This window comes from Boleophthalmus pectinirostris, unplaced genomic scaffold (assembly GCF_026225935.1).
Source record: "Boleophthalmus pectinirostris isolate CB_2022bp ecotype Guang Dong unplaced genomic scaffold, ASM2622593v1 HiC_scaffold_1, whole genome shotgun sequence".
Taxonomy (NCBI): Eukaryota; Metazoa; Chordata; class Actinopteri; order Gobiiformes; family Gobiidae; genus Boleophthalmus; species Boleophthalmus pectinirostris.
In genome coordinates this window covers 22,832,188-22,976,366 of record NW_026570970.1, presented here as the reverse complement: position 1 = coordinate 22,976,366, position 144,179 = coordinate 22,832,188, and the positions used below count along the sequence as shown (strand labels likewise).

Sequence of the window (144,179 nt, the reverse complement as noted above, 5' to 3'; positions counted from 1 at the left end):
TATGGATCACATTATGTTCCACTTCACTTTTGACTCCCATAGACATTTCTAATTATATGTTTATGTTACCTTCAGTTGCCTCCATTGCAGAATGCAGAATTCTTTTGTTTTCAAACTTTTAAAGAGTTACTTTTAAAGAAAGTTACCTGGGTAGCTGTAGCAGACACACAGATCGAACGTGGACATCTGTTTGTCGATAGAAGCGCATCCCAGTGTTTCTCAGTATGATGGACTCAATCTCACAGAGAGGTGCCTGATGAGCCAGCACTGTCTTGTACACTGTTTTATCCGTCTGACTACAAACACACAGAAAATATGTAAAAGCTACTTGTGGCAAGTAGGTTTTAAAGGTGCACTGTGAAACTTTTCTGGTGTGGATACACCACCTTATCTCTGTAGATATAATATTGCTTTGCCGGGAATGTTCTACAGCACGAAATTAAATTTATCTATCCCCAAGCAAGGAGACAAGCAGGTGATAACATCAGGCCAGATCAGATCTGTGGAGAGGCAACCACAGTAAGAATGATTTTTTTTTTAAGGTAGTACATTGCTGAGCTATTACAATGACTATGAAAAAAAATGCTAGATAGCATGTTTAATGTCATACTACGGAACATTTAACGTAGTGTCATAACCTCTGGCAGGTGGCAGACACCCAGCCAGAAAAGGTACGCAATGATTGTCTTTATCTATTCTATATTTGTGCACAGCACTTAGGGCAGCTGTAAAGTTTTTAAAGTTTATAAACAAAGCTGGTATGGTATGCACCATAAAAACACCATTTACTGCACAAAACTGTAATTTATTTGTATGATATAGAGTATCTATAACATGTATAGCGTAACAAACTAACTAACTAACTAACTAACTAATAATAATAAAACAATTATTCACAAAAAGTCAACCTAAGCAAACTGGACCACTTCCTGTGTTCTATCCTCCTTATGTGGTGATCTGACAAAGGCAAATCTGGGACATGTTTAGTTTGTCAAACCATAAATGTGCTATTATTATTATTATTATTATTATTATTATCATTATTATTATTATTATCTCTCCTCACCTCACATGGCCCAGTCCACACACACACACACACACACACACACACACACACACACACACACACACACTGACACACTGTACTGTCCTGCACCTGGATCTAGCTCCACTCTGCTCTCAAAACAGAAAGTGCACATTCACTCTTTTCTGTGAGAAAAACCTGCTGTGCTCTCTGTGGGATAAGGACATGCATCCAGCCTTTGACAGTTTCGCCACAGAAAGTGACTTTGGAAAAAGACTAATGACATATTTTATGACAATTACTCATGGAGTTGCTATCCATGAGATGTAAACCGAGGTGGGAAGTGTCAGCTACTTTTTGACTTCTTAAAGAAACTGTACATAGTAATTTTCTGATGTCATACTTTAGCTTCTATTCAATACATTTTACAGACTAAAGACACTAAAAGGTTATTCTTACACTTCCCATTTTGAGAGACAAAAGCTTCATGTTGACAAGAATGCTTTGTGCTTCTTAACTTACCATCAGATATACATTTGTGTTTAAATGAGATTTTAAATACATTTTACATTACACTGTTACTCAATGTTACTTTTACTTAAAGATTGTTGGCTGCTCTACCCACACCTGGATATTCAGTAGGTCAAATAAATTAATTAAATATGGATGTTTTGTCTATAAAATTTTGCATGGACTTGCCCCTCCTCCATTACAGGATTTTATTAAAGTAAAGACTGTGAGTGAAATGGGAACTAGGGCCACAGCCCGGGGGAACTGTGACGTCCCACACAGACGCACAACATTCGGACAAGGTGTGCTCTCAGTCAGAGGCACAAAATTTTGGAACAGTCTGCCTCTGTCATCAATAAGAGAAACTTCAACTCTTGCCACCTTCAAGTCCTATTTAAAAGAGTGGCTAAAGAAAAAACAGACTTGTGGACACTTTTAGTATAGATTTGTTACTTGTTTTTGCTTTGTTTAAATTTGTGGTGTTACCTGCCTAGGGACTACAGATGGAAATTAGCAGTCTTGCTATAATCTGGCATATTTACACTGCAATGTTGTAGATGTTCATTAATATGCACTGTCCCTATTAAATAAATAAATAAATAAATAGTAATAATGGGGCAATTTGTTTAATACTTACAGTCTAAGCCTCTTCTCCACTTTTTGGTTTCCTTTTAACAGAGTTAACTCGATCTCAGCACTTTTCTCCAAAGAAGCAACCTCCAGTTCCACCAGAATGTGATGAGCTGCACAAAAGATACATTTTATTTTTATTTTAAGCAATGTGAAGGAACAAATGTACTTTTTTATTGGGGTTGCAACGATTACTCAAAATAACCGTGACTTATCAACTATTAAAAAAAATATTGTTGACTATTTTAATGCTTGTTTGTTGTTATCTTGAGTATAAAGACTCTAAGACAAATCACAAATTAATTTTGTCATGTTAACCAATACTCAGCAGTGTTATTTGTAAATATTATCTATATCTATTGCCTTCTATTGGCATAAGTCCCTTATTTTGTATGCAACTATGATGTCTTTTGAAAGAGTATATATTATTTTTGAAAAATGAGGTACTAAACTTGAGTGGTTATGATCCTTTACTACTTGGACTCTGTGGACTGTCTCATGGGACAGGAAACAGAATGTAATGGGAAAAAGGAGTGACAGAAAAAACTGACCAGTTGATAAATGTACTCACCACAAAACGGTGCAGATGAAGTTGTCATTAAAAACACCTTCTGCTCTTTGGGAACTGGCAATACTGTGATGCCGCTGTTTTCTTTTAAACCTGTGACATAGAAGTTGTTAAGTGGGCTTTACATCATGTCTTTTGATAACCTATAGGTGTACATCAATGGAGTACATTGATCACAAGTTCATGTACTCTAAACTGATCAACAACTGCCAGGGGAGGCTGACCAGAGCCCTCATTGACCACAAATGATCATTTTTCAGTTGATTCGTGACTTGCAGGGGTCATCTTATAACCATAAAGTGGCTGTCACTCCTACACCGTGTAAGACAGTATTTTAAGATAGTATAGGCTGTTTGCGCAGATTAAAAAACACTTTTCTGTCTTCTGTTGTAAAGCCACAGATGCTTACCTCCACTGAATCGTAAAACACACTTTATCTTAATAGTCTGTACTAGTGTTTGCTTTAATCCTTTGCATAGTATTTATTTATTCTAAGCCTCTCTGATGTGAAGCACTTTGAGTAGCGCTTGTTGTTGTAAATGGTCTATATAAACAAATCTGACCTTGCCCTTGAGTACAGTAAATAAATGGCCTACTGTAGCACTTTGACAGCTTTCAAGCGTACACTGCCACATATACAAGCCATTATCTTTTGTGATGTTTTTACAATTGATTTGGATATTAAGCCCATCGACCAAGATTCCATCTATTCCATCAAGTTGCCTATTTTTAAAGCCTTAGTGGCCCTTAAAGCCCTTGAAAAGTTGTTGTCATGTTCTATTTTATAGGCTATATATATATGTATTAAACGTAAATCACCGATAGATGGACACGTTCCCTTGAACACATTGCAGTCCACACACTGGCCCATCAGGAAGTCCTCATAACTGGTGCAGGGCAGAGCTGTCAGTGCGCACGAGTGGTTCAGTGCGCTCAAGTAGACGTGCAGCGCCCTCATGTGGTCACAAATCACATAGCCGTACACTAAACATACCGCGGATTAAAGTCTCATCAAAACATTTCTTATACTACTTTTTGTTTGTGAATTATTGAACTTAGAACTTACTAGAATCAAATCTTGAGCGGGCACATCCAGGCTGGTCATTGCCTCCGTTCAGAAAGAAGTCAACGTGACCGATCGGGATGGAGATGCCAAAATCTACATTCGAAAAATAGGCCAAATTGGTAAAGGCAAACCGAGTAAACAAAACTGAAGTTCTTAAATTTAGACTAGTACAAGTACGTCTACTCAACCTAAGATTTACTTCTACTGAAATTATATAGATCTTGCTTAATCAATTTGTGTAATTTGGTAAATATTGGTAAAAGCCTCACAGTCCGAGTCGGTGTGGATGACATCAACAAACTTGGCATCTGATGGGTCCAGTCGATCAAACGTGTCCGCTCTCTTGAACATGGGACCAGCTGGATCTAGGGCTGTAAGTAATGCCACAGTACAACACAAGAAATTATATCATGTTAATCAATACATGCAATTTGTCAATACAATTTGTGCAATGCAGTTTTAATTTGCAGCTTGGTATTCTTAACATCAGTATTGGTTGGACAGGCTTTTAAAAATGTTAACTACTATGTTGATTTGGTCAGTAATTAGTATAATTTTGCCTATTGTTTGCTAAAAGTATTTGACTTAGTATACAAATAAAGATTTCTGCTCTCCTCACACTGAACGGTCAAAGCACACAACAGTGGTGCATTGTGCTGGATGATGTGTTCAGGGACATAAGGACAGTGTCTCCTCACAGCTCCAGAGTGACTCTTATCTCACAGCTATAGAGCTTTGAACTGTCCAGCACTGAGAGGGCAGAGTTACACACAAACTTACTGACATACACACAGATAGACAGACACAGACAGGCAGACAGACACACAGACACACACTCACACACATGCACACATACAGGAACAAGCGGCCATTGTCTGTTTTCACTTTTGTTTTGGACAATAGACCCCAGACAGATAATGCAGGTGTTTATAAATACAATCTAAGCTTCTTAAAGTGGTTTTATTAATTCACATGAACTTTTCAGGTGGACAGTTCCCCACCTGCTTGTCTTCATAGAGATGATAATGCATTGCCTAGAATCCTCCACAGCACTGCATTAAACGAATTTACTAAGCATGCATTGGATTATAGGAAATTTTAATTATAAAAAGAAAAACAAAACCTGCTTGCTATGGAGATGTGACACAACACTGATGACCTATACAATACTTCTTCCTAAATGTAAGATAGATCAATTAGGAGAAAGCATGCTGCCTGCTTCATCCCGGTTGTATTTCTTGCTCACTTTAAAGATCATGTATCTTCATCAGTTACATGCTGTTGTGGATGCTGGCTCACCTGTGATTCGTCCAATCTTTCCCTCAAATAGAGTTCCTACAAAACCAGACACGTGTGCTCCCAGACTGATCCCTATGAAGTGAAACGAGTCCAGCTTACTTCCTTGTTTCTGTCAAAAACAGCATGCTTTATTGCATCAGTAAGTCTTGGCTAATAAGTATACAAACACATCTTAGCTTTCCAAACCTGTAGATGGTTGATGAGGACTGAGATCTGCAGAGCCACCTCTTTGTAGCTCTGCACCACCAGGTTATAAGCGAAGGACGCTCCATAGACCCAGTCCACAATCAACACGTTCACATCCTCTGCTCGGAGCAACACCTGAGCCAAGTCCGTCACCCAAGATGGCTTACTGCCCCTAGCCCTGCACACAGTTCAGTTAACAAGATATTTAGATAAAGTTCACAACAAAAAGTGAAAGTCAAAATTTCTTAACTGAGTAGTTTTAATGTAGTTAAATGTAAAATAATGTACAGATGGTCATGGTTAATGGTCACTTTTTAAATAACTCTTTTCCATCTTCAAGGCACTCAAAGCATGAAATGTCTGACTTGTTTCAGCATTTATTTGAAATGAGAAAATGAGAACAATATGCCATTGGGGCAGATTGTTAATAGATCTTATAAAGTCAGAAATACCTTAAATAAAATCCCTTCAAATACTAATAAAAGACTTTAGTACTTTGTTCGCATCTATAATGAATAAATAAATCAACCTTTCACAAGTCAAATCTTATCACAGAGACAAAAAATATTCACACATTTTCAGTAGGGATACATACTGACCCCCAAAAAGTTATTGTTCCAGCATTCATATATTGAACGGTAAGTTAAGTGTACATATCTCACACAACCAGGAGTCATAGCATCTGCCAGCTATCTAATGTTATTCATCAGTTCAATCCCAGTTTCTCACCTGTATCCATGGACAATGACCTTTGACTTCAGGGATGTGTTGAAGTAAGGTGGAAGCTGTGTTTTTGAGAGGGACTCCTGGTTGAATGCTTGAGCACATTCCAGGTTGTTCCTCGTCAGTAGCAGATACCGGACCTGCAGCTCGGTCCGCTGTCTGTACTGCTGCCATGTGGTGTTGGTGAGATCCGCACATGCAATATCTTCCTGTAGTTCACCCACATCTACCAACCAAATAATGATTAATAATAATATCTATGTTGCTTAATGAAAGAAAAAAATGTGCAATAGACATTAGACTGGAGCTGGTGATGGAAATATCTGGAAAATAGCAGCTAAAGATGTCAATGTTCTATTGTTTCAAATGAGGGCGGATGGAAATAAAGTGCATATGGTTGGACTACTAATGTCACTGAAACATTGTTAACATGATTATAGTTAAGATTTTACTAAAAATCTTTTTATTTTGGTGAAGTTTATAATTTTACTTGGACATGGCATCAGAAATGGCTTTCGTAGACATAATACGGTTATTTTAGCCACCATACTGTTAACAAGGGCCAAGATTTAGAAAAATCTGTGCCTTCTATGGAAACTGTCCCTGTATTATGAATGGAAAGGTCAGACTTAGTGAAGTATGTATGAACTGGTTGCTTATTCTTGTATTGTATAAGTGACATGCAGAAGTATGTACCTTAAGGGTCAAACCCAAAAAGGAGATTTAGGTAATGAAAGAAGATGTGAGGTTAGTTTGCTGTGAGAGAGAATGCAGAGGTGGAGGCACATATTAACTGTTTGAAGGTTATCAGATGTCATCAGAAGTATTTGCCTTGTTCTGTAGCATTGATCGCTTGAGTGGACATTGTATCTAACAGAACACTGGACTAGCCTAAAAATTTTTTGTCAATATGTCAGATAATATGTAAGTATAAAGCCTGTAGTAGCTTATCACTGGACAAACAAAACGCATGTTTAACTTACCAAGCTCTTCTGACCTGATGTGCAGGGCCTGTGCACATAGGAAAGCAGTGACAGTGTATCCCCAGAACATTTCTTCAGCAAAAACGACTGAGCGTAGAGTTTCCAGGCTTTTCTTCAGGCTTATCACTCGAGAATCATGCACAAGAACAGAGTTTGAACCCTAAAATAAGGGCACAGAACCAGAGGACACTGTAGACCTTTCCATAGTTTAGCTCTGCTTTGCGGTTGGATGTATGTACAGCTGCTGTTTTTTCTCTCTTCACTCTTTGCTCTGTTTCTGTTGTGGATCCATGACAACGGTGGTGGTCAATAGCTGTTTGTTTGGACAGGCTGGACTCTGGCCTAAGCCACAGCTCTGTGTGTGGTTCAGTGTTCAATGAGGAGGGGTCATACTGTTGTGTCTGGGGACATCGATAACTATTGATTAAATCTGACAGATTTTTCCATTATCAGTGCTCTTATGTAATACATTCATGTGTGAAGTGGTAACTTCTTTAGCAATAGCATGGTATCTGTACATTAAACCAGCTAATCAGAATGCCTCACTTCCTAGTTCTTCAAAATGGCAGGAAAAAAAAAAAGTGTTCAGTCAAAGAGATGATAGAGTTAATAGTAAATTCATAAAACGTGCTGATATTGTAATGTAAAGTATAGGGACAAGCAATACAGTAGTTGAGATTTTCTTTTTAATTAACATGACATAATAAACAATCAGTTCCATTTACAGTTAACATATCATTTTCAAAACTATGGCTACTTAAAAGGTATTTCACAAGAAAAAAAGAAACTTTGGGCAAGCATTCAATGTTATGTCATAGCAAGTTCTTATGATTACAGCACATGCAGAGGAAGAGACAGTAGAAAATAATCATGTTTCTATTTTCTCTCTAATTTCTGGTAGCTGGCTTGCGAGCCACTCTATAGTACCTTTGCGTGCTTCTTGCCAGCTGTACCTAGGGGTATATCCCAGCTCGACCTGCGCCCTCTTATAGGAGAAAGTGAAGTGTGTGTTTAACATTGTGACCAGATGTCGAGTCAGAGGTGGGACCAGGCGAATGAAAGGACGCAGTATTGCACAGCCCCATTCCAACACAAAACACAGCAAATACAGCAAACACAGGGGCAATGGTAGTTTGTCCTGGATATGGAAGCCCAGAGGGGACATCATCACATGGTTAAAGTCTGAGTAACTGACTGGAGGCGTGTCATCCGATATGTAGTAAAACCTCCCCCCTATGATATTTCGTTTATTGGAATCTTTCAGACTGCGTGCTGCTTGAAGATGAGCTAGAGCTACATTTCCTACATAAACAGGGTTCACCTTTGCTTCTTGTAAGGACAAACGATACAGGACGTTCTTGTTGCGTACCCCATCTGCCATATGCCCCAAGAGGAAACGGCACCCTTCTCCATAAATGTACATGGGTCGAAGGGCGCATGTGGCCAGCCGGGTCCCATCGAGCAGTAGCTCACCATTGGCCCGTAGTGTCCTCTCTTCTCCCTCCCTTTTGGTTTTACCATAGGGAAACTTGACGGCGCATTTGTACTGTGTTTCCTCTGTCCCGTTATAGACGGGGTCACCACTAGGGTTTGGGCCCATGACCTCTATACTGCTGGTGTAGATAAAGGAGGGCACATTCTCCTCAATACAAGCTTCCAGGAGCAGTTGGGTACCTGGATTAAAATATAAGTTAATCATTTTTATTTCTAAATAAACATTTTATAACGTATGCTCAGTCAGTGTAGAGATTAACTGATATGTAGTGCAGATGTGAATTCCCCCCCCCAAATATACAGTTTTAATTTAGTACAAACTCAGCTACCGCCCTGTTATTACAAATTGGATAAGAGAATGGAGTAGTCACCTTTTGTGCGGTGTACTCTTCACATTATTATGATTTAAGCATGTTTTTTTAGGCAGCTGATTGGTCCAAACTAAATATGCTGAAGATTTAAGGCCGATAGTTAATACGCTGTCTGATATATTGGCCAATCTCTCATTCAATGTGACACTCAATGTCATTATCATGTTATGTGTCTCTGCCTTAGAAATACATTTCTAGGTATGTCTGTTACTCTACGAAGTGTTAACATCAACAAGGTTTTCCAGTTTCTCAGATAAAATATTTGTATTTGTAGACTCTAGATAATGTCTCTGCAGGGAAATTTGTCCTCTGCATTTCACCCAACCTGCAACCACAAATACCTACATATGAACAATCCATGTTTATAGTAACCAATATATCAAATTTACATAGGCTAGTGCTTTTCAAAAGAGATTCAAAGATGCTGTACAAAGACAATACAAAGACTTTTTTTTTTTAACTTTTAAATACAGTGTACAGTGGTAAACAGTGGGATAGTATTTGGCGTTTACCTTTGACATTGACTCCATACAGCTCACTGAACTCCACCTTTCCTCTGACATCAATCAGGCAGGCCATATGAAAGACAGTGGATGCCCCTCGGCAGGCTCGTCTCAGAAAGGCGCTGTCCCGAATGTCTCCCTCATAGGCACGCACCCGAGTGTCTCCTCTGCAGTCTGACAAAACAGGCGAAAAAAGGGGAAAAAAAAGGAAAAAAGATAAAGCTAATGAGAAGCACTAAATTATGTAGACTCTTGCAAGATCTTAGGGTATCCTATCACAATGGTAAAGATATTGGCAATATTCAACCAAGTCTTGTATCAAACCGTTCAAATTAAAGTAATGTTATATTCTATAAAAAGCACATAAGCCTTTAAAGAAGCATTGTGTAACTTTTCTGGTGGAGTTTCCGTTACCTGCTTGTTTGGAGATGTCATTGCACTGCCTGGAATGTTCCACAGTATGACATTAAACTGCTCTGCCTTAAATGTATTCACTTACAGGTGGCTATAGCTCAGAAATACCTTGAAAAACAGGCATTCTGACTGAGTGGAGCTGTCTGTCCACAGATGGTATTGGTCTGGTATGATCTTCACGAAGATACTGTTAAACATTCCAGACAAAGCAGTAAGAAAAGCATTTGACAGACCCTCTACCAGAAAAGTTACACAATGCACCTTTAAATATAAGCATAAAAAATCTGCATTTTTACAATAAGCTTTCATGAGAATGCATCAAAAGGCTAAATAGAAAATACAAGTTTTTACCATTAAAACTCTGAACATCTTCCAGTTTGATTTGTCTGTCGATCAATCTGATTTCACTCAGGCGCTCTTCCTCCAGCAGCAGCCGGACCAGTCTTCTGCCCAGAAATCCGCAAGCCCCTGTCACCACACACACATCCCCATTCAAAGCCATAGTAGACAGTCCAATATTCTACTCTCCTCTCAAATCTTATATCTTGAATGTGTTCTGTTGCCAAATGACAGCAGGGTCTGGTCTTTCGGCTTTAGCCCTGCACTTTTTGTAACGCCAAAAGGAAAAAAAAAAACTGACAAAAAAACAACAACATTGTGTCAAGGTAATGAGTGAAAGTGGGTTGGACTTTGCTACTTGAGGGAGAAATGTGGTGCTTTTTAATCTTGACAAAAAAGATCTGGAAAAGTTTATATCCCAAGGTTATGGAGAAATATTGTTAACTGTTTGAGCTGTTTTTTAATTTAATAGGTACACAATTAACTTGTTAAGGGTTGAGAATAACAGTAATGCTTGAAAATAAGTACAAGATGTGCTCCAAAGAACACAAAGTTTTTATACAACCTTTCTTTGGAACACATTTAATGGAAATTATGTGGACAATTATTGCAGGCTCTATTCTGAACCACTTAATAATTTAGTTGTTTTTAATGCTTCCCACTCATGAGATAAGGCCAAGGCCGAATAAAAGTCATAATGGGAGAATTTTTCACTGTATTCCCTAAAATAAAACGATCTCTGCTAAGCATTTTGGAAACTTTGACTGTTTTGTTGCTCTCATTTCCTGGGCACTGTAATGCAATTTGAAACTTAGTTAGAATGTTGTTTTCATAGCTTTTTGGTAAACTGCCCCTTCAGTCTGTAGTCCTTGGTTTTATCCTAAGTTTGAAGGTTGAAGTCTCAAGGCTGTATGACTGATATAGGAAATCTTTTAAAAGCTGTTGAATAAATGAGAAGACATGACAAGAAATTTACTTTTAACTTAGTTAATATTTTATTTGAAAAGTAGTTGTTTTTAGTTGTTTTTATGTTATTTAAAAAAAACAAGTTATGTCTCCAAAATACTAAAAATATTTTGTTGACCACAATACTGTTTGCCTTATAAATATTAGTACTACTACTAATAATACTATTATTACACACATTTTACAATACACTTCTAGATCAGTCAGTTTTAAACATATTCTGGCATTTTCTGTTCTCACAGAATGCTTTACAACGATAAGAGAGAATAAATACAGAAAATAAAGATCCATGTCTGATAGGGTTGCTGTGGTTGACTTTATCTCTATTAAGCACAAACACAATTTGACCCATTTCTCACAGGAAAATTTCTTAGTTCTTTCTCATCTTTTCTCAGTGAAAAGACAAGAACATAGGGTGACATACATATTACATATAACATACATATTACATTTCTGGGATGCAGGGTTAAATATTTACATTGAGGCATCTCATGTGTTTGTAATTATTGTGCACAGCTGCAGACTGCGTGTTTGCACCTGCCGAGCCCACACACTTCCTGTTTGACTTCATTTAACTGTGGCTGACACGTTTAGACAATAGTTTCACACAGAGGTGCCTAACACTGTCTAATGTCAAAGTAATTGGCCAGAAGGCCAAAAAAGCTGCAAACATGATTAAAAAATAACAGAAATTTTCCTGATGGGTATTCATTAGTTTTCAATTTCATATATTTGCTACTTTGTAAATTATTCTTTTGTAAATTAGTGATTGCTATGGTAATAGTCCTAATTGTTCACCACTCTGAAACCCACATATAGAAAGTAAAATTTCTGCTCTTTTGGTTGCACATTCACATTTGTGGGATACTTCAACGCCAACCAAGTTTTGAGCACATTTCTGATGAATTACAAAAATATAATATGATTACTGTTACATCAGTATATTCAATTTATTAATATTGCCCCCTCCTAGCTTCAACTACCCCCAAATGTGCTACATTAGCTGCATGAAGCTTGCAGTGGACCCTCTTGTATCTCCACCTCGTCCACTGACCCCTCTGGCAGGTGCACCGTCATCGTACAGGCCCTGATGCCTCCCAGTGGCTCCAGCACATTAAATACTCTATCCCAAACGTCTTTTTCAGGATCGTACCTCTGCACTATATCTACCATACAGCGGCTGTTCCAGGAATACCCCCCCACCACATACACCTGTCCATTAAACACAGTGACCCCGACATCGCTTTGTCCGCGGGGCATGGGTGCGACCACGGTCCACTGGTCTGTAGCAGGGCTGTAGTATTCACAGCTCAGGACATCATCATAGTCGCTACAGCCCCTAAAGTGGTTTCCTCCCATCACGTAGAGGCGGTCCCCCACAGTGCACATGCAGTGAAGGCCACGCAGATCAATCATGTCCGCCCTCCGAGTCCACGAGTCCGACACAGGGTCGTAACTCCAGAGCTCCTTTTGAAACGTGTCACGCGTGATGCCACCTACAAAATAAATTATATGTTAAAAGGTGCACTATGTAACTTTTTTCTCTCTCTCTCTCTATAGATAGATAAGGTAGTCAGACTAGTGTGTAACAGATTTTTTTTTCCATTTGTACCAAAGTGACAACACATATAACTGATTAAGAAAATAAAATTGGAGAATGTAGTAAGTACAGAGCAGTGGGTGTGTGCCTGTGGCAGTGAAAATGGGGGTTGACTGGCAATATGGCATCTTAGAAATAAGCAATTAAAGATTGCTTAAACACGCCCAAATCACCCCGAATAACTTTGAGGTGGTAAATGAGAAGGGGACACAATTATAACAAGGTTAAAAGCTCTGAAAAGATTTTGCCTGATAGGTCTGCTTTAACCTTTCTCTGTATTATACTGGATAGTTAACTAAATGAAACTAAACTGTATGGGGGAGTGCTCAAAGTCCCACAGACCATAACCTTTTGTACTTTATGGCTTTCACTGATACATGAGAAACGGATACTTTTCTTCATGTGAGTGAGGCCCGTGAATCTATTTCCTGTCCAAGGCGGCTGAGAGACAACCTGAGACTGGGATGAGGTTTTTCTGCAACCAGGAAGTGGTTTGAAATATACCGGGCCTACATTTTGAATACAGAAGTGCTTTATTAATTTATGTTCTTTATGTTGAATTATGTTCAAATACAATGCCCCTAACTTCAGCCCCAGTCAGTCCCTTCTACATTTTGTTTGAATCCAGAAAGAGAGATAGATAACAGTATAGTGTTTTGATAGTTGATTCTGCAGAAATCTGCACTGTTTTTCAGTCCACTGTGGGGGTTTTTTTCTTCCTTTTTTACACTCCAAAACTGCCATGTTTGTTTTTACTTGAACAGATCGAATGTCTCTCTCTTGTAAAGTTTTGCCAAAACTTGTGGTTCTGGCTGGCAGCTTATTCAGATTATTTTTTTTGTTTAACTATTATTGATTTCACCAACTATGGCAATAAAGCTGTATTGATCCTTTAGGTTTTCTGTTGCCCTGTACCTGAGATGTACATGAGATCTCCATGGACGGTCCCTGCGTGTCCATAATGCGGCTCCATCATGTTGGTCACAAAAGTCCACTCATTCTTCTTCAGGTTGTAGCATTCAACACTGTCTAAAAAAACAAAAACAAATGATCACTTAATATTGAGATGTTCCATATTCTGCACAAGAAAAGATTTAAAGACATTACTTACCAATCTCTCCTGTAGCATTTCGTCCCCCCACTGCATACAGTTTCCCTTTGAGAGCGCTCAGATGGAAGAAGGTTCTCTTCTCATTGAGTGAAGCGATCTGCAGCCACTTGTTAAACCGTGGGTCATAGCGGTATGCACTGTCAATAGCAGTTTTACCCTTTGTGTCATATGTACTCTGCCCTAAAGACAAAACAGAGTGCTTGTAAATTATAGTTTAAAACCCTGATAGGATTAATATACACATATATGCTTATGGTCAAACATATTTAAAAAATTGGAATTTGTGAAGAGAACATAATTTTTTGTGGGATTTCTATGGGTGATTATAAGCTGTGGCAGTAGAGGTAATCATATCTCAAAGCATCAAGATATTAACTGTATATTAATAACTTACTGTTAGTAACTTTTCTCAGTGTATTGTATTACAGTTTTGTGATTACATTCTTATCCCTGAAAAATAGTTGTTACACTTCCATGTATTAAACACTACAGCGCCTGAAACCCAGATCTTGGACTAGGTTTGGTCATGACAACCTTAGTTGGAAGATTTAACAGATTCATATCTTTAAATGTTCTTCTTCTTCTTTTTTTTCAATACTGTAATATTGCTGTAATACTGATGAATCAACATTTGCACTTAGTGTTTTACAATATTTTCAAACCTCCAACAATGAACAGAAACCCCCCTAGCAGGGCCACTCCATGCTGGTATCGAGGGGACTCCATGGGTTTGAGTGCTCTCCAGTGTCCAGTCTTCTCATCGTACAGTCTGAGCTCACGACTGACCACTAGCTGCTGCCTCATGACCCCGCCCAAAGCCAGGATGTGGGTGGAGTCAGATCGGATCTGGGTTCTCTCAGTCTGCAAGGCCGGCTGCATGTACGGCATCATTTGGTAGTTACTGGCCTCCAGCAGCAGGTTCACACAAGCTGCATCAGTGCGCATCAGAGAGTCCCCTCCACCCTCCTGTTGGCACATGGCAGAAGAAATGAGTACTTGACTTTTCAGTAACACTGTACTAATAACATGAATAACATGAATAACAGAAATGTATTTTTCCAACAGTACTGCTTTCACTTAAATTGCACTATGTAGTGTTTCTGGTGGAAGGTCCGCCACCTGCGTGTCTCCATAGAGATGCTTTTCTTGGAGGGTTATAGTATCTATTGTGCTACTAATCTATTAGAGGTATTTATTCACCACATTCTGATTATGAGTGGGCTCGCCTCTCCACCAATCTGTAACTTGAAATGGAGCTAGAGTGTTACAAAGTTACATAGTGCACCTTGAAGCTGAAATTTTGCATTCACTTTTTAAAAATAATTTGAATAACTTTTTCTTCTTATTGAGGAATATGATTTGGAAGTAGCAACTATAACAACATAGTAGTAATGGTTAGAGTGTCAAGTTATATGTTATTACATGATATTACATTGTGCTGAATGGGATAGGTACATCGCTATAACCCATATAATTGACTTGAAATGCATACATGTTTTATCTGATCTTCAAGCAAAACACAGCCTTGTCACTGCAGTCAGCATTGAGTAGTTCCTTAATTTACTTACTCACCATTCACATGACTAATTTTGAGCTACAATGAGAGAAAATTGTTACAGCTCTACCCACCTCAGCCTGTGAGATGTGTATGAGGTCACTGGGGCTCATTAGAGGAAAGCGAATGTGCTTCATCAGAGTGTAGACAGAGGAGTGGCGGTTTGGGGGGTCATGGTCCAGCCACTCTTTAGCGATTTGGTAGAGCTCCATCTCAGAGAAGCCTTTCAGAGCGTTTCTGGACAGAGCTTTGGCCATGGTGGAGGCCGACAGCTGCAAGTGAAGGCCAGACTCCATCATGGACTGCAGGTTCTGGCTCACAAACTCGCCTGCAAGGACCCATAATCATGCATATCATCATGTCATTAAAACACTGCATATTTTTAGTTCAGTCAAGAGCAAACATAAATTCTTGTCAAAAAGAAAACAAACTCTATATCAGAACAGTAACAATACTGAAACTAGCATGGCATCTATAGATCCACATATAGGATGTTTTCTTTCCTGTATAATTTTAAATGGTTGTGAAACACATCAGAATTAGTATGAGAATAAAACAACAATCATGTTTTGCAAATTACATTCAGTTGTATAAAAATATATTATCATTGTGGTATCTGCTTTAAGTTTTAAGCCTTTTCCTCAAAAAGTTCTTTCTCTCAAAATTAAGTTTGAAATTCTAACTCACCTATGTTGGCTTGAACATCCTCAAGATTCAAGTCTGTAGCAATATGCTCTACTTCAACACAGTTTTCAATAGTCACCTGCATAGAAATAGAAATTATTTGAAATAGAAATAATAAAAAAAAAATCTTCATTGGATACAAACAAGCACTTTTGAAACTTGGGCCATCATTGTACTCATAATAAGAATTGCAATAATTGTATAATACTGGTGGTAGAAATCGTTTTTTGCACAAAGTACTACCACAAATTGAATATGTTTCGTACTTCTATTTGACACCGCTATATTCATTGTAGTAAGAACCATTAAGAAATCAAATCGTGCAGACTCCATGCAACTTCATCTCTGTTATCCTAGTGGTGCCACCTGCTTTTCACCATGGAGACAAATAATTATAATGCCATTCTGCCAATTCAGGCTAAAACAAATACGTCTCCATGGAGGCAAGTAGGTGGCAGACCCTGAACCAGAAAAGTTTCATAGTGCCCTTTTAGAGTACTGTCACTGGTATAGTTCTCCCTCTCACCTCACTGCAGAGGAGCTGATTGCAGAATCGCAGAACAGGGATAACCTGCAGAAAGTTTGCTGCTTCCAGTGTGTCCTGGAGGTTGCCCATGTCCAGACTGACTTTGGATGTGTAAATGAAGTCTATGATGTTTCTCAAACCCAGCTTAGTGACTCCAAGCAGTTTAATCTCCGTCATCTCCTGCTCCCTCATGCCTCCTGGAACAGAGATAATACAAAGGCAGTGGGGAAGGTCAAACAATGTCTTACAACCTATATGCAAACTCAGCAATATTCAAATGCTTATAGTAGATCCTTTGAGCCCTGTCATTGTGAATGTGAAAGTCGAAGTCAAATTATTGTACTTCCAAAACAGTAATCTACACAAACATACACTTTTACAAATAATACACATATATTTTATAATGTATTGGAGAAAATAAATATTTAAATCAATGTAATGTCAAAAATGCATGCATGGGTTTCAACTTTCTGTTTACAGCCACCATTTAGAGTACTTCTTACCGTTCAAAAGGTAGAATATGTAGTCTTGAAATGTTTCTGTTTTATGGCAGAGTGCAAATATTTCATCAGGTGCTCTCTTGCTGCTGTGTCTGTGATTGACAGCTAACTGCTTTATATGGCAACTTCCACATTTCATGTAAATAGCAACTACTTTTTCATGTAAATAGCAACAACTTTTTCATATAAATAGCAACTACTTTAGGAGACTTGTGGTATATTATAATAAATATATAATATAATACTTGTTAAGAATTTTCAATTAAAGAAGACACACAGTATTTTGTCTGCCCTTCTGCATTCCCACCTGTGAACATGGCCTTGAAGTAGTCACTGGACGAAGCCATGATAACTCTGTGAACTGGGAATTTTTCATTACTGTCTCCAGGAATCAGCACCACATCACAGAGGACGTCACTGGCCCGGAATGAATCCAGACCCTTTGGAAAAACAGATTACATTTGTTGAAATCACAAGAATGTATATTAAGAGTTGTATATAAAAAAGCATTGCCATAAAGGATACATTTTTTAGTACCTGCAATACTTCTGACTCGTGTTCTTTACTCATGAAGACTTTGGACAGTGGCCTTGGAGGAAGTTTGGGCTTGGTGGATTTATCAGGCCGTTTGGGTAAAGTTGACAAAGGTGGAGGCAGAGGGGTGGGAGGGGGAGCAGGGGCAGGATAAGACGGTCTGACCTCTGAAACCAAACAACACACAAAACCTATTACATTTTTTGTCATGCCCATTTTTCACACATCATGCTGCGTATATTATTTAAGTACTCTATGTTAATTTTCTGGTGGCCATTTCATCACCTACTTGTCTCCATAGAGATGTTAATGCTTTGGTAGGTATGTTCCACTGTATGACATTTAACTTATCTTGCATTGATTTATCTATGGTTGTTTTTATTGTTAAATAACACTACCCTGAAAAGCATCCTTCCTGTGAACAGGATAGTCTCCACAGATCTGACCTAAAAACTTGACCTACTTTACCTGCTTGTCACCATGATGACAAATAAGTATAATGCCATTCTGGGGAACATCTCTGGCTACAACAAAAACATCTCCATGGAGTCAAGCAGGTGGCAGACCCTCCATCAGATAAGATAAGATAAAATAAAATAAGGTAAGATAATCCTTTATTGTCTCCCATGGGAGAAATTTGTCTTGGGATGAGGGGTCACTAACTAATGAGAGGTCTCTAACATAAAGACAAGACAACACAGCAACATAAACATAAACATAAACATAAATAGACATCCACCGCAGATCATAAATAAATAAGATAATAATATAACCAAGAGTGATACACCAGCAAGACTTTTAAGGCACCCTATACAGTATGAACAGAACCACACACACCTTGTTGCACAGGGGGGATCAGGTGGCACAGCTGGCCTTTCTGGTTGGGCCTGAGCTCGCGGATTGTCCCGGTGTCTGCTCCCCATTCGGGACAGTCTGCCTCTGAGCCCTCCTCCACTGCCATCGTCACCATTCGCTCTATGAACAAACGCAAACAGAAATTTTGCTGTCTATTAAAGATTCTTAAAAAATAAAGTTAGAAATTAAATATTAAGCAAAGTTAGTCATTAAATATAAATAGCATACACAGTTTAGTGTATGCATGATTGGAGGAAAGTAAATGAGGAAGTACTTTCTTAAAAACAGTAGTCATATGGAAGTGAGCAAAAATAACTGCCAAAAAGAAAATTAAATATTTGCAAAGCGATAGAGATTGCATGTGTAGTAGGACAGAACCTTACCCAGCATCAACGGCTTCTCTGGGTTGAGGGCTGCTGTTGCGCCGGGAATGCCTCCTAAATGAAAACATTAGTTACCATATGGAAAAATATATTTGATAGACAGAATGATGAAATGCAACATCATCATAGTGTCTCGTGGGTGTAAAATCTTATCTGAACATTTCTACTATAGGAGTTTCAAACTGATATAAAGTGTAATTTTTAGATAACTGTGGTTAGTTGTGAAACAATAGATCAGCTTCCCTTTTTTTTAACTTATTTTTCTTATGTACTTATTTCACAGAGTTTACTATTTTTATGAACTGTATAAGACTATGCCTATTTAATAAGCACAAACATTGTATACTTTATGTAACTGTCATACAAGTGGACAGGGTTCTTGTGCTGTTGATTAGTATTAGGTACTTTTTCAGTTTCTTCCCACAATTGTTGGTGAGGTATTCACATGGTTCTGTGAATATGTGACTTCACCCACACAAAACTCATGGTTTTGCTTAGCCTGAATTCTACTGTCATAAGACATTGACCAGAATAAGTGAGTCACTCTGGCTTGCATAAAGACCTTGGAGGAGCACATCATCACCATCCCTGCAGTTTTCAGTTGGTTTATCGTTCAGCTTGGTATTTAAAAAAGGTGCACAGTGTAACTTTTCAGGTTTGCTGTCTGCTTGATTCTGTGGAGATGCTGTTGCTTTATTTCGAATTTTCCACAGTATAGCAAGAAGTACAGTGTTCAATTATAGGAATATTTTAAACAAACTTGATTGATCAACAAGTTGTTTTTTTTTAATCATTGCTCTAAAATATCTTGAAAAGCATGCATTTTTACTGTAAACCACATCTCCATGGAGATAAGCTGATGGCAAACTTTTTACACCACTAAAAGTGTCACTTCAGGAAAAAACTCTTCCAACTTAACACTATATAATTGTACTCCATGTGGATAATGTGAGCTCCAACAAAATAAAAATACTTAACTGAATTCAACTGAAGAATCAATATGGCATTTTTCTAGAAAATAGTGCTCAACGTGCACCTGTCGTGTACATTTTGAAAATTAGTGGTATGGGGTTTTCCCAGTTTGAACACATGTATGCATTTTACCTGTAGCAGCCGAAAAGACTTACCTGAGTGAGAGCCTCCCAAACAGGCCGGACCCTAGACTGGACTCCAGCCTGACGGTCAACCCCAAACAAACTCAGAGAAAAACAGAAACTGAGGAGGAACTTCTTCTGTACAATGCACACAGCTTCTAGTCTATGCACCAACAATGACCACCGTTTTCACGCCTTCAAACCAAGACCTCAGTCACTTCCTGTGCTACTTCTCCTTACTGCACCCTATATGAAACACAACTTACACCAAATAACACGGTAACTAAAGAGCTCTATTTAAGGTCTATGTGTCAGATACTACTATTAATGTGCCTAATATTACAATCATTGAATCATATGGTTAATCTTGTATGATGAGTAAAATATCACATTTGATATAGTAATGAAATAAAATCTAAGATATATTTCATCATTTGAGAATGCTTTTATTTAATCATAAGAACCAGTACTGTGTCAAGGACTGCATTTTTCCAGATAGAGCTAAAGAGATTTAGAGTTAAGTGTTCTCCATTACATCACAATTTTTATATTTACCAATCATGTGTCCTAGCTTAGTTTTGAGACTTTTGCATGTGAATGAGTCTAATGTAGGTCATATATTCTCCACAAAAGAAGTCTGATTAGAATGTTTTGTTTTTGTACTTTTGTATGTCCTGTTTACATCTTTCATTAGTGTCAGAAAGTCTTGTTTTCTGCCATGGTGCTGCCCCCTGCTGGTGCATTACAGTTTAGAACACTGAATGAGGTCCCTGCTTATTTCAGCCACGTTCCTGCAACCTAAGGAAATATTGAAAACATCATTTAAACACATACCTCAAATATAATGCAAACAAACAATTGCATGTATTTACCTGATAGTGCCATGGACAGGCGAAACTCATCATTTAAAATTTGTAGGACTTCTCTCACTCCTTCTTCACCCTAAAATTATGTTGCACTTTGTAAGTTTTCTGGTGCAGAGCTTGTCTCATGAAAATACTATTGCTTTGCCTGGAATGATCCACAGTATGGTAAAAGAATATAAAGTTTTGAACATTCCAACAACTGTCCACTTTCTTATATATATATATATATATATATATACATATATATATATATATATGATGTAAACATGCAAAATTTAAGCCATGACCGCCAACAAAAAAAAAAAAAAATTGGTAGAATAGATTTTTTGACAACTAACATTACATCAGTTTCGTACCTTGTAGGCTAGACCCCAAATAGCTGGGCGTCCGATGAATACACACTTGGCTCCTAAAGCTAGAGCTTTGAGGACGTCACTGCCCGTCCTGATCCCCCCGTCCACATACACTTCAATCCTGCCCCGCACTGTGTTCACGATCTCTGCTAAAGCATCAATCTGTGGGTATGAAAAGCAGAACACAAAAAAACATTTGTATATTTAATAGTACTATAACTTCATTGCTTTATTGTATAAATTATGTATGTTGTTGTATGTCGTGTTTGAGATCCCGCCCAGTCAATGTATTCAGTCTCTTGCACTATGTTCCCCATTCCGTGTTTAATAGTGTTGTCCATAAAGCCTAATAATAATAATAATAATAATAATAATATAATTAAAGCCGCAAGCAGCATCAAACGGCCTTCGCAGGCCGCGACTAGCACTCGACCAACCCGGCACTTCCCCTGTGTGGTGCTGACGTGCCATTTGTCTCCGTGTGATTGTGGCTTTGGGCTGTACTTGTCACTAAACGCTCCAAGAGAGATGCTGATGTGCTAACATAAACAAACATGGGCGCTGAGGGACATCGCCATGACAACACCGTGCAAAATACGACTTTGGTGCCCCGGATTTTTTTGGATGGGGTGACCTGAAGAATCACAAAATTTCACGTTCGTCAATGAAAGCAATAAGTTGTTTTATCACTTTGAAATGTAAGGAAATAGTAGAGATAGTAGAATGTAGAGATTTTGCCATAAAGATAACATGGGTGCTTTAGCACATCGCCATGGCAACCCAGTGAAATATAGTATATGATTGTCTTTGACTTTTTTGATCGGGATGACATAAAGAGTTATTGTACCAAATTTTACAGGATTCCATGATACAAATATTTTTATTTTGAATGGGAATTTTTGGGATCTTTCCCATTACGATAACATTGAAGATTTGGCGCCTTACCATGGTAACACGGTTACAAATAGCATATGGATTGTATTTGATGATTGTATTAATAGGAATGACCCAAAAAAGCCAAATTTCGTACATTTAAATCAGATCAGAAAACAGAATACTATCACAAATTAATCATTACAATTATTTGGATAATGTCAGTCCTAGAATTGTCAATATCTTTGAACTAAGAGTAAAAGGTGATGTTTACATTAACACTACTGCTGAATGACACCACAAGATGGAACAGAACATTTTGAGCTGGTGTAGACAGACTAATAATAAAGGATTACTTAGACATGTGTGAATGAAACAAAACACAACTCCAGGTATGTTTTTGGTAACAAAGTTTCAATATGGCTAAAAACTCACATTAGTCAATTTAGCATAAAATAGGACATTTAATTCCTAAACACACCTAAATTTAGAACTTAGAAGTTCTATTTCACTGGGCCATAAATCAGTCATAAGATGAGTGGTAATAGTAAAACATTTGTAGTATATTATGCAGCTAAGTGCCTTAATCACAACAGTTGATTAAATAATTTTTTACCGAGGCAGGGCCCCCATCCAGCTGCCTCCCCCCATGGTTGGACACAATGATGCCCTGGACCCCATGCTCCACAGCCAGCTCTGCGTCCTCTTTGGTCAGGATGCCTTTGATGATGATGGGCAGGCGGGTGATGGACTGGAGCCACTGCACGTCCTTCCAGCTGATGGAAGGGTCCAGTGTGTCAGGTGGGACACCGTACGCCTCAGCCTGCTAAGAATATCAGGCAAAACAAGATGTGACAGCAATTGCACATTATGGAACAGTTTCATGATATCTGATACGAGGCCTGTCATGGTAAACAAGTTTGAATATATATGTTGCTGAAGTAAATATAGATGGTAAATGATAATACTGAAACACATTCATGCCACTGACACTAACATCCAAGAGCAAAGTGATACTACTAAAAACTTTTCTAAATGTTCAATATTGTTAAAAAAAAAATCACTGCAATAAATAAATAGCAGAATAACTTTAGTACCTACTTTTGCATCTGTAATGAGTCATAGACATTATTAATTAAACCTTTTGTGTCTTAAATCTTAGTAAAGTATACACGATAAATATTGAACCCCCGCCCCCCCAGTGTAATTAGTTGATATAATATTAATAGTAATAGTATGATAGAAATTATCATGAGAGGCCTATTCAATACATGTTATATCTTGGAAAAAGGCACAAAATTTAACTTTTCCATAATATGCCATTAAATGTATCATGTTCATTATTAAACTGACTCATAACAGATAGAAAGACATTTTGAGGGCTGAAACTAGTGCAATGTTTCTCGAACTGTATGTATACCTGAGCTTCTTCAGATGGTACGTAGAGGATTCCTTTGCAGTTCTAGTATTTACTTTAGTTTAGAGTATATCAAAGTTCATTTTTACCTTATTTTAATGCATGCCTGTATTTTTATTTCATCATAGTTTATATTACTATTCTTTGATTAATGTTGCACCATAATGCTGAGCAAGTTCCTAGTTTTGTGAAATTTGTTTTAAATTGTTGTTTCTATTTTATCCACATTTTCTTCCTCTTTTTGGCTTAATTCATGGTTAGGACTACACATTGCTTCAGTAGTCTTATTTTAGACCTGGTATGGTCCTTGTGTAGACCAAAAATGGTTCTGTTTAAGTCCTGATTTAGATCTGGCAATACTTGGAAAGCCCAAATATTAGTTGTTCACAATATTAGTCACTGCACAATAACACATAATATAATATTAAATAGAATGTTGTGGTGGAAACAAGAGAAAAAGTGAAGAAAGTGGGTAGGATTTTATTTTATTTTATTCCTAACTGGAGCTATCTTACTGGTTTTGCCGTGGTATTTAGCATCTGCACACTTACCAAGCCAAATGCACATTGTGACAAACACAGATTTATGTGCCATTTTAATTGGCAAACTTCAGCCCACTTTTTGCTTTGCGTTTCGTTTTGAATCAGTGCGACAGAGCCTGTGTGCGCTTTACGTGGGGAGGAGAGAGAGCGTGAAAATGCGAGGAGTGGTGCGCTGAGGTGAGGCAGGTGGGACAGGTACAATGTTTTAAAAAGTTTGTGCACAGAGACGCCCCATGCGTTCCTGCACACCGGTACAAGTTCATTGCCAACAACAGTGGTTGTAATGAAATATGATAGCACACGATGAGCGTCAGACCTCGATTCCGAGACAAGACCGAGTCCAAATGTGCCCGGGTTTGAGACCTGAGACCTAAGACCCACCCAAAACTATTCTCATTGAATCTACACGATTCACCTAGGTCACCTGTTTTGGCTTCAAAACGGTGAATTTCGCAGAAAGGTGAGGGATTTTCATGCCTGGTACCTCACTGTCATCAAAGGAGTGGCCCAAGGCTTTTAGGTGAAGATATACGGCAGACTGAGGTCCACTGCTGCTTTCTCGTCTGTGTTGGTAAATCTTTTTGTCAAGTGGCTGTTTTGTTTCTCCACTGTAGCGCTCACTGTAGTCTTCACTACACTGAATGGAGTAGACCACTTTGCTTTGTTTGTGGCTCGGTGTTTTGTCCTTTGGGTGGACCAGTTTTTGTCTTAAAGTGTTTGCGGGTTTGAAATAGACTGGGGTTGCATGTTGTCTAAAAGTCCTCTGTAGTTTTTCAGAAACACCAGCCATGTAAGGAGTAGTTACACCCTTTCTCCTGGGTTCTGATTCTCTGTTGACTTGATTTTTTAGCTCTCTTTGTTTTTTTGAAAGTCCATTTTGGATAGCCACAAACAGAGAGGGCTTTCTCCCTTCAGACAGATATAAGGCAGTATCCACCAGCGTATGACCAGAACTGAAGAAGCAGCTTGGATAGGCTGCGAAACGTCTTCAACCCAATAAACTTTTGTCCAGTTGAGAAATTGAATTTCTCCATTTGCCATGGATTCCACCTGGACAACTGAGAGATTGTACACACAATTGGACTCATTCGAGAGACAAATATATGTTTGCTGACTATCATAACAGAAGCACTACAGAATATACATGACAAGCTTCAGACACACCGCAAAGCATCTATCTTGACAGATACAGTTTTGTATAGTTTTACAAGGTTAATAGGTCCTCAATGTATCATTGTATGAGTGGAGTGGGGATTATATTATATACAAACATGCCGTTCAAGTAAGTAAGTAAGACATAGTTCTAGGAAAGAACACTTTGCAAAAATCATGTTTTAAAACATTTTTTTTCTCAAAATTTCCGAGCTAAAAGGTTCCATGGGAAATTTTCTGCCCTTTAGCAACCCTATTTAAATCAGACCATAAGAAAAAACATTTACCTGAAAAACTCCATCAAAGTTCTTGACCTTGAGGTGAGGTGGGAGTTTGAACTGGTTTCGGATGTCGTTTCTGCGTTTGCCGGTGTAGGGCACGTCTACAGTGAGGACCAGGGCCTTGTACCCAAGGCTCTCCGCACGCTGCACAATGTGTTCGGACAGTTTCCGGTCTCGGTACACATAGAGCTGGAACCAGCGATAGCCGTTTGGGGCTGCAGCCACGATCTCCTCCACTGAGCAGGTTGAGTAAGTGCAGGTGTTCAGTGCCTCTGTGGCTGAGAGAGAGATGACAACATTGTTTCAAATAAATTAATTTCACCTGAAAGCAGGCGTTTCATAATAAATACTATTTCGACTTAACAATCAATACATGACAGATGGAACAATATTTTTTTTGTTGTCAATATTTATTGTGGCGACTTCCACTAATGAGTAAATCTGGTTCTTTTTTCTGTACTACAATGAGATTTAAGCTGTGTAGAGGTTTGAATTATAAACTTCTATGACTCATAATAGATACAAACGAACTAAGTGTTGCATTCTGTTTTTTTTCTTTTTTTTCCACAATTACACTTACAATTACATTTAGAATAGTTTTTGGGGTGACAATTCTGCTTTATAGTTTGGTTTCAAAATAACCTTCATTTACTTCAGCAATATATCATACTTCCATTTTTTTTGTTTTTTTTGTGAGAGGCCTTGTACAAAAGGCCCTATAATTTCCATGTTCCTCTGTAGTGTTAGATTTGTAGTAAAGTTATTATGGTTCAATTGTAATCTGTTGAGTGTCCACTTGAGGGCACTCCTGTCTCCCGCATTCTGTAAGCATTAACTGGAGAAAAACGTAGTTCCTGTAGCTGAAGTTTTCCTGAAGTTTCTAGTTTCACCTTTTAATATTGTTAGCCTTTACTCTGCATAGCTAGCCTGAGCTAAGCTAATATTTTATAAAGCTTTATATTTTCCTGTCTATTATGGACAATTAGTAATTGGATGTTTTATTTCTATTTCAAAACTTTTCTCGTCATTCTTTCCTTCTGTCTGAATATCCATCTGGGCCTTAAGAGGTGTTCTGGCCGACACCTCAGATGCTCAGAGTAGTAACAGCTTTAAACCCGAACCAATGCATAAAGTCCAATCAAGTGAAAGTTCCTACCCAGTAGGCCTACTTGAAAGTATATATTATTTGGTTATTGGTGCCTACCTCGAGCTGTAGCCACCTCTCCTTCGTGCCAGGCCAAACAGTGAAAAGCTGTTGGTGCGATGCCAACAGGAAAACTTATTTCTGTGCCCTGGACTGTGGTCCGAGTGTCACAAACCGAAACGTCGCGCAGGATTCGAGGTCTCAGTCGGATTCTGATGCAAAGAGTAAAAAAAAAAAATACATAATTTCATAAAACAAATCTTTGTTTATATTACCTTTTGTATGCTAGCAGATTGTCATCTCTGGTGCAGCATTCGTCTGCTCCGGCTGCATAATAATCCCAGGTGGCCTTGGACAGGTGCTCCTTGGCGTACTCCTCAAAATCAGTCAAGCAGACCATCGACATCTCAGCACAGCGACCACCCTCTCTTTCCATAATATAAAAGTCAAACAAACTCATTATTAAATGATTACATTTTCACAATTTAGTTCATTTTTGTTTTATAATCAGAACACATTTCACACGTTGATCTAATTACACAAATAGTTTTGTGATTCTATCCACAGACACTCTGTTACATTTTAATATCCTTAGTTAACAGCAAACTATTTGAAGAAATACAAATCACACAAAATCAAGACTTACCAACAACTGAGAAATGTTTAAAAAGTTGTTCAATGTCAAACAAACTCTATATTGCTTTTAAATTCAAATTCAATAAATCCTAAATCAGATTTGCAGTCCAAAACTATTCACAAACAACATGATAGCTATGCATGGACATCCAGTCTGGACAGGCTTTATGCAGTGTCAAAGGAACGCCTTGAGTGACCTGATCGTGGTTGAGTCGATCAAACATTGACAGTACCTCTGAAAATACTGTGTCTGACCCTGGAATGAGCTCTGCTCTTTGTGTGTCCACAAGCTGAAATGTGCTGAGTCCACTGAGGCAGCAGGGAACTGTAGTCCATATCACTGTATTTACATGGGGCATAGGCTTACAGAATCACAGAACGTAGTATAGCCTTTTTGTTGAGCGCAGAATGACACTAAAATTTACATTTAACGCTACATCTAAAATACTTAAACCTTTTAGATAATAATAAACAAACAGCTAGTTCGCATGGTTGACGAGACCACTTTCTATGCTCAAGGACAGGCCAGTATGGATATGGAAGTTCTGCTAACTTCACAGCAACATATCGCCTTATAGCTACATGGATCTTTAGCCACACTGCTGCTGCTCATGCTGACCCGTATGCTGACCCTCTGCTCACTCGGGTCGTGTGCACAGTCTGTGCGCGTGCCGCTGGTCGCGTGCTGGTTAGTAGCGGTCAAGTCCTGCGCGTGGTGACATTTCGTTGCGAGTTTCGAGTTTCGTTGAGTTTCCTTCAAGAAGGTCAAAGTGCAGCCTCTCAACCGTAAAATGTACTCAGACACACAATTTATTTAAAGTCCTAAACTTACCGGTTACATGTGCAAATGCTCATCTTCAGCTCTCAGTCATAACCTGAAAACAAATTAAAAGCATATTGCATACCTTTAAACGCGGTTAGGTTTTGACCCAAGAAGATAGGTTACATGTTATAGGCTAAAGAAGACTGAACAGAGGCCTACTATGCATAACAACAACGCATTCTTCTTCTTCTTCTGTGGAGTTTAACCACAAGAGTAACACTTTGTTGTGATTATTCTGGTCATTTTATGACAGGAGCCACACGTGACCACCTGAGGGCAGTGCAGCACCAATTTAGAGATTCACTTCCTCCCCTTCTGTCACTCACACTTACTATAGGTTAATATTATTCATACCTCCGTTGTTCATCCATGTGAAAAAAGATAATAATTTATTTAAGATGTAAGAACTGATTATTAAAATTATTAACGGACCAAATTGTCTAATAGGACCCAGTTGGTCACCGTGATGATTGAAGTAACATTGTAGACACCAAACAACAACACCCAAACAGCAACATAATAAACAGGATGCCAAAATAATTAATTAATTTTGACATCAAACTTTTCACTTTAAAACATATAATAATTTATGCCTTGACCACATTTAGTGATCAAAAAAAAAAAAAAAAAAAAAAAGTTAATGTAATTTGAAGGACGAAACATTTACTAATGGAAAAAAAATAGTTTTTTCAAAATACATTAGGCTATATCTGAAAGAGCAGTTCAAGAAACACAAATGTTCAAATCAATTTATATGTTCAACATACACCTTTTATCACTTGTAGACTTAATTACAGTAACCCAAACTTTTACTCTTTTAAGTACTTTTAAGTACCCCAAAAGTACTGTTACTTCAATAAAAATATTAGGCTACTCAAGTAGGAGTAAAAGTGTGCTGCTTAAACTACTCTAAAATAAAATTTCTAAAAAAAAAAAAAAGTTAAGAGAGTTAAGAGATCATTATTATAATAATTCACATTATTCTCACCTTTATGCTATTTATGATTTGTTTGGCATATTTGTCAGTGAAGGGATGTATATGGTCTGTGTCTGCCTCCACTGTCAGTCATTTAGAGTGGTTGAATGGCAGCTGAGTGCTACATTGTCCAGTTGAGTTTCTAGAATCTGGACTGTATAGTTGTAGGTGGCTAAGGCTATAAAATATTCATATTTTCCCATCTATTATGATTATCTGCTTCTAAATTCAGGTAGAAAACACATGTGTAAGTCCATTTGATTGCATTGTCTTACCTTTATGTGTCCGGCCTGTAGATGATGCTGGGTTTCCTCAGTTTCACCCCCGTCCACTTCACTTCCCCCTCCACACACAGGATGCTCCGCCCCCTCTGCTCCTCTGTCAGCACTCTGGGCCTCTTTTTGTGCCAAAACACTGAAAGCTCACTCAGGTCAATTGTTTTTGAGCCACAAACACCCCCTGCTTCCTTAAATAATAAAAAGGCAATCTCACCTCAGCTTGACCTTTGCCTTTTCCCTGTTACAGTCCCAGCACAGCAATATTTTTAATACAAAGAGCGCCATGCATTAAGATATTAGTGCCTGTGATATAAATGTACTTGTAGATTTTTTTTAAACATATTGATTATTGGTAGATTTTCAATATTTTGTCACAAAATAATAATACAGAAATAAATTAAAAAGTCATAATTGCTTTTCTCTCAGTTTTATTATATGAAAATGATACATGTGTTAAAATATGTTTTTTTCTCACCAAAACCCATTTGCCTGCCTTGCTCACAAATCAGTTTTCACACACCACTTAAATTAATAATCTAAATGAGATAATTATGGAGCTGTCACAACAACAGAAATGGTCAAATGTCAAACATTCCCTGGCAGGTGTTGTCCAGGCCTTCTCATATAAAACTTAGATGCTTGGACGTTTGAAATGGCCTGCTTGTTATGTTTTGGTCCCTGTCTGTAACTTATGGATCCATTGGCAGGATGTGTGTGAGTATATGCGATGAATACTGCACTGTTTCAGCTCACCACAGATGAAACAAAATGCCCAGGAAAGTTGTCGAACCATTTCAAAACACAAGTTAAATTAGATTCTCTCACTCTTGATTGCATTATTAAATTTCACAAATGTAACTAATCCTTGCTTTTTAAAGAGCTGTCTGTCTTTCTTTGTAACTGGATTTGATTGTTTGATTTCAGGTGTGAAGGTCGAGTTGGAGGTCAAATGTGACAGACTGGACCTCCGTATATAGAAGGTGCAAATTGTGTTAATCCGAATCTGGCTTGGGTGCTCCATATCACAGAGTGTGGAATGTAGCTTTAGGGTAACTGTATTGAGGTTTGTTGGACTTTACAACTGAGTGGAAAACCTCTTCCACATGACGGCGAGTGGAGCAGTGGCCCGGGGCTGCAGACCAATATGCTATGCTACATGTGGGTTGAATTGTGGAAGTATTATTATTGTGCTACAGTGAAAATATCTCTCTCTGTCTCTGCTGGCTTTATTATCAGACTAAATATAAGCCAATCTGCTGACATGCCTTGCAAATCCACACATGCATTTTCAACTATAAATACAATTGAATAATCAGGTTTTACGCATTTGAGCTTTGCCACACAGAGAGGTCAACAAAAGCCTGCTGTTAAATAAAAATGTATGTTAGAAGAATTGATGTACTAAATAACTAAAAGATTGTGCATATAAAGTAGCAGAGAGAGCATATAATTCAACTTCAAAGCGCATAAATTGGATGGAGTCACTGTCATTGATGTCATTTTATTGGTTTGGTAAAAGAACAGATATGGCCATTAAAATATATTGCAATCCAAGATGAGTGGCATTAGTTCATAGCTACAAGTGAATAACACTGCAGACTATCTGTCTATCTATTTCTCTTATGCACATTCATTAGTCTGTTAGAAGGATGTATAGCAAAGGAATATTTTAATAACAGATTAGTTGATGATGACATAACATAGACTGAATGTAACAATGGTTGGATTTGCTGTCTCTGTAGCATGTCAGATTGAGCTTTTTAACAGCACCAATGATTACAGTTCAATAAAACACAGAGGCATTTTGCTCTATAGCCTTTGATAATCTTCCAAGTGAAGTGTGGGCACAAATGTGAAATTACTGTTAGTATATTTACTGTTGTCATTTTTCCATTTCTTCCAGAAGGCTGAATCATTTTTCACATAAAACACAGATCTTTTGAAGTTGTAAAAAATGTTCAATATTCCTCTTGTTCTGCTGCCTGAACCCATTTACTGGGGTGAAGACTTCTTTTGGGGACAAAGCCATCATATTGGATGTAAAACATATAAAAGTCTTTCTGCACAATATTTCTTTTTGGTAACATCTAATGAACAGTGTAGGATCCAGACATCCTTGTTTTAAAATACTATATCTATTGTCTACTACTACTATTATGATCTGCTAAAGGTACAATCAGGCCTGTCAACAGAAATGTATATAAATTAAGAAGAAGAGGGTCCAAGGGGTGCTACTGCCCTCAGTACAATTATAGGAATATGATGCCAGAGAAGTCAGTATACAGCATACACTGAAAGCCAGTTAGAAAACTTTGAAATTTTAATTCTAACATATTAAGGTGTCAATGAAAATTTGTGTTTTCATTTTCAGTACTAACATAACATCGCACAAATTCTTGTTTGTAACTCTGTAATAAACAACAACATTTAAAATCAAACTGTTTTACTGATTTGAGCTTCTATGCACAGTAAAATATTTCTATTCTCCAATGTTTTTACTGAGTACATTTCTTTTCTCCATTTCCATAAGCCTAAGTAGGATAATAACTCTCCCAGCTCAAAGTCTCATCCCACATACTCTTTCACCTTCTGCTCAGAAACCTCGAGTCCTAAGGCTCATTTTGGTCTTTTCAGCTCCAATCAGTCACTAGAAAAAACGAAATCTGCTCTGACAACATCTCCCATTGGGTTTCTCCAACGCTCATCTTCCAACTTGAACAAATTATGCAAATCACTATGAAAAATGGGTCTTAAAGGATGCATAAAGGACACCACCAGTAAAGTGAAATGCATATTTGGTATTAAATTACTAATTATTACATTTGCTGACCTTAACTTGTCCTCCTGGCATTACTGCATTCTTTTCACAACTGTACATGTACGTGGAAACATCCATCGCAACCTAAATAATGATTTCTCCCCCCTTTTGGCTCAAAAATTTTAGCTTTTCTGCCAGATCTGGAGAGAGACGAAGTTGAGATTTGACTTCAGAGAACAAAGTCATGTGGGATTTAATGGGCCGACCTCAGTTTTATTAGATAATCTGAAGTTAAGGTCAAGGCTCTGTCTGTCAGTCAAGGTCTGGTTTGTTTCAAATGCATCACACTACAGGGTTCAGTCAGGTCTGGCCATAATGGATTTGACAGGGTTATCACAGAGAGGGAACCATGAGAAATGTGAAGGTCCAAGAATAGAAACATAGAGATATTATATACAATGTAAATTCCAATCAGTTAAAAAAGAACAAGCTTCATCAAATATTTCTTTGAGCTGTATGGGATAGTAGGCCTGTCACAAAGCACAGTATATTGTTACAGAGATATACTGCGATAAATTATAATACAGAAACTACTTTATGCCACTGATACAAAGCAGGATAATCCCATTAAACTCTTTTTTTTAAGAGATAGCATCATTCAAAAGTATGAGCTGCAACAAATAAAAGGCAGAATGAAGTGATGATTAGCCATAGCAGTTATTTATTCTAGTTAAAATTTTATCATATTACATAAAAATTACTAAAATCTCCCCAATGTGGTAAAGAAAAAGTACCCAGGATAAATATTGATCCCCAAAATACATTATTCCATTTTATGGAATGATAAGTCGATATTGTAATTATTGTGAAAGTCCTATTGTAGAGTATTTACGATACAGTTTGTGTTTTATCCAGCAAAGAGGTATTCCAACTCCTTTGCCTTTTCTTGACATGGACAGAGATGACAGGTATGTGACAGAAAACTGCCCCTGACCAGCATGAAGAACTGATGCTAGTTTTATAATATGACGTATAGCAAATATGCACCGATGATTAAAATGTAAACTATGTGGAAACTCAAGTCCTATATCATAAGTCTAAAGACATTATCAAGTTGGCACAACAGAGGTTTAATAATTATGTTGTCCTAGAGAACTGACTCTCATTTCAGATATATGACTTCTATAATATAGGGACCACAGTTATTTTAAGGGCTGAGGCTTTGGTGTTATGGTTTGGCAACAACAAGATTATGGATGCAAAACTCATATTTTTATTTTCATAAGTGGCGGCTTCCAGATTCGGTGTGATGTCATGCTCCCAGTTGGGGCAAGAGTTTAAGAGCCTAGACAGTAAATAAAAAAAAAATCATAACAAATAACCCACAAATGTTTAACATAATCTTGGCTGTTAACTGCCCCTCCCACACGCAGTCACCCTCACAATATAAAAACAAAAATCTGCCTCTAGAAAACCATTGTAAAATATCGCAGGTCTAGGTGTGACAGTTTGAATGACAGAATGCAAAATTGTATTCTAACATAAAGTTATTTTGTGTTTATGGTTCTCATGATCTAATACTATTGGTTGTAGATATGTGGCCTGTAAAAAGACCCTTCTCAGTTGTTGTAACTCATGGGGACAGCTGTGAAGACACCCTTGTCAGATGTCCAGTGATTAATGACTTTATTTATGCAACCATGTCTGCACACTTTAAATACAGCTGACATGGCCTGGAGAGATATTCTTCTTTCTGGCATTTTTGCTGAATAAAATTATCAGATTTACAAAAAAACTAGTCTCGGGAGATGAGGCAGTGTGAATGGCCTTGTGCTGACAGGTTCTTGTGTAATAGAAGGATGTGGTAAGCTCCTCTTCTTCCCACTGGGTCCAGTTATCAGTGCGTCTTTTGGGGTCCTCACAGTCCACCTGCTCCCAATGACAGCGCTTCCTCCACTCAACCAAATCCTTGGACTTTGAATGTGGCATGGGCCTTAACAAGCTGTCACTATGCTTTAGCTGCAGTGATTGAGAATGACTGTGTCTGAGTGCAGTGTATGCGGGAGGGACATCCAGGGCTGGTTCCAGTTAAAAGCAGAAGCCCCCACAACAAAGGAGCGGACCAGAGGAATCGTAACGAGCACAATATCATTTTTCTTTGGCCCCTGTGATCTGCCAGTCTTACGTTTCACTTTCAAAGCTCAACTCCCTGGCAGAAGTCCTACTTTTCTACATTTTTGATGGAAAGAAGGAACGCTTCCCTATCCCTAAAACTATCATAGCAAAATGTACGGACAAAACAAGTACCCATCCTATAAGCAGTATTTGTTGTTTTCAAAAGAAATAGGATAAAACATTAAATTATCCAAGGTAGCTTACGTTCAGCATTCAGCATTCTCACTCTAACCAGATAAATTTTTCCTGTGCTGATCCAACTTTTGATTTGCACAGACAGTCCCTTCCCACAAATCAGCATAAGCATCTGTGTCCCCTTCAAAAAATACCTCAAATTGCCATGGCCTTACCACATATTAGTCCTAATCAGAGAATTTGTCATCGCAAAAATGTTCCATTTTATAACAAACATTAGCAAAGTAAAATATAAATTACATACTATTTCTCTCTACTAAAAATGTGTTTTATCCTTTCATTCATTTAGGAGTATACTGTATAGTAGTGATTGTATAGAAGTGGTTCTCAAGATGTGGTGTGTTGCATTGTGGTTTGCAAGTAATATTTGCTTAGTGAATATTTTATCCACATTTTGTTCAACTTTGGCTGAGTTCTTGGTTAGAACTACTGCAAAGGTGTAGTCCTATTTACCCTATAGGGTTACAGAATTGGTTTGAATCAAAAAGCTAAATCTTAACTCATATTGTAGTTGGTGTGAGCAGTTTGAAAGCCACTGGTATAGTACTGAACTTGCTTATGTCCTGCCATTATTCAAGAGGTACCCACCTAATACCCATAGTAGCATTGATAAACCCTGGCCAATAGCCATACAAACCCAATACCACAAAGAAAATGTACCTCTTCCAAGTAAACTTATGAATGATTTACGAGTCTGTCCGTGTGTTTTTGCCCATCTCCTCACAGCATGTTTGGTGTGGTACATGTGGGGCCATATCCAATGAACACAGGCTTTGCCTTGTTGCAATAAAACTCATCTTATACGACATAATCATGAGACATATAGCGTGGTTGTATTTTCTCTTACGTTGAGTTAGAGCGATGAGCGCGGCCCTCATGTGTGGAGCAGATCTGTGGATACATTCACTGCGCTGGTATTTATGGGCGGAAGGAAGGCGCCTTTGATACAGCCTTTTGAGAGTCCTCCAACAAGAAATGTACTCATGTCCTCAACCTCTGCCTTCTGCTCTTCTTCATCTTTATCTATACTCCAATTTGGTGAGGCTTTGTGTGAGAAGAAAGGGACGATCTTAAACAGCTCTTCTCCATTTAAACGTTAAGAGTCTAGAATGTGTGAGTGAAAAGCTTGTAAAATCTTGGACATATTTCATTTCATGCAAAAGCAGATTTTTATATGATAAGAATGACCAAAAGTGTAGAAAGCTTTGAGAACAGTTTCATCTTCATATGAGATGAATTGGTGCCTGTTGTGAATTCCATTACTGTCTTATTTTGATGTGGAGTAACTTAAGTAAAATAAACTCATGTTCATTCATAATCCATGTGTAGCCATTCAAATTGTTGTTATTGTTATAATTTGTCTTATATGAACCACACAGTCTGCAGACATGAACCACTGTGGCTGAGATTTTGAGATTCAAAGATTCTCCACCAAAGCAGTAGCAAAAATAATGGTAGCTGAAGCATAAAAGTTAAAATATTAATATCATTTTTGGTAGGAGGTCCACTACCCATTTGTTTCATGTCATTAATTTATCTAAATTGCATTTATTAAATTCCAGGTGTTATATTGCTCAAAACTACCATGACAAACCTGCATTTTAATGGGTGTGTTCGGATCTTCACAGATCTGACCTGTAACTTGGCCTGGTGGCATCACCTGCTTGTCTCCAGGAAATGCAGACGTTTAAATACTTGTGGAAGATTCCAGACAAAACAATTACACAGTGAGCTGGTGCTACACTGTCCAACAGAGAAGTTACTTAATAAATAAATAAATACAAATAAATCTTTAAAATATCTTTAAAATATTTCTCTCAAGACTGAAAGTGTTCTTCTGCAATACCTTGTTCAACTAAACTGTTCTGTGCTGTTATGAATAATGTAGGCACCAAATTATACACATGCATCAATTTAAGTTCAGATATGGATCCATCATGGTGAGACAAAACTGTACTGGGGAAGGAGAATTAATTTATTCTGTTGATCCACCCATGCAAGACTTTGATGTTCTGTTCAAATAATAATGCTACATTGTCATATTTTGGAATAATTTATTTTTCCTCCCTGTAGTGTGTCCTTATTGAAGTCATGGTGTAGCCTCCCAAGTGCTCCTCACCGCTCCTCTGCTCCAGCCACATCCATTCATTCATCAATGAATCTGGAGATGAGCCAGACACTCAGTGACATGTGGACATCAGCCTGACTCAGGTCTGCTGCACACATGTATGAACTCCACTGTGGACACAACAATGTGAAAAGTATGAGATACTAAAGGGACTCTGTTTTTAATGAGGACTGAATTAGACTTTTAATAAACTCTAATTCTCCTCTTTGGCGGAGGCATTTTGTGGGGTTAGACGATGGAAGAAATCCAGGAGAATAAATATATAGTAAATTATAAAAAATAAATATTTAGCAGTAATGTTAAGCAGCATTCATTGACAAAATACAATAGTGTTCTGATCTATTAACTTTTTTACACATTTATTTTTGATGAGGTTAAATAATTATAAAATATGAATATAGTCACCGGACACTATTATTAACTCAGATGTGTAAAAAAGTGTACTTTTAGGGATTATTAACTGCATCATTACAATTTATTATTATTAATGGTTTCTAATTATAGTAACTGTGCATGAATATCTGCACATGACTTTTTACATTTTCAGTCAGCAACAGAAGAAACCAATGAACAAACCAAAGATGTAATACTTTTTGAATTGCCCAATTTTTTTTCTGCCAATTTACTCTCCTCATATCTCAAGGTCAGGTCTCTGTCAGCACAATGCAGTCACATTAACAAGTCTCCACATAACACAAAGCAGAGGCAGGTCAATCCCTGCTCATTTACACAGTTAAAGAGGGATCAGCACCGTGAGAATCACACTGCTCCTGTTGGGAGGCTCTGTGGGCCCGAGGGGAGCAGCTCAGTCAAATGAAAAGGTGGAGATTGAAGCTGGCACCTCGAACTCAGGAGGGGGTTTGTGGGGGGGTTGGGGGGTCTGGTGGGGGTCCCAGGTGAGGGATGGTGGGGGAAAGGGGACATGGCAGCTCCACTTCCTGCCTCTGTGCCGAAGCCAAATTAGAAAAGTTAAAATGGAGCATCTGTCATTGGGCACTCATCTGTGGACAGACCCCACTGTGCATCACCTGAGCGCTCTGACAGGGACAAATCAGCAGCTACGGGAGGAGAGGCAAGGGATCAGAGCACTTTTAAATGGTTAACCTTATTTACTGAAAAGTGAAGTAAGAATATAGCAAACTGTATTGGTACAGCTAAACATATTTTACAATAAAAGTGTATTTTATGCAACCCAGAGTTTTTCTGAGTAATACGGTTTGGCAGGTGTAATATTTTAAAGTGTTGAAATCAGTGAATCCGTATTTATTTTATTTTTGTTTATACATTCATCTTCTATCAGGAATTTTATTTTTTAAAATATTTTAAGTTCACAGATTAAATTTATTTATTTTTTTGTCAAGTGTAGAACAAGCTTTCAAAAGCGGCAGAATATATCACAGTGATTTTTTGGAATAGTTTATGTTATTAAACATACATCATATTTCTAACGTGCATTGAGTGGCTTATTTTTATGTTATAAAAGTTTTACAAATTGTGAATAGCCTCTTGTTGCTTCTCTAAATTAGGAGCACATATGTACATACAGACATGTGTTTACCCAGGCTACCGCTGCTGTATGTGATATACAAATGTCCACTCAGTGATGACAGAGATGAGGGGCTCTGAGCTCCACACTTCACAGCAGGATTTCAGTGAAAGCTCAAATGAAGAAAACATACAACTATACTCAAAATACAGAACATGAGATGAAGCATATGAAGGTTAATGTAAACCTATTCCAGTTTATATTTTACCATAAAAAGAGTGCAAAATATAAAGCATTTTGTAGGGAAAATCTTTGGTGGTAAAATAGATAAATAAAATCATAGAAAATCAAATGAATCTTAAATTTTAGCCATTCATAAACTGCAATGAATGTTTATGTTTTGGTAATTAACTTGACACCAATTCACAGCTCTAGAAATTCATAGCTGCTTGTATTAGTATGTTTCTTCTGTACCTTTTTTCTTCAGCTGAATGTGCTGTAAAGACAGACTTACAGATACCAATCTGGATTTCCTCTTTAAGCTTTGCTCCTTGATGTGAATCTGGTTTTCATTTCTGTTAAAAATATATTGTGCAAAGCTGTAGAGGAGTGAAAAGTCTTGCCTTGTAAATCCATAATTGTTCATGATATCTCTAAAGTCCAGCTTTATTCTCGTACTGTGTAGGATCTACTCTCAATCCCGAACAACATTATCCCATTTGCTGAGCGGACTGTAGCCGTGTAAATAAACACAGTAATGGATCCTCCCATGTAATGCAGAAAAAAGCAACGTTGGGCCCAATCTGTTCCAGATGGCATAGATAGATCACATTATTTACATCGGCTGAGCTTGGTTTTCCACAGCAATACTACTCTGCTGTACCACCATAGAATCAATGACCTGAAACATACATTTTCCCCTTAACCAGGCCTTGATTAGTGTGCTAGAAAATGGTGGAACAAACTGCCGCAGATGCACATGTGCTGTCACTCTACTGTACCTTTTTCAAATGTTCCCCCGGCCCCACCTCTGCGCATGTGGTTTTCTTTATGATATTCAATCTCAATGCTGGATCGGCATTATACACAGGCTGATCAGAGCGCGTCGTTAGCATTAGCGTAGCCTGCTCCTTGTCTTTCACCCATAACACTGTGGTTGACTCATTACCTCAGTGCTGTCTTGCTGGGACATGGATAGTTAGCTTCGATCATGAGCCTCAATTGTTTCTTGTTGTGTTTGACTCTGGGATGAGCAGCTGTAAGGAGAAAATCAAGTCAGGCCAGCAGGAGGAGACATCAGCTTTTAAACAGGTCAGTTTGCTCTGTGCGCTTTAACTCAAATGTACTCAGTGAAGGTCTACGGGGATGCACACTGCAAGACTATAGAAAAAGTTTTTCCTCTCCAGTACTTCATTTGAAGGGGAACTAGAGGGAATATGCTACTTGTAATGTCCCAAAGTGCATGGGGCTTCAACCCTTATGACTGGAAAAAAAAAACAGGGCAGTAGACAAGGAAGACAAAGGGGTCTGTTGTCCCAGGCTCCAGGGTTTTAAGGGCCCAGAACTGTACCCTTATCATATTAATTTATATTAGAGGGAGGCTAACCAAACGTTCTCTTTGTTTGTTTTCTCTTTGTTCCTGCTTTAAATTCTTGATCTCAAGAATTGTTGCCAACACACTTCCAGGGTGCTTGCAAGCTATCTAGTGTATTCAGATTACTGACCTAGTCGCTGGGAAGAAATGAAATTGAGCGAAGGCATAGGTGGCACCAGCATGGCTAGGCCGATATGCCCCGGGCCCCCAAATTTCTGTCTACGGGCCTGTTAAAACACACCTGTTCCCTAACCTTTTCTATCTGCTTGATCATGATGGAATGTAATGATGAAAATAAAAAAGCCCCACTCTGTAACGTTAAATTAACCATTAACCCTAATAGACTAATAGTTGTTCTTGTTGCTGGCTGTTGAGTTACACAGTAAAGGTACGTAGTTTTTATTTTATTATTTTTATTTTTTCAGATTTTTTAGATAATCCACACATATAATCCACAAGAGTAAAGTTTTGGTCAATGAAACCATTCCACTATGCCTCCCTCATCTGCCCTCAAAATATGTACTCTTCCTGATTTTCCAGCGCTGTCATTTTTCCTTCACTTTCACATTCCTGTCTTTGCCGTGATAAAACTAATAAAACATTACGAGAAGTCAAAGTCTGCCATGTCTCTTCCAACAAAACTAAATCATATTAAAACAATGATCTGTTTTGGTTCATTATTCTGACTCTTACCAGTGATAAATCAAAGTCTTTAATGACAGACCAACGGACAATTCAGCCAACTATGAAGTGACAGTGAGGGTTTTGAACAAATGCAAACAGAGGAAAAGGAAGCTGGAAATGTAATTGCTGTTATTGTGAGGAGGTTCGGCAGGTTTAGACAGTTAGCAGGGGCTTGTCAGTGGGTTCGGTAAGGCTGTGGGTGCAATTCCCAAATCATTGAATCAACAGGGGATATGAGAATGGCATGGTATGATAATAAGGAAAACTGTCTAAAATGAATATAAACAAAATGGAACACAAAATAGATAATAATATTAACTGTAATGTTTATCCCTCTTTTATCTTTTTCTGTATGTCTGATAACTTCAACAGGCTTTGGAGAAGCTTTAAAGAAGACACCCACAATAAAATGAGCGGGAACGGGTTTGGCAGAGAGAGAACACTGTAGATAGAAATACAATCGCATTTCTTTGATGGTTATTTAATTAATCCGGCCCATTTTAACACCACGTGACCCATTTTTATATTTTTATAAATTTATATTTGATATCAGGTAAATTGGGCCACAAAGTAAGAGTAGAAATTTAAATAACTCTTACAAAATTACTTAACAGTAAACTCGTGACTCTTTAAGAACCAAACTGATGTGGAGATTTACAATGATGTTACCTGACTTCACCCTATATGTTTGATAACGTCACAACCTTTGGATTCTCTCTTTGGTCGTCCTAAACAACTGTTGTGTAAAGAATTACAATAGGCAACAATATTTAAATGAAAAGTATTGTTACTGTTTTATTAGTTAATTAATCAATATGTATAAAGTTGCATATAGACTTTACAGAATCATACTAGATAGAGGTGGCTTGTTCTACGTGAATGAACATGAGTGAACTTGCTGGCCTTTGAATAGGAAGGATCAAAATAGGCAAACACATTTATTGTCATTTGTCACTGCCATCTATAAAGGGACACTGGTTTGGGTTAGACCCTTAAATAGATGGCATCAGGGCGTGTGAGGGCAGATGAGGATGACAGTGTGTGCAGGCAAACCAACATGAATGGGAGGAAGGACTGCTGACGACCTATAATTTCCAAGTGGAGCATCCCTGTCACACCAGCAATCCTTAATCCACTCATAAACACGTCTACTGGGGCGTCTGTGTCTCTGTACAGGCACACACACATTCATCTGCTCTTTTAAGTCCTGAGATGTTGTTTCCAGATGGATCCATGAGAACAGGGCCTGACACGGGTGAGCAGGGATAAGTACAGCCACTATGAGCTACCAAACATCATCTTTATATGTAACAAAAAAGAGGGTTTTGTAATGTGTCAATATTATTTTTAAGGTTAATTAAGGCAATATGATGATGTTTTTAATTACAATTTATACCTCAGTAAAATTTTATAATAAGAATATATTTTTAGATTAGTAGCAAGATTTCACTAAATGTATTATAATGATGATACTGACAACAAAACAACAAACAAATACAAAATTGCCAGCAACAGGCAATTTAGAATATAACAATTATTTTATGCTTAGTAAAACTAATTTTCTCTCTAATTCTGCAGACCTGGATTAGTTTAAAGACTTGCCTGTCTTTTTTTTGCCTGAAGTCTTGCTGATATATGGTCTGAGTGTATCTTTCATCACTCACTGATCATGTGACGTGCTGACAGCAGTGAAGAGGCCTCAGAACATATTACATGTCTATTACACAAAAAGCAGAGTTATAATGCTATAAACATGAATGCTGTGAGACACACTAAGGACAGTCATTTATGGAACTTATCAAAGCAAAATATGCATAAATAAATACACTTTGAACAATAAGCAAACAGTGTTTGTGTACTATTTTAAAAAAAGATTCATATGTACCATTAATTAACTCTCCAAAAGAATTGATATTCATTACTTTGTCTCTTTTGTCACGTGTTCTTGATCTGGGTTGATAAAATGAGGTAATGGCTGTTTATAATGGATTACAACACGTTGGAATCTGGATCAGTCACTCGGTCCAGACTTTATACAGATTTTAGTCCCCACAATGTGATAAATATCTGTTCACCCACCACATGCACACACACGAGCGCACACATGTTTTTGCGGCGCAGGGCCAGAACATATTTGAAAATGAATATTTACTTTGGCCATGCAGTTGGGACTCTAGTTATTAAATAATTGATTGGTTCAGAACCCAACTGTGACTTAACACGTGTCAGTGTTTTTTTTTTTTTTTTCTGGCAATGCTTGTATTTGTTACAACTTAGAATATAATAAATTAACATTTTTCTAAATGAAACTGTTCAGGTGATCAACAGTTATGAAAAAGTACAAAAACTTGCACCCACAAATTATTTTTAACATTTTTTATAGATCTAAATACAGTGAAAATTGAATGTGAAGAAACTTGATGGCAGGTACCCAGAAGTGCGTGTTTTGTGTGTGACGGCAGCCATATTGAACATGTCACTGTTTTATTAATGTAAAAAGGAAAAGATGAGCGTGAGCCACAGCAGTCTTTGGGAATTACACTTTGGGGAAAACAAGAACGATTTGTCAATGCCATGAGCTCTGCCTGTTCTTCACGGAGTTTCTTTGTTGGGACGTGGAGAGAGAGAGGGATTCACATCCAAAGACATTATTTCTCACTTTAGCTGAGTGAATAGAGGCCCTGCATAGTGTCAGGGACGGACTCTGATGGATCACTGGGTCTGGGACTGGTTACAGCGTACACCCCAAACACATGACCATGACGCCTGAGCTGTTTGGGAAGATGGGTTTAAACACATAAGAGGTTATAAGGATTTTGCTCAGTAGATTTTAGTTTTTATATATTGTGTTTTATATATTGTATTGATCTAATGAATATTGAGCTCACAATAAAGCCTAAATTTGCCCTCTGTTTAGAGTCCTGAATTGTAAAGGGAAGGTTTATGCAAAGCAAATACAGTATAAGAAATCTATGAGCTTTGTGAAATTACAAATATATATTTCAATGGAGCATAGTATATAGAAATCTGCTGCTCTAATATTGTGATTACAGTGGACCTGTGTGCCTGAATGTTCCGTTCACATCAATGTGACAATGTACGGAATGGCCCTCCCTGAAAATATACACACATATACACACTTTTTCAGCCCTCTGTTCACTTCATATTTGTAAAATAAAATTACAACTGTAAATATACAACTGGACACATACACATAATACTGTTGCCATTAGTAGCAAAATAAATAATACCACAGAAATGAAATGATTAAATTTGTCATAGCCCCTCAACATTAATAAAAATAGAAAAACAGTGGTTGTATGTGCATTTGATTTTGCACAAAAGACATAATATGGACATGACAAATCTGAGGTGCTGCTCTAATGTGCGGTCACACAAATGAATAATGAGATCCAGACCCTCCTCAGGGGACTCACACAAAATACTCGAGCTCAATGTTTATTATAGTTTGAGAGGCTTCGGTCTGAGCGCAGCGGGCCAGGCAGGGAGCAGCAGCGCGGGCTGTGTGCGGTCCCACCAGGACGGCTGGATCTTTACATGTTTCTATGGACAATAAAAGAAATTTGACTCTATTCAACAATTTTTTAAAATAACTATTTTCAGAAAGTTATAATAATAACTTTATAATTATAAGTTATAATTTATGTTGCCAGAACTATTGTTTTATAATCTGTTGTACCAAAAGGAAATGTTTGTTCAGCATAACATAAGAAATAATAAAATTTTTAAAAAGCAATGTATGTAATAAATAAATGTTATTAAAATAATGTTAAAATCACCTGTAAAATGTGGACCATCACACCCACACTCTGGTTTATTCTTTTCTCCCTCTGTCCATCTGTCCATCTCTCCACTTGGGCGGTGGACGTCCTGCGGCTCATAGTGTCAGAGGGGAGATCCTGTCTTTCAGCGTCAGGATCCAAAACCCAGAAAACACACATTTTCAGAGACAACTTTGGCCCCTTAGTCAACAGCTCTCCTCCTTCCCATGATGCTTTGCTTGGATCTATTATGACAGGTGCTCTGTGACTGCAAGGTGAGTGTGTGTGTGTGTACGTGAGTTCTGCAGATGGGAATGAAATTATACAAGATTTTAAAATGTATGTTTTATTTTTTATTGGGTTCTTATCCCCATTTAAGTAATATTTTGTCTGTATAAAAACTCATTTACATTTTAGGTTCATGTAACATTTCCCAACAAAAAAATCTGTGTATCCAGTTTTCAAAAAAATTGTGGCTACTCTTACCTAACAGCAATGTCGGTTTGGGTGGGTTTCCTCTGGGCACTCTTACTCATCATCCCAAAACATGTACAAAAAGTTAAATATTGAAGCTAAAGTAGTCCTGACCAAGCATCAAAATGTGGAGATGGGTCTCCAGGTGCCGCCCTACTCTGCTCCTGTCAGGTTGCCCTGGTGGCATTGAAGGATGGGTCAAATCAAGAGCTACAGTAAAGTAGCCATAACCTTAGCCATTATTAACACTATATTCTGAAGTTAAATAAGCAAACAAAAATGAAAATCATACATTGGTTTTGGCTGACCATTTTGTTGTTGATACATTGTGTAAAAATAATAAAAACATAAAATAGTAGCTAATATGTTTTTGTAATGCTTTATGTTACTCTATAGTAATACAGAAATAAAGGCAATCTTGTAATGTTTAATTATTTACTTTTTCAAAATGAAGTGATTTGGTGGTTTGGGTTATTTTGTCAAAGCAAAGACCTTCATCTAACAGTTGTGTATGTGTATATGATGAAGTTACAGACAGTGGAGGTAGCAGGAGCTGTGAAAAGCTGATGCAGATGAAAAATGGCGGTCCCTGTTGGATGTTGGAGCTCCGTGTGGTGAAAGCCCAGCGTCTTCACTCATCACCTGTGTGGCCTCTTACCCTGCACTGCCCCGGCTCCAGCTGACGGACGCCTGCTTTTAACACCCCAACTCCCTGTGCAATTCTGATTAAGACAATACATTTACTGTTCAGAAAGGATCTGATCATTTTGGATTGAAGTAATTAACCAGTTTTATGAATAGTAAAGCTTATGTTAGAAATGTTCAGACCAGTTTGTTGTGATGAAAGAGTGCAATATGTCCCTATACACTCTTTTCTACACACATTATTGTTAACTTAAATACTCTTATAGAACATAATCGGTAAGAATACATTTTACTGGGTATATTTTAAAACTTTCCAGAACTTCATAGACTATGTAATGTTTTTTCACTGTAGGAGACTGTAACAATATGGTTATATAATATGTTTATTCGGCCAGTATTACCTTGTGGATGAAGAGAAGACAAAACAGAAGTAGCCTACAAGAGCTGAATATCTACACTTCATAGATAGTGAGATTCTACAGTGTTCAGACCTCCCTTAGCTAGCCGTGAGAGAACATATAGGTCTAATCTGATGCACCACAATGCCATGGCCTCATTGCCTCGGGAAATAATAATGAATATGGAATGATAGTCTGTATTTTGTGCTGCAAATGCAACCAGATGCTCAATGTGGAGGGAGGAATCAGGAGCAGATGTGGCCAACGTCAGGAGAGTGCCCTGCAAACATACTGTAACCCAAACCTGAGCTATAATCAGTCAAAGAGCACACACATGGACAGGTTGTAATGAGCAAAGAGGAGTTCTGCAGCTGTTCTGTGAGATGGCTCTATTGTTAAGAGGTTCCAACCAGACACAACAGCAGCCAATTGGCACATAAACATATGAGCAGACTGAAAGTCTCTCATGTTTTTATAACAGCATGGGGCTTTTTGTAGAGTTTTCTCTTTCTATTATTATTACTAATATTTTTAAGGCAAAGAAAATGGCCCATGTATAAACACTTCGTGCCTGATTTCAGATAGTCCACTTTATTGGTTTAGTGGTAGCCTATCGTAATAAATAAAACTTTTTGCTAAATATCGTTATAACTTTTTTTTCCCATTTTTAATCCGAAGTCCTATGGTGTAATCGTTTTTTTTTTATAGATTCATGGTTGTAATAAAAAATGTATATTTATTAAAATGTATTATTTATAATTATTATATATTTTATAAAATTCGCATATACCTAGTTTGACATTTCAGAGCCACCGTAGTGCGTGAGGTAACGATCCAAGATGGCGCTGTCCATTAGGAATAACATGAATCGTCTCGTCGGTTTCATTCAGAAGTTAAACTTTTCAAAGAGGTCTCTGTGTGCTTCTGTTTCACCGGATAATAAGGTAAATTACGCAGTGTGAAGCTCTTAAGGTTTGCTGCTTGCTGTCGGTGTTTTCTCTTGGATCACTGTGTTACGTTCTGTCCTTCGATCTCACACACAAACGGTGTAATCTAACATCAACACTTCCTCTTCAATCTGACATATTCGTTTAATTTGACAAAACAGTGTCGTGTGGTTTTGCACGGCTCTGGTCGCTGCTCCCATCAATAAGTGACAGACCATTTTACTGGTAAAGCTGGGATGTTGAGAACAGTTAATAGTTTTGTATGGACCAGATGACTTAGTTCATATTTTGTAAATTTTTTTCATAGCCTACAGCCTAATACAGCCTAATATACCTAATACATATGATGCATGATGCACCTTTCATTCCGGTAATTTCCATCATCTATTGGAAAATGTAATCAGTTTGTTATTTTTTCTGAAAAGATGTTTCTCAGTAATGTAACTGTAACTAGTGAATATGTCCCTTCAGAAACGTTTGTGATTACAACATCTCCACCAGTGTTGTCACGATACTAAAATTTCAAGTTCAATGCTAAGAAAAAGATGATACTATTGAGACCACAACAGACCACTCTACTACACTCTACTATGCAACTATTTTGTCCTATTTTTGTCATTTCTTTCAGTGTCAGTGCTTCAACTGAGTGTACATAATTTAAAATCGATTAGTACAAACGTATACTTTTGACAACCCTTCTCCCCCAACAGCCAATCTTTAGATAACATTTTATGTAATATATTTCGCTCTAATAAATCATATTGTATAGGCTACATAGTTATGATTTAAACTGTGTATTTTTTAAGCAAAACCTTTTTCATATTGTTCTTCTAGTGAAGGAACCTTTTTATGTAATGTGATTTGAATATTTGGAAAGGTGCTGTATAAATCATTCCATAATTATTGATATTACAATTTTGGTTATTATGTTTAAACTGTCTAATTTGAGTAATATAGTAAGAGTATTAAATATATTAACAAAGACTTCAGGTTGTTAGTTTAGGACTCCTTGGCAGCTGTTTCCAGTTTGTCAGTAAAAAAGTGAGTTTGAGCTCTGGTGTCAAAGAGATGAAAGCAAACACGGCCCACCTGTCCCCTGAGGGAAGAGCGTTCTGTTAAATGGAGGAAATAAAAAACTTACGGGCTGTGGCATGGACCAAAATTATTGTAGCTAATAAAAGAAGTTATTGTATAGAGTTTGTAGTATATTTAGTGTTTAATATACATTTTAATTTCTGTACTTCCCCAAACTGTAAGTACTTTACTGACTGTGTTCACCAGTACAAGGTTTTATTCTCTGCTCATTTGAGTCCCTGGTTTCCTGTTGTAGTCTGGCGTGTGACATCACCTCCTCAGTAGCACTAGCTTTTGACTGTAGTGCCTTTAAGAAATGTACCATAACTCCTCATAGAGTTCTCCATTACTGCACAGCTGCCTGACTGTGGCAAATGGAGTGTTAAGGCAAACAATGACTCCCCTGACTCCCATAAGAATAACCACTTCATTTCACCACAACAACCTGGCTAATTATTGAGCTGTTCTTGCATTACGGTGCAGTTAGAAATGTCGTCTTTGTGCTCACAGCTTCTTTAGTGGTTGACGTGGGGACCTGATATCTGTGTTTTGTTATCTCTGGGGTCTCTGGAGAAGATGTTGAGTGTGCACTGTGAGGTGAGAGAAGAAGGAGCATACCTGTAGTGCTTCATTAGCAGTAATGACAGGACAAATGAAGTGATAGCTTATAGTTGTTTTAATTTATTTTTAGTTTTTGCAAATAGATATGAACAAATAATGAACAGCAGTGCGCTTATGGCTCCAAAGTGTGACTTGTTTTGTCTCACCTGTCATTTTGTGGGTCACTGACTGTGCAATTTTGCATATACAATTGTACTAGTAATACTTATACAATGTAAAAAGGCACCAACTCATGGTTTACATTGGAGCAGAATATAATTGGGCTTGGCAGAATGGTAAACCATACAATATCTCATTTAATTTCTGAATTTGTTTATTGTGTGTCTTAGTTTTGTGTCTGTAAAAGATCTTGACCTTTCCAATGTGTTCAGGTATTTTAGTCTAACTTATCAGTCTATTTTAGTCCAACTTATTTAATACTATCCATTTTGCTATCAGGCCCTAGTGCTTCAAGTTAGTGCTTTGCTACTTAAAAACTTACCCGGTGTCAGCTAAAACCATTAGAGAGCTGGAGGAAATGTGGCCTTGCCTTTAGGATATTCATTAACTACCCTATTTATTTTCTGCTGTCAGAAACTTCTGCTAATGCTCAGTGGTCCCTTAAGTGTAATTAAAAATGTCATATTCTTTCTACAGCCAATTCTTCAACCTGTCGACTGTCAACTTAAACCCTAAGTTTCAACGTACAGGTTTCTATAGTCAGTTAAAACATATATCCAATATCTGAAAAAAAAAAAAGCTTTCTATCATGTTATAATGTTGTTCCCTCATCAAAAACATGTCTGAAGAGGTTTTATATGTCATCCATGCAGGTTGGAGTATTTTCGCGGTCTCTCCTGGGCCCTATTTGAACCCTCCTCATTCTGTTCAATGCTCCACCCACAAGCCTACATCATCCATGCACCCATAAAATATACAAAGCAGGATAACTACTGTACACTACAACTTGACAAACCTGTTGCAGTATGCATCAGTTTTATGAGAGAGATGCATGCTAATTTTGTGGGGGAGTGAAGGAGGAGTGACTTACCATGGAAAGCAAAGGAAAAGGGAGCATCAAAAATGAAAGTGAAACATGTTAATGCATTGTTTTCACTGAATATAGCATTTTCTACACAATAAAAGTTAACATGATGATTTAAATATGTTAGCAGTTAATATCCCATAGAAGTAAATACCCCCTTTATTGTGCATGGTTGCCTCCTGCTGAGTAAATAACTTTTCTGAGAAAAGAGAATCGTCTCATGACTTTATAGATTCTGGTCTTCTGTATTTCAGGTCAAATTAAACATCATCAATTATCAACCTTGAAAATGGCACCGTTACTAAGCTGCTGAAAAGGATCTAATCTTTTGTGTTGTACATCCACACTGTATGGATAGGGCACACTGGATTAAATGATCTTTTATATCCATATCAGTGGATCTCCCTGCTTACAGGGCTGTAGGCTTTGGTCGATTGATCAGTTGATAGTTGAAGACTAAGACACCACCGATTAAACCAAAATTTGTTCTCGTAGACTAATCATTTTATTTAGATTATAAGGATTTGGGGTGAAAGCAGGAAGAAGAAGTTAGTAAAGGAGTGAGTTAGTTGAAGATTTTTTTGGGGGGGTATTATATATATATGTAAAAAGGCAGGTTAAACACATGATTCACAAGTTTAATTTGTCTTTATGTTAAATACATTGTTTCCTAGTAGTTTTTATGCATAAATAATAATAGTTTTTTTGTATAAATTCCTGTGCATATGTAGTCTTGAGAGTGTAGTTTACATAATACATAATAGTTTTGAGGGCTTTTACCGCAGTCCCTTTTTTGTTGACAAATCGATCGGCAGGATGACCAAGATTTTTATTTGTCAACTACAGCCTTAGTCTTAGTCTGGTTGTTAATTGCTTTGGCAATAGGAAAATTCCAATGCACTGGAGCATTTGTTTGCATCTGTGGCAGATTGTTTTGTTTCCATGACTTGGCTTTTACATATAATTTCGTCAGCTGTTCATTGAGACAGCATCTGTCATTGGCCAAAATGCTCACAGTTTAGCTTTCTAATGAGCCGCACTCCTCTGGCTGTTGCAGGCCTGCACCGCCTGAGCCTGAGTCCTCAGAAACTGCAGCCTGTTAGGGCCACTCTTCCTCCCTCACATGGTTATTTTTGGAGCCACGTCAGGTCTTGTCTGCGGGGAGTGCTGTTTTTGAAGGGCCTCCAGTCCATTAATCAGCCCAGGGACCCCACGGTGCGAGCGGGCCCCGAGCCCTGGCCGCCACACTGCACTTTTCTGTTCCTGTGCCCCCGCTCTCCTCACAGTGTGAAGCTCAGAGGAACCTCATCAATCTCACCTGTCCCACACGTCAACCACAGATTTAATCAAATGCTCCTTTTGGGCCTCTCCCTTTGCTGCCCCTCGCCTGTGCTCCTGGAGGAAAGAGAAACCTCTCTGGCCTTTACTCAGTTACACTCACTCTTTTAAATCTCATATTTAACCTCCATTTCAACCTGAATATCTGTGTTTGGACTGTTTCATGTTTTTGTGTAGTAGGTTTCCTTTGTGTATCTTTGCTTCAAGCTGCGGTGTATTGCCACATTATCCAACAGTTAAACACATGCTTTTATGGATGTCAGGGTACCGCACTCAGCTCTGCTTCCAGGTGGATGCCAGACTGAGGTGCTGCTCAGCTTGTTGCTTGCGTTAACAGGTCCCAATGGGAGAGGAGGGCAAAGCAGAAGAAAGGCCATGGGGCAGTGGGAGGAGTGTGCAGGGTGCATTTCAGCAGGATGTTGGTGTTAATGGGGTGCGCGGGGTCTGTAGTCCAGAGGAATAACACTGAACCCTGTGTGCTGAGACCTACTGGGACAGGCGGGTGGCAGAGGCAGGAAAACCATCCATTCTCCGAGGCTAGCTGCTGAGATCTGGAGCTCTTCCTCGAGTCTACAAAGAGCTGATGGTAATTCACAGCGGGTCGTGTGGCGGCGCTCCCAGTGGTGACTTTGAGATGTGTTGAAACTGGCTCAGGTAAACGGCACTGACGGACACTCGTGCTCTTCAGCCCCTCAGCGAGAGCCATGTCAGAGGGCCACTCTGCAGCTTCAGCTCTGGTTTGATGTATGAGCCCAGGACACATCTGAGGAGAGAAATGCACTGTTCTGCTTCAGCATATCCATAGCCATGATTCATAACCTCAGGGCGTGAAGCTATTTTGGCAAATTTAAAGCAATGCTCATCAAAGCCTAACATACATAAATACTTAATAAATCTTTTAGGGAGAAAACAATTTATAGTGTACTGTCCCAGTATAATTAGTTAAATTTTAAGCTAATTAAATACATCTAAATGAGCATTTACTGCATTAAAATGCTGAATAAAATATCCTTAATATATCCTAGAGACCACCTGGAAATATTAATGAAACAACTTTTATTGTGTGTTGAAAACTGCATTCTATTATCTAAAAATAGATACCATGAATACAGCATGTTTTTGACCATCAAATGAATAATATTAGAATCAACACTGAGTTTGAGAAGTTATTAGCTTGATTGTTGAGTGCAAATCTATCTTTAATATTGAAATAATTTAATTAAATTTAACAGTGATATTTATGTACATTAAAATTACCCAAATGGAACATATCTGGGTGGATGCTCCCTGGTGTTATTGTTAAAAACCCAGTGTTAATTCCAATAGAAAAGGGGACCGTTTAGCTTCATATTGTTTTCTGTTTAATAATGAAGTGTCTGTAGATCCACTGATGATGGATTGTACTGGCCCTACATTGAGCTGTCATATTCAAACTGGCTTACACCTTGGATGTTGATCTAGGCACAGACTACGACATGTGCGGACACATGACCCAAGCTCCATAAGGACGCTACCACACACATGCTACACACCAAGACAAATGAACTCAGATTCCCGGAAAAGTACAGCAAGTGTGAAAACATGGCCTTTAAGTGTGGGTAACCTCCAACTGTCACACACATAGTAACGCATAATCTATTCAGCACATGGTAGATATGGACGAATAAAGCTCTCAACACGGCTGACTGTGTTATATGACAGTGCTGTGGCTGTTCAAGAAGGAATGACACATGACAAAGGCTGCAAAATATATGTTGTTTTATCGATCTAAAAAGGTTGGGTGATACAAACTAGCATTATGCACCAGCATTTTTTTCTGTTCTAATGAACAGAATATTTTAGCAAACAGTCAAATATACCACAAGTAAAAAGTGGTTGAGACTGAACAAAAAGTTTAAGAAGTAATACTTTATACCCTTGAGAAACAGTTGAATATAAAGAGAATACTGAGCATTTCTTGTAATGTTTTATTCTTTTTACAGCCTTTAAAAAAATATATATATATTTAATTATTAACTAAAAATTCATTTATAAATGTGCCTTCAAAAGAATAATTTGATATCCTACATTTAGCAATATATTTCCCTATCAGAATCACCTTTTTTTAGTTTGTGTGTGTGTGCTTAATGTTTTCATACAGTATCACAAGATGACTTTAGTTATATATTTTGATAGGTCTACTTCTTTGGTGTATTACGTTAGTTGATGATTCAAGCAGAAACTCTTCTGGACATTTCATTTAGCATAGTTATAGCCAATTTTCATGTTAGGTTCTTTAAACACAGACCTCTTTTATATTTTTTAATGATTTTTGCGACACATAGCTCAGCTTTCACTGCTTGTCCTTCATACTCTGCAGATATTAACTGTTTGACATAAATTGACTCTCACAGCTCTGATGTCTTTCACAGTGGTGGTATGCTACGTGAAAATATTTTATGACTTTTGGCTGTATCCATTTCAACCATAATTGCTTTACAACGTTTGCTGTCTCTTCTGTCATCATCCAGGAGCTGATTTACTCGGTGCAATAATCGACTTATGCGGTAGAGGTGCATGTTTTAAATAGGCATTAGTATGCTTGTAACATACGTGATGGCCTGTGGTTGCCCTGGCGCTCAGTTAGTCGCAGCGTTGACTCTCATTTGACACCTGATTGGCTCAAATGACAGTATTACCATGTCTGCATTACTAATGGCTTCCCTCGGGGGGCAGTGGTGCAGGGGTACATGCGTTTGGCGTGTCAGCTTTAGGTGAGAACACACATGAGCCAGACTCCGGGCCGGTCCGCTCCCAAATCAACCCTGACACCTCTTAAGAGCCTCTCAGCATCAATGGCAACCCAGTGCAATTACCCCACCGTCGGTAATGACATAAGCACCCAGTTCCTTCCTGCTTGCTGCTCCCCCAGGCCGGGACAAGAGTGACTGTGGAGCAGGCAGACCCCAATGCAGTTGTTACCTGATCCAGAGAGAGATGGAGAGATGGCTGTAGTAAGAAGGGCCTTATCAGAGGAAGGTTTGTGACTCTTTAGGATTATGTCTTATGTAACTTAACAAGCTGTCACTCCTGAAGAACAAAGGAGGAAGAAGAGGCTGAAAGCTCAAAATCTGAATTCTATCAACTGTACTCACTCAGTTCTGACAGGGTTCTAGTAAGTCACTGCTTTTAAATATCTGCCTACAGGAAGGAGCTAACCACACTGAAACTAACAAACAAACTAGCTCCCCCTGATATTTAAGGCAGTGACTTGAAAAAGTATCTTTTATATATATATATATATATATATATATATATATATATATATATATATATATATATATATATATATATATATATATATATATATATATATATATATATACATACATACATACATACATACATACATACATACATATATATATATATATATATATATATATATATATATATATATATATATATATATATATATATATATATATATATATATATATATATATATATATATATATATATATATGCTTGTGGGCATACATCATGCAAGCATATATATGGTATCCCACAAGCAAATGGCAACCTCGAAGAGGCAACAAGGAAAGCGGCTACGGCCAAATACCTGCAAAGAGTGAGGCAAGTCCTGAGAAGCCAGCTCAATGGCAAGAACAAGGTGCAGGCAATCAACAGCTACGCCCTGCCATGATCAGATACCCTGCAGGGATTGTAAGCTGGCCAAAGGAGGAGATACAGACCACAGATGTTAAGACACGAAAGCTCCTGACCATGCATGGAGGGTTCCATCCCAAATCCAGCACCCTGAGACTGTACGCAGGCCGGAAGGAAGGGGGCCGAGGACTAGTGAGTGTGGGAACCACTGTCCAGGATGAAACATCCAAGCTCCTTGAGTACATCAAGGACAAGGCCCCGGCAGATGAGGTGCTCAGAGAATGTCTCAGACAGTGGGGTCCAGAAGAAGAGGTGCTGGAGGGACCATCATGGCAGGACAAACCCCTACATGGGGCGTACCACCGGAACATAACTGAAGTGGCTGATATCAAGAAATCCTACCAATGGCTTGAGAGGGCTGGTCTGAAGGACAGCACAGAGGCACTGATCCTGGCTGCTCAGGAGCAGGCCCTGGGCACTCGAGCAATAGAGGCCCAGATCTACCACACCAGACAAGACCCACGGTGTAGACTGTGCAAAGAGGCTCCTGAGACAGTCCAGCACATAACTGCGGGGTGTAAGATGCTGGCAGGGAAAGCATACATGGAGCGACATAACCAAGTGGCGGGCATAGTGTACAGAAACATCTGTGCAGAGTACGGGCTGGAAACCCCAGGATCAAGGTGGGAAACACCTCCAAAGGTTGTGGAGAATGACCGAGCCAAGATCCTGTGGGACTTCCAGATACAGACTGACAGAATGGTGATGGCGAACCAACCAGACATAGTGGTGGTGGATAAGAAACAGAGCAGAGCCGTGGTGGTTGACATCGCAATACCAAGCGATGGTAATATCAGGAAAAAGGAACACGAGAAGCTAGAGAAATACCAGGGGCTCAAGGAAGAGCTGGAGAGAGCCTGGAAAGTAAAGGCATCAGTGGTGCCTGTGGTGATCGGACGCTCGGGCTGTAACCCCCAAACTGGAAGAGTGGCTACAACAGATACCGGGAAAAACAACGGACATCTCAGTCCAGAAAAGTGCAGTACTGGGAACAGCAAAGATACTGCGCAGAACTCTCAAGCTCCCAGGCCTCTGGTAGAGGACCCGAGCTGAATGAGGGTGAGAGAGACCTACCACCGTGGAAGGTGAGAAACACATTTTTTTTTTTTTTTTTATATATATATATATATACACATATACATATATATACACGCATATATACACACACACACACACACATATATATAATATATATATATATTGTATGATAGATAGATAGATAGATACAATATATAATATATATATATTATTTTGATCTGTGTATTTGTACTTTCTTTAATAGTAGGCTACTATGTGGTCTTTTGCAAGTTCAAATATAAGCCCAGACTTTTTCCTAATTATGTGAATATTTTCAGTATTGGCATTTGTTCAAATAAGTAGTTTTGGTTTTGAGTAGTCTCTAGGTAAAAATTTTTTTGAACTGATGTAAATGATAAGTCTTCTAAGTACAGTCTGAAACATGATGAGTGGTTAGACAGAAGGCGATAACACCAGAGCCAGTGGGAATAGTTCTGTTGAAATCTCTGACTGTTGCTGTTTATCTCCTATCAGCACATTTCATTTAAATAAACTAAACTTCATCACAATAACTAGAATGAGCTATGCTTTAGTGTTACACAACTACCTTTTCTTAATAAAACTTCAAAACTACTTAAAGAAATTCAGTGTCATGTGTTTCCAGTGCACTTTGTAATTCTATTTTTCCATACATACTCACATAGACATAAAAAATAGGAACTGCTAGAGTTTTAAATTGTTGTAAATTGTTGTAAATTGCTAACAGTTGCAATTCTCTATGGTATTCACTGCATTGTCCCTGTGTTTTCTTACTGTTCTTTAGATTGCTACAAATGTCTCCATAAACAAAAACACACTATTAGCCCTAACATCTCCTTCCTTTTTTGATTTGATTTTTTTATGGACTCTACAGTCCAAGGTTTACGAGTCCAAACTGATCCTGACAGCACAAATATACAATTACCAGAGCCTCCATTGTCCATCTGTAGTCCAACTAACAAGAGGTTTCTAATTGAATCTTGTGTTTTGGTATTCTACCTAAGCCAAACATACAGTGTTCACCGGCCTGTGAGAGTAAAATGGGTGGATACACATTTCATAACAGGTGGTGTCTCACATGCTGTGTGAGATTTAGCCACTAAAAACCAAGCCTCACTGAAACCAGCTGATGCCAGATGAAATGAGGCGTTTAGCTTCGGTCTGAATCTGCAGAAGAAAAAGAAACAAACTTGATCTCATGTTATAAACAGTCCAGCTCCTGCAGCTCTCCTCATCACATCAGCTCTGCGTTTGATACATTTGATCCTCTCCACTTTTTCTTCTTCGGTGTCACTCTTTCATTTGAATGAACTGTCATTGTTGGCCAGTGAGGTGATGCATTCTTTGTGCTGAATGTGTCTGGGAGAGTGCAGAGGTGCTAGCTACGGTGTTAGCATCAAGCTAAATGAAGCATGACTGTGGCTGACTTTCAGTCTGCTAATAGTTAACGTTTGACACCTGACTCTCTGGAGACATCCAAGTTGTTCCTGGAGTTTCTTGGATTTGACTTCATCATCTGTCACTCTGCACCATTTTCTTTTCACTGAGTGAAAAGTGATATTAGTATATTATCATAAATGGACTTAAAGCAATCCATTGTACTACTGTGTCTGGACAAAGAAGGAACCAACAAACTAAATGAAATGGGTTCTGGGCCTTAAAGAATGTGTCTCCTCCAATTAATTAATAAATTAATTTGTACATTGGATGTGAATAATCATGTCTTCTGGCCAAGATAAATGTATCAAAAAAAAAAAAAAAAAAAAAATAATATATATATATATATATATATATATATATATATATATATATATATATATATATATATATATATATATATATTATTTTTTTTTTTTTTTAATTTATTTATTTATTTTTCCTGATCATTCTGTTGTTAAATCAGGTGGAATTTTCAGATAGTCTCCTTATTTTCTGAGCAGGCACCAGTGGACTGCCGTGTCTTCTCAGGGATCCAGCCCACGGGGGTGCCTCACTTGGGGAACTTCCTGGGTGCTCTGGAGAACTGGGTGTCCCTGCAGCATCAGTACCCTCTGGTCTTGTACAGCATCGTGGACCTTCACTCCATCACACAGCCCCAGGACCCAGCGCAGCTCAGAACCAATATCCTGGACATGGCAGCCAGCCTGTTGGCGTGTGGCATTGACCCAGAGAAGGCCATCCTCTTTCAGCAGTCTCAGGTGAGTAGGGTTATGGCCTTTAAAAATATGTTATGTCATTACCTTTGTTATAAAAGGTGCACTATGTATGTTTTCTGGTGGAGGGTCTGCCTCTTCTGGATCTTCATGGAAAAGTTATTCCTCCACCTAGGACTTTTTGACAGCACAAATGGAATTGAACTGATATATATCTGTATCTATAGAGACAACCAGGTGATGCCACTAAGCCAAGTTACAGGTCAGAGCTATGGAAAAGCAACCCAAATCACAGTAAGAATGCAAGAGCATCATCGAGAGCATTAAAACACCAGTAATTGAAAGATATATTTAAAGCCCTACTGTGTACCACACCCACCAGAAATGTTACATAGAGGACCTTTAACAATATGACACCACACACATGTTCTTGTGTTTCCCAGTAAATATGGGCTTAGCATCAATAAGAGAAGTACATTAGATGTCAACTGCATTTTACAGTAAGATATGTCGATATACTAAATACCACCAATATTTGTGTTTTAATCATAGTTTGTGTATATAAATGGACATAGCTAAACTACTAACTACGACATTCTAAATAGGAAGTTGGCATCGGTGTGCTTCCGGCTCCACTGACTGCATCAACTTTGTATTGAAAAAGCCTGGTCCCTCTCTCTGTATCTTCTGCTGTCAGGCTCCTCATTTTGGTCTTAAAATCTTCATATTAACCCGCTCTACGTGATCCTGATGGTTTTATTTTGCTATTTTGCCTGTATTCCTTTTCCTAATATAGAACTCTGCTCCAAATTTGCCCCAGAACTGCAAGCTTCTGTGAGTTTAATTTGCCTGGAGTTGAACGCTATGGGTGAAGTCACACTCCCTTAGTTGTTTTCTTTATGCAATGTATGGTTGTAATTGAGTTTTTAAGCATTATTTTGTATACTGCTATGCTGATATAATAGCTGGATGAAAACTGAAAGACCTTGATTTTTGGCATCCATATTAAGTCTGTATATGTTTCACCTTTGCTGTTTGTAAGAGTTTATTTTCCTGCTGTCAACTAGTGTGTGTTTATTGACCGACATGTTGGCTGGCCCCGGATAGCTTATTTGATCAGAGCTGATTCTTATCTTTACTGTACACTCACAGCACATTCACAGAAACATGCAACTGTACAAACTTAGCTCAACTTTGGCTTTAAGTATATAGCAGGGACTGTAAGTCAGTCCCAGCTTTTACACCTCAAAATACAGTAAGAATATAATGTATTCTGCAGTATTTTAAACCCGAACCTTTGAACAGTACTACATATGATTGATCCAATACCTGTATTTTAAAATCAGAAATAAAAAGGCAAAATGCATCTAAAACTGGGTTGGGTCCATCTGTGTTTTTCTGCCCTCCCTGTACCCTTCGCACGACCCTATTTTTACACATATTTAGCTTCATGCCACATAACTTGGCAGTGAGGTGACCCTACAGCGCAATGGTCCTGCACACATGTAAAAATATGGTGACTGCCCAAAGACAACAGTGAGTTTTATCCAAAGCAGGATTTCAACTGGCGACAGGCTCAAGTTACAGTTATAAAATGAGTGGATCAGCAGTATTACATTAGATCTTCTTAATGGGAGTTTCTATATGGTTCTATTAAGCTTGTCAGATTACATGATATGATATTGTGATTTAGGATGTGTCAGTGTGGTATGCTCTCAGTGTCACTAATCAACCGTAACATTTGTACTGGTGTCTACACAATATGCACTGTGAATAGAGGCCTTGTCTTTCCTAAAACCCTTAAACACTGGACCCGGCTGCTCTGTAAACTGGAGCCATCCCTGTGTGTTCTCATCCACATCTGTCCTGTCCCAGGCCAGTCTGTGTAACGGACACCGCCCCCCACATGTTGGTCTGACACTCTGCTTTATCTCCCCGAAGCGGCTGATGTCATGCCCCCCAGAAGGCTCCTACAGGGGAGAAAGAAATTTTATTATAGGGCCCTTGCTACAATAAACTACTAAGCTACAATAGACATATGGGATAATTATGGACTATGTGGATGAAATCACAAACCCTAAAAACTATTTATTCAAAAAGTGATACTATTGCAAAACCCAAACTTATCTATATAATGCAAGAAATCGTAATGTTTTTTGCTTTGCTTCCTTTAAAAATTCATATTCTCTTGTATATAATTACATTAACATCTCATAATCATACAATATGAAAAAGAAATTGTTTCCTTTCTTCAGTATTTAAAACCTTTTTTCCCCCAGCCTCAGAGTTCTGCAGTTTGTTATACTGCCACTTGGAGGTGCTATAAAGGCACCCTCAGTGGACAAAACAGTGGCCTCAAGCTCTTCAGTCTGAAAATATACAATACACATTCAGTGCATACAGTTTGCAAAAGTAAAACATTTTGTATTTAACAACTTATAATTTAAATATGTTTTTATAAAAAAGTTAAAATTATGTATCGGTTAGTGCTCAATAACAATTTTTGTCTTGCAGGTTTCAGAACACGCTGAACTGTCCTGGATCCTGGGCTGTTTGACCAGTATGCCCCGCCTCAGACACCTGCCTCAGTGGAAGGTCTAATATTTATGTTTTGTTTTTTTTTCTCAGATTTGGATTGTACAATTTACGAGATGCTAAATGAAAGCTAAATTGTGAGTTCCTTTTTAATTGAGTCATTAAGTCAGGGCATGGCAGTACAGTGCAGTCCTTCCACTTGAATAAGGTTCAAACTTGAACTGAGCCTAACCTTTTCCAGTGTGCATATATATATATATTTTTTTTTACAACAGCCATGAACTCTCAATCATCTCTCCCTGTGTTGTCCGCAAAGCCAGAAATATCTTACATTTAATTGAGCTTGTATCTCCATCTCCCGTTACTCGCTGTGGTCAAATTATTATCCCACCAACATTATCACCATTGAACAGCAACTGTATGCCTTTCATGACTGAATAATAAAATAAGTGATGTAAAACTCCAGCAATCACTGGACATAAAGATACCATTTATGATTATGAAATGAAATAGCTAATGTTTTCCTGAAGAATTATTTTTCCGTTTCTGTGTGGGGCAAGCTTCATACTGATTTAATTATTGCCCTGTCTGCACTTGAGCTTGAATTTAATAGATGCAAATGACAATTTTTTTCTTTTTCCCTTTTTTAATGTATTGTTTCTTTACTATTTGCAGCATTTTATCAGTTTATTATTGAATATTTGTGATACATCCTCTCCTCATTGAGACACTGGAAAACAATATCTTTGCATAACTAATTTTGGCTCAAACATTTGCTGTAACAGTGTACACAATACAATAAGCATTTCTGTTCAGAGTTTATATTTTATGCAGTTTTATGAGTTTTTAATCGTAAAGGTGCAAACGCTACATTTTACAATAATCTAACCACAAATACATGAGGTTACAGATTAGATGTAATATTAGTCATGTATGGAAAAAAAGAAAAACTAATTAAATAGATTTGCCATTTGCCCTCTGATTTTATGTCTTGTTAACGTTGTTTGTTCTGACAGATGAAGAGCAAACAGAAAAGTGAAGGCAGCGTTGGTCTGTACACGTACCCTGTGCTGCAGGCTGCTGATATACTCCTCTACAAGTAAGAAGCAAACACGGTTTGTTTGCAAATATTTTGTGGATAAAATCTCTTGAACCCACTCACATGTGCATCTGTTGTGTTCACCAGCCGCAGATCTGTCTTGTGTATTGAGAGCCAGCCCAACTGTGCTCAGTGTGAGAGACAGCAGTTTAGTTTGGCCTAACTGTATGTGTGCAGTAATTATTTGATTAATAATGGTATATACATTACAGCCTACATAAAAGGATCATTTGAAATCTACTGCTTATCCTCATGAGAAATGTACATTGCTAATGTCTGTAATCAATTACTTCTTATTTTAAAATTGTTTTCCTGTAAATGATAACATATATTTCAAGAATTACTATGTTAGAAGTAATCCAAAAGTGTATAGCAAAATTACTACAAAAAAAAAAAAAAAACTGAACTACATAAACAATAGATTTAGGATTAGTTTTATGAATATAGTTTCTTCTTAATTATTCTATAGGATCTCGTATGATCAAGTGGTTTTGCACAAGGGTTAAAGAACACACTCTGCGTGTAAAGTCTAGTAGATGTATAAGTATTGTAAGCAACATGATGAAATATCTCTATCCAGATTGTACACAGGGTCATAATGGATTGCTTCCTCTCATGACAGTCAAAGGGCTTGTGCTCCTGTGTTGTATTTCCTGTTCACTCTGTTCTGTCTGTAGAGTCTGTATTATTTGTAGAGTCAGTGCTGGGACACTCAGCTCTCTGTCTATTCAGGTCCACTCACGTCCCGGTTGGAGAGGATCAGGTGCAGCATCTGGAGCTGGCACAGGATTTGGCCCGAATCTTCAACAACCACTTCGGTGACCTGTTCCCCGAGCCGCGCACTCTACTCAGTAAGAACTGTACTGCTGAATCCACAGCAATCGCTGTACGCACTTTTACAGATATGTGCCTCCATCTAAAATAAATATTCGTAATATAATTAATATTAAATTGACAAACAGTACTACAGAGCTAAAAATGTAAACAAAATTTTATTTTAATGAAAACTGTTTACCTTCCCATTATATATTGTCTTTATTACATGAATGACAAAATAATCTATCATGTTGTATTTTAATGAGATTCTCATGTTTTTATTAGTTTCTCATACATTAATTTGATCATTGACAGACGAAACAAAGCGCAGTCATGCAGTAAGGCCATGGCCCTGATATAAAATTGTGTATATTTGTTACACTTAACGTTGTATAGCCCAATGTTCAGAGTTAGTCTTGTGTGCGGTGCAGTTTTGATTAAAGACAATCTTTCTTCCTCTTGTATCTAAATATTAAGTGTGTATGTCTTTGTAGCGATGTCCTCAAAAAGGCTCCAAAAATGAATGTTTATTCTAAACCAGGGAAGTCAACTATTAAAACTTCGTAATATATATTTTTATTGTTAAAGCAGCATGAGGTATGTTAGGAAATACAATAGGCAGTTGCTAGTTGTAAGAACTTCAAAGATATTTGGAGGATCCATTTGTCATTTCCGCTCATCACGTCACATACACGTCTGCTTCACACACTGGACCAAAATCCTTCATCTGTTTCCAAAATATTTTGGATTGTGTTGTATCAATTTCTTTCTCACAATTCCTTCTAACATTGGACCAACTCTGTTTTGTTATGTAGTGTTTTTTCCTCAACACTACCAACTTTGAGTTAAATGTGTTACATTGAAAAAAAAGTTGCATCAAATTTTGTGTATAAACTTTGGGTTATTCTTTTAAAATTTTTGCTACAGGTGCAACCCGAAAGGTGAAATCCCTCCGTGACCCATCCTCCAAAATGTCCAAGTCTGACCCACACAACATGGCCACCATCAGCGTCACTGACTCTCCTGACGAGATTGCCCTGAAGATCCGGCGTGCAGTGACAGACTTTACCTCAGAGGTGACCTTTGACCCTGACACTCGCCCGGGCGTCTCTAACCTGGTGACCATCCACGCTGCAATGGCACAGCTCTCTGTGGATGAGGCCTTATCACAGGCCAAAGGGATGGAGACAGGGGCCTATAAGAGGCTGGTGACTGAAGCTGTGGTTCAGAGACTAACACCCATCAGAGAAGAGATTGAAAGGCTGAGAGCAGACAGGACTCACCTGGAATCAGTGCTTTTAGAGGGGACTCAAAAGGCTCGAGAACTGGCTGCTCCCGTCCTAAAAGAGGTCCGGTACAGGGTGGGGTTCTGCTGACGTTTCTAAATGCAGAGCCTCTACCTAACTTATATCTGTACATATTTATAATTTGTAATGCAACTACAAATGTGTTTTTATATAAAATATTTTGTTCTGATATCTTTGACTCTACTCTCTTCATTTGGGAAATAGATTAACATTTTCTTCATTTCTGTGTACATGTGCTCCACTGCAAAAAATTACTCCAGTATTTGAATTGCTTTTGTGTATGTATTTATTTATGTATTTACCTTGAGTATTTAACCCCTGATACCATTTTAAGCCATTTGGTAGTGGGGTATATTTTCTGACTAAAATAAACCTATTCATTTAAATAAATATTATTCAAGCAATTAAAATGAAAATTAATGTTTAGAACTGAGGAAATTTACATTGCCAGTTGTTGAACTAGAGACATTTCTTAATTGTTGCTTTTCCAGATTATTTTTAGTTACTTAAATTCTGTAGAATATTTGTTCCCGTTTCTATTGACCCAAAACATTGACAGCCCATAAATACAAACCTATAGCCTGCATCAGGCAGTAAATCACATAGAGCTTTTCAGCCATAGACTTAGACTAATATACAGCATATTAGAACTAAAATAACTGCACTGTTACAGAAATTATGTGGAATAAAAGCGCAATAAAAGTGTGTTTCACAGCAAAAGAACCTTGGTAGTAAATGGAAATCCGCTGTGAAAGGGCTGAAAGTGAGACATTTTACTGGTATAAGGCTTAGACTCGGTCAATGAAGTAACTCAAAGGGGAAACCGTAAACCTTCACCTGCTCTCACATAATCTCACTTTATGTGGGTCCTATTTAATACAGCCGGTAAAATCTGCAAGAAAAGATGTGCCAATATTTCTGGTTTTCCGCTAAAGTAAATAACACATGGTTTATGACTGATCCAACATTCATCAAAAATAACAAAATAAATACATAAATAAAATCAGATTTTTACATGATTGTACTTTAAACACGAATTGGGTGATTTCAGTTATAGGCTTTAAAATGTGTCATTATTTTACTTGCCTAGAAAAGTGCAAGTGAACGAGCAAATTGCAGTGAGAAATTATGCTATATTGTGCACAATGAACACTCCGAAAATGTACATAATAATGTGAATTTGTCCATAATCTGAAACTAAAGAGCACAAGCCTATGTGCACCAGCTCTGTCCCTCGGCGTGTCTCGGTCAGTGTGCTGTTCAGACACGTGGAAGTCGCTCCCTGGAGGAAGAGACTGACAGAAGCGTTTCCATCGCCGCGCTGCGACGAGGCGTTAATCAGACAAGTGCTTCACAAAGAGATTTTCTTCACGGGATAAAAATACCTCCACATGACCCACAAACCAATATCGAAAACCTTGGTTGATTTGGGTATAGAAGCTGAAACTGCTGACACAGTGTTTGAAACACAAATTAATAGATAGAACATGTAGGTTATTTCTTTGTTTGTTAGTAGGCTAAATCAGGAAATAACGTAGACTAAGCAATAGTCCGATTCTATAAAATAAAAGCATTGTTCCAGCTGTTGTAGGCCAATACAAATGAAGCCGAAAGTGTCCAAAAGTGCTTTTACACACAGCACCTATACAATGTCAAGAATATCTCTTCTTGCAAAGGAATAATATATTGTTATTGAGTTTTTTGTTCTAAAATATATTGCATATTTATTATGAATGCATTTTTTGTCTTTTCTTGGTTGTTTCATTTTTGTCAGGTAGAAATAAAATTAAGGCATTCCCTCAAGCTGTATAGGCTGAAATGGTTTCAGACTGTCTTGTATTACGTAGGCTATTATTTAGATTCACAATCCGTTTCTAAATAATTATTTCGCAAATATTTACACATGTTCTTTACGCGCTGGTGAAGAGCATAAGGAAATCCCGAATCCACCAGTGGACCTCACGCTGCTCTGCACGGCAGACTCACCTTGGTTTCACTGACTACGTCTCAAACTTTGCATTTTATTTCCCACTAACCAATATCGATAATCTCCATAGGCCTACGTTTGTACGATTGCAAATTTATTAGGCTATGGCCTATTATATTATATTATTTACTTTAATGGGTAAGATGTTTAAATTAAGTTCATTATCAAGTAGTCTAATGTCGTAAGATTGAGCAAAACCGTTCTGTTGCATGCAATAATTTGTAACCGTAACTCTATTTAATGATCGTGCCCTTCTGTAATGCATTATTATTATTATTATTATTATTATTATTATTATTATTATTATAGCAGTTATATTTGTAAAAAAAAAAAAAAAAAAAAAAGTCCTTTTCAACCTCCTTAATCAAACCCTCCATGCGGAAAACTATGGAGCACTTTGTCCACTTGTCCTTGTGCCTAAGTGCAGCTGTCTTCTGGCTCAAACCTGCTCCAAAGCTGTGAGGGACTTTACCTAAAACCCCTCGTAATGTTGGACTCAGCGCTTCGGACATGCGTTAAAAGAGACACAATAGACTATTTTCTCTCGTTATTTTAATGAATGGGTATACAACGGTAATCAACTGAAGCATCCAGTCCATTTTTGATGGACTTTAAGTCCTATGTCTGAGTCAGGTGTAATGACATAATAAGGCCGGATTTTAACATGTGCAACAAGTCCGAGACATGGTTAGACTATGCTCTAGGACGCGCGTTTCAGCTCTGTTTTGATTGGACAGGACGTTTTTTCTTCTCGCCGGCGCGCACTTGTGATTGGTTGCTTTGCTTTGACTGAGAGTGAAGAAATGGGCCGCCCTTTGCTTCTGAAAAAAAGTCCTCCAGAAGTGGGTATCAATCAGAGAGAGCCAGAGACCGACAGACCTCGAGAAAGAAAAAGAGAGGACGTGGAAAGTCGCACCACTGTGTCCGCGATTTGCGCACCATGACACGGCCAGTCCAAAGCGCTTCACCGTGGCGTTTCTAGACACACTTTGGATTAACTTTTCTTCTGGTTATTTGCTCTTTTCATTTGACGTGGACTCCCCCTCCCTCTCTCCCCACGCGTGGATCTGAGAGACATGAGTGAGAGGAGGCGATCGGCCGCAGCTCTGAGCTCGAGAGCCCACGCGTTTTCCGTGGAGTCCCTTATCGGATCCAACAAGAAGAGGAAGCTCCGGGGCTGGGAGGAGAAGGAGCTCGAACTGTCCATGGAGAGTCTCGCGGCAGACGGAGACGAGCCCGGGCACTGCGCGCTGGACATGGACCCGGGTCAGTGGGACAGACACACCGCACATCATAGCATGACTGGACTGGTATAAGGGGCACCATTTCAAAATAAGGATGGAGACATGGTCCATTTATGCCGGGGCCTTCATTTGTTCCTTTGCGTCGTATTGAGACTAAAGACCCACTTCAAAACAAACTTAAGCGTTTCAGAAACACGACATTTGTTTACTTTTCACACTCTCCGACCTAAATTTTAACCTATTTATTAATGAATAACAGAGCATACATGTTTTAGTTCATTCATCTTGGTGTAAATAGTCTTTATCTTATAGCCCGGACTGTGTTTACGCGCGTATCACAAACATCACGTTTTATAAGCATTTAATCCATAGTCATAACGCGGGCTATAGACCACATATTTTCAGATGTAGCCTAAATGGTAATTACATTATAGTAACTAATTCATTTTATTAATAACGGAGAATATTTGTTTTGATTTAAAATGCCGAGAAACTTTGATATTTGTAAATGTTACAGTTTGCGTTATTAGACTATTACAAACCCCCAGTTTGTGCTTCTCGCCTGCAGTTCTTTTAAATTTAAATATACTTGATGTAGGATCAAAGAGTAAAATTACAAGTGTCATGTCATGTTGATGTTGCGTTTTGTTGTTGCTTGACTGAAGCCGAACATGACCTTCACAAAGTTCAAAGAAAATAATAATGATAAAACCTGAAAGCAGATTTTAAATTGCCCATTGTTATACATTGAAAAGCCACACACAAACGGTAGGGCACAATAAATGTAGGCCTGCCGTTTTAAATGTGCACATGGTCTGAGAATTTAAACATATTTACCGTAATAGACGGATGAAAGACAGTGAGCTAAATATGTGTTTCAGTGTTTTGTTTACACTTGTTGTTTTGACAAATCAGCGAGTCTGAAATGTGAAATCCTCATTAGAAACCCTTTAATCTGAAATATTGCTTTTTGAATTGTGAAGATTATGTAAAGCGGTCATTTTATCCTCTAATTACGATACATGTTACTGATAAAAAAAACCAAAAATCAAACAAAAAACAAAACAAAACAATAACTATTGCTGTTGTCAGTAGGCCTCTTGGTCATTTGGCGTTCAGTCAAAGCGCTATGGCTCCAGCATCAAACCAGTACCTTTTTAATGAATATTGTTTTAAGGATTGATACATCATTTTTGTTGCCGTTTTATTTGGGACACATCACGTTGTCTCACAGAACAACACGCACAAATTAATTTTTTGTTATTTTTCCATGCAGTACAAGTTACACGTTATTTATTTATTTAAATTTTTGCTTTAGATATATTTTTCTGAGTGTAGACTGAATGACCCAGCCAGATCCAGGGTGCTTTGCTTCTTCTTAAGTGTCTATTGCTCATTAGCAGGCGTTTCGCCTCCACGTCCGGTCTGAGCTGTGCCACCAGAGTCAGTGGTCACTGGATCACAGCGAGTCTCTGTGGGCAGATTGTGGTTTGGGGAATCTTTAACAGAGCCATATTCTTTTTACTTCTCCGTAGGCACAGGAGCTGGTCATATAACACGTTTATTAGCCACAAAGACTGAGCTGCGGAGGCTCACAGCCGCTTCTGACAAATCAACATTAGGCCAGGTACATCGTCGTCCTGCTGGAGAACAGTGATCCGTTTTGTATCATGCAACATTGCGTATGGAATAAACTAAAAGGATATTATTTTAGCATTTGAGGAGTCAGTAGAATTTTAGTTGAAACATTTTAATAAGAATATTTCCGCAATGCACGGACATGGGACTTGAAGGTCGGAGACACGTTATTGACCAGCAGCACAAACCTATATTAAAAAGTTATTATTATTATTTTTATTTTAAGTGCAATTGTATAAAATGACACAGGGTTACTGTTTTATTGCTGCTGCTTACTGCTTTGTTTATTAAAGTGTGTGTTCATAGTTGGATTGTGGATGTTCTGAAGTAGCTGTTTCATAATTTGGCCTGTGTGTTGTCGGTTCTGTTGTGCAGGGGTGTGCGGTGCTGATGTGTGTCAGTTGATTTACCTGGTCTCGTGCCTCACTTTCAGCAGAAAAGAGATAAGAGTATCTTTGAGTATCTCTTAGTAGGTGCTAACCTGAGACAGCTTCATTTATTTGGAACTGTTTTTGATGTGGGCTATTTAGATTTATTTATTTAATTTTGGCTAGACGTCTCCATTGGAAATGTTGTTAAATAAATTACGTGCAAAAACTTGATGATCAAACATTAGTCTATTTGTCAATATCACTTACCAACACAAAGTGTTTTTTGTTTTTTTTAAATACTTATTTATTTGAACCAGTGTACATGGATTATTAAATGACTGGACATCGGGCTATTTAATATTTGTAAGACAAGGTCAGATAGAACAGTGGTAAAGGCACATTTTAACGTGTTTTCAATAGAACTCGTGAAGCTATTGGTCCCCCTCCTCTTTGTCTCTTGTGTCTCTCGTTTCCAGAGCTCTTGGCTCTTGCTCCACTGTAGCGGTTTTGCCTGGGACCCTGTCCAGTCTGCGCATTTGCATAACCATATTTGTGTGCCCTGTAGTCTGCCAAGTCAACCTCCTTGTGTCAAGGCCCTCAATAAATAATACATTATTACTTTCTTTTCTGACTGTTCGGGCGATGGTGGTGTCGGAGGGGCTGAGGCAGGATATTCAACTATAAACCAGTTCTGAGAAAAGTGAAATGGGAGCTCGCATGTGGTGATTGTACGGAGTTTAATCGGCGGGAGCTTTAATGTGTCGAGGATGAAAGATTTGACATCCAGCTGGAACAACTACAGTAATATTTAACCTCATTCTCCTTTGAACTCCAACAGCCATTTAAGGTCAGGGTTATAACTGGAAAAGGAGTTTTACGTTTTGAGGAGTTGCCTTTATTAATCTGAATTTCCCATACTCCAATATCCCTGACGCAAATAAAGGGGAAATAGACAAATATAGGCCTATATAATAAAAATAAAATTAAAAGACATGTTAAGAATTAAGACATGAGTTTTAGTGAAGTTCTCTAATGAATCTTGCAACAATGATTGTTCCTTTATTTTGTTGCTCTAATATCCCATAGGCTTATTAACGCTGTTTTTTTTTTTTTTTTTTTTTTTTTTTTTTTGCTATGATTTGGGAGTGATATTAGTTAAAAGTATCCTCTTATATTATATTCTCTCCGTAAACCTGTGTGCTTTTGGTAGGAATAACCTAAAAAATAATTAAAATCCATTGCTTGAAAAGGACTCCTTTAAATTAAGATTGTCTGCAGTTTTCCCAATGTGTGGTCCAATTCAAATTGCAGAGTTATTTTCTTCATTGAATTTAAACTCGTTACGCGGCATTTACTCAGCTTTTGACCTCGACCCAAACCTTCACGAGCAATAATAAGCCAGGCGGGCGCTTCGCTGTGAGCTGCAGGCAGCAGGTGATTTGGATTCCGGGGCGTTGTCTTCTTTTGCCAAGTTTCCTGTGTAAAGCCTAAACCTATTAATTCCTTGGATATGAGAGCGGACTGTTCATCATCTTCTTCATTTCCCCTCAGACTCAGAGGCTAGTCCCGGCTCGGACGGAGAGGGTCTGGCGGAGAGGACGTCCTGCTCCTTCGGTTCACCTGCAGAGCTGGCCTCCGGGGCCTGCGACCAGTCTCCCCCGGCCTCCATGGACGAGATCCAGGTGGAGCTGCAGTGCGCTGACCTCTGGAAGAGGTTTCACGACATCGGCACCGAGATGATCATCACAAAAGCTGGAAGGTAAGGTCAGGCGCATGTGAGGTTAAATCCTACTCAAGGCACACTAAAGCATCAGTCTTCAAAATGTACTTATTAATTATATTATTATTATTATTATTATTATTATTATTATATTAACTACTAAACTTTAAGGCATTGTTTTCTAAATAGTTTTGCATATGCTTCCCAGGCAGAAGTTTTGCTTGATGCGTTTGATCCGCGTGCGTACACATAGAGCTGATAGCCCAGGCCTGTTCAACCTTCTACATGTGTGCGCCATCTCTCACACTCACACACTCTAGAGCCAAGAGTGTGTCTGGAGTAGACTTTTCAAGTTTTTGCTTTGTAATTTGCGTATTTATTTTTATTTTATTTTTGTGTGTTTGCGTAAACGTCTTTAGGCCTGGTAGCAAGACTTGAAGGTGAAATTGACTTTGGGGATTCTTCTATTTTAAAATTAAATGGAACAATCTACAGCATGGTCCCCGGCCTCGTTATAAAGCAGAGCCTAAATTGGCTTTAAATTGGTAAATCAGGTCATAAATAGAGCATCACCGGGTTAGAGCGGGCGGAGCGCGCATTTCACGGCTCGCTCATAAGAAGCTCATAAATCCAACAGAGAGCGACCCTCTTTTCTCATTAGCCAGGGTCCGATTTACGAGCTCAGAATGAGAAAAGAAAACGCACCGTTTGAAGAACAACACAAGGCATTAGGTCTTACCGTCCCTTATGCACAGTCTGTTATTTCTTATGACGAAGGATGCTTAAACTGGCTGGATCTGGTTCAGTGGAGGATGACTGAAGAAATGTCATGCTTATATCTTCTATGAATAAAGTTATTTAATGCTATTTATCTTAATCTTACACACAGAGATTCCTGTTCGCATAGCTTACAGTAATCGATATGTGCACGTGTAGAGCATTAGTTGCAGATTTCTCATAGTCTTTACTTCAGGCTCATCACACGTTCAGAGTTTTTTCCTACTGAGCAGACTACTCTTTCAGAGCTGTGTAAATATCACAGTGTTTACATCAACCTCATGTTTGTTTTATTAAAAGAAGAAGACTCCACACTGACACTCAAATGCACATTTGCACATGGACAAATATGAACTTGCATGCCTAAAATAGTGGCCAATTTGTTCTTGCTGTCAATTATTTTATTTAGCAAAAAGCATCATATATCTTAAAAATAAATACCTTTGGTTTTCTTAACTGTTTCTTGGTGACCTGCATATAGTCAGGTCACCAAGTGTTTATCACAAGTGTTTCCCTTTAAATAAAACACACTTTATTACCTAAATAAAATTATCTATAAAAAAGTTTATTTGCATTTCTACAAGATTGTTGCTAACTTTAAATTAGATGAGGAGGAAGGAGGAGGAAACACACACGTTGATGTTTAAGACTGCAGGATCGAATGAGAATCTAAAAAAGTGTAACTTTAGCTCCCAAGATAGTTTATATCTGCATTACCACTGTGAGAGCTCAGGAGGTGTACAAATCCTTTTCTCAAACTGAACAATTTTGGTTTTTAGGAGGATGTTTCCTGCCATGCGAGTGAAGATTGCAGGTCTGGACCCTCATCAGCAGTACTACATCGCCATGGATATAGTTCCCGTGGACAACAAGAGATACAGGTATGGGATAATCCTAATAAATCCAATCACAACAATGCTATCTGTGGTCACTCAAAATACTAGAATTTTTCTGAAACTGGCGAGTATGATGCTGTTGGGAACGCTGAATAATTGTTCTCTAAGGGAAGACATGTGTCCACTCCAGTCTGAATATAGCTCAAATCTTCAGAGACCTGCTTAATAAATGCACAGCTGGCCAGTGTGAGTGTGCAGAGTCATATCTACGTGTGCTGGTCTTACAAATGGATTTTCCTGGCTGCTTTTCAAGTGTCAACTCACATTTTTAACCCACTTGGACGACATATTCTTTTTAGCCTGTTCTTATTTTGGTGATGGTTGATTTATTCATTGATCATCTTCAGCCTTTGTTCAGTTGGTGAACTATGGGTTCCAGGAAAGCAAAAAAATAAAAAATAAAATAAAAATGACTGTTGCTATACAATTGATTATTCAAATTCAAGCACAATTTATGGCTCTGTTCATACTTATTTTATTATTATATTTTAACTATCATTAACTACAATTTTCTTCCCATTAGTACTATTAATTAGTATTTATTCACCTTTTTAGCATCAGATGTTTTTATACACTATAATCTTAGAGTTTTGTAGCCTTACACAAAAGTGGAAATATCTTTTGTACACACAAAGGGAAAAAAAAAAAAATCAATAGACGGCTAAACATACGAATTTCAATTTTCTCCCTGGTCACATAAGCAAGTTGAAGTCACCAGTTCACTCATTCATGTCTTAAGATAAAGTAAAAAAAGCCATATAGCCATAACGCTTTTGCATTAGGGAGGATCTACACACTCCACGCAGTATTTCAGCTATCGAATATTAGCCCAGATATGACAATATTCAAAACAAAACTTTTTTTAACAGTGCTCAAAACAGCAACTATAAACAGAAAACCGAAACCCAGGGAGAAGAAAAAGAGTAACAATACATAAGAACACACTGGCAGTGATGCAGCTCTCTGCATATAAGCTCAAGTTGTCCTGATATTGAAATGTATCCATTATACGCTGAACGAACAGAGCCAAACGCTGCGTGCTAATCGGATAACTCTCAACAGTGGAAATGAGGGAAGGCGAGTGCACTGCTTCATGTACTCATTTGTTTTATTTTGTGGTATCTGCAGCCAGCATTTAAAATGTCATCTAACTTTTCAAAAGCAAGAATCTATGTTTTATGATGAACCTTTTGGTGAATCAGGGCTTTTTCCGTTCTGAGGTTAATTCTGATACTGTAACTTTAAATGTCTTCTGATACTCATTATCAAACAACACCAGTGCAGAGACTGAAAACAGCATTCATTTGCAAAAAATAAAATAAGACAGAACTGATCCAAATGTGTTATGTCACTGTTATTTATCTCTCAACTAACTGCTGAACAGCTCTGTCATATTACCTCACTTTATACCATTAAAAGATCAGCAGAATCCCCATTAAAAATGCAGATATTGTATTGATATATAGCAAGTTGTTTGTTGTAGTCACTAATAAAATGTATTAATTTCAACATTTGTCAATTCACGTTTGGATTATTTCTTATAAAACTGTAATGTCACCAGTAGGAAAATGTGTCTTTTGCTCCCCATCTTGGAGTATGATGTCATCACAAAATCTGAAAACCTGCAGTATGTGCCCTTTGACTATGTTCTGTCTAGATTAAAAATGATATAATAATGCGTGACGGGGATCAAAGGACTACATCTATATGAAAAAGTGAAAAAACAAAAGTGAAAAAGTTCATAGTAAAAAGAAGTAAAGTCAGCAATGCTCTGCACATTGAAAATATTTGGTGCATACTTCATTTCACATTCTTGTTTATTAATGAGAGTTTTTCAGCCGAGCTCAGCAGTTGCTCTGCTCTGCCGCCTCCTCAGTCTCCTGTCAGCTCACCACATCACCCTGCACACAGCCACAGGCCAAAAGATCTTGTAAAATTAAATAGGATTTTCTCCCTGGCTCAGGATCTCAGCACATGGTTTTGAACTGCTCTGGAGACTGTCACTGCTCTGTTACTGTCCGGGGTTCACACTGAGGTCTGTAGTGGACAAGGCTGCTTCATGTTCTCATCTCATTTAATACTTTGGTGTATTGCTGACATTCGGTTTATTTTATAAAAACTTGTGTTGGTTTGAAACTATTGTACAATCATCAGTGAACTGAAAATCAAATTACATGTTTTAAACCACTGTGGTGATTAGAAAAGCCATTGGGAAAATTACAACGTTTAAAGATCTCCAATAATACTGCACACTGTAACTTTTTAAACTAGCAAACAAGACAATAAATTATAAATATAGACATGAAATATAAACTAAATACAAATGCATTGAGGAGTTTACCAGTATCATTAATTGCTGTTATAATATAGCCCCAACATTACAACTCAAAATAGTAAACTGAATATAGTGTATGTAAAGCCTCTTTTAGACTAGCACAGTTCGCTTGGGGTCGTCTTGGATCAGATCTGTTTGGTGCGACTCCCTCCAGCCCATGTGATGTATTCATTTACTCACTCTCCTTAATTAATACAGAAATAAAACATGCAGATTTTTCTTTCAATTTCTGTTTTTCTTATGCCTCTCAGATTCTGTGGCTTTAGACAACCATTATTTCCCTGTCCAAACACATCGAAGCGTAATCCAATATTCTTATTTATTCTCTCAATGCAGTCATTTAATCCGCAGCCCTGGTTTGGACTAAGTGAGTTTTATGAGTGCATTTGTCTGTCATGTATCTGATGAGGGGAGCACAGTGTAATGTTACTGTATGTGTCTCGCTGGGCATAGAGCGGGTGTGTATGTGGTTTAGCCATGAATCCAGAATACACACTTCTCCAATAGAGTCTTTAAAAATGTGTAAACAAAAACATTCTAAATTTCAGAATGGAAGCAGCTGGAGGCAAAAGTGAAATGGAACATAATGTGATTTTAATGGTGAAACCGGGATTAACCACAGAATATCAAAAATATGAAAAATCAAAGGAAATTTGTCAAACAAAAACCACTCAGACACATGTGAGTGATATCAGAGTCCAGTTTAAAAACATTTACAATTGTGTTTTACATTGTCTGTTAATTTAAGAGATGTTATGATATATATGAGACACTAAGCTTTTTTGAAAAACAGAGTCCACAGCAGTTTGTCAATTCATTTACAGATATATTATATATTTCATCATAAATTATACTTTTTGTGAAGCTCAGATAGAATTTTGAGGTTAGAAAATTGTATTTTCCCATCCTTCTTAGCAGAGAACTTTTTTTTTTTTATAATGTCATAAGACCATTAGTATCTAGATCTGTTAATCCTTGAAAATACACTATGTCAGCTTCACTTTGCCCCCAGTTGCCTCCATCCCAGAATTTTTAACAATCTGATGACACAGGAATTTAAAGGGTCTATACTACTATACTCTAGACTAGGGCTGTGTCAATCTCAAAATCACAGAGGGCCAAAAACTGGGACTAAGTCATGGGCCAGACTAAATATTTATTGAAAAATTTCAACAACATTTGCATGTTTTCTCTTCTTTCGAGATATGTGATGTTAAACCTTTTCTTATTAAAATAAATGTTTAACAATAGTTTTGCTTAAACATTGAATCCAGAACAAGCATAATATAAAATAATAACAGTATTTGAAATAAATAATGTCTCGGCGGGCCAGCTCTAATTCATATTTGATATGATCTCGCGGGCCAAATATAATTATATCATGGGCCAAATTTGGCCCCTGGGCCTGAGTTTGACATGTCCGCTCTAGACAAAGAGCTGAGTGCGTTTGATCACTGGTTGTATGTGGAGTTCAGATATTCATGAGTAACAGCTGGTTTACTGCGCAGTCAGAGACATGCATGGTTTGTCCGTATCTAAAAAAATATGGCCGCTAAAAATATCACAGGGGACTGAAAAAAAATGACCAAAGCACTAAACTTAATCTGTTAATCTAAATTAATAAAGCAGTGTGATTGAGTGATACTGTCTGAATCTGGCTCGAGATGGAAACTGAGTGGGCACCAGACCTGTATAAAAAAATAATACAGAGAGATATTATTCTAGGCGATGTATGGTTAGCAGTTCTGTCAGTGTCCAATAAAGTCCAGTCTGTATTGATTATGCTGGTGCCAGATGTGTGATTATTAAAAGATGAAAGTGCATGGCCTGATCAGATTTCCAGTCATGTTTGGAGTTAAAGTTTCTTTGTCCCCTGTGCTGGTGAGTGTGACCCTAAACAGTGACAAAACAGGAAATGATATCAACGCCACAAACCCCCTTGTAAGAAATGTGTTAAATATTTGTTTATGATGTTAAAATAAATTAAATAGATTGGATATTGAAATCATTCTTCATAATAGTCTGTTATTGTGATCATCGGAAGATTCTCGCACAACTACTGAAAAACAAATCACTCCACCGGAACTAAATTCTAACATCTGCTCTTTCTCTCCCTCTCTTTCTCTGTTTGTCTCTTTCTCTCTCTGTTTGTCTCTCTCTCTCTCTCTCTGTTTGTCTCTTTCTCTTGCTCTCTCTCTTTCTGTTTGTTGGTCTCTTCTCTCTCTGTTTGTCTGTCTCTTTCTCTGTCTCTCTGTTTCTCTCTCTCTCTGTCTGTTTGTCTTTCTCCCTGTCTCTGGCTGTTTACCTGTCTCTTTCTCTTTGCCTCTTCCTCTCTTTCTGTCTCGGTCTCTCTCTGTCTGGTCGCTCTCTGTGTGTCTCTGTCTATCTTCCTTTCTCTTTCTGTCTTTCTGTTTCTGTTCATTTGATATTTTGCCTATTATTACTTTTAATACACTTAAAAAAAACCTCAAAGACTTTTACTAAAACTACTCTATTATATTTTTATCTGTGTAATACTCAGTACTACTTTAGATTGCCATTTTTGCTTGTTTTACTTTTTAATTTTCTTCTAGCTGAGGTTGAGGCTGAGTTGACGTTTATAACCAGAGTAAATGTCAGAATGGTTTTACTCTCATTCTCCTCTCTCCCGCTGTGTTATGGGTGGGGCTCCCCATTATCCTCAGCATCATCAAATATTATGACTCTTTCTAATTCAGACTGCAGCTGCACGCGCGGCTGCATATGGGGCACTTTATGTTGCTCTTGTTAGAAATTTCAAGCACAATAAAAATACACAAAAGGCAGTGTTGTGGTAACGTATAGCTCAGTTTTGCGGTGAAGTTTAAAAATAAAAGTCTACAGATTGTTGCTAAAAGTTGAACGCTGCACTCAAACTGAAGGACTCAAGAATACTCAGAAGTGACTTGACATATGCAGGTTAGAAAGTTTGGAAATAGCTTTAACACTTTAACTTCACAATTTACTTAATAAAGTCTTAATTCATAATGAACAAATTGTTTTAATACAATTATTAAGGCTTAGTAACTACTTAATTAAGATGTTAGGAGTTATGGTTAGAGCATTAATTATGTATGCTAGATAATAAGCCTAAATCATTCTTAATGATAAGTGTGTTCATTATTAATTAAATCTTTCTTCTTGTTCAGTTGAAAGTCAGGCCAAAAGCTTTTGACCTGTCCCTCTTGTTGATGTTCAATAAATCATATGTGATCAGGCAAACCATGTCTTAGTATTTGTCTGTTTTCTTCTTCTAGATATGTGTACCACAGCTCGAAGTGGATGGTGGCTGGAAATGCAGATTCTCCGGTGCCCCCTAGAGTCTACATCCACCCGGACTCTCTGGCCTCGGGCGACACCTGGATGAGACAAGTGGTTAGCTTCGACAAACTCAAACTCACCAACAACGAGCTGGATGACCAAGGACATGTAAGGACACTGTCTGTTACTGTGTGTGGTCCCCGTGTACACAATAACACAATATAACACAATACAGGGTAGTTCTGATGCTACCACAGGGGGTTGTCTTTGTAACACCAGTGTCCATGGTTGCTTTGTTCGTGGGTTTCAGCTTCATATTATATGCAACATTTTGAAGATATCATGTTTTATTTTAAATTGCTTATTACTGTGGCAACGGTCCAAATTTTTCATCATTCTGAAACCCATGGGTAGATTAGGTTCACATAACAACATTCTAAACTGGCCACAGTTTAACACTGCGCTGGAGGACAGGTCAGATTTCTGTGACCGAATTTGCCTTTTACGTCTAAAGACGCAGTGGTTTTGAACTGATTCATGGTTCTCTCTAATTACTGGGTCTATGAAAAGTAAAACTGGCACAGAGTTCACTGTCTTCTCTTTCAGCACAAATGAACAAAGGTATTTCTTCCTCAAAATAGTTTTAGAAAGTGTCTGTTTGATTCAAACAAACAGAAGGGCTCAGAACTGTGGCATTCATAATATTTAGCTCTTTTGTATGGCTCCTTTACCGAAACCTGGAAATAAGTTAGACTTTGTTTTGTTTTATGCATTTTACTTAAATTTAAGCTGAACCTACTCAGAAACAAACTGAGCAACACAAGATTGCATTGTCTTGTTTGTTTGGTCTTTTTACATTGTAATTTAAAAATGTGCTTCTGTCATAGATAAATATGAAAAGAGCCAGTCTTTTTGAATATCTTTTTGAAAAGATTCAGATCCCATAAAAGAGCCAAATGTCACTGACTGTGACTGTAATTTGACAGGCAAATATTAATTTCCCCTGTATAATTATGTAATGGTCAAATCAGCGTCATTTCAATAATCTTGGTTTGAGTTGTAGAGGAACAACATCCTGATTTACAGCTTGTATCCAGTTTGAAAGAGGGGAACTGAAATGACTTCTATTGGCTTTGGGTTTCTTTAAATATATGATGTGGTTTTGAAAGGTGAAAGGTTTGACTGTAAGGCTCCAAGTTTCACCGCAAATTTAGATTTTACAAGGACCTTATGTTTAGAAATATATGAGTCACATTTCAGTACTCTATATTGCAGTTGTAAATAGTTGCCATGATGAGAAAGGATTGCAATTAGAGTTTTCCCCTTCAGTAAAATATTTAGCATTTGACATTTTTTGCATAATAATTTGACCTTTAAAGTAACAATACTGACTTGGGATGAGATTACTTTTTGTTTTTTTACATTTTCCTGGATATTTTTTCAGGTCATTTGAAGTGAATTTTGATTTTCCTTGCTGTGGTGTAACAAAATGCCCCCATTCGAAACAACCGCAAGACGTGAATCACTACCACACACAACTGTCTTAGAGAAGATTTATATGTCCCTCACCAAACCCAGGCCCACACCATACTTTCTAATCTTATATGCAGAAATATCTTTGGATTTATCTCACTGCGCACAAACAAGATCAAAACTCATTTTTACTTGTTGACAGAATAATGGCTGAACGTCTCCCTATAAATGTCCCAAACTAGGTCTTGACATGCAACAAGTAAATTCTGTTTTGAAATCAATAATTATAAATAAGTAATAAATCTCAGCTAAAGTAGTATAAACAGCTGAGGGGCTTATGACAGGTTAGACTAATCATGTCACCAAAACATAATAACAAGGGCTAAATTGCACAATAGTTATGATTTACCATATTTATTTTAGATATATCTTTATTTTGTTAAAAGATTTAACCTTTAACTGTTAAATTTTTAAGCCTTCAGAGTATGGTTTGGATTAAATTTGACCCCGACCAAGAATTCCCTCATAGTAAGTGTCTATACCAAATTCTGAACTACAGATCTATTTAGAATGTCTAAATAGACTATCCAACATTAATAAATATGTGTAATATATAAATATAATTTTTCAAAGAGCAGAAAGATAATACTTTTCATATTTTCTTGTTCTTCTTTTGCATGTATGAGACAACTGTGGTGTCCTAAGTGAAAATAAACTTAGAAAAAAAGACCTCTCTCCCCCTTGATTGACTTTTGTTCCTTATGTGCATCATATACAGGATGATCACTCTTTCACTGTTTTGAGATTTCCCTTTGCCCCTTTAAAAACCAACAGGTGTCTACTTCTGGGAACCTGGGGCATGCGGGAATCTCAAAACAGTGAACTCTTGAACTCTGTGACCACTGTCCCATAAAAAAACCACACACACACTCATACACACACACACACACACACACACACACACACACACACACACACACACACACACACACACACACACGCACACACACACAAACATGGTCTGTACAGCTTCACAGATTCAAGATTCCCTAAAACTTCCATTTTCCTTCATTTGATTTGCACTGATCTAAAATCCATCCAAATAGGGTCAGACCTGAACCAGCCTCAGTGTCCAAAAATTTGTAGCACCTGTACAAAACTATAAAATTTCAAAATATTTTCATTTTTGTGTATTTTGCTAAATTTAGAAAAAGTTATCAAATTTCAGGATAAAAGAATGATGCTTAGGGTACTTTTACTACTCTTGCATGTCAAAATGGGTCATATTTGACCCCAGTAGTATTTAAGGTGTAAACTGTCAGATTAACACCTTCTATGCATGTAAATTGTTCCTGCTTTTTAGATGGAATATACAGTATTGATGAGAAATATAGAGGTGCTGTTTTAGAATTTAGAATTTCTTCTTAACTTCTTTCCACAAACTGCTACTAATGGATGTAAAACTTTAATAAATATTTACCACACTAAACAAAGTATTAATTAGAAAAACATGACATACACATAGATAGATCTCTTTATTGCAGACTTCTGATCCAGAGAAAAAAAAACAACAAACAATATAAAAACAGAAGAAAACAGAGAAGAACAGCTCCCAGTGTCTTAGGAGACAACTACCATTGTTTCTAATGTTGAAGGACACAATATTAGTCAACAATAAGTGTCTGTGGGCTACTTTTTTTTTTAAATAATACCGAAATATAATTATAATTGTCAATAAGTCTTTGAGGTTAAAATTCAGGCTTTAATGAATTGTACCTCCATGTGTACTTGTATAGCTCCTGTGTTTATGTTCTTTTGTTATTGTGCTTGGACCACAAACACATATTTTAGAGATAAATGACATTTCATCCTCCAGCCACATCCCTTTGTCTTTGGCTCTGAGCTGCTTTATTCTGCCATCTTTCTCTGGGAAAAGCTTATAAAATGCAAAAGAAGTATTTTTATTACAGCTTTGTTCTAAATGAGCCATTGCACTTTGTTATTATGCCAGTAACGTCTTGAGCATATCTTTGTGATTTTGGACAGACTACTACTCCTCAACTTTCTCTTTGTCTGTCAGAAAGTTATTTCAAATCAACAACATTTAAGTTTTTTACCAGTAGAATTCAATGAAGTAAAAATTCAAACGGTACCAAGTTGCCTTTACCAGTGTGAAATTCTTTTTTCGAGCAAGACACTCCACCCTCCTTGCCCCCAGTATTTGTGTACACTGTGGATATGTGTAATAGTGTGTGTGTGTTGATCTCAACAGATGAACAACAAGATTAACAGTGATGATCTATAGATTATATTTTGCTTTATTTGGTGTTTTGTGACCAACTAAACAAGAAATAATACTGCAATACTCAAATTTTAGTTACTTCAAATATATCTTCCTGCTGATATTAGCTATTATGAAGTGTATTGTAAGGATGTTAATTTATTGTTCAGGTGACTGTCCGTAATTTCTTACCTAACTCATAAAAGGAAATATGATAATAGTGTTTGAGTGTGAACTACAGTCAGCTGCACTGTGCTTTGTTGATGAGTGACTTCATTTTAGACCTCAGACACATGAGGTCTGAAATCTCTCTCTTCCCTCTCTCTGCTCTTTCACTCTCTCACCCCATCTCTCTCTCCCTCTCCTCTGGGACAGCCGAATTACTGTGGCGTTTCCCTTCAGTTTTAACCTCTGTCCTGATCTGCTTCATGAGTCATGTGACAAGTTCTCAGGTTTAGAGAGAAGGAAATGTTCAGAAAGCAACAGAAAGGGAAAGGTGCCTTCAATCCAATATATTCACCCCCACAGCAATACAACTGTCTGTGCAGAAACTACCGTCACAGCAGATGATTCTTCAAGTGGATTTCTGTCTAAATATTTGACAAACTATAATGTAAATTAGAGAACTCACTTTATAAGCATAATAAAAAGAATACAAGCATTAAGCCATTATTATTATCACCAGAAGTGAAAAGTAGTACTAAAGGAGTAGTAAAGGAAAAACAATTCAAGAAAATGCTTTAAGGATACACATTTTCTAACCCTTACTTTTTCCTTCACCATTCATCTTTAATTATTTTCAATGATTACCAGTAGACTTATGTGTTTAATTGTTTCAAGTTGATTTAATTTGAGTATTTCTGTCACCAACATCATTACTGTTATGATGTTACCAGCGAGTTAGCATGCACATCTGTTCTCTGTGACCCTCTCTGAGATTTTAAATGCAAAATATTTGCGAGTGTTCCTGATACTCTCTGTTAGCACGCTGGTGGTGGGGGGATGTGTGGGGGGCAGTGTGGGGTGTTTGGCTCTGGGGAGGTTTTCTCACCCTCGGTCTAATCAGGACCAGACCTGAGCCCGAGGCGGGACCGGCCCGACTGACGCCTGGACTACACTGCAAAATAATCCTGCTTCGTACAGTGTGAACTCACCTCATGTTAAGAGCTTTGATAGAGTCTCTGATGTTAATGATTCATGATATTCAACCACAGAATACAAGTCTTAGGAGGCTGGCTAGGGTTACATTTGTACCCAACAATATACTTGATATGTTATTAATCCTGTCTGCTAATCCTTTGTGAGATTCAGATCTCACATCACAATAAAACTAAACATCTACTGACATAGTTTACGACCACATCTTTTATTTGGCTAAGAATTGTGCTTTAAATTACTAATCCTACCAATGTTCACAACACAGAGAGCTTCTTAAGCAACCTGCAGATCCTTTTTAGCCTATATAAATTCAAAATAAAGTCAAATTCTGTTTTCAAATTAACATCTAACAATTAACAACAATGTCTGAGCACTAAATATCCACACTGGTGATACCAGGACTTCTGGTTAAAAAAAAAAAAAAAAAAAGATGTCCCCTTTGTCTCCCTCAGATTATCCTGCACTCGATGCACAAGTACCAACCTCGTGTCCACGTGATCAGGAAGGACTTCAGCAGTGAACTCTCCCCAAACAAACCTGTCCCCACTGGGGAGGGGGTCAAGACCTTCAGCTTCCCCGAGACTGTCTTCACCACTGTCACTGCCTACCAGAACCAGCAGGTACACACATCATATCACACATGTACAGTCATTTTATTGCATCAATAGCAACTAAATATTATAGTGTCATTAATATGAACATTGTCTTTGCACTCAGATCACCAGACTAAAGATTGACCGAAACCCTTTTGCCAAAGGATTCAGGGACTCTGGGAGGAACCGGTATGTGGCATCAGCACAAAATATAACTCAGAAGAAAAAAACATATATATTTTAAAACATTACATAATTGTCTGGACACAGAATTCACAGATGTGAATTACCTTCCAAACAGATAAAGAATAATTCAGAATATTCTTCTGCCCAGAGGATGTTGAGATTTGATTGATTGTGTTACTTCTCTAACAAACATTTGGCAAAAACAAAAGCAGCTTTGCAAGTTTATTATGCTACTAGTGATAGTAAAACAGCTTCTGTGACTATTGCAGCTATTAAAAGAAATTATAGTCTTTCATTACTTGCTTATGTTTTAACTCATTAAGTATTATACATTACAATCTTCGAAATCAAGTAAAATTTCCTCAAACATTTCCCTAATCAAACAAATGCACATACAGCACAGTGTATTTTATTTTTATGTTTTGGTGTTATTGTTTTATTTTTATTTTTTTCTGCAGTAGTGACATCATAGAGTGTGGCACTTCCTGCTGGCTGTTACTGTCTCCAGTATCAAATACCTAATTTAGAGCGTCTCTGTACCCAGTGTATTACCCTGTTTGTGCCCAGGTTTCAGTTCTTATATAGTGATTGTATAAGAGAAGCCCTCCACACACGAGAGCTGGCCCCTCATCTGGACCACATTATTGGCACGCAGATATTTGAGACATCTTTTTTCATTTTTCAAACAATAGGCGACTGATTTATGAACTGGCATTAGAGTTTCATTGGCGAAAAGATGGAGAGAGGAGTGAGCTGTGAGTCCAGTCCACCCTCACAGTGTCTTCTTTACAGTTTTATGAGGAAGAAAGAATGTAATACATTTCAGGCACTTACACTTGTGAAAGACCATTGAACTCAATTCAGTAATAATAACTTCATAATAATGCCATGTTATAATAATGATTTTACAAAAGTTACAAAATTTGCATCTCACATTTTTATTTCATGGCTCTTCACTCCTACTTTAGGTCCGTACTTTCTACATTTGAAACATGAACCTGTCAGTCTCAAAATGCAGTCCTTTAATGGTGAATTTTGCTCAATTTGACCATAAAATATATTGCTGCTGCATGGGACAAAATAACCAAATATAAAATTAAGTGCAAAGTGTGAATGGAACCAATCTGCAGTGGAACATGAGCGGCTAATTCCACATTTAAGGGGAAATCCTGAATCAATCTAAAGGGCAAACCAATAATTGTCACATTAAGCACCCACTGGTTTCCTTTTGGGAGTTTCCAGTCTCTTAATATGGTCGTGTTTGTGGCTGGACCGTGCTGTATGAATGGGCGCACTGATCCGGATGGACCTTCTCGATTAGCCCGCCACGCTAACGAGCTACTACAGTCCAAAAATAACACAGAACAGGGGTGTCGTTACCATGGTTTCCTGGGGACACTGGGGTAAATCAGACAGGAAGCACAGCAAACTACAGATTTGAGATGAAACATCACCCAGATTTATGTTTGCAATAAAAACCTGCTCCTTTAATGGCTCTAGTTTCCTCTGAGCAGGATTACAGTCTGGACCTCTCCATACAAAGTGACTTCAGCTTTCACACAACCACTCAGTCAGAAGGCTGTTAAGTAATAGGAGAAATGGGTTGCTTTATTGTCACAGAGTATGCCCTATATGACAAAGTTGTTCTGCTTTGACTGATGCTAACACTAATATTTAAAATAAGCGTAATACTTGAATACAGGAAGAATATTGATTGACTTCTATATGACCATAATTAAAAACACAAACAAACAATAGCCTAGGTTTTGAGGATTCAACCCAGATGAGAGTCTCATGTGACATTCATTCTACTTTCTGATTGGGTAAATGTTTTGATATTCATAACACCACATTATAAAACATGAATACATTTGATTAGAACATGTCTACCTCACATCTGGGAACACGATCAAATTTATCAAGTTTAAAACCAAAATATTACAAACTGTTCTTTTTAACTTTCTTATTCAAGTTATTAGACTTTTATTTCAGTTGTTATATTGAAAAAACTCCTTTGTTCTTGTTTGAGTTCTTGTCAGTGAACAATCCTCTTGCTTTTAGGACTGGTTTAGAAGCCATTATGGAGACGTACGCTTTCTGGAGACCTCCTGTTCGGACCCTCACGTTTGAGGACTTCACCAACATGCAGAAGCAACAAGGTTTGTCCGATCTTCTACTTTTTTTCTATTGAGAGCATGCACTCACATAATGATACACTAAGTTGTCTATCTGTACAGGTCTGAGCATAAAAATAGTTAACTTTTCAAGAACAAATGTCATACTTGCTTCTAAGCATGAACCAGTTTTGACGCCAGCGCATTGTGCCAGGAAATCTAAAAATAGTGAATGTTGTAAACTGGCTTCAGAAAGAACTCTCTGCTTACAGTTTCAAAGGAATAATGTGCCCTCGTGAACTGTTATCCTCAGCGCCTTTCAGATCTCCATTTTACAAGACTTATATTTCTGAGCCCTCCTTTACAATAACCTATAAAACAAATCCAGTTTTTCAATTTTGAAATGTGTTTAAAATTAACAAAGTAGAAATGAGTATGGCCTTGCAGTTCAGATCCCAGGCTGAACTTGCTGCATACTTTCCCTGTGTACATCAGCACACTGCATCAAACAGTGTGTCCTTCGTGTGAGCCTGGCCCGTCCACTGAACCTTTTCCTCCACTTAAAGATGTAGGAAAAAAGTTACATAGTTAAACAAGCGCAATGGATTTAGCATGACTCAGCCACAGGTCAGCCAACCTCCCTTTGGGCTAAGAGGAGGGACAGGCTCACGCTGCAAGGGTAAAGGGGAGGTCAGTCTAACTTCTTAATCCTAATTTTGTGCGACATGTGTTGATCAACATTTTAAACCTGATTCATAGATTTGAGTCGCAATATTTGAGTAACAGTATAATTTATGAGACAATATATAAAAACAAAAATAGCTTTGTAAATGTAAAGTTCTAATGACACAAAGAGTTTTTATTCAGATAAACAGCAAAGCTGTGTATTATCTGTTGGTTAAATCAACATTTTTGTTAAGCCCTGCAAGGCAGCTGCTGTTGTGATTTTGGACTTTATAAATAAACAATAGTGTGACAACTGTCTCTCATATTAGTGTAAAAAACATTATCCATATAACAATGTATAGTCCAATAAAATATGACATTTTTGTACTCCTCAGTACTTTTTTCCATAATGTATATATTTATACGGGAGATGACATCACCCATCTGTCTCTCTTACCTCTTTTCTGACTACAGTTTCCATCCCCCACATCGCCTTCATAGACACAGCAGAACAATATTATCGAATGCATATGGTTCATAATCAGGAAGCCAACCAGGCCCTGGATTATTTAGTTATGCCTCCTTCTTCTGATTCCTCGTTCAAAGTGAATTTTTGCTTCAGCGAGTGGAACCAGCCAAATTCTCATTAATGGAAAAGTATGGGCCTGATATTCCACAGCTATCGTTTCACTTTGAAAAGCTGTGACTTGTGTACCATATGCCAGCAAGTGTTTTTATGATCTGGATTTAAGTCATATTAGGACCAGCAGTAAACTGAAATGACATTTATTGCAAAATACTTTTGGACTGAAAAGTACACAAAACAGAAGGTTATAAGATTTGGTTCATAATGACTTTATGTATGTTAAAGGTAAACTCAATGGTCAACTTTATTTATTTCAGAGCAATTCAAAATGGAATAAACGTAAACTAAAACATTGTTAAAATAGTACAGTGCTTTTTCTGCTACAGTCTACGGACTCAGAGCTGTGAACATAATACTAATACCTTCCCACTGGGAAAAGCGGTTTATTTCCCGCTGTAGTTCACAGGAAGGTCAAAGGTCAGACAGATACATATAGGGATTGGTGTCAGTCTCAGACACATAAAATGGATCAAATAAAATTATTACAGGTAGAACAGTGTCATTTATTAGTCTGACATAACACATAAATGTAAGTTCTAGTTCACTGATGTTATGTCTTGTGTTTCTCTGACAGGAGGCAGCACTGGCACCTCTCCCACCACATCCAGCACAGGGACACCGTCACCCTCGAGTGCTGCACACCTCTTGTCCCCATCCTGCTCCCCTCCGGCCTTTCACCTCGCTCCAAACACCTTTAATGTGGGCTGCAGGGAGAGCCAACTGTGTAACCTGGGCCTGACTGAGTACCCCGCCTGCGCACGCAGTAACATGGCAGCACTGCAGGGCTATGGAGGTCTGGCTGACAGTTCCTATGGACGCCTCCAGGCTGCAGGGGGCGCTGTGGCCTCTGGCCAGCCCTCTGACTCCTTCCTGCCCCAGAGGACTTCCTCCCTGATTGCAGCTGGGATGCAGGGCAGCTCTCATGGCTCTCTGCCCGGGGGCAGTGGAGGAGGAGGAGGTGGAAGTAAGATGGATGCTTACAGTGGTCAGTTCTCTCAGCTGCAATACGTGATGCAGGCGGGAGGGGGCACCAGCTCTGCGCCCTCTTCCTCCTCAGGCTCCTCCTCTTCCTCAGCCCACATGTTCAGTGGAGGCCACCACCATGTGCAGCAGGGTTCTTATAATGCCTTTTCTCTACACAACCCCTACAACCTGTACGGATACAACTTCCCCAGCTCCCCACGCCTTGCCGCTAGCCCAGAGAAACCACAGGGTGGGCTGCTGTGCTCCTCTTCTCCAGCAGGGGCCTTTGCAGAGCGCCAGTACCTGTCCAATGGAAGCATGGACTCCATGCACATGATTGGGAACCCCTCCGCGGGACAGCAGGGCGGCAGCTCCTGTGACGGCCGTCAGTACGGCTCCTCCTCCCAAATGTCCATGCACATGGTCTAAGCCTTAATCTGATCTCTGGACCTGAGCTGTATACAGCAGGGCAGGAACAAGCATCTCAAGACACTTAATGTTAAAAGGATGGATTCAAACTATTATTTAAATCTCTTAACAAACTGGAACAACTTCTAGATTCAGACACTACAGACTTCAGAAATAAACTGACCGTATAGCAGTATTAACAAACAAATCTGTGCAATAGCAATAAAGCAGGATTCACCTTCACTGTGATTGAGAAGTGAACTTAAACAGAGCACTTGTGCAGCTTTGGCAGTGGTCCGCGTGACAGCTCTGCCTGAGAGACAGACAGAAGAGGACATGCTCCTCTCCATCCTCATACAGGGTAACATAAAGTGTACAGTGAACAGCCTCCTCCTCATGGACTGGAATGACTTCACTATTTTTGAGTGGAAATGTTTCTAAGCATATCTATATATAAGGTGGCGAATGCAATCAATAACATAAGCTTAAAAGTTGTGTGAAAAATTATGAAATAAGCAATAACAGAGTATTATGTATGTTTGGTGTGCTGTAGAAGTATTTAAGAGCTGATTTTACAGGGCAATCTGTTACAAATCTGTGTGAAAAACTTTTTTGAGGCATTTTGAAAAAATGTAAATACTGGTGCCAAGCACATAAAAGCTCAATAAACATTCGATTCATGTGAGATGGTTTTCATTTGTTGGTCTGCAGTGGATTTGGGCCTTTTGCTTTATGCACTCTTCACTTCAAAAGGAAACATTATTGGTCAGTGAGGAGAATAGAGCCACACTAATGAGTTGTCATTTTAAGCTTGAGAAAAAACACTTTTACTTTTTAAATTGACCAGAAAAGTTTTATAAAACCGTCCAGTTTTATAATAGAATAATTTGCTATTAAAAAGTTGTGGTTGCTACAACAATGACCAAAGCTTAAAGTTTTGCTGTTTTGTGGAGATTACATCACTGTTTATAATGACAGTGAGCTCCAGTGGATAGGATCATGATGAGTTTGGTTTATATAATAAGTAATTTTGCAGTAACATTTTAGCTGTATGTTTGAAACATACAGTATATTACATAATATAGAACAGAAGTTGCTATAGAACTAATACATGTTCAGATCTTTGTCACTGATAAATATTCCATTTCTTTGGTGGTGGTCTCTTCGACTTCTCACAATGAATTATAAATGAGGGAGTTAACGCCAGTCAGCTCAAAGCCTCATGGCCACTATAAGTGCAGTGACATGATTATTGATGAACGAGGAGAGTGATGTGTTCTTATAAAAGACACATCTGCTCCAGACCATGGACTTCAAACACTACACAATCCATACATCATAAACCAAAACCAGTGGACCCAACAAAAAGACCCTTTCCCTTCACTGCTGTTTTCGTTTTATCCCAAAAATCAGTTCTTGTGCCAGTTGTACTCAGCCAAGGAGGGTAGACCTGTTGCACCTGTTTGATGAAATACAGAATCCCTCTATAATCACTCAAACTAGAAGAACTCAAACCTCATTCTGGTTGCCCTTGTTAGCTCTGTCCTGGGCCAATCAGCCTCCATTACACGCATGTATTGTGAGTAGCCTCCCCAATCATTTCCTATCATGCACACAGCTCCGGCCATGAAATATCATATCTGAAGCGTCATCAGTGAGCACAGAGAGCCACTATTAGAAACACCTGTTTTCCCTTTGACTTTAAGTAATGAGCCAACGATGCACCACAGAGAAGCATATGATTTCATAATTTGACCTCAGTCCACCAATGTGGACATTTTTTCCAATAATTATTTGTGTAATTTCACTAAATACAGCATTGTACCTCTTTTTTCTTTTCTTTGAAGAAAGTTGAGGAATATAAAGTATGGGTCTTCGTTTGTCTACTCAGTACAGCAAACACTGAAATGATGATTTCAACTATTTTTGCTTTTTTTAGTCTTGATACCATTCTAGGCACAACTAGCTGTATTACTGTGTTTGGTCATGAGGGTGAATAATCTCACCTAGGGGACATGAATATTATTGCAAAGTCGCATTATATATGAGTCCAAAAATACCCACATTTTCAACAAAAAATATTAGAAAAATACATAGAATTGAAACTTTTACTCAGTCTTCCAGTTCATCTTTTCATTGTGTTAAAACTATAAAAAATGTATTTTGTTGTTCCCTCATAATTACTCTTTCTTTATATATCACTTTGATTATAATGTATAGTGCATGTAACTACTCACTTTTACCCCAGCAAAATTTGAAATACCCTTGAAATTAGCTTGGCCCCTTTATTGTAAATGAGGAGATTTGTAAAAGCACCATGAGCTAATGCACAGCAGACCTGCCTCCATCCTGTACCCTGTCCATCAGCTCTTTAAGTGGAAGAGAATGGCAGGGCCAGAGTGGATGCCTTTTATCACAGTGTCCATCATTAGGAGCTCAATACTCAAACAGTCTCATTGATTGATTAATGACATACAGATGACAGCAACACATGCAACTGGAACAAACGGTGAGATCAGATTTGGTGTTTTAATGACGAGTAGAAGACAGAGAGATTCGGGGCTAGTTCACAGTGTTAGGCCCTTAGTTTTGCAGTAGCCTTTATCATGTTTATAAAGCCTTGTTGAAATCCATTGCCTGGCTGTTTGTCAGATTTTGCCAGAAAATAACCCACAGATTGATGGTTGTGTCACAATGAACATTTGGTTAACTATAACTTAAAAATACTGTTTCACTCAAAGCACAATATCTTAAACTATTTTTATCCTGTCTGGGTGCACTATGTGACTTTTCTTGTCTCTGTGGAATGTCACACTGACTGAAATGTTCCCCTGTATTGCATTAAACTTGTGCTCACTGTAAAAGTCCATGTTTTTCAAGGAATAGCAATAAAAACACATGCAAAAAGCCTGCAATTAAATAAATGGTGGATAGATAAGTTAATTGCCATACTGTGGAAAAATCACAACACACCACATTCATACTAGGCAAGGTGAGTGAAGTGTCTCCCATCCCCGTAACTATCCCCTGCCTTGCTTAGCTCGGGAAATCTGACAAGAGCAGGCACTGACAAGCAGTAAAAAGCAGTACTGTAAAACTTGAGTGTGTTTATTATATATATATATATATATATATATATATATATATATATATATATATATATATATATATATATATATATATATATATATATATATATATATATATATTTATTTATTTCTTATACAGTGAAGAAATTAAAGGCACAAATGCTATATGTGGGATAATTCTTTCTTCCACTCTCAATTAAAATGATTGTTTTGTGTGCACTGACTGTATAGGCAGCAGGTCACAACAGACAGGAGACACATGCACACATTTTAAAGGTGCTGCAGTGCTCCTGACACGAGTATTAAAGCATTAAATCAAATGTTCTTCAGACCTCCAGCTGCCTCTATGTTCCCCTCTTCATAAAACATCTTGAATCAATTCCAGCATTGATAAAGTCATGACACACACGTCAGGCTTTAAAAATGAGACACCAGAACTGCAACCATTTTCATAAATCACTATAAAAACTATAACACAAATTGTTTTGAAGCATGAATGATTAAAGGTTCTGAATGTATATGTATGTTGTACTTTATAACATCATTTAGGTATATTATAGAAACAAAATCACAGCTTGGCATGGGACAATATTGAATTTTTGTCATCAAAATGACTGCAAGTAAAGATCATTTCACAGAAAATATTGAAATTGCTGACAGTTTAAAAAACTTTATACCATGGTTGAGAATTCTGATGCAGACTGCCTTGCATTGTTTTTGTAACACTGCACAAGTAGTTCTGGCAACAGTTAATAACTGTTCTGTATCACTGCACTGTGAGCATCATTATAGCATAGGGGACTAGCTTCAGTTAAAACAGAAAAAAATCAAATGCTTTGAACATTCATGAACAGCCAAAAGGCTGTCAGATTTAAAAGTGACCTATTTTCAGAGACCACAGTTTAGGTAGATTAAACAACTTTTGCAGTGTTATACTTTATTATATTTATTGGCAACTATGATGATTATACAAATTGTTTCACAAACTTTCATCATCTACCCTTCTGAGTGCAATAAACAGTATTATTCACAGCTATATTGAAATAAAATAGCCACTTTGACTAGAAGAGAATGTACGTTCTCGTTTAGTCTTAGCGAAAGGCTCTAACTATGCAGGTCAACAGGAAACACCTCCAGTATTTTTTCTTTCCTTTGGAGGTGAAAAAGATGTTAAAGATATGGTCACCCTGGTGCAGGTGTTTCTGATAAAGCCCAAAGCCCAGATGGAACTAGACGTGGCTCTAGACGTCCTGTGGAGCTGGGCCTGCTGAGTACAAAGAGCTCTGACTGAGGCTGGGCTGAGAGTCTAAATGAGAGAGGTCCGGTGCAGCGCGGTTCTTCACACAGCCTCAGAGATGGAGAGATAGAATAACTGACCGGATATACCACCCCCAACCAAAGAGAGGAGAGGACAGAGTGCAGGCGAACTGAGATAAACAGCTGTGAGACAACTACTGGTAATGAAGTAACTGTTGATTTTAAAATTTCACAACATTTCAATCTCATGCATTGTTCATTAGAGCTGAGAATCACAGGGTCCCTCTTGATTTGATGGCTCATAAAACGTTAATATTAGGATTTTGCAATATGTGCGATAAATACTGAGCAAATTATACATTTCTGTTTTTAAAGAACTAAATAAATTTTTACAGCAGTATTTCTTAGTTAAACCACTATCTGCACAAAAATAATCAATAATAGCCAATAATCAAAAATTTCCTAACCAAGCAACAAAACTGCAGTACTGTCACAGAGCAGTCCACAGTATCGCTATCGTATCAGAATATTTAATATAAAAGAATAAAAGGGCAGCAGCTCCACTCCAAGCTTCTTGCTAACTGAGCTCCTCATGCTATCTCAAATGAGAGAGGGCACTTGTTTTAGACCTCTTCATTTAGCTCATTATTCTCCACAACAAATTCATAAATTGAGTAAAGCTATATTGTTTATTTTAAGGATGGAACAGGCTCTAGAAAAATGTTTCAAAAACATTAATCTGATTTACATTGTGGCTCCATTATGTGACAGGAGCTGTGGTGAAGGGCCTGCACTGAGCAGCACAGAGTTCAAGACCTGGCAGTAGTTTTCTTGTGATTAGACCAGGTTTACACCAAATAAAAGTGAAGGTCAGGCGCATGCAGAGGACGTGCCATAAAACAACAGTGTGTGAGTGTGTGAGTGTCAGTGTGTGTGCGCATACATACACATGCTCCTGTCCTTCTCTCAGGGCATCTGGACTTTTCCATTCGCCATGCTCATTATTTTCACAGGAAGTTTGTTTAACACTTAATGTAGTGACAATGTGAACAACCCTCAGACGCGTTTGAAAATACAGACTTTATGCCCCCAACTAGATATTCTGGAAAATATTCAGCTTACACACATGCGCCCAATAAATCACCTTTATAATGCTTGTCACATAAAATGTTACTAGAACTGTGGGCTGAGCGTGTCCACAGTGTTAAAGCTGGTCCCCACCACACACACACAAACACACACACACACGCACACACATACGCACACACACATTTCACTCACCATCAATCTCAAGAGGCCCGGGCTGCTGGTGCGTGTGTGAATGCGGTTTGAGAGGGGCAGCTGCGTTCCCTTCTGGACCTCACCTGCACCGGCTGGGCAGAGGCCAGGGACAGACTCGCACAAATTTCATGGTGACATTTGTGAAGCCGCCAGCGAGGAGAGTGTGTGAGCTATTACTCTGATAAAACAACATGCTATTGTAGTGTGCATAACGGTATTAAACAACACTGGGTAATCCCTGGTAACAGGCCTGTTGAAAGCTGAATCACACCCGGGTCTCAGAGACTGGCCATGGCTTTAGCAGTGAAAACAGGAAACTCCTCTGTCCCGCTGCAGAACGTCTGCATATGTTCACAAACACAGACGCTGTGTTTGAACAACTGCCTCCAAATGTATTCAAATCAGAAGCATCTTAAATGTAAAACTACAATGACTTTTGTTGACCCCAATGTAAATATTTTTGCACAGATTAGCAGGATATGCATATGGACATCAGATTTCTTTGGTTTAAACTTAGAGGAGCAATAGCTACTCAAAAGTTGGCAGTATGATATCAGCTCTGACTACTGTACTGGTTTTGTCCTTGGACGAGATACTTCACCCATCTTGTCTTTGTCTCAATGTGCCATGTATGAATATATAAGTGTCTATAGAGTCTTGAATGCGGATGCATTTTAGCAGCAGGAATAATCATGCATGTTCAAATGTCTGACATGTTAGTGAACGCCCCCTGGTCTAATCCCTCACACCTGCTCCATAAAGGAACGCCAAGTGAAATTTACAGCCTCATGTAAAGAGCCAGTGGAAAGAAGATTTTAATTGTGCACAGCTCAGTGACGCTCCAACTTCAAGAAGCACTACACACTACTGCAACCCTGTACACTACAGCATGTCTGTGTTTGAAATGACCTGTGAAATATGTCATGTAATTATTTTGGCCAGTTTCATAGAGATTTTATTTCTAGGTAAAATCTTTTCTGCCTCCTCAACACCTCCATCTTCCTACCTTTCAAATGTGAGGAATTTTCCATAAATATATAAATATATGTTTCTCTCTGTTGCATACTGTATTCTTCTCTGCTGCAATTTGAGCAAGATTTTCCCATAGTTTATAATAATGTATAATAATATAATAATGTCTCACTGAATAGCATCAAAATAATAAAATAAGTTATTTATAAAACTTTAATTTCCTGTGTTATCACACAATAGCTAAACATGCTGGTTGCCATGGTTATGAGCTGCAGTCTGATCGCAGGTGTGTGATTATTGGCTGTTTAACAAAGATATATTTAACAGCGCCCTGTGAACACGGACACGTCTGCTGTCCAGATTGAGAGCTCACGCCTAACAACAGGTTTGTGTTTGTCAGCACTGACCACCACCTAATCCACTCAGAGCCAATTACAAGACTATTAATGCGCTCACCCTCCTGAACATGACAGTGGGGCATGAGACCCTTGTAGCTGTACATATGAAGTATAGCATGACAGTTATGGTTATGTTTTTTTATATTGGTTAGTTTTCAAAATACTAAGAAAGGACCAGGGTCAAATATGGAATCGTGTTTTTGTCTAAGTTTAGGTCTAATCATGATAGTTTTAGAATTTCAAATGAAACAGAAAATGCAGCCCAATATCTTTAGAATTTCATCATGGTTATTCATATATTCAAAGAGCATTTTGCATTCTTATCATTATAGGACCTTCCAGTGATCTTGGTCTACGAACAACATTTTATGCTACTTTCTGATTGATGGCTACTATCATCTCTATATTATTTTACAATATAAGCAACAGCCAAGGATTTTAACATCAGTAGTGAAAAAACATAAAATGTCCACAACTTGCCGCACGGCCCCACCACACTGTTGTTTTTACATAGTCAGTGCGGAGAGTGGGAGGTGATGACAGATAAGTTCCTACTTTTACCAAAGAGATTTAAAATGTGTTCTGTAGGGCTGCTGTGGGGTCAAAGGTCAGGCAGCCAGACATATCAAACACAGCCACACTTTGACGCTTTAATTAATTGTGAATACCTGGGTTAGACTCAAGCTGCTGTCGTCGAGTAACTTTATGTTTTGTTTTCATTAAAATGGTTTAGTTTGGACCTCTAATTTGCCTCTGCAGATGTAGCATGGGCTGGTGAAGGAGATGGTCACTGCTCATTAGGGCAGTAAAAGTTCAAGTTCCTCTCGGTGGCATCACATTTCAAGGATGGCATGTCAAAACTGTGGTAAAGCCATAAAACAATAAAACCCAAGAACGAACATGTTGTAAGAACTTGCAGGACCACCCACCTTTTCATAATGATAAGAAATGTTGTGTTAAATTTCTTTTTCAGTAAATATTGCACAGATTTAGGGAAAACATTTGTAGGAAGTTATGCTAATTGAAAATACCAGTAGTGTCTGCCAGTAAACTCTTGGTGCCCAATGATTAATGTAGCGGTCCTCATCAAACATTGAAGCAAACATGATAATGACTTTTCCAGTGTGCACAAAAATGAATTAGAAACAGGAAACAAGTTGTTGACTGGTAAAAGGGGCCAACCTGTTTAAATAAATGATTAGTAATACAAATAATAAAACACATCTGTGATATTAGCATTACTCCTGCAAATCAAGGTGTTGACTCCAGAAATGTCATAAGCTAAACTAATGTTTATTCCTTGATCACATGATCAAATGTGCAGTACAGAAGTCCTCTCCACACACACACACACACACGCACACGCACACACGCACACACACACACACACACACACACATGGTGAGCACACATTGCATCTTATACTGCATAGCACGTTGCTTTAATTACACAGGAAGTCGGCCCTGTGACATTCTTCCTATTATTTATGATGTGTTGTGACCATTTATGTCTAAATGAACCAAGAGGGGGAAGCCCAGAGCAGCAGTTAGTCAGGAATTCAAACCACTTGTGTCGAAGAAAAAGTTCACTTACAGTAAATGAGAACAAAAATAAACAAAGATGAGTGTTAACTAGTAAGAACAGAGATTGTGGTAAAGTCGTTTGGAAGAAATGGAACTTGACACATTTCACCCATATAAGCTCACTATTGTTTGGTTAAAGCCATACTTAACAAACACAAGAATAACCAAAAACAGACATGGTGAACCGACCCTGCAAATAAGAATTTGTTGTTGTTTTGCCTTGTAAACTAAAGGCAAAATATATTTACTGTAATAAATGTACATACATTTATGTTATTGTTGTAATGTTTGTGATCATTTGGTGTCACTGGGGCATGTCAGTAACTAAAAGGCATGGCCCTTCTGGACCCTTTTCAAAATCTATACCCAGACATTGCACTGGTATGGAATACAAAAAATAGTAAGTAATTGTAGCCTCCATCTGCTTGGGTCAAATGAGTATTAAAAACATACACAGCTAAACAGGCCAACAGTTCTACAGATTGGGTTCATTAATGTAAAATGCAAATGCATTTCTTTCAGCAAGAAGGGGCAAAGAGCCAGGATAAAAATAGCATGCTTCCTGACCATTAGAAGAGCAGAGACTCTCTGCTGTACCAGAACCTGGGATTAGCCATGTGTTAGCCACATCTCATATTGACTGTAGTGTGTCTATTGATTCTCTGATGATCAAACATGAAAACAGCTGCATGAGGTTTTACATCACTGCAGTAAATAAATTATTAATGAACAGCTGTTATGTTGAAGAAGTATGAACTTAGGCTTTACAAGAGGACAATAATTCCCAGATAATAATAAGCATCATAACTGTTTAGATGCATGTAGGCTACATGTGGGGTAGCGTTCACGCCTCCCAGTTAAGAATGAGGCCTGGCTGATTTCTCCTGTACTGTTGATGTGAAAATGAACATGGATATCATCCTGATTAAGCCTTGCTACAAGCTGATCATGGCCTACAGCCCATAGAAACCCCTAATAAAAAAACAGAATATTGTTAGATGAATTACATCATAAGTCTCAGGCTTTGTGCATGAACCCTCCATGCAATAAAGCAAGGATTTCCCAGTATCCCTTGCTTTACAGCACGGATGGTTAATGCAGCAATTTGGGATCTAGGTTTGGATACCTGGACGTCCCTCTGTAATAGTATATGTCTCTTTTTATCTGCAGTGAGTGAGTTGCCAGAGTTAGTGGTCTATGTTACGGAGGCACGCTGTGGACTATCCTGTTTCCTCTGCTGTGTGAGCCAAGGGGAGATGAGGCTGGACGTTTGTTGAGTGGAAAATGGCCACTAAAGCCTCTCTACTCACCTTTCGCAGTGACAACATTTAGCAGAGTGCACCCCTCCCCCTCCCACCGTCACCACTCTCCCTGCACCCACATTTCCTTTTTAAGGCTTCACAACCTGCCTTCGGAGTGATAAAAGGATAAAGTGATTTTGCGGGGGTAAATGCCCTTCAACAGATGGTCAGGCATCACAGGGAATGCTGGGTAACTGTGGCAAGTGGTAACTCCGTTGTGTGCTGCTTTGGGTGGCGGTGTGCCCCCACTGAGGCCCAATGTGACAAAATGCAAAGTGGAATTCGGCTGCCCCTCCGGTCCAGAATAGTCCTGAGGCCGGAGCATGTGAGAGGGGCAGAGGCATGTCCTTCGCGCTCCGCACGGGCTTCTCTGACAGCTGCCATGTTTATAGGCCAGCTTCGATGACAGTCAGGGGGGGACAGCTCGGCTCTTTTCAGAAAGGAATTAGGTTTGTCATCAGATTCTAAAATCCGTCTGATTTATGACATTTCCACTGCTGTTTTCCCCTCTACCATGGTGACCCCACCGACAAACGCACAGCGGGCACTCCATGACATTCGGCAAAACTGTTTGTTTGTTTACCTCTTACTTTCACTGTAAAGGATCCGTGTGGCAGCCTCACACAGCTGTCAGGAATGTGCCAGTAAATGATAATCACCTGCTGATTTACAGCACTTTCTGAAGACTTTAACATGTTTTTCAACATTGCTCTACTTTATATTGTGCTTATTTTTTACAGTCAGTCCTTGAATAGGTCCATTCAGATGTAGTCCAAATACTTCTGACACCTTCTCAAGTAGCTTCAAGTGTTTCAAGTTGAATATAAAGGACAGATAATCAAAACCAGAGAGCATAAAAGTTTTCAAAGATGTGCCTTAAAGATAAACTGATTTCACATATATGCATACGTATACACAGGATCCTCTGGTCAGTCTCTGCTCTGACTTCACACTATAGATTAGACAGAGCTGTCGTGACATTCAATTAATGAGGAGATTATACATGGAACATCTCTTTTAATAGGAGAGTGTCATCAATACCAGGGCGTCTGTGATAGGTATGCCGAGAGGCACTTTTTACAGGAGGCACTCGAACGCACCAGTGAGGGAGGAGGGAGGTGGGGGGTGTTATTCTGGGATGCAGAGTTCAGGAAATAACTGTGACATTTTTGGTTTCACGATACAAAGTCAAGACTGGTAAAAGACGATAGCCCTTTCACAATAAATTATCAGTTTGATGATCTTATCTACATGTTTGGACTCAAAGTGTGGCCATGGCAACAGGTCAGGACGCAAACTGCTGCATAGGAAAACTAATGCCATTTTGCTCATGCTTGTGGAATAATAGACCCAAAAGGCTGATCCAAAATTTATTAATTTACATATAGTAAAGTCACCCAAGCAGAGAAGAACTTTTGTCCACTTCCTGTGTTTTTCACACTGTAGTTTTATCCATGTGGCACACAGTGTAGTTGACAGAAATCTGAGTCCTGTCTTTCTGTCATCACAACGTTTTCACTTCAACAGGCAGTCATTACTTCTCCAGCCATGCACTATTTATGGTTTTGACAAGAAAACAAATGCTGATTTTTGTATTGTCTATCTTATGTAATATTGCAAAATGAGCTCCAAACTATATGATCTTGACATGATGTGCAAATGCTTATATTATTTTTCCAAGTACCTGTATAATATTTATACATGCCCACTCTTTTTATGTTGCAGTGGCTCAGAACTGACTGTAGTGCCCTCAAACCCCAAGGTTGGTGGTTCAATGAATTTTCTGGGCCAGTGCATATTTTGTTGTCCATAATGTACAGTGTGTGTTCTGTATGTGAATAAAACTGGGAAATAACAAAGAGCTGATGCATCCCACGGGGAGTAAATGTAATTATTGAGTTTCAGCTTCATGTTGTTTGAAAAATGTCCCATTCAATATATATCATATTTTATTTACAATGTTAATCACTATAGTAACATTTTTAAATTCCCATCACTCTTAAACCCATGGATAAGGGAAAATGTTTTGATTAATCGTATGCTCCATCACATAGAACATTGTCTGCCTGGCGATGCAGACCCCTATTTGAAGTATGCTGTATTTCACAAGGAAATCAAGAAGGGCCAGCATTTCCTCACATCTTAAAAAAATGACACCCAACTATGTGACACCTCTTCTTATGATGGGAATTTATACGCTGACCTCACTGCGCCAGGTGCTCCCAGTGCCCACACACAGACATGGGCTGCAACTCATCCTCCTTTATCTGCACACACACAATACTACACAATGCAAAACATTAAAAACTTAATCATACAAACGAAATACATGGATACAAAATGTTTTATATGACTCACAAACAATAAAATTTGTAATGCTGAAGTAGGGTACTAGTACTAATATACACACTCACAGCTGCCCTGATCCCAACTAACTGATGCTAACTAGATGTCTATGGAAAGCGCTTCTCCGGCCACCTCCACTCGCTCACAGACCACATTTACACAGTAAGGGTGGGTGAAGTTCCTTGTCCAAGAACACGAAAAACAGTATGCAGTGGATCTAACCTCCAACTGTCTATTCTATTCTATAAGATGGTTCTACCAGTGAGTCTTAGGATAAAAGGTCAGTCCTCTATCTCCTTATGGATACTCCACTCTTCCTACTTCTTTATTCTCCTCATCCCTCTGTTAACAGACAGGATTTGACAAGTTGTAAATTTAGAGTCCATGTATAAATCATGAGGGCTTTAGGGACACTGAGACCAGTGACAGAAACTGATGACCTTTGACCTGGGGGCAATGCTGCTATGCCAAACCTATTCAAGATGTTTCATTACAGACACATGAGGGCCAAGATGGGGAAGGGTCAGGCCGGTCCTTCGTCCTGGAACAAAAATTCAGAAAGAATGGACTATATGCAAGTTTGCTGTTAGATTGGTCTCACAAGGATATACTTCAAATGTTTTTCTCAATGTCATATAGGAAATGCTGCTGACTTAGCTGGCAGTAACTCAGTTCATCTATCCAAATGTTGGTGGCTCAACATTCACCCTTTCAGTCATGTGAATGGGTGAATGTTTTCTGGATATAAAGTGCTTTAAGTACAGAGGTTAAAAAAAGAAAAGATAATGTGGCTTAACATTTAAGGGTCAGAGAAAAGTTTGACCTCAATATCATGAGGACAACCACATTTTAGTAATTTTCTCGTATTGGTCATGTAGGTAAAATGATCCTTGACCCTGAATAAAAGAAGCTGCATAATGAAATCTGAAGCAGAGGACTTTGATTGTCAGAGCTTTGACACAGCTCAGCACATGGAGGTTTGTTTTCCCCCACAGGATGCCCTGCAGACCCCCCCCCCAGCCCCTGTCCCAGGCCCATCTGATCTGCTCCTCTCGCTGATCCATCATCGGATGACAGCGTGTGTCCAAAGCTGAATTTCTGCTCTGCAAATAGCAGTCTCAGACGGGCCACTCTGTTTTGAGCCTGTGCTATCTGAGTCTATCTCCAGACCCATGCTTGTGGTGAACGCTCCAACCCACTCCAGTGTGGCGACCCCTGCCTGCTGCCCTTGGCGACCCCCCACGCTGGATATTTTAGTCCAACAGCCTGTGCTCTCAGCCCTGTCTGTCCTCTCCCTCTCCTGTTTCTGTCCGTGCCACCCTTCGGCCTCCTCCCTCATTAATCATCTGAGAGACAAAACAAGCCTCCCTCCCTCACAACAAGGGGCACTTTTGGAGTGGTGGCAACAAGTTTGCGACTTTTCACAAATATTCTTCCCCCAGTGGGAGGTTTGAGGTGCTATGAATCTGTGGCCGACAAAAGTTCACACTCAGTGTCTGTCAGTAACCCCAGCTCCTGTCTGACAGAGAGACATGCACACCAACAATTAGAGCTTAATAAATCAAGCCCTCATTTTAACACCTTGATGCCCAACACCCATGGGTGTCGCCATTGGGTGATATCTTGGTTCAGCGAGTCTTGTCTGCTAATTAACTAGTCACACGAGCGAGAGTAGTAGATTGTTCTCACAATGCCTGTCACAATAGAAACTGTCACTGTGGATCTTGGCCCATGTTTCTTAATACAAATCATGCATCAGTGGATACACTTTTATTCTCAGCTACACAGCTGTTAATATGATGTATGCCATGGACTATTTGCTGTTCATGTATAAAAAGAAAGCTGCCAGTGAAAACACTGGCCAATCTTCAGAATATGCTTTTACAATGTAAATCTATACATACAGTATATGCTAAGATGCATATTTACATGATTGAGGACCTGTAGAAGGTCCTAAAAATGTCAGTTTTCATTTTTACATATTTTGACATGAGTCCTTTCCTGATGCATAGTTTACAGTCCATACAAATGGGTAATGGCTCCTCACAGAGACCCCCCCTCCCCACACACATACATACACACAAACGCACACACACAGACAGCTCCTTGTGTGATGCAATGTTTGGGCCTGACATGAGAGGGCCGAGGGCAGACCACCTGTGCACCCCCCAATTTGTCTCTGTCCACAGAGTGACCCACACATGAAGGTGACCGTCTCAGTCTGAGTCATGTTAGAATGTATGTGAGGGACGATAAATACAGCTGAACATTAGATTTACAACATCTTTTTACAGTCATACGTTGCAGCGGTCTGGTCTGTCTGACCTCTGGTGTAAAACCGTGTGTTATATTAATAGTTTAAATAAAACACAGTATTTTTTTTAAATGTGACCCTATATAAAGAATCTGTACCTGCACATTTTATCTTATTAAAACATATCTGATTATCATCTTCCAGTCAAGTGCATTTCCAGACCCATGGTTCATAAATAACTCTAATGCATTCTGCATATTTAACCTTGTTTTGAGGATTCTCGGAAAAGTTATATGTATCGTGTGCTGGAATTCAAAAGACAGTCAGATACTTGCATTCATTCATATTTCAAATTTCATATATCCAAAATACTTAAATTAAGTTGGAGACCTTGATACTTAAAAGTGTGAGCGTATAGATTTCCAGGGTTTAACTCTTTATTAGCTCTGATGTTGGGTTGCCTGTCACATCAGAAGGTCCATGAAACTGGAGGCCCGTTCTCCTTCTCACTTGGTATGCTCTGGATGGTCAAGTGGAACATTCCTGTAGACTGCATTTCACTGGGTTGGCTCAGATCTGCTTTAATCACCTCAGCCATGCTTGAGTTGCACATCTAGTGTTACAATACCAGGGAAAGAGAGGCAGCCTGAAGCTCACAGTTCATTTTACTTCAGTGCGCCAAGAGGTTTCACAGGGTCACAGCATGTCCGGAGGACCACAGGTTTAGCACATGCATTTAATATAATACAATAAATGAGAGGCTGATAATACATCAACTCTGTGAGGTGTGGATCAGACGTCATCATGCATGACCTTGACCAATGACCAGTGAACACATGTGTGCTTTATAAAGATGAAAATGTTCTTTCTATTTAATTATTGAAAACAAATCATATTCATTTGCTGGTCCACCATGTGTTCTTATTGTATACATTATTTTGCTGGGTCTAAAAACAATTAGAAAATTCAGTTTGCAAGGCAAATGTTCTTATGTTCTTCTCTGATCTGATCCACTATATAGTTTGTTGTGCTGCAGTTTCTATAATATCTATAATATCTATAGGTAACATTATACTGGTGTCCAGCCTCAGTCAGTCCTCTGAGGCTCTCTGCCTCTGGCTGATAGTTTACACCGCTCATACTGTGTGTCACCAGGTCGTTATATTTATTTCAGACGAGCACCAATTAGCTGCCTTCTAATTAATCAGCACTTTCCCTGATTCTGCATGTCACACAAGCTGCGTCCATCAGCACCACCACTCTGGACCAGTGGATTTACACTGGTCATCTGAAGAGGGCAGGGCTGTCTCACCTCCTTAAGACCACAGAGATACTTGGTCTGTCATTGCTGGCAAATATGGAACGTTTGAGTTGGCTCTGCTTTACCAATGGACTTTTAATTTCATGTGCAGTATTCATTTTGCACTTTACTTTGAATCTTCCATATGGGACCAAGTCTAGATCTTATATTATGCATTTTAAATGGTCTCCACATATTCAAATAACTTCCCTTTCCCCAGCCACTTTATTAACTTTACACTTGCAAAAGTGCAGTGTAACAAAATGCAGTTTATCTGCTATCTTACCGTGAGTGTAATGAAACAAATAATAGATACATGTTTACATATGACAGGAATGTATTCTATGTAACAGGATGCCATGCTATGTACATATGTATACATTAGTATAGGATAGTATTAGTTAGTTTTTTTAAATTTTAGATAAAAAAATGTTGACTGCAACTATTTACAACTATCTATTATACTAACTACTATCTATTATTTAAATATCTATTTTTTAATGCAACATTTATTTGAAGACCACTGTTTATAAGTAGTTGTCATTTTAATCCACAATAATAATAATACTTTGAGTTATATTAGTCTGTACAAGTCCATGTAGTCCTATAATAATTTCAATATGAATGAGTAGGATTGCCATACAAGCATATACAAATGTTTGAACTAAGATGAAAGAGAATAGGTTCCCAATTTGATCACTCTATCGGTGAAAATAACTTGCTATGCTAATCATTTCACAAGATATGATATGAGCCCATGCTGACTGACGAATAGTGTTGTCTGTAATTATATCTAAATTGATTTATGGGGAAACATTTTCAAAGTGCTTATACTGCATGTAAGGAGCACCTGTTCAGCCAGATGGAGACCAACATAGAATACAAGCATATGTACAATGCTACAACCCATGTAAAAATAGATAACCTGCATAGTAATACAGCTTATAATGATAGGTATATTACTGCATTAAATCCAAATGAAACTGTTATGTTATGCAGCACAATGAGTATGTAGGTATGAATTTTGTGAATACAAATTGTGAATGCTCTTAATCGCAATAAAGATTCCACTTTGCTTTGATTGTGGACAATAAAATGATAATATGTCTTAGGCTGATGCATAGTTTGACCATTAGAATAACATACAAACTGCAAAATTACAGAGACAGTCTGAAATTTAAGCCATTTTGCCATTTTGTCTGTTGGTTTTACACATTATTTAAAGGTACACTGTGTAACTTTACTGTTGGAAGGTCTGCCAGCTGCTTGTCTCCATGTAGATGATAATGCTTTGCTGGGAATGTTCAACAATAAGAGTGCATTTTTTCAAGGTATTTTGGGCAATAAAAACACCTGTAATCAGTTAAATGCCATACTGTGGAAGCCGTAATATCTCCATGGAGATAACCAGGTGACAGACTGCTGACCAAAAATAAAAATCCTAAAAGTACTCCACTGTAGTCATTATTCATATTTACGCCGCTCTCTGTAATGTCAGTGCCAATCTGCACCATCGACCCCTCTGACCACCAATCAATCATTAATGCATCATTTATTCTTTCTAAACACAGATAAATAGAATATATTATTTGTCGTTATGGTAACACAAACATACACACACACACACACACACACACATATATATACACTGTATATACCTGTATATAAACTTGTATATATACTCTCTATACAAGACCTGGTGTGTCTCCACCAAGTGCAGCTATTTGCTTTGGAGTTGTTGGCTCACATATTCGATCCATTCGCAACATTTTAATCTCAATGAGGCACAGCGTAGGAATGTAAAAGTCAAATAAAATGGAAGAATTGGGCTCTGATTATTTGCGGAGGTAAAAATACCTAACACCAAAGTTCACAGTGCCTTTCCATCAGATACACAGGGAGATATCCAGCCCTTGAGATTACATCTTTTCAAAGTAAATAACTGGATTATGATGTTTTTCTTGGCTGTGCATATAGTTTATAAAAAGGCGGAGAGAGCAGTCCGTTCACACTTTAGGTGATAACTACAGAGGGTCTTTGTAAAGGCCAAGTGTTGGGCCAGTACTGATAGTTTACATTGGAGGCTAACATCGAGCCTAACTTTGTGTGCAAAGTTGTCAGGATTTGTGGCTGGTTTACTGTAAGCAGTGGACTCGTGTGCAGAATCATAGCTAACTCACTCCAAGGATGGTTTGTATTAAATAAATCATATGTGGTATTATCTTTCTTCAGGAGGGATTTTTATAAAGATTTTTTTTTTTTTTTTACTTTGGCACTAGTCCTATACCTGAATGATGGATGTCTTTCTTAGACAGAGCTGAAAGCTCACATTTTTACGATTACAAAATGCTTACAGAGTGAAATTCAGTAGTGATTCCTGTAGTCTCTTGTATTTTACTACATATCAGAGCCAACAGCACATCTATGTTGGAGGTGCACTATGTAATTTTTCTGATGGGGGGGGGGGGTCTGCTACGTGCTTGACATCTTCTGAAATGTTATTGCTTTGCCTGGAATGTTTCACAGTATGGCATTTAACTTGTTTGTCTCCATTGAAACAAGCAGGTGACACCATCAGGTGAAGTTACTGTTCAGATATCTGCAATAATAATAATGGCAAGTTATAGCCTGTAAGTGTCACGCCTTATTCTGGAACCTTCCAGACAACACAATAACATCTCCATGGAAACAAATGGGGAGAACTAGAAAAGTTGCACTGTGCACCGTTAAGATGTGAAAAATACTTTTTAATACAGCTCTGAAATGGTTTTATTCATTAGTAAAACTTGGTGCAGATCATAACTTGATTTTAGGAATAGGTGACAGGTCAATAACATTGTACATATTATCATCTTTGTCATTAACAGCACACAGGAGCTGACAAATCCCTCTGTTGCTCAGTGCAACTTTCATGAAAGGTGTTAATTTAATGACACCATAGCAGCAGATTTGCTTGTTCAACACCTGTATAAAGTTGGTTTGTTTATGTTATACCACTTATGAGGCCAATGAGGCACCGGAATTAATGGGAAAATGTTGTAAAAGGATAACATTGAAATAATAATACAATCGTTAGACATTATATTTGAGTAACTGTTGGGATTAGATGGTACAACCTGAACATCAAAAATCATTTATCTATTGATTTTATTTATTTAATGCTATTTACATTAATTTGGGCATTGGAAACTCTATATAGTTGGATAAATTATGTGGATTTGGATGTTAGAAATAACAATCACCTTGCTATGATATCACTTGCATACCAGTGTATTCCAATATAGAATATACAAGACTCAATATACAATATACTCATTGACATATATTTGTCTGTCATATTAGTCTGAGGTCGAGGGACGTTTTGTGTTCAAAGTCTTTAATCTTCTATTTGCGATCACACTTGAAAGAGCTCTCTGTCACATTAATCACCAATGCACTGAATATCTAACAGTGTTTTGTGTCAATTCACAGACCTCTGATTGCACCAACCACGATTTATTGAGAAAAAAGCTGCTATTTTTGTCACTACAACCTTTCCCTGGACCCCACCAGCTGATACCAGTCAATTATTTGTCACTTGAATGTAATGTGTTTCCCTTGTGCCAGACCCAGAGCCATGGGAATCAACTTAGTTCATAGCTTCACTGGTGTGTAAACAGAGTACCTCTGTACCTCTTGTGCAGATAATGATAATTTTACAGCCTACTTGAGTTCTTTTTTAGGTGTCTCACCCACACTGCATTAGAACATAAAATAAGAAAAAAATCTCAGTCACAACAACATAGTCGACATAGTCGACGATTGCAAAGAAACTGAATAGTATACTTCAGTGTTCCAGCAGGAAAATTTGTCCTCTGCATTTTTGCAGAGTCCATCCTTCAGTGCCTCTTGCCTAAACTTTCTGCAGTGAATCCTGAACCACCTGGAATCAGACCACAGAGTGTGACAAACCACTGTTCTAACTTGTAAAGGTCCAATCACAGCTGCTAATTTGTAGCATGTGCCTCTCAAATGTGGAAGAAATCTCGTCTCAAAAATTCAGGTAAAATTCATGTATTTTCAGCTGACATTCATAACATTTTAGTTCTTTGTTGATTCAGCAGAAATCTGCACTGTGTCCATGTCCTCTGCTTTATTTCTTACCATGTTTATTTTGACACAGACTGACACTGTATCTCTCTGACTTGTTAATCTCAATTCAGGAAGACGGGGTACGGTTTCAAACCCAGTTTTGTGAAAGCGTGTGGCTCTGGCGGGTCAGGTAATAATGCCACAAGAGAAACCTATCTCCAGATCTCTAGTTTTTGAGCTTGGTCAGGACTACCCATAGACCAGGGGTGTCCAAACATTTTTCTATTAAGGGCCACATATCTAAACACAGACGAAGCAGAGGGCTGATTGAGGGCTGATAGACTGGTGCTCAATACAGTGAATAAATGTACATGTTTAACATGTTAGAATGAGCCATCAGTCTTTATTCATGCAAAGATCCTTAGAACACACTAAATATTAAATATTAGCTTTATCAAGGTAGATTTTCAAAAAAGTTCATTTTTAATTGATGCAAGGTCATTTGGTCCAATTCACCTGGAAGCCTGAGGGCCAAGAAAAATTTGTCTAAGGGCCGCATTTGGCCCACGGGCCACAGTTTGGCCACTCAATCTCATTTCTCTCAGGCGACTAGGTCAGGAATCGGAATGCACTAGACAGTTTAAAGGAACCCCAGAAGCTGTAGACCGTACACTGGCCAATCAGGGAAGAGCTGTGAAACCATGACGTCAAACTCAAGCACCTGTCTGGGCCCTTTTGTGGTACCACATAACAGTAACAAACAGTAACAAAGCGGTCAAGATGGATGTAGATGAAGCCATAAATTCTGTGTTGGCAACGATTCCCGGGATCAAAGATTTAAAGCTGGAACAAAGAGAATGTTTGGTGAATTTTTTCAAGGGGAAAGACGTTATTGCCCTTCTTCGTATGGGATTTGGCGCATCACATACGTCATGACCAAATAGCAGCAATTGGTTAAATAAAAAAGTACCCAAATACCATCGAGTGAACGAATCCTAATGCTGTGAAGGCAGACAGTTTCCACACAGTGAAACCGGCTGATGAATCAGGCTAGTAACCGTTAGTATCGCGAACCTCATTTGAGTGGGGCTGATCATTATGGGTGATGTCACACTTGCTTAGCCCACTCCTTTTATATAGTCTATGGGACTACCCAGCTGGAGGATTTTGCTTTCTGTTTTGAGAAGGGTCGGACCGATATGGATTTTGTTGAGGCCGATATGATACCGATAAACTGGGAGTTGGAGCTGCTGATAGCCGATATAATCGGCGATATATTTAGTGATGTAAAAATTCACTGTAAATCTTGAATTGTTTAAAAAACTTAGGTTTGGCTCTGGTGGATTTTAAATTGGGTTTATTTAGGCAACATTTATTGTTATTCTGACTCTTTACGTCATATTTACAGACTGTAGGTCAGTCTAATGGCATTTTTGCATCACATTCTAGCTAGTAGTGATGGGTATTCCAGTTCTTTTTAGAGAACCGGCTCTTTTGGCTCGGCTCACTAAAAGCAGCTGGCTCTTTCGGCTCCCAAGCAACTCATCAGGTTGCTATGTTGCAAGCAGGACTAAACCAGAACTGAACCAAGTCTAAACCAGGACTGAAAAAGGACTAAACCAGGATTAAAACAGATCTAAACCATGTGTAAAAAAGGACTAAACCAGAACTGAACCAGGACTGAGTGTTGGGACTCGGGCTCTTTCTATCCTATGCAAACGCAGATTTCTGAAAGTTTTGTTTTCAGCCGCTGCCGCTGTCAAACTCCCACGAGTCTGCACACGGCGTGAAGAGAAAAAAGTGAGAGAAAGAGAAAACACGGCTCCCAATAACGATCAGGCTCCAGTCGATCGCTTCAAAGAGCTGGCTCTAAGAGCCGTTTCATTTGTGACCAACCCACTACACTACACACACTAAAAAAGTAAACTAGCGTTATTAGCCTTTAGCCGTAAATACGTGCGTGACGCTGTAATTAATTATATGCGCAAATGTCATAATTCACACGTCTATTCGCAGCTCATTTACATATCAATGCTGGTCCAGTAATAAATATATGGCCAATATATCACTTTAAAATAGGTCAATAGAAGAGAAAACAGCCTGTTTATGTGCGGGAGCTACAGCAGCTAATCGCTAACCAATAACAAATAACCAAACCTAGCTTCAAAGTCGACATATTTCCAACACTCACCGCTCACACAGGCTCCTCCTCACATCACAAGTCTGCACTAATAAATGTCCTTTTAATCCAGACTCAAACCGATTGTCCGTAAAAAGATGTCCGTAATCTAAGTGTTGCGTACATGGATCGGTGGCTGTGGGTGTAAACAAGCGCACGTGAGTGACGTGACTCTGGGGTGTGTTTTGGGACATTAGGACACAGATACAAATGACTCCGCAGATAAATACTGATGAGGAGCCACATATTAGGACATTTATCTGTCTGTAAATTGGATTAAATGAACATAATGTAGAGAGTCTAAACTTTATAATGAGGTATAACATGCCCACATGAAATATCGGCAATATTGGCCGATCGCGATATTTTTCCCGGTGCCCATATCAGCTGATAATATCGGCTCATCGATATATATCGGTCGGGCCTAAATTTGAGTTTTGACTTGCTAGCTTGAGTATTTTCAGTTGTAACATAAATAGACTTTAGCAGTTTTATATTTATATTTATTTTTATTAATTTATTTTTCATTTTTATATATTAATAAGCCTACAGTTTGCAACAGGACTTTGGCCTAACTATATTTAGTGGTAGCATTTCTTACACCTTATACCCTTTTGACGGAGTAGAAGCCCAGACAGTTCATCCATCAGCCCATGTTGTTCGTAGCAACCAAACTGTTCCTAAGGAGACACTCTGGGCCACATGAACCTGCCAATCAAAACCTTGATGACTCTTTGCTTGTTTGTGCTTTTCATATGTTTGTCTTTGGCTGCAGTTAAATTTTAAACTTCACAACTTTCTTATAGTTTTCACTGCTGTCAGGTCAACGGTGTTTATCTGTTTACAACCTCTCAGTGCTAACTTTAGCTGCTTGGACAGCTGTGCCCACAATCGATCAAATCTTCTGAACAGAGTTAAAGTGTTTGATTCATGCCGTACTTCATGGCGGGGTATAAAACAACATCTGTTTAGACAAATGTGTGATTTAGTGTTATGGCTTAAAGGGGAGGAAAGCCGGGCAAACTTGATAAACCTCTCAAATCCTCCGTAACGGGCGAAATCCTCTGTAAACTAGAGAAACAGCGAAATGAAGTGTGAGAAAAAGGAGTGAAAGAATGATTTTGTAATACCTTTAACGCCATGGTTTACTCTAGGATGAGGCTCCAGTTTCCGAGGAAATATTGTCTCCAAGCAAATGTGCAGCGGTATTTGTCTCATTTTGCACGCTGAATTACGCATCGGCATCACACTGGAAATTGTTACGCTAGGATTTCAAGCTGTTGCACCGCTGCACTATTGAACTGACCCTCTTTCGGTTCCATTAAAAATACAGTCCTTTGGCATGTGTTTATTGGTGAGGTAGAGTTACACACCAGTGACAACTATTTATATTCTGAGACATTTCACACCAGAACTTATTTGGGTTATGGTTGTGAAGTGAATGGGTATGCTGTATTGAACAATTTCTAAATGTTTTTCAGGTTTACTACACTTGAATCTGCTTTATTGATAGAGTCACTGAATTGATGTTATATTTATTGCCTCTTGACCTTGAGGCTGTTTGTCGCTTTTGACTCTATCTCCCTCTCTATCTTTAAAACATTCAATGTATTCATTCAATGTTCAAGACTCACTTAAAGGTGCACTATGTAACTTTTCTGGTGAAATCATCAAAGCCACCTCCTTTGTCTATATGGAAATGTAATTCTTTCTGTCTAGCACTAAACTATTTCCATGGAGAAAAGTCAAAGCTGAGGAGAGGTGGGCCAGTTCTCTATGTGCTTTTGTTGTCTATGTTGTTGTTTTTTCAAGGTGTAGCAAATAAAACACATATGATCAATGCCATACTGTGTGTAATCAAAATATGTATTGCCGGTTATAGCTGGTTTCACTTTCACTAGAAACCCTCTGACCGTGCAGCGTTAGAATTTGTTCGCTCGATGGTAGGCAGGTACTTTTTTTCATTTAAGCAATCGCTGCTATTTGGTTGTGATGTATGTAATGCGCCGCTAACAGGGCTAACTGGTATATTAAGCTTTTCCCAAATCCAGTAGGAAGAAGGGCAATAATGTCTTTCCCCTTGATAAAATTCACCAAACAAACTCTTTGTTCCGGCTTTAAATCCTTGATCTCGGGAATCATTGACAACACAGAATGTATGGGTCTTCGCTGATTGGTTAGTGCCCGAACTTGCACTTCCAGGGCTCTTGCAAACCATCTAATGTTTTCTGATTCCTGACCTAGTTGCTGGAGAGAAATTAAATTGATTGGAGGCACTAGGAGGCGCCAGCCTGGCTAATACTGTGGAATATTACAGGCAAACCAATTGTATATCCATGAGACAAGCAAGTGGTGGACCTTCAGCTAGGAAAGTTTCATAGTTCACCTTCAAATGTATTCCTTGATCTACTACAAACATTTTGATTCGTAATGAGTATTTTTACTCAATAATAAGACAATTGATAGTTTTCTCTAATTTCTAGTTTTGTGTTGTGAGACAATGAGACAGTAAGAGGTGTTCTTCCACAATGACACTGACAGACTTTTGTGTCCACTTAGGCCTATAGACTTACAGCACTCCCCGATGGGCCAGTCCCCCCAGTCCCGCTGTCCCATCACAGTCCGACCTGTCAAACATGACCTTGTCCAACATTATACAAGCAGCTCTTATCGTGGAGGCTCAGGTAGACGTAATGGAAAACTGTTGCTCCGTTCCCACAGCCGTACCCCCTTTGTAACTTCACAGACCCATGCAGGATCTTTAGCCTGATCTATAAACCCGCTCTTTAAATGCAACAGGAGCAGCAGGTGGGATGTCCGATGCCATGCCAGGAATTCGGAGCAGGGGAAAGACTCCGCGGGGGGCTTACAGATGCCCCTTGGCACTGCCCTGGAGACCTCTGCAGGGTTGGCCTTTAAGATGCACGGCCTACTGAGAAAGGGGTCTCCATGTGACGGCTGTGGGGAGGGGGATTTAAGCCATTAGTTCTGCGTTGACCAGGCACACACTCACATGTGTGCATAGAGTCACTGAGGTCTTTCTGCTAATTATAGGCCGAAATCTGACAGAGAAAAATCAGAGGGAAACAGGACAGCTGCAAGGACCATTGGACGACCAGTGGAGAGCAGAGAAGATGGATTTGATTTCTCACTAAACCCTCCAGGCACTCCAAGAACCAGAAAACTTAATTCAATCAGCCATAATAAAGTATGCCTCTCAACCCCTCTCTCCATAGTCTGACCACCTTTTATGCTCAAACGGAGAGGTCAAAGGTCATGTTCACTCCGATCACCCGGTTTTCACAGACAACACCTGAACTAAAGGGGCTTCCTAAATGGCTTCAGCAACATTATTTGAGGTGAACTGTGAGATCGCCCTGGTGCAGAAATGGACTTCAATCTTTGTATTTGCTGGGTAGATTCAGATAAGAAGCCAGAAACTAAACTAGAAATAACTTCACTATTAAGTTTGAATTATATTCAACTCCACATTACTTAAATTAAGAATTTTAATTATAATTTTTTATAATTTTTTTTTATAATTAGCAAATCAGCAAAATTGTCTCACACAAATGGCAACCTTGACTTTAGCCAATGAATATCTGATCGACGATTTTTTTGGTTCATATTTATTCATATTTAACCATTGTAAAAGACAGTCTTTTGGCTCAACAGAGAAGTTTTGGGCCTTAGCTAAGCTGCTATGGAAAGGCTAATGCCTTCGTTGAGATTTGTGCCATTGGTTTTGGCAATGCCGGCTCTAATAATAAATCAAATCTAAATTGTTAGACTGCTCTATGGGAAATAAAAAGAGACACAGCAGCTGAAATGAGAGATACAACTCAGACATAAAGTGCCAGTGTGTGAAAAGTTTATGAATGTGGCTGTAATATTGTAAGATCATTATCTTGTTATAGGGTTTCCGTGAGAATGTCCTGAGCTTGCTGTGTGCCGGCTTAACCGCCTTAGGCCTGGGACACAGTAGCTGTGAGCAGATCCTATAGCTCCCCTCTCTGATTGACAGGTGTCCAGCGATCCCTCTGGCTTTGCCTGAGAGATGCAAGGGGGCCCACTTTGACCTCGGCGGGCTCATCAATAGCATTCACTGGTCCCGGGACGCGTGTGACAGGTGCTACAACCAGCGCTGTGCCCCTGCCCCGAACCCAAAGCCTGCAGCGTTTTATTGGACCTTTAGCCTTCCCCTCATCCTCATATTCTCCTGAGACATTAGGTAGTGAGCTCAAATGAAATGCATGTGCTTCATTAGTGAGGTAGGACTTGAGCTAAGACTGGAGCAGAGGCCTGGGAACTTTTAGAGCTGTGGGAGTTTGCTCTCAAAACAGCATGGTGATAGCGACGTCTTACTTCAACACAAAAGAAAGGACACATTTGCACCAGTTTTTGTTTCTGAGGCAGATGCATCAGGAGCTGCTGCAAGACAGACTCACAGCTTCCTCCTAGTGGCTGATATGGGATATGACCTTTTGTAAGAAGGTGCATAATATACTGCAGATGCATGCCTCAAACTAAAAAGAAACACCAAATTCAAATACTCAGGTAATAGTATATAAAGAACTAACTAACACCATTTCAGGTTGTTGTATGGTATTGATTACAATAAGACTTTATTCCTCTCCATGCACATGTCCAAATGGCCTTCTAATAAAGCAAACAACCAAACAAAACTATGAACTGCAAAATTTTGTTGTCACAAAAATATTCTGTGTGGAAAAAAAAATTTTTTTAGATAATATATATATATATATATATATATATATATATATATATATATATATATATATATATATATATAATATATATATATATATATATATATATATATATATAATATAAATTTTTCAAGATTAAAGATCTTACAGATGCCCAATTTAGAATTTTAGAGTAAAAATGTACAATGAATCATGTATGATGAGGCCATCTAATCAGTCAGTGCTTCTGAATCATTTTGTCAACGAAAAACATTTTAGGCAAAAGACACATGTATTCTTTCTTTCCTTGGTTACTTGGTTTATGTGCACCTGATCTGTGTTTTTTTGGCTGGTCACCAGAAGATCATGACTTTGATGTTTAGTGGATAAACTTTGTCCTAGTATATTTCTACAGCAGGAATGCATTTGTACCCCTCTTAAATCTGTTTGGCTCAGGTCAAGCAACACTTAAATTTGCAAGAGAAAGTCAACCCTTGCTTTGAAGTTTTCAATAATTAAATAAAGTTTTGGCAATTATTTCTTTGAGGTAAATAAGCATGCATTAAAAAAGAAAAACAACTAGATTTTATACAGATTTTTCAAACAGTACCTCAGTTACAAGGAAATGGGCCTTCCCCTTATTCGAACATAACTACTGTCCCATTACATTTATTAGGTGCCACACCACAGAACCCAAACTGTTAATGCCTTGGGCTTATTTCAAACAGAGCAGTGTGTTTTCAGTTTTTGTCAGTTTCTCTTGTTGTTGTGTGGTGCTGGAGGAGCATAGGGCACAGCAGTGTGAGAAGTTGTTAACACAGTTATTCCGAACACAGGTGAAGGCATCGGCATTCTGAGACTGGAGCTGGAACCACTGTCACATGAGCAGCCCTTTAAGTTGCAGCACCTGTGGAGAACAAAACGGGCCTCTGACCACAGACAAATCGGCACTACACTTTGTGCTGACCAAAGCTGTTTCTGTGTAAACATCATCTTCTCTTCATTTGCCCTGAAAATAAAATGCACAGGTAACTGTTAGATGTACAGGGTATGCAAAGCAAAAAAACAAACAAACAAACAAGGAAAAAAAGTGTTTAATTAAGGTAAAAATAATTATACTGTGTATAATTACAAAACAAAAACAATCATGTACAAGTTGTTGAATAAACTTCTAATACAATTCTAACTGTTTTAAAGAACATTTACTTATCTTCCTTTTTTGGTCAATTAATCAGTGGTATAATTCAAAGTTATCTTTATGAAGAAAAAATAAAATAATAATAATTAAAATGTTAAAAAATGAATTAAATAAAATGTAAACATACAAGAAAGATGTCATCAAACCTCAGTAACAGCAGTGTGTATATTAAAGATGAATTATTTAGTTCTAGTTATTGGTTTAAAGTTTCACTAAAGTCTTTTTCTCAGCTAATACAATGAGAAGGATTTTAAACCTTGTTGACGAGCAGGGGTGACAGAACTGGGGCTGTTCTCACTTCGGTCCCCCCTGGAGGCCTGAACTTCCCTCTCTGCTCCACAACTGTGTTACTGTTATAAGAGCCGCCACACACCGAACCCCTCACCACAGATTAGATTATTAGATTAGTCAGAATTACATCAATATCTTTCACAAGGAAAAAAAAGATGGAGTAGGTTTCTTGCCTCCAGCGTGTGCCGTCCTGTGAGACAGATATGTGTGTATGTGTAGTCATTATGAAGTCTCTGCTGGGAAGATAGGGCTAATGAAACCCCATTGTGTTATATTGTGCATGCAAAAATGTCCACTGTCCAAAAACACACTCACACCCTCAAGTCAATGGGAAGCATATGGAGGTAGTACTTTTTAGCATATGAACACATTTAAAGGTGTTGCCTGTAGCCTGGTTTGCCAAAGTGCAAAACTATGCAGCTATTTTATTACAAAAATAATGCTTAATTATGAATACCAGTGTAATATGCAAAGAGCAATGGGGAAAGTACTATTCCTCATGGCAATCCAATGTTGTGGTTCATTGCTACATAGTGAAGTCAGTAAGACGGTTCAAAGACTTATACCATCCCACTGGTACTTGATGATTAACTCATTTATGAAAAACATATTGCTAATACTAAATTGTATAGCGTAAGTTTACTTGGATTGACTACAGAAGTTGAAATTTATGGTACCCCTGTAGCCCATCACTCTTGTCTTAATTCTGTCTTCTCGTTTACTGAAATACGTGTTCACATCCCCTCAGCTGCCGGAGCTGTGAGATGAGATGGATCTTTATCAGCCTGCACAGCTTAGTGGGCCCTAGTTACAGCCATAATCACAGCCTCACTCACTCTAACACGTTCTGCAGAGCCACATTTGCTGTACACTTGTTCTGTGTCTTATGGAGGTGACCACATGCTTTCACACATAGGCAGGGGCAGGCTCAGAGCTGGAAGGGCACATGATGTTGGAAGAGATTTGAGAAGGCTTATCAGAGGAGTGATAGAGCAGCAGACCGCAGCTGTGCCGAAATGATTTATATCTGCGTAAACTCTGAAGTGTGTGGGAAAAAGGGTGCGTCTTCCTTGCTTAATGAATATTAAAGGGGTGAAACAGTGACATCAGAATATGAATAATTTATATTTTAGCCATAGATATAAACAAGTGGACAGAGGGAGTGTGACGTCACCCAGAGCGTTTGGCTCCAGCCAAATGAAACTCATTGAGGCAGGCAGTTGTAGGGGCGCATTTGCAGCCAAATTCCATATTTGGAATTCTGCCCAAAACTATCATAGAAACCATGGTTTTTCAACAGAAAGTGGAGTCAATGGAGCCACACTGAGCATCGGCATGGCTAGCGGACTAGCTGTGTCCATTTATACTATATATACAGCCTATGATTTTAACTCAAATTTGAACAATAAGCACACCCACACTCATGACCCACAGCAAGACACACAAAAAAACAACCACTTGGTACTGTACAGAAACACAACAATCTTGATTTTATATTCTAAATGTAGCCTAATACTTACCTCCTTAGCCACACATGAAGTGGTCTGGGCCTGAGCTCCTGGTTTCTCTTGGTGACGTGGGTTTGGCAGCTCATGGTGATGAACCTGAGTCGATGCTGTCAGCGTGTTGTGATCTGTCTCCTTCACACACTTTAGCAGCACATCCACACGTCCTACAGCCCAGATGTCCCTCTGTCAGCAGCTGCTCAGTTATCTGGAGGCTTTCAGCAAATCAAGGACCACACTCACCAACTTCGAATAACATCAGTACACTATGGGTATGTGTATCGATGAAATGAACATCGATGGGGGCAGTGGCTCATTTGGCTTGTCTTGTAATCAGACGGTTGGTGACTTAGATCCTGCTCGACATAAACATCATTGGTAGAGTGGTCGAACCCACTGATGTACAGGTTGTGGTTTGATTCCAGCTTCTTCTGGAGAATATTGTGCTGTTGGGCAAGACACTTACCCTTTGTGATTGTAAATAAACTTCTCCTGTGTTAGACATACAGACACTCCTGCTTCTGCTTCTTTTAGACAATAACATTTTTTTCTACAATACTGATGACTCTGAACTGTTTCTAGGATCTAGTGAATACATGAAAGAGCGAGTACCCTCTCTTCTTTTTGGGTGTACTTAGAGTGTACTTCATATATTGCCTCTGATTTTTACTTACAAATAAGTGCAAACATTTACGTTAAGTTTTTTAAAAGTTATTCTTTGCTTTGGTTGTTCCATCATGAATTATATAATCATTTGGTTGGGACAAGGTCAGTGTAAGATACTAGTAGTAGTTAACCGGATCAGACAGTGTCATTCATGTTTTTGTCTCCTCCTCTTATTGCTCTCCCTCTCAGAGTTTTCAGCCTGATGCCCATAACAGCTGCAGGAGCATTATTGTGGAGAAGGGAATTGGACATTCTCAATATACAGCGGTGTAAATCTCCTGGTGACGTTTACTGTCCTCTGCAGGTTTCAGGTGCTAAAGTGTTTCTCTCCAGCCTTTGTCTTTATTCATTGTTGTTGTCAGTCTGTCACTGTCTCTGAGGTGAACCTGGGCCATGGGAAACAGTGGTGAGATGTATAGTAAAGTCACTATGAGTTGAGGTGTACATAAGTAATACAAACTTTGTTTTTTAGTGCAAAGGTTTTGGGTTCAGTACTGAGAGTCACTGTCATATCTGCATGTCCCCTCACCACTGCTGTTTACATATGAAGACATTACCAATAAATGAGATATTGTGCTGTGGTCTGACATGTGTTATGCCACCTTAAGATAGTGACAGGGACAAACTGCAGCAAACACAAGTTAAAAACTGCAGCTTAAGTGAATGCCAAACTTTCATTTTGTTCATGATATGCTGTGGTAATAATATATTTTTTAAAACATGGAAAGAGAGAAAATCAAGGCATATAATGAACATATAACCCAAGAGGAGTTTTTGCTTTATTCCACTTTGCATTTTGAGATGTTGTTGTTTGTATGTTCATCATTATGGCATAACTGAAGCAAAAAGTATTTATTATGTTTTTGTGAATATAGTTTTACGTTACAAATATTCCTACCTCAAAAGATTTTGCACAAAAAATACAGTTACACTTCCTCCTTCCTCCTGTGTTGGCCGTCTTCTGTCCCATTATAGCCTCTTGACCGAGCAGCCATGTTCTGAGCGTACTCATTTAAAGAAGCTAACCTTACACTAATCCTCCCTGAAAATGAGATTAGGCCTTCTCCTAACATTTCACTGGGTATGCACATATTCACAATATGTCCTTCTCCAGAAATATCCCCCTCCAGATCAGTACCAATTTAAATGTGACTTTTGACTGGCAGTGGACATTTAATATGAGACACACTGATCGACACGAGGCAGAAGGACTTGAGGACTGTTGCTGCTGACAGGATACTTGTGCAGTGATAAACTTACCAAATATGACAATGTGATGGGAGTTATTCTATTGGTGCTTCTATAGTTTTCAATGCTACTGTCTTTGTGCCTTTGTGCAAGTCACTTTGTCCTACTCTCTCCTCTAAGTCTTTCTTTGTACTTTCACAAGCAATCACATGAACCAGACCTCCGCTAGGTCACCTCACTTGAGTAGTGGTGATGCCTGGACCTTGACGATGTTCTTGACATTTCTTTTTAATTTAGATGTAATGCTCAAGACTTTGGTGAACATATGAAACAATTTTAAAAGTTTCAAAAGGAGCACTTCCTGGACCTCCAGAGGATAATACACAGTAGATAGAACTCAGTGGTGCTCTTTGGGGAAGGGAAGTCAATTTAAAGATGCAAAAAACCCAAGGCACTCACTGGTTAAAATGAAATGCCTTTATTCATTTACAGCATGTCTTAATGGACAAAAAAATTACATGAAATAATTGTTTCACCAAACCTATCTTGGTCTCTGATACGTTGGTAGAAATAAATAGTGTGTAACTTCTTTGGTAAAGCTCTGGAGAGACCTGTGCCTCAAAACCAAAAAACGGTTTTATGGGGGGCTGTTAAATGGAAGGCCCTTCTCCAGCTCTGCCTCTCTACAGATGGTCTGAATTACCTCACTGTGTCTCAGCGGTCCCTTGAGATCCAGGTTCCTGACCAAGACCTGTATGCAGGTTTTGTGTGGTCCAACTGTTTTCCGCTATTCCTCTTACGACTTCTCTCACAGATTTCTTTATTCCATTTGATTTGATCCTCCCATGATCCACTTTGGTTATATCTTGGTGGTATTGGATGTGACATGTTATTCTTAAATTGAATGTTATAGCAGTACTGTCACTATTTAGGGGTTTGCTGTGGTCCAGAAGATGGAAACTCCCTCATAGATGTTATATGAAGAAGAATGTGCGCATCAGGGGCTCTGGGCAGCACATGTGCACCACCTGTTCACTGTAACAGACCCCACCTCAAATCACCAAGGCCTTTCAGCCCACTGTAACCCTATCACATCCTGCACTGTCCAGCGCAAGACATACCAGCACTCTCAGAAAGACTTTTACTAACTTAAAGGTGCTTTATGTAACTTTTCTAGAGAAACTGTCTCTGTTGAGATGTAGCTTTGCCTGGAATTTTCCACAGTATTACATTAAACACATCTATTACTGGTGTTTTTATTGCTTGCAAAATATTTGGAAAATATTGCATTTTTTGTATGAGTGGACTTGTCTCTCCACAGAGCTGACCTGTAACATGCACTAGTTTCTCTAGTTTCTGTCCACAAAGATAGATTAAGTTAAATGCCATATTGTGTATTATTATTATTATTATTATTATAGACAAGGCAATTATATGTCCATGGAGAAAATCAAGAGGCTGAACCTCCACCAGAATACAATACAATAGATTATAATTATTGATTTTTACTTGACATCAACAACATTAAAGATGCACTTTGCCTCACTTAAATACTATAACATATATAAAAATATTTTACTTGGCATTAACTATTTGCTTCGTCAGTGGAATGTTCTCAGTGCTCTCTGAGGCTGAGGCAGACCAATTTCACATTCAGGCCAGAGAAAAACAGTGTTAACAAGCCACCAGCTGACGTTTTCAGAATGCCCCATATCCCTGCGCTCTTGTCAAAGGACTTAACAGTCCCACAAAATGGTGTTGGGGTGTGGAGAGTATGCTGTGCTTTATTGGAGGAAGTGGCCCTTACACAGCAAGAGGAATATTCAATTTTTCTTAACAGTTTTAGATTAAAAAATCATTGTGAAAAGGTGATAAGGCCACAATAAAAATAACAGACACAGGGTTGTCTCTCTGTAGCTGTAACTTGGCCTGGTGGCACCACCTGCTTGAATAATTCCATAATGTGGAACATTTCAAGAAAAGCAATCAGATTGCCATGGAGATAAGCAGGTGGCAGTCCCTCCACCAGAAAAGTTAAACAGTGCCTCTTTAAGTGTTGTGTTTTACAGCTGTGGTGGTCCCTACATTATGAGGAATGTTTTGCTGGTGAGAAATTGCAGAAGTGTGTGTTGAGCTCAGAGTAAAGCCGGGGTCACTGGGGGGTCGGCTGGTTGTCTCCTCCAGAATGAATCTGCATCTGAAACTTCAAGGTCAAGACTCATGTTTTTCACTGTATCCGTGTCCCTGAGTGCAGCACACAGATTCTTTTGTTGTATTTCACCTGGCATGCCCTAAAAAAGGAATGGTGAGAACCAAGACTCACCTGTATATGCACTGTCCCTTCAAAACAAGATTGACATATAGGGGAACAATTTGAGTGTAATTTTTCAGTGACCTGCTTGTTTCCATTGAGATGTTATTGCTTTACCTGGAATGTTCCACAGTATGTTTTCAAAGTTTACACACTTTAATATCATTATCTTTATATTTCAACAATCCATACATAGGCACATTTTTGATATTGTAATGAATTTTTATCAGCAATATTCATGGATAATTATAGTTACTGAGTATGGCATCTTTACAAAGCCTCTCAAAGAGTAAATGAAAATTTGTACTGTATATAAAGCAGAATTTATTTGCAGGAGCTTGAGTTTCCAATGAGGCGTAGCGGCCTTTGTTCACTGCAGTTTGAAGGAGTTCTGACCAAATAGATGAAATACACATGTCCACAAATGGAAATGACAGATCCAGAGTGAGCTGTGGAGGACACATAAAGAGCGGAAACAAGATGTAACGGGCCGAAGGAGCAGGTAATAATTTCAGATGGACCTCAGGGGAAAAGCCTCAAACTCTTCCACAGACCAGATTCCTCACATGTCCACGCCCCTCCCCTCCTCCCCCATGCACTGTCCCGCGCTGCTCTGACCCCCGGCCCCCTGGTGGTCCCCCGGTGCTCTCCGCAGGGGGCCGGATGATGTCAGATTCACTATTTCACCAGCAGGAGTGGGCGATGACATGCACAATTTGGCTTGTGAGTGGTGCGCTGCCTTGGACATGGTGTGACGATTACACACTCCGATGCAGGTCTGACATGCCAGGCTGTGTAGGGGAGAGCTTACATAGCCTTCATATAGACTTTAGCTCTATCCTCCTCTCCTCATAAAAGAGTCCAATGTGCATCATTGTGAACGTGTCCATTTGTGGGGCTCACTTCCTCCCTCAGACCTCCCACACATGAGGAGGAAGACTTCTGCTGAGTTTTAGAGACTGCACTTTATCACTCTGAACCAGCGTCAAAAGGCAGGAAAGGAAAACCAGGCAAAATAATTTTTCTGACATACTTATCCCACATTTACAGCCAGTTTGGGTTTCATAGTCCCAGCAAAGTGAAAACTCAAACAGGTTTACAATCACTTAGAAGAATCAGGAGCAGGGGAGCAGTAAGGGGTTTACCTTCCGCTTTTCTCAATGCCAAGGAATCCCCAGGAAACACACTTGAGATGACTGATTCGATATCCGATACAGAAGATGAGAGAGGGAGAGCAAAGGGGTCTTCCTGTATGTGAACAACTCCACACAGGAGCTGCTCCAGAGAGGGCCTTTAAGGACGCAATGTGGATGATCTCAATCTTTTTTGTATTCTTTACATAATAAAATATGAGTAGTTGCACACTTGGTGTATATTCAAATTTTTCAGCCAAATACAGTAAGTAAAAAAAAAACAGGTTTGTGAAGTGTCTTGCACATGAACACAACAATAGCACTGGTCAAACTTCACTGTTATAGGATCTACCATTTGGTTGATTCTCATGTGTTTGAATATGTCAAAGCACAAGTCTATCTGGCTTACATCTCATGTTATCTGAGCATCCATTCACCCAACTAATATGAGAGATCAGTCTAATCTTATTTATGACAGCGGTAAAGAGCATACTTAAACAGGATAGTAAATAGTAAGCCTACATTTTATTTTGTTGTGGGTATTTTTGAGATATACTTGAGACAAACTTTGTACTTTTGTAAATGTACTTGAATTCTAGTAGCCACATGCAGTCCAGGTTTATTTTGAGCTATCTCATACCATCTCACTCTCTGCCCTCTACTACTGATATGAGTGGTATCATTCGCTTGGGGAGACTGTCCTTGTGTGAATTCTCTGCTCTCTTGTGGAGGTGTCACATCCACAGCAAACACAACAGTCCCATATTAGTGAATTATCCAGCCCTCAGGAATTAGGCCCCATAGTTCATTCCGAGGAATCCGGCTCTGACAGGCCTCTCCCCATGGACGAATAAACATGGAGTCCTCACTCAGCACTGCTCTCCACACTCTCGGCTGCATCCACTGCCTCTGCTCTGCCCTGGGTCAGGCTGCACTGAGCTGTCTGTCACGACCAATACAACTATGAACAATTATAGGAAGTATATGTTAACTATATCATTGCTAAATATTTACTGCAGTTTGTTTCCTATTGTTACAAGATACAAGACTGCCAGTCACGTATATATGGTCCATACCGCTCTATTTTGTTTTTATAATTGCATTTGGGGATTTATGTCATTTTTAACTTTGAGTGTAGAAAAAAATATATAATGTGGAAACAGACTGGTTACATATTTGCCAAGTATTGTCAGGTGTATTGAGAAATGTTCCAGTTGGATGGAAGTAAATGTAAATATACTAAATAGAAAATGCACTGAAACTGTCAGTGCTGTAACCTTATTGCTTAAGATCAAGGTCTGATATAAGTGTAGCTGCGACAACATAGCACTACTCATTTAATTGAATCCCATTTAAAGATATGGACCAGGTCTCATGTGTCTTTTCGTGGCGTTTTACATAATATCTTCGGCATCTTAACAAATCACCGCCAAAACAGGGAGGACTTCTTGAGACTCAAAACATTTGGACAGAAAATGAGTGTACAGAGACAGCGTGTCCGGTTGTCCATCTTGTGTTTGCACAGCAGGAGCTCTGTGCTGCTGATGTGAAATATGGCCCTGCCCATGCCTGCTCTATAGGAGGCAGTTTCATCTGTCTCTGCAGGGAAGCGCAGATTTATGAGGCTGAAACTGAACGCCTGTATATACACTTTCGCCCACTCACTCCCATCTACACCCAAACCAAAGATGTACACAGATATTCTTTTTGTAAACGTATGTAATTACTTCTTATTTTAACAATCTACAAATATGCCCCTAAAAATAGAAAAACAAAAAAAAAACTACCTAAAGAAACAAAATCTTGAAGTGCTGTAATATGTTTAGCAATGCTCCTGATGACTCAAGACGGCTCACAGTTAGCATCGCTCTGATGTATAGTGACATGATGCAGGTGCTCCAACAGCTTCTCATTTTATTATTTTTCTTTTTTCTTTTTTATACTTTAATGATAGCTGTTTGTTAACTCTCCATATAGTTTATCTTTTACTTGTTTCTCCCGTTACATATAATTATTTTATATTCTTAACATTGTCAAAATATTCCAAAATAATCATTTCTAAGGGCTCAATACCACATGTTATTTTAGTTAAAGGTTTTCTAATTGGCAAGTAGCCTGCATGAATCCAAATACAAAGAATAAAACCATACTTCGGAACATTCTCCATGGAGATAGATGTGATTTTCCCTCCTCCAGGCCAAATAAGAGTTGGTGGATATGCAAGCCCATTCACAGCAAAGTTTTTCTTCTTTTTTTTTTTTTTTGGCCAATAAACACAACCAAAATAAATAAATCATAAAACATGTTGTTATTTTAGTTTGTTTTTGTGTGGGTAACACTTGGAGGCTGAGACACAGTATACAGCTAAGGTTTTCCACATGACTCTCTTCCCATGTTCACTATATACACTTATCCCCTTTAAGACCTCCCAGATTGGTGGATTTCTAAAGCAAGAATACAGTATATAGGTCATGTGAAATCTTAGGGGACAGTATACCATGAAGATGTAGAGAACAAAAGGTGTATAACCCTGAGGCATTAAGGTATGTATACTACTATAATATTACATGGTGATTTTCACTGATCGAACTGACCCAAATAATGTAATGGTGTACAGTATTGAATATTTGGGTATAGCGTTCCCTTTTTTCCTATAAATCATTAAGATAAGTATTGATTTTAGTTTTACTGCATTTTGTAACATTTTTTTATTCTCAATATGAAGTGTAAATTAAATTATATTATACATTAAAACTCTGAACACATAGATTGAAAGACTTTTATTTTGAAAGTAATTTAAGGAATACAAAGAAACACAAACAAACAAAAAATTACTGCACTTTTTGAGATAACTTTGCTAAGTTCCAAGGAAGTTTCTAATATAACTTTACTGATTAACTCAAGGTGCTTTATGGATAGATTTGTAATTTCTTAAAGCAACACATTTTGAATACATATTCTTTTCATATCTCAAGGTCACTTCAATAAGTTACACATAATACTTTAAAAAGTACTTTAACTTCACTTTCACAACACTTCCAAGCTTATACAAGCTTTCCAAAATTATTGCCATTTTCTTGCTGTCTCCTGTCCCTAAAAGCGTATAAAGTGCATACATGCAATAACACTTATAGCTTTCTTTGTCCATTGAATGAATTTTCAAGACTACAACATTTACCTAATCATAAAATGGTGCATACCCTATTGCAAGCTTTACACATATATGCTACATTTTAAAATATAGTAGAACATTCATAAGCATCTTGGGGTCAATCCATCACCAAAAACTTGAAAAGGGAGTTGGAATTCTCTAGGAAATGTCCCGAATATAAGAAGCCTCGTCAGTTTCTAAGCTTTTTGTAAAACACAGCACCTACAATAAGACCGATGACACAGATGCACGCCAAAACCCCAACCGCCACGCCGAGACCCACAGATGAGTTTTGATTGTTGTTGGTAGCTGAGGTTTGTGCGCTTTGGACAGGTAAGGAGGGCTTGGTGATGATCTCTGGAGAGGTGAGGGTGTAGACGCTGTCAGGGTCTAACTCATTGATCTCTCTTCTTCTCCTGGATGTGGCGCATTGCTTGAAGGTGTCACAGGTGTTCTTCTCACACAACCGGGTGATGCAATGGAGATAGTAGGTGGACACGTTCTCATTTTGTTGCTCAATGAAACGGAACGCTGGGAAGTAGAATTTAGCAGACTGACTCACACCATTAGAAACTATTGTGGTGGATTTGTCTTTGGAGCAGGGCACAAACAAGTTGAAAAAGCTGGAGTTTGCTGGTAGTGCTGAAATGGAGGCATAACACCGGTCAAGTAGAACATGGTACTGGGTGGTCAAATTTATAGCACTAACTTCAGCATAGATTATTTTCCGCAACTCAATGCCTGTTTGGGGGATCAGGAAGGGAGTGGTATAAGCAGAGTCACTGAATAGCTTCAATTTCAAGGTGCTCAAGAAGGTGCCATTTTTGTCATTGATTGAAACAGAGGACCCTGACACATCAATTTGAGTGTTGTTGACGAGGTACTCTAAGGGATAGGCACAAGAGTAGTAGTATTTCAGCTCTGCGTTGTACGTGATGGTGCCTTTGGTAGGGTCTGCTCCTCGGATGATGCCACTGATGTTGACATTCTGGATGTTGGAGAAATCAGCAAAGACCCCAGTCCCGGGGGAGCTGGTGTACCTGAAGTTACTTCCACAGGCATTGGTGGAGTTGAGGGGGAAGCTGAAGCGGGCCACAGGAGGGAAGACACTGATGTCCAGAGTGGCCCCGCAGGCTGAGCTCAGTATGTTGTTCATGACCAGCTGAGACTCATTGTAACCGGTGTAAACAACTGGACATATCTGAATGGCCAGATTTATGGATGTAGTTCCACACTCCACTGCAATGTCATCCAGCTTTGGTCTCCTGGCTTCAGCTCCACATTCGGCTAAGGTGGGAGTACTGCTCACCAAGGCAGGCCAAAGCAAAAGTAAAAGAAAGAGCTTCATTTTGGCTTTGAGCGATGAAAACTCTGCAAAAGGTCTGTGTCTTGACTGCCAGTCCTCAGTGCGCTCAGATGTGGATTGTGTAAAGGGGTCTTTATAGGTGTGTGGGTCCTCTGGGATTGGGCAAAAACAAGGTCAGGGCATCTTGCTTATTTGTGAGCACCATTATTGTATTAAGGAGAAAAGGTAGAACCCTATCCTAAGGGCAACATCTGTAACCAGAAGCCTCTGCTCCTGTAAGTACAATGGTATTGTTCCTCTGTTGGATCTCTTAAAAATATATATTACATATCCTCTATTACTGCTCCTTTATTCCTCATATTCAAGGCTGTGCTCAGTGTTGGCCTTTATCTAGTCCACCATCCTCAGTGACCTGTTGGCTTAAACATGTCAAAAAGAGTCAGTTTCTTTTATTAGATTTACAGGAATTACTGGACATTTTGACAGGAAAGACAGCATCCATTATGTCTCTTTGCATTTTCAAAGTAAAGTATTGTTATATTTTCTTAAAACAATTAAATAGTTCAATTTAAGATTATTTTAACCATTTGCAGCTAATCAAAAAAGGATCCAGGTAAAACTGTCGTTGTAATATTTTTTCTCTTTCATATGCTCACTTTAGTCTTCTTTATTAAGGTGAGGTAAGTCCAGAGACTAAAGTGGAGATTGGGTTAATTATATGATGGGAAGATCCAGTGGCCTCTGTGTTGTGGGTGTTGATGTGAAACAAAGATCAGTGGTTTCGATGATCACAGTCTCCTGTTTATAGGAAGAGGCCACTGAGGACAGGACATGCAGTCCTGTGGTGTATTATTAAAGATACTTGAGCTGAGTAGTAAATAAGAAGGCATCACATATGAGTCATATATTTCAATTGCCTGGGATCCAGAATACACACTTACTTCCTCAATACTTTACAAAGATGTGAGTCTGGGCACTGATGAATCTCAGGTGAGACACACATGGTCCATCCATATCACTAAAAATATGTCACTGGGACTGAAAAACTTTGTGGATTTCTGCTCAGTCAATGTCAATGAGCAAAGTGCTAATCCCTGTTAATATGAGGTGTGATCAATTTGATTTTATTTGTAAATGACAGATGACCAATGAGTCCTTTGTTTCACATGTGTCAATGAAGAAAACAAATCTGATTGCACGATCACTTTTGACTGGGCTTGAAACGAAACAGAGAGCATGGGGACCAGACTGATGTCAGTCTATATAAAAAATAGAGAGAACTTAGTTAATTTCTGAGTGGCCACAAGATTGAAATGTTAGTTAAAATAGTAAAATAGTTAATTAGTGCTTGAAATTATTTATGTGTAGTAGTATAGGATACAGTGGTTACATTTAACAAAAAGAAGCGAGAAATAGCTCACCATTTTGAACATACTGCAGTGAAGAGATTCCTTTTTTTCATGTCATTATCAAAGGCCAGCCTGATCCAGTGTCTTTTGTTTAGAAACATAAGATGGAAATTACATGAGAATAATGCTGCAGAATATCACCACATATTCCTAAAAGCATTGTTATGACAGTGGAAATGGACTTCATAAATTCTTATTTTTAATCTGACATTAATCACATGACATGAGCCACCAAAACATAAGAAACGTGACCTGTTCCATCATAAAAATGCTATCAGATGGGTGTTGTGAGAAGTGGGTGAAAATCTATGCTCATCTTATGTGATAAAACAAAAATATTAATTGCATTTCACAAATTCACAGAGTATGTTTGATGTTACCAGTAGGGACAACATTGGCAAGAAGTGGGTACTAACAGTGACATTTTGCCTAAGTATTGAATGCATTTACAGTGGTGTCTTGTGGTGGTGGTGAGGGGGGCTTCACCTGTGTGCCCTCCTCCACCCTGAGCAGTTAACTGGCTCATGTGATTAACGGTCAGTGCTGTGAATGGTTTTGGAGGGTCTGGGCTGGTGAGGAGCAGAGGCGGAAACATAACAAAAAAAGAAAAACGAGGTGGGAATTTCGTTTGTGGAAAGAAATACAACACTGTGTCAGAGTTTTACAGCCAGGTCAAGACCAACAGGACCTGCGTCGTTAGAATTTCTTATTTAGTGCACCAACAGCAGCAGAGTGTGGACATATTTTAAATCAAGAGGAAAAGGGATATGATGTACAAACTGCAAAGTCTATTTCTACATATATAGACACATACACACTTTGAATACTGTTTTCAGAATATGACATACAGTATTTTATGTTTTATTTTTAATCCTGTTATAAATAGTTATTAATAAAACATGTTCATTTTGTTAGCTACAAATATATCTTATACATTGCTATTTTGTCAAAGCTACATTGTGTAACTTTTCTGGGGGAGGGTCCGTCAAATACTTTTTGTCATGGGAATGTTATTGCTTTGTCTAGAATATTTCACAGTATGGTATTAAAACTTCTTATCTTCATGGAGACCAAACCAGACCAAGTTACAGGTCAGATCTGTGCTGAGGCAACCTCTCTACTCTTAGTCAGAAAGCCTGTTTTTCTAGAGCTATAAAACCACCTGTAATTAAATAAATGTAAGGTAGAGCTGTTTAATGTCATGCTGGAATGTTATAGTCATAAAAACAAGCAGGTGATTCCCAACCAAAAAGTTACATAATGCACCTTTAAAATAATCAGAACATTCCATTGAGTATAAAATCTCCTTCATAGGGACATGGTCAATTAGCAGTTACTATTCCTCTACTGTATCTATTTACTAATATTCAACATTAAAGATACTATACGCAAAAGTGACTCTTTTGATCATTAAGTCAGATAAGAAGATAAACAGAATAAATATGCAAGTGTCGTGTATTAAGTATGTGTGAAAAAAACAAAACACAACTGCAGTTCTGTTTTTGATCGGGAAACAACATTATAACATAGATCAGAAAATAGTGTAATATGGACCCTTTAATCATTAGTCAATCAATTCAACAACATTTTTGTTAAATTAAGTGTTTGCAGTACTGTTTCTCCATGACAACCTCTCTTACTTTTGGTCATTAAAGGCTTGGCTGTTTCTACCCTTTCCTGACCATTTCCGTCCGCTGGTGGCTGCTGTGCCATTAAGGCAGTTGGCCTGGTTCACACCATATACTATATCATGATTTAAAGCAAGCAGACTTAAACCTCCTTCAGTCTGATTGTTGTGTTAAGGAAATTAAACGTCACATATGAAATGTGTCAATACTGAGAAGTCCAAACAGGGCTACTTTATGTACCACAAGATGCTGGGAAATGCTGGAGGAATAACACTTGTAATAGAGGAGTGTTAAGGTAAAGACGTGGCCAGTGACTTTCGTAAGGTTGAGGGTGTGTCTCTGTGGTTTAGGTCAGCTATTGAGATCACAACCTCCTGAACAGAGAGCAGCCTTAATAAAACAAGGTCAAGGCAGGAGGAACAATAAGAGCTAAATGTGATATCACAGCCCTTACATAGAAACAAGGACTTTGTGTATGGGGAAAGAACTCTCTATGTTCTTGGTGCATTACGTGGTCTCTGCAATTATAAGCTACATTTACTTCCAAGTAAGTTGCACAGAACACATCTTACCAAGAACAGCAGCAATTGTTAAACTCATTTATTCAAATTGAGTTTGTAAAATAAATGGGATTTTAGTTATTAAACATCATAAAACACCAAGTTCAAAGTACAAAAAATACAAACTAGTCACCACTCAAATATAGCTCCTATAGGTGAATGTACTGAATAAGAGCATCCATTTTGAAGGCCTGTTTCCCACACGTGGCTTTCTAAAGTCATGCGCAGTGCAGCTCTGATTTACGAGCCTGTGCCTGAAGCAGCCCTGCTCTTTCATGTCACACTGCGACTTATGCACTTTCATGTGTGGAGAACGGACAACTGCGACCACCAGCTGTTAGGAGCCCGGGCAGATATGTCCAGTTGGTCGTCATATGACAAAAATGTAGACATACGACTGTACATAAATGTATACTTAGACACACATTTCTGAGACAGTGTCAGCAGATGGGTGGTTGAGACAAATATGAATGTTGAAGCAACTACTTGGAACAATGTCAAAGAACAACAGGTCAGATCAGAGCTGCTCTGCTAACACCAAACAGTAGAAGGTTAAGCACAAGAACAAAGGAAGTCCACAGTGCACAGTGTTTCACTAAGTAAAGTAAAGTCTGCTCTTGATCAATTCAGTTTGTATAAACAAAGTTACTGTGCAAAATCTAGGCAGCTAATTTAGGTAGATAATTTAACTTCATCTCAATGATTTAGAATACAGTAATCTATATGTTCTTCAATGTCCCCCGTGTCTTTTCATTTTCACACTTTTGTGTTGTCTCTGATTTCGACCATTAATGAATATTATGTCTGTCACCTGCTCTAAATCCTCTGGTTTTGAATTTCTCCAGATGTGGATGTCCAGCACACAGGCCAGCTGCATGCTGCAGCTCTGCTCAGTCAGACCTGTTACAGTCTGTGTAGTCTGAATATGTTTACTACTCATTTCCTCAACATTCAAAACTACTCAGACTTTTTCACTTGTAAGCCCCCATGTTTGTTTTGGCACGAACAGTCTATACCTTGCTTTTCTCTGATTGGTTAGTTTGGCTTATACAAAGGAATTTTTAGAGGCAACCATATTTTATTTATATATATGCAACATTTTGATGACTTTTTCACTAAGGTAACTGTGCTAATTTTTCATCCTTCTGGACCCATGGATAAATAGTTAAGAATGTTTAAGAATTATACTTTAGATGGGAAAAGCTTAACCTGGGAAGAGTGTAAACCAAAGCACACATCTCAAATGACATAGTTTTACCTTTTTTCATGATTGTTTTGAGCAGCAGCAGCAGCAGCAGCAGCTAGTTGACGACAGTGAGGCGACAGAAACACATGGAACATAAGTCTTCATGATGTGGACTGGTCTGGGCCATAACTGTGATCCATGTCTCCCCTGTGTCAGCCTCTGGGTATTTGAACTTAGGTGTACTGTGTTCTGTACCAAGCTTTCTGTTTATTTGTACTTCACCTCTGAAACATACATGAACTTCTTGTACCCTGCCCCTCACATCGTGTGGTACTGACATAGAACATTGCTGCTGGTGAATAATGTGTGTCTCTATCACTCAGTAAATCAGGTTCTCTCCACGTCTGTGCAACAACAGAAAAATGTGTTAATGCACATAAGGGAAAGTGCAGGTGTCCCGGACCATTAGCCAGAATATTTGCACAATGTAAATCTGTCTTCATTGCTCCGCCATTTGTACTTAAATTCATCTTCACAATACAATGGATTTCTGCTTCAGTTTTGTTTTTGTTTACACCAATAGGAATAACTTGGCTAGACTTTTGTATTATGTCATTGGCTTTCACTTTTCATTGAATACTCGGATTTGTGTCGGATTCCAGGGCATGAGTGGAGAATTTGAAAATAAATAAATTACCACCATAGCTTGAATTTACCTTGGGATCAAAAAAAGTATCTCTCTGTCTCTGTCTCTCTCTCTTTCTGTCTGCCTCTGTCTCTCTGTCTGTCTCTTTGTCTGTCTCTTTCTCTGTTTCTCTGTCTCTCTCTGTCTCTCTCTTTCTCTGTCTGTCTCTCTGTCTCTCTGTCTCTGCCTCTCGCGCGCTCTCTCTCTCTCTCCCTGTCTGTGTCTCCGTCTCTGTCTCTGCTCTATGTTTCTCTCTCTGTCTCTCTCTCTGCCTTTTTCTCTGTCTGTCTGTCTCTCTCTCTGTCTCTGTTTGTTTCTTTGTCTGTCTGTCTCTCTCTCTCTCTCTGTCTCTGTCTCTGTCTCTCTTTCTCTGTCTCTGCTCACTGTCTGTCTGTCTGTCTGTCTCTCTATGTCTGTCTCTCTCTCTCTCTGTCTGCCACTGTCTCTCACTCTCTCCCTCTGTCTCTGTCTGTCTCTCTGTCTCTCTCTGTCTCTCTCTGTCTCTTCTTGTGGAGGCTTCACCACCTGCTTATCTCTATCCTGTCTCTTGCGTTGTCTAGAATGTTCCACTGTTCACATGAAATCTATCAATTTAGTCACAGCGCTATACTACAGTTAAGATCTGTGTATTTTTGAGCAATAGAAACACCCATAATAAATAAATGCTAGATGATTATGTTTAATGTCATACCATATGTAACCTATCTACCTCCATGGAGACAAGCAGGTGATGCCACAAGGACAAGTTACAGGTCAGATCTGGAGAGAGGTGACCAGTGTGTTTTGCGTAGTTAGTGTGTTGTTATTTGTAATGTGTGAGTGTGGCCCGATTAGCCCTACACCTGCCACTAGCCCCGAGAACAGCTGTACACAGTGATTTAGCTCCTTGCTCTGTGAACCTCAGGAACCAATCCAGCCACAGCTCATAAAAGCAGCCCTTTAAGATGGCTGCTCCATGTGCCCTCCAAACAACTGGCTACATCATGTGTTTTTCTAACACCCAACGCCACACAAAATTAAACCCTGCAAAGGTGTCAATCCTGGGCCCTCTGGAGCTACAGGGGCTTAGGGTCTGGTTCTAAATGTAGAGACGGTTAGTGCTCAATGCTGCTATATATTTATGGACTTATTGAGAAACCGAGCAGTCAACATTTTGTTATTCAATACGTAGTTAATATTAATCACCTTTTTATAGCTGTGTTGGTGACAGGCTGTAATATAGCTTAAAATATGGCCTTGTCAGATTATATGGATAACTTTATATACCACTCAATACCTACATAAGCTGTACTATAATTGTAGGTAGATCCACAAATTAAATAAATGTTACAATAAAAAAAAAAAAAAAAAAAAAAATAGTCTCTACAGTAAGAGGGCATACTTTTTACTTTTTACATAGACTTGCAACCATTTTTGTATATCTTCTTTGCATCCTTAAGAGTAAAAATGGACCTTAGGTGAACAGCAGTTTTACACTTTATTAAGCTTTGGTGAGGATCAGGTTTAAGGATTTGCCTGTTTACTCATTTTCTCATAAGACATCATCAACAATCATGAGTTTGTCTCTCACATCAGGTCCAGGCTCAGCACTTACATATCACATATGTGTTCAGGTCAGACTCTTGTGGTGCTAAACTCTGCAGCTGTGAGTGTGGTTTTAGAGGTACAAAGCCTTCTGCAGCTGCCCCATCTACACAGTGACTATTGTACAACACCTGCTTAAGTAATGGCCACAAGCAAGTGTCCAGTCTCAAGCATGACATTTCATATTTATTCTCATTCAAAACAGCTGCTGCTGCTGCCCTGAATCAAAATACTATTTTAGAGCAGCAAAAATTACTGTCACTAGGTGAGTGGTTGGTTCTAATATCTCTTCAAAAGATGGTTTCCAAAAAAGGCTAAACACAATTTTGATACTGGGATGCCAGTAGTCACTATAATTAAAGATAAACACTTGTTTTGTACTTGTTTTAGAGAAAGAGATAGCAGCACTTTTATCTTTAAAGATCCTATATAATGCAAAATTGACTTGTGAGCTTTGAGTCATGTTATAATGTTGTTACCCCCTCAAAAACATAATCACTGGTGCACACATGTTTGAGTAACCCTGCATTATTAGTCTGTCTGCATCTCCAAAGCTTAAAATGCTCTGTTCTACCTTGTCATATCATGAATCAGTGGTCTTCAAGTTAACAGCTACTTTTTAACTTAGTGCAGTAGAAATAGGCAATTCTAAGGTTGAAATGATCCAAATGATACTAGTGAAGGCATATGGAGTTTAAAAGCACAGTGGAGCACTTCCTGTATTACCATATGATGATCACAAATTGGAACAGTGTTTTCTGCTCAAAAATATGAATAATGCAAATCCAAAATATGCAAAATGTGTGTGTTAAACACGAGTGAATGAAACAAAACACAACTCCAAGTGTGATTTTGATGTGGAAACAACATTATAACATGGATCAGAAAATAACATAATATTGGCCCTTTAAACATCCTAGCCTGTCTCTTGCACTTGCTGCACTTTGCACTATAAGATGTGGGAGCAGGTTAGAGCAGCTGAAACTTTGGGTGTCATAGCAGAGACATGGGGACAATGTGGAGTAATGGCGGAGGTGGCACAGTGCGAGGATGACAGTTGTATTAAACAGCTGAGCGCGATGCTGTGGAGGCCGCTGTCACATTGTTAAGTGTTCAGAGCTTTGCTGAGTGACACTTTATAGTCGGAAAGGAAAACACAACTGAGCTTCTTGTTGATGTAAGGGTATTCTCCACCTGCTATAAATAAACATAAACATACATTTGTAGGTTTATGGTCTGTGATGTCACAATGGCATCAATAGGAAAAACAGTTTGCACAGATGAAACTAATCACATGGCTTAACAAAATAAATAGTTTACAAGATATTAATACTTTCTTAGATGGTACTACTACATGCATGTGAAGGGCTTAACATCAACACATATACATACAATGAATTTAATTAAGGTAAATGTTGAATCCCATTTTCATCTACCACTTTTCCCCGCCCACAACTCTGTACTGAAATTACATTCTAAAAAAATCAGACTCTGATCATATGTAGGGTTCAAAATGTATCTATTTTCAACAATAAAAACACATAAATAATGAAAGTGACCTCGCAGCATTAGAATTTGTTTGCTCGACGGTAAGCAAGTACTTTTTTTTATTTAACCAATTGCTGCTATTTGGTCATGATGTATGTAATGCATCACTAACAGGGTGAACTGGTATATTAAGCTTTTCCCAAATCCTGTAGGAAGAAGGGCAGTAACATCTTTCCTCTTGATAAAATTCACCAAACATTCTCTTTGTTCCAGCTTTAAATCCTCGATCTCGGGAATCATTGCCAACACAGAATATATGGCTTTCTGATTGGCTGTTGCCTGGACTCGCACTTCCTATAGTGTGCTCCGATTCCTGACCTAGTAGTTGGAGAGAAATAAATTGAGCTGATGCACTAGGTGGCACTGACCTGGCTAAACTTGTGCTGCCTGCTATAGTGAAATGTCAGTATGAAGAAAATGAGTTTTGTAGTTTTGAGCAGGAAGACAATGGATTGGTTACCAGTAGGTCTATTGCATTTTAGATAAATATTGTGTTTTACAAAGAGCAAAATGTAAAATATTGATCTGTGTATGAAATAGTTTGATAAAATACAGAGAAAAAGCATAAAAAGTCTGTAACAAAAGACCCTCATTCAATATGTAGATTAAAAATATAGTTAATGACTGACTTTGACATAGTAGCCAATGTCTGTGTTCTGCGATATCTATTTCAGGAATCCATTCGGGCAAGCCAGCACTGTAAAACTCAAAACTCAAAGCCAGATTTCATATGTTAAAACCATCAGCCTTTTACCATGGTGACTGTGTTCCAGCATTATCAGAGCCTCCTCCCTGTGCACAAACTATCGTGTCCATTGAGCCATGTGATTCAGTCCCTGATGCGGCACAAAGGAGTATGAGACGGAAGGGATGAACTTGTCTGTGTTTGTTTGTTGTGGTTTCTCTGTAAAACACTTCAACCTCATAAAGAGCTAGGTATTTATATTTATGTTATGGTTTGAAAGGGAAAGTCCTCAAAATGTTGCTTTAAAGAGGTAGCTGAAACATTTATTTATTTATTTTTAGTTTTGTTTATTGAACATATTACAAAAGGACATATCTGTCAACACCTACTGGCTGAATATACTAAAATAAAAAAAATACAGTATTATATAATAGTAATAATATAAGTAAATAAACAAATAAATAAATAAAGTGAATATGTTTTAAGTACTCAAATGATGTGCAAAAATGAGTATATGTGCTTTTTTTATTGTTAACCTGTTTACTAGACTATTTTGTGGTGATAACCTACTGACTACACATAACCTACTGACATTTAGCAGCATTTAGTGTTTGCATTTATAATTAATAAAAGGCAAATGGTTCAGTAATATGGAAGGTCAATATGTGTGTATGAGACTTTTTATTTAAACTTGCTTTAGCGGTGGTAGAATGTCCATAAAAAAAAAAAAAAACATACCTCAAATTCCTCACCCCAAGTGCTTTAAAATAAACACTACAATTCAGTGCATTTCAAATTACTCCAAGAGGTTCAAATGAGTTGTTTAGATAGTTGTTTAAAGAATGCTTGTAAATGCATAACTCGTAATGTGTCTTTAAGCTGCACTTGTCCAGGTCAGGCTGTCCTTCAAAACAAAAGCCCAGGGTCAGCCTCATACATGGCCTCTCTGATGTCACAGAGTTTACAGCACCGCCCTCGACCTCGAGGTTCAAAGGTCACATAGACCACACACTTCCTGCAGCAGGTGAATAAGTGCACCGGAATCCCATAATGTTTACAGTCGGGGGGCAGGTGGCAGGTGAGAATTGATCAAAACACCATCTTGCTTTTATTATTAAGTGATCAACATGTAACAGAATGATTGCCTGTTGAATCCCAGTGGATACTGTAGTGGAGCCCTTGAGGCACTTCACTATTTATGAAGATGATGTTTAAGTTTGAGTATGAGTGTATGGTTTAAATGGCCAAGTTTGCACTCAAATATATGTGTTAATGATCTATACATCCAGTGCTTTGTTATTTGTACAAGATTTTTTTATATGTAACTCAGTAAAGTAAAAGTTGTTATATTGCAAAAGCAGCTCAATGGGTCAAAAGTTAGACTCTCTTTTATTCTCTGGCTTTTAATACTGTGTGAGTTGTGTGGTCCTCTGTGTCTTTTATTTATTTATTTTATTTATTTATTGTTTTTATCAGTTTTATTTTTTAGTACTGCTTTTATGTATTGATTTTATTATTTTTGTTCATTGATTTTATTATTATTAGTTTATTTATTGATTCTCTTAGTTTCCTCATGGTTGAAACTTAATTCTGCTGATTTTTTTTTTTTAAGTAAAAGGTTTTACATTGCTATGTGAAGGATTTTGCAAACTGTCTTGTTTATAAAATGTGCTATACAAATAAAGTTGGATTGGATTAGTCTAGTCATGTTAGCAGTGTTAATAGGTGGACATTATAAACTTGTAAACTCTTATAAACTGTAAAAATAGAACATTATGAGAAATGAGTTTGGATTGCTTTTCTGCTTTTGACATACACTACTAATCAAAAAATTTTAGAACACCACACTTTTTCTGTTTTTTTACAGTTTACTGTTTTTGTTGACCAAAATGTATTTTAAACTTTTGATTCATGAAAGTGTCCACCTTTGGCAAATATAACAGCTGAACACACTTGTGGCTCATTCTTTTTACCATAGAAATCAAATATTCTTCAGAACGTTCTTCCCAAGTCTTTTACAGAAGTTCCCATAAATGCGTGGCACTTCAGTTGCTTGGATTTCACTCTTCTGTCCAGTTCATTCCCAAACCAGCTCGATGGGGTTTAAGTCTGGAGACTGTGCTGGCCACTGCATGTTTTCAAGCTCACCATCTTGTTCTTTTTTCCTGAGGTTGTTTTGGCAGAGCTTGGACTTGTATTTTGTTCTTTCTTTTTTTTTTTTTTTTTTTCCTCTGGCTGTTCAGTTCTTACCCTTGTACCATTTCAAGCTCTTCATTGGACTTGCATGACTTGAATTGCAATAAATAACTGGAAAAATGAGAGTGTTCTAAAACTTTTGACCGGTAGTGTATTAAGACAATAAAAATAGGCTTTTACTGTCAGTTGATATTTAGTACAGCATACATTTTGCTTGGACTGGATGGGATTTTATATTGTATAGTTTTTCAAAAGTTGTTTTTGGAGAAGAAAATGGACATATAGGTTATGAATTAGATTAATACATCCATAGTTCACATATATTTTTACAGCATTCAGGTGTGAAGTCTGGGTAAGTGTTGAAGGACCAGTATACTCATTCAGAAGTTTTTTACTTGTATATATATTTTTTTTCCATTCTTTCTGAGCCAGGTGGAAATTACTTTTATTGAGCTTCCCGTTAACAGTGTTTCCGTGAGGGGCAGGCACTTGTGGAGGTGATATTCAGACACAGTGAGAGGCCTGATGGCTGTAGTGCAGTCTGATTCACTCACAGTACCCTCTGCCTCTCAGGAACACACTCTAAATTATGTGAGGGGGAAAGGGCTGCCAGACTGGAAATAAAGCAGGAAAAAACTTTTCAATGTGAATTACACACTGGTCATGAGTGAGGGGCCTTAGACGTCCCTTTATGGCCGACTTTCTCAATGTAGTCTGGGTCAAACATTGTACATTCCTGTTCCAACTTTATTAGCAATGCACAGAACTACTATTGTATTTTTTTTTTGCTTATATATTTTGACTTATTTGTAAATGTTTCCACAAGTTACACATTTGTTGTTCTGATTTATAATAACCAAAAAGACCCCATTTGGCAAAGACATCAGGTTTAGCGTGGCCTTGTTGTGTCCATGTGCACTAAATAAAGTGGCGGTTTGAGGATGAGACAGTTCCACAGGGAGCAGGCATCAGAACACAGTCCAGCCTCCTCATGACTTACACAGCGGGCAGCAGCAGAGACCAGCGGACGTATACATACAAGACATTTTCCCACATTAAATAACACTGAGTCAGATATTTATTGTTACAACATGGAAAGAGCACTGTTTCCCTGTGCTAAATAATCATACATGTAATAAATTTTATCTCTGTATGTTTTGGTTGTGTAGTAAAAATAGGCAAAATATAGAATGTTTTATTGTTGTTTAGCGTAGCATATATAGTGCATTATAGACTGGTAAAACAATGACACAGAGAGAGAGAGAGAGATATGAACCCATCACTGCACTATTAGCCTCAATATGTCACCCATTCCAAATGTGAGACAAATACATGTGGAAACGCAACAGGAGTGGAAGGGGAATAAAAAGACATAGGTGTGTCTTTCTGAGAAATAAGGAAAGGCTGTGACCCTCTCAGGCAAAATAATAACTTGGCTGTAGCTTGACATCTTTGGCATAAGACTCAAGACCTAGGCAAGTGCAGCTACAGCCGTAAAGGACTTGCACATTTATGAATAAGTAAGACAAGCATGTTAGGTTAGATTTCAGCAAAATAGGTCTCTGATTATTTTATTTTTTTTCTCTGATTATTTAAAATTAAATAAACTGCATCTGCTTTACTTTCATTATGAAAGCTTATTAAGTCATAATGACTTAATCATAATAATGAATAATTAAACTATAATAATGAATAATGAAACTAATGCAGATGCAGTTTATATGTAATGTGTAACTATAACAACTGTTTTATCAGTTATGTAAACATTGTAATCATGTAATGTTAATCAGATAAAAAATTGCAACATAATCATGGATCTTTCTGAGAGCTCCTTTCATATGTCTGTGCATCGTCTTTCACATCTCTGTTACCTTAGCTCTTAAACAGCAGGCGATCTCCATTGCCCTCGATGGGATCCTACATTATATTCCTGCTTTGGTAACCTAAACTTTTTGTAGCCTTTGTTGTGGTGTGTCTAGGTCATTTAGTGAGAAGCTTCAGTTTCAGATGAAAAAAATATAAAGTGAGGTGCCCCAAGAGTGCTCTAAAGTCTTGCCAGGAAATCTAAATGCTACTAGGTTAAAATCAAGACCAAAGTCTAGACCAAATAATTTTCTATTCAAACTTTTGTATATTTAGTTTTTTTCTACTTTTGGCATTTCATTATTATTGCTCTGTGTGTGATGTATTAAACAGTAATAGCATCACTTTCATGATAATAGTGCTGAATTTACTAAAATTGTCTCAAATCTACTGAGAACATCGAGAACTAATGATAAGTAGAGTATGTGCTCTGTCCTGGCAAGTATCTGCAGAATACAAATAGGTTGATATTGCAGTACAGTTAGTGAAGCTAATTTCGTCCAACTTTCAGTAAACTTGTAGCTTCTATAGGGTCTACCCTATACTTGAGAGATGTGTTCTGGTGTGTTTATTTGAATGTCAATTTTGTTGTGCTGTCCAAGCTCTTGAAAAAGGTGAGGAAAATCTTTGGCGTCTTTGGCGCCTCTTAGTGGACAGACTTAAAATGTAAACATAAAGGCCTGATATCAATGTGACATTTGTGTACAAACTTACTAGCCTTAAAACCTGTTTCCCTGAAAGAATTAAGTAATAATAGTAATGCGTAGTTATACATAACAGTCGGACTGTTATATATTACATTAAACTAAACTTAATATTGCATTAAAGTGCCAATACATAACAAGCATTTTTCAAGAACACTGTTTCTTGTTAGCCTAAGTTTACAGTCTATTCAGAGAAAGTCATTTCACCATATTGAGCCTCTGAAGAAGAAAACCTTTTGGCTTAGGCTGTGATCCTTATCAGATTTTAACTTTGTTCTTTCTGCCAGGCAGAGATTGAACCCTGAAGCTTAGTGCTTTCACATACAAACCCCCCTCTGTCCATCCAGCCCACCCTTTGTCCCCTGCACACGGTGTCCCCCTAAATATAGTCGGGTATTTGGGACAGGGCCTGCCCATCCCTCCACATCCATGGTATTTAACTCCATCAGTCTCTGTCAGGACGTCCAGGCGCAGACATCTCATGGTGAGACCTAAATGTTCTGATAAGCTGTGAACAATGTTGTTACACGTTAATGATCCAGGCCTGAAACACACAGGACAAACCAGCAAATGTGCCCAACATGCATTCTCCACCAAACAATCGCTGACACACCCCCCACACATCCCACACATGTAAAAATAGAAACTATTTTGTTTGAGCTGCAGATCTGTGCCTGGGGAATTTACCATTATCAACACTCATTCACAAACATATCCACATTTAGGAAGATCAAACACTGGAGCTTTAATTTCTGCCTTTACAACAATACTGAGCTGAAGTTAGAGGACTATATTAGACCTACTTATAGAAGTGTTTATTTAGAGCTTCTGGCACAGAGGCAGTTGATATTAGAACCTAACTAGATTCTAAAGAAAGAATATTTGTCAGGTGAAAAATGCATATATTTATTGGAAGTAAAAGATGAAGTACTAGCACAAGTAAACAACCCACCCCAGAGCTTTATATCATCAAATGACATATTAAATACATGGGTTTTGAGGAAGGTGGAGAAGAGCTCACTTATGATCTCCCCACTCAGCCACATACACCCTTCATGGTAAGTCCAGTGTCTAGCCCGGCCCACTGTTTGTCCAGCTGTTTGGAGCAGTGTCTGGTCCCATGTGACCTGGTGTTTCTGCAGCTGCCATTGGATCAGAACACAGACCCACAGGACGCTCCTGGCCTGTTTATCTGGGATGCTCCCCTTCTGGATTGGGTAACAGTAGAAGCAGGACAGGGGCGAAGAATTAACCCCTTTGTACGAAACATCTGGACACAAGCACTCGTGAGGTGTTGACAAACCATAGTTAAAGGTGCACCATGTAACATATCTGGTGGAGGGTTTGCCACCTGCTTGGCTCCATAGAAATATTACTGCTATTTTTCCACAGTATGCATTAAAGTGCTTATGACGTGTTTTTATTATTCTCTAATTTTGACTTATATTGGTGGGAAAATAACTATTGTAAACATAAATTATAGTTTGCACTATAAAGAGAGTTTTAAGCAGAATGACATAAGGAAAATTCTGTCCAGAAGTTTGGCACAATTTACACGTATTTGCATTATTATTTAGCATTTTGTTATAATTTTATTTTCCTAATAATAATTTCTGTGTCTATTTGAGGAGTTTTGGTCCAGTGTATTGCTAGGTACTGTTATGGAAAATCCCTAGTGTGATTTTACAGTTTCCAACCAGAAAGTCATATTTGAAACCTAAAAAATGACCAAACTGTAAAAAAAAAAAAAAAAAAAAAAAAAAAAAAAAAACTTAAATCTTTTGTAATCTTTAATATAATTATCTTAACTATGTTTTGGTAAAATAAGTAGTCCAACCTGTCATAGGCACTATAAACTAGTCTATGTGCATGGAGATAGAGCGAGATTAAGAATTTAAGCGATATATGTGTAGAGAGAGGATTCTGCACACATATTTATCTAGTTATTTTTACTAGCATGAACCCACTGTTTCTATACCTAAAGAGCTATATTGTTGTTAAAGTAAAATCATTAGGGCCGGAGTTACTTGTGAACATTTGTAGCTGAATGAGTTAATACTCTGGTTAACTTCTTAAATGATTGTTTACCATGATCTTCGAGGCGACAGAGTTATAGGAACCAAAGAAGAAGAGTGGAGAGCTTGGTCTAGAGAGGAAAGAGGCGCCCACAGCATCAGAGAGGCGCTGAAACCTGACGGATTCACACTCACACCACTATCACACACATGCAACAGCACTGGGGACAGGACAGGAGGATGGTGCTGTGTCCTTATCTGCACCAATATAGCGCAAACATGTGGTCAGGCCAGGCTGAGCTCACAAACCTTGTTATAATGAGAGTATTATCAAACTGTGCTCATGCTCTACTGATCCTGATTCAGCACTAATACTTTGAGACACCCTCCTGTCTGCGAATGGACCATTTAAAATGACATTAGGTTTGTCACTGACCAGATGCAGGATATGAGTGTTGCCTTTGCATTTATCTCACATTCCAAGTAACCCTTAACTTATTCAATGGAGATTTATTAGAAACAGTTTACTATTAGCCATACAGTATTTCCTGTACTTTAAAATAATGCGAAACATTCTCAAGGATGTCAAATGCATTTTATATTGAAATGTTTTTCAATTTTAACTTAATTTTAAAT

General features: G+C 38.4%; 8 protein-coding genes across 12 annotated transcripts in view; 3 read left to right on the top strand and 5 right to left on the bottom strand.

The window, feature by feature from the left end:
• The window catches only part of pla1a (phospholipase A1 member A), an 8,942-nt gene extending 1,657 nt beyond the window's left edge, over positions 1 to 7,285 (bottom strand). Inside the window, exons 1-10 of the mRNA XM_020920382.2 lie at positions 6,990 to 7,285; positions 6,013 to 6,232; positions 5,284 to 5,461; positions 5,098 to 5,206; positions 4,068 to 4,169; positions 3,799 to 3,891; positions 3,552 to 3,716; positions 2,736 to 2,825; positions 2,172 to 2,277; positions 147 to 296 (exon numbers count right to left, since the gene is read on the bottom strand). Coding sequence (XP_020776041.1) covers positions 147 to 296; positions 2,172 to 2,277; positions 2,736 to 2,825; positions 3,552 to 3,716; positions 3,799 to 3,891; positions 4,068 to 4,169; positions 5,098 to 5,206; positions 5,284 to 5,461; positions 6,013 to 6,232; positions 6,990 to 7,059 — 1,283 coding nt within the window. The 5' untranslated portion in view covers positions 7,060 to 7,285. The remainder of the gene's footprint in view (positions 1 to 146; positions 297 to 2,171; positions 2,278 to 2,735; positions 2,826 to 3,551; positions 3,717 to 3,798; positions 3,892 to 4,067; positions 4,170 to 5,097; positions 5,207 to 5,283; positions 5,462 to 6,012; positions 6,233 to 6,989) is intronic.
• A 462-nt stretch (positions 7,286 to 7,747) lies between these two features.
• hsd3b1 (hydroxy-delta-5-steroid dehydrogenase, 3 beta- and steroid delta-isomerase 1) lies at positions 7,748 to 10,304 on the bottom strand. The gene is made up of 3 exons (XM_020920393.2): positions 10,123 to 10,304; positions 9,367 to 9,531; positions 7,748 to 8,663 (listed from the first exon to the last, which is right to left on the bottom strand). Exons 1-3 carry the CDS (start codon positions 10,271 to 10,273, stop codon positions 7,858 to 7,860), a joined length of 1,122 nt encoding a protein of 373 aa, XP_020776052.1. The 5' UTR covers positions 10,274 to 10,304; the 3' UTR covers positions 7,748 to 7,857.
• A 777-nt stretch (positions 10,305 to 11,081) lies between these two features.
• si:rp71-68n21.9 (kelch-like protein 9) lies at positions 11,082 to 20,145 on the bottom strand. Its single transcript, XM_055149804.1, has 12 exons — positions 19,952 to 20,145; positions 18,825 to 18,878; positions 18,424 to 18,561; positions 17,590 to 17,753; positions 17,360 to 17,492; positions 16,553 to 16,749; positions 16,030 to 16,105; positions 15,417 to 15,670; positions 14,450 to 14,753; positions 13,788 to 13,967; positions 13,592 to 13,705; positions 11,082 to 12,572 (listed from the first exon to the last, which is right to left on the bottom strand). The coding sequence occupies exons 2-12, from the start codon at positions 18,829 to 18,831 to the stop codon at positions 12,076 to 12,078; spliced, it is 2,064 nt and encodes a 687-aa protein (XP_055005779.1). The 5' UTR covers positions 18,832 to 18,878; positions 19,952 to 20,145; the 3' UTR covers positions 11,082 to 12,075.
• Positions 20,146 to 20,339: 194 nt separating this feature from the next.
• On the bottom strand, positions 20,340 to 28,295 carry hao2 (hydroxyacid oxidase 2 (long chain)). 5 transcript variants are annotated; one of them, XM_055149810.1, is made up of 9 exons: positions 28,165 to 28,295; positions 28,015 to 28,057; positions 26,822 to 26,974; positions 26,607 to 26,758; positions 25,409 to 25,680; positions 22,627 to 22,836; positions 21,141 to 21,299; positions 20,791 to 20,860; positions 20,340 to 20,716 (listed from the first exon to the last, which is right to left on the bottom strand). In XM_055149810.1, exons 2-9 carry the CDS (start codon positions 28,035 to 28,037, stop codon positions 20,661 to 20,663), a joined length of 1,095 nt encoding a protein of 364 aa, XP_055005785.1. In that variant the 5' UTR covers positions 28,038 to 28,057; positions 28,165 to 28,295; the 3' UTR covers positions 20,340 to 20,660. The 5 variants fall into 5 exon arrangements, with proteins under 5 accessions (XP_055005785.1, XP_055005791.1, XP_020776044.2 ...); XM_055149816.1 differs by having other exon boundaries at positions 28,015 to 28,087; positions 28,165 to 28,272; XM_020920385.2 differs by lacking the exon at positions 28,015 to 28,057 and having other exon boundaries at positions 28,088 to 28,257.
• Positions 28,296 to 46,410: 18,115 nt separating this feature from the next.
• wars2 (tryptophanyl tRNA synthetase 2, mitochondrial) lies at positions 46,411 to 63,425 on the top strand. The gene is made up of 6 exons (XM_020920253.2): positions 46,411 to 46,522; positions 57,287 to 57,544; positions 60,014 to 60,094; positions 61,051 to 61,133; positions 61,866 to 61,984; positions 62,877 to 63,425. Exons 1-6 carry the CDS (start codon positions 46,418 to 46,420, stop codon positions 63,323 to 63,325), a joined length of 1,095 nt encoding a protein of 364 aa, XP_020775912.2. The 5' UTR covers positions 46,411 to 46,417; the 3' UTR covers positions 63,326 to 63,425.
• A 2,894-nt stretch (positions 63,426 to 66,319) lies between these two features.
• tbx15 (T-box transcription factor 15) lies at positions 66,320 to 88,662 on the top strand. Its single transcript, XM_020920400.2, has 8 exons — positions 66,320 to 66,509; positions 70,048 to 70,255; positions 71,773 to 71,874; positions 77,500 to 77,671; positions 82,868 to 83,035; positions 83,133 to 83,197; positions 85,256 to 85,353; positions 87,195 to 88,662. Exons 1-8 carry the CDS (start codon positions 66,320 to 66,322, stop codon positions 88,010 to 88,012), a joined length of 1,821 nt encoding a protein of 606 aa, XP_020776059.1. The 3' UTR covers positions 88,013 to 88,662.
• Positions 88,663 to 125,864: 37,202 nt separating this feature from the next.
• Positions 125,865 to 127,522, bottom strand: LOC110156067 (zona pellucida-like domain-containing protein 1). Its single transcript, XM_020920252.2, has one exon. The coding sequence runs from the start codon at positions 127,520 to 127,522 to the stop codon at positions 126,365 to 126,367; it is 1,158 nt and encodes a 385-aa protein (XP_020775911.2). The 3' UTR covers positions 125,865 to 126,364.
• A 14,995-nt stretch (positions 127,523 to 142,517) lies between these two features.
• The window catches only part of gdap2 (ganglioside induced differentiation associated protein 2), a 25,697-nt gene continuing 24,035 nt past the window's right edge, over positions 142,518 to 144,179 (top strand). Inside the window, 1 exon segment of the mRNA XM_055148636.1 lies at positions 142,518 to 142,745. Coding sequence (XP_055004611.1) covers positions 142,518 to 142,745 — 228 coding nt within the window.

What these genes read in the sequence shown, in the direction of transcription:
- hsd3b1 (XM_020920393.2), bottom strand. Translation starts at nt 10,273, where the DNA reads ATGGCTTTGAATGGGGATGTGTGTGTGGTGACAGGGGCTTGCGGATTT. An exon ending in AGATGTTCAGAGTTTTAATG is followed by an intron (nt 9,532 to 10,122) that starts GTAAAAACTTGT and finishes CTGTTTTGTCAG; the next exon opens with ACTGCAGAGGAGACACTCGG. An exon ending in GTATGGAGTCAATGTCAAAG is followed by an intron (nt 8,664 to 9,366) that starts GTAAACGCCAAA and finishes ATTTTAATCCAG; the next exon opens with GTACCCAACTGCTCCTGGAA.
- si:rp71-68n21.9 (XM_055149804.1), bottom strand. An exon ending in CTTCAAGGCCATGTTCACAG is followed by an intron (nt 16,750 to 17,359) that starts GTGGGAATGCAG and finishes TCTCTGTTCCAG; the next exon opens with GAGGCATGAGGGAGCAGGAG. An exon ending in TACACATCTCACAGGCTGAG is followed by an intron (nt 14,754 to 15,416) that starts GTGGGTAGAGCT and finishes ATGTGCCAACAG; the next exon opens with GAGGGTGGAGGGGACTCTCT.
- hao2 (XM_055149810.1), bottom strand. Translation starts at nt 28,037, where the DNA reads ATGAGCATTTGCACATGTAACCG. An exon ending in AGAGGTGGCTACAGCTCGAG is followed by an intron (nt 25,681 to 26,606) that starts GTAGGCACCAAT and finishes TCTCTCTCTCAG; the next exon opens with CCACAGAGGCACTGAACACC. An exon ending in TTTGGGGTCTAGCCTACAAG is followed by an intron (nt 20,861 to 21,140) that starts GTACGAAACTGA and finishes ACATAATTTTAG; the next exon opens with GGTGAAGAAGGAGTGAGAGA.
- wars2 (XM_020920253.2), top strand. Translation starts at nt 46,418, where the DNA reads ATGGCGCTGTCCATTAGGAATAACATGAATCGTCTCGTCGGTTTCATT. An exon ending in TCCTCTTTCAGCAGTCTCAG is followed by an intron (nt 57,545 to 60,013) that starts GTGAGTAGGGTT and finishes TTTGTCTTGCAG; the next exon opens with GTTTCAGAACACGCTGAACT. An exon ending in GCTGATATACTCCTCTACAA is followed by an intron (nt 61,134 to 61,865) that starts GTAAGAAGCAAA and finishes CTGTCTATTCAG; the next exon opens with GTCCACTCACGTCCCGGTTG.
- tbx15 (XM_020920400.2), top strand. Translation starts at nt 66,320, where the DNA reads ATGAGTGAGAGGAGGCGATCGGCCGCAGCTCTGAGCTCGAGAGCCCAC. An exon ending in CTGCCTACCAGAACCAGCAG is followed by an intron (nt 83,036 to 83,132) that starts GTACACACATCA and finishes CTTTGCACTCAG; the next exon opens with ATCACCAGACTAAAGATTGA. An exon ending in AGGGACTCTGGGAGGAACCG is followed by an intron (nt 83,198 to 85,255) that starts GTATGTGGCATC and finishes TCTTGCTTTTAG; the next exon opens with GACTGGTTTAGAAGCCATTA.
- LOC110156067 (XM_020920252.2), bottom strand. Translation starts at nt 127,522, where the DNA reads ATGAAGCTCTTTCTTTTACTTTTGCTTTGGCCTGCCTTGGTGAGCAGT.